Here is a 127,549-nt window from a genome sequence, read left to right on the forward strand (position 1 = left end):
ACATGCAATTGTTGTGGCCTGTCCTGTAAAAGCTTTTAATCAATAAAATCAGTGTAGGGTGGACCTGTAGCTCCACTAGGAAATGCAGCAGTGTATATATGTGAACAGTATTAAAAGCAGAGGAAAAGTCCATAAAAAAAATCTTTGTGTGGGGGTGTGATGATAATTTGCCTTGTAGGCAAATTATCATCCCAAGAATCATTTAAGAACAAGTCCCAGGTCTCCTCATTCCAAACATGAATTGTTTTTTAAACTGGTACTCCCCTTTCAAGCTGTGACCTGTACTTTGGTAGCAACAAAATAACTTTGTGGTCAGAATGACCAATAGGAGGAAGAGCTTTTGAAATGTATGCATTTTGAATGGTACCATAGCATAAGTCCAGTATTTGTGCATTCTAGTGGGGACTGTAAACATATTGCTCAAGGTTGGCTAGATTTGTGTTGATGTTGCATTTGTTAAAATCCCCTAGTAGAAATACTGGTGGATCAACAGTTTGACCTACAGGGCTGGAGTAGCTGTCTACTATTTGTTCACCAGCCATTGTAAAATCAGGTCCAGGTATATATACTAAAATTATATGGGAGAATTCTCAAGGTAAATACTGCTTTCTAAAGAGTCATGAGTTCTTAGTGCTTGCAGCTCTGAGGCCCCGTTTACACGAAGGGAAAACGCAGATATTTCCACGCGGTTTGGCCTCTCATTTACACGAAAACGCATTTTTTGTCACAGAAAACGATCATTCCTAAAAAACTCCGGCCAAAGTAGAGATTTCTGAAAACGCCGGTTATGTGTTGTCGTGTCAACGGGGGGAAACGGGGTTTTAGGTTCTGTAGCGTCACATTATGCGCCAGGAAATGCTTATGCCCCGTTTACACCATCCCGCTAATGGCCGCTAATGGCCGATGGACCACTGATGTGGAAGTCGGGGTGATTCGGGTGACATCGGGCTAAAAATGTATGATCGGGTCAATTTATCGGGGTAGCATTTACACATACCCGATGTTATAACGATAACATAACGATGTATGCCAGGGAAGACACCCGAAGTGCGTTTGGCGTCATTTGACGTCATTTCGGGAGAAGGCAAAGGGGAGACTGGTTTAGACTGATATTTATTTATATATTTATTTATATATATTACAATAGCGATTTTATAATAATAGAACGCCGGTTCTAAATGCAGTAGGGCCGAGATCGTTTATTGGCCTGTGGCATGTGCCACCGCGACCACTGACATACCATGGCATATGCCGTTCTGGAACGGTAACTGCCCTTCTGAAACGGTAACTACCGTTCTGAAACGGTAACTACCGTTCTGAAACGGTAATGCCATGGCATATGCCTTTCTGGAACGGTATCTACCGTTCTGAAACGGTAACTGCCGTTCAGGTGGAACGGTAACTGCAGTTCCCAACAATGGTATGTGACACCAGCATAACTCCTCCGTATAATTTCAAGACAGGTATTGCCATAAATGTAAAGGTATATATATTTGGTATTTATTGACACAATATCACAACATAACGCCGTAAATAAAGGGATTTACACGTTTCTCTCGTCCGTGCTGTTGTAAGGATATTTCCGATCTGTTTGTTGTTGCTTTTGTAATGACTGATGCTTTTGAAAACAGCCGGACTTGCTCCGGTGACGGTAGTTATAGCCTAGCCTTCTAGGTGGCCATAGAGCTATAGTCTATTGCTTTGTTCCAATATCCATACTATCCGCAGTCATTATACTTTATTTTAGTGTGACTTATTTTTTATATAGTTTGAGTACGTAGTGCGTTGCAATTAAGATCAGGGCGAAAGGAAGTGTAGTGAAAGGACCCGAATGGTATACTCAAAACGGTCAGACCGATGAGTGTGGATTGATGTACACCTTTCGTGCTCCACAGCAGCGATCTTAGCTGCGTAGCTGAAGAGGCGGAGCCAGGCTGAGCCAACGTCGGCGCATTTTCTTTAATAGGTCCATGTATTTTCCACGTATCCTGCATTAATGGAGTCATTTTGTAGTTTTAATAGCTTTATAACTACTAAGAGTTCACCGTTCAAAGCGAGATGTTTATTGCGGTTGCGATCGTAGTTTCCGGTTAGTGCACCAGAGCCAGGTCCCTATAGGGGTGGCACTGTAGGCTATGGCTAGACAGTCATCCATTTTTCCACTCGTGTTTTATCAAGATGTTCTAGTAGCGTAGCCTATAATAAAGCCTACTGTATGACTGCTTCAGCTCATAACTATTCAATAGGCCAAATATTAAGTTTTGCATCTGTTCTTATTGGTGTTTAACCAAATATTTTAAGTAGGCCTATAGGTTCCTATCATTTAACCCTGATCCAGTGTCATAAACCTTTCTATATCAACATGATCCAGTGGTATCATGGCATACAGGCCAAAAGTTTTTCCGCTGGCAAGCCAATTATGTTAATCGGAAGTTCCATTTTAGTATATGTCTTACGTTATACTCCCGTTCTATTCCCGATTATAGCCGATTAGCCCATAGCAACACCTGGTAACCGATTCTACCCCGATTGACCCAAAATTAACAAACATGTTCGTTCTTTGCCGATGTTGCCCGTTGTTGCCCGATCATTGAGCATTTCTTCCCGTTTCTTCCCGTTGTCTAACGATGTTCCCGGGAAGAGTAACGGTGTTTCCCGATGCAACCACGCTATTTGCCGATGTAATAACGATAGCTGCTGATTTAGCCATCGGGCACCATCGGGGCCCACTATCGGGTAGGTGTAAACAGGGCATTAACGTCATATGAGCGCCCTATGTTTACAGTTTGTTTGTTACAGGAAGACGCTCGTGTTATTCGTTGTGGTTGATTCTGCGGATTCTGATTGGCTTGCATGGCTTTAATTGCACTCGACAGCGTATTTATGCGTTTTGGTGTAAACTACAACTTTTTTGAAAACGATAGTGTGCACAATGTTGTTTTTGAAAACGGAGGGGGGGAAATATTCGTTTCTATGAATACCCTGCTACGTATAAACATGGCCTGAGTCTCTCTGACAGTGAATTTGCCCAGTTCTTGTTGACAGCTATACAGAGCCCGCCCCCAATCGACGTCTGTGTTCTCTGTACATCCCTGTTGAAGCGTATGACATTAAAGCGTATGATTAAAAATCCATATCATCTGATAGCCATGTCTCTGTAAAACAGAACAGACGTGTCAGCCGATAGTCCGAATCCGAACTCACGAGTGTGGACAGCTCATCAGACTTGTTCCCGAGCGATCTTACATTTAAGAGAGTTATGGCAGGTCTTTCTGCAACCTATTGGATTTACACCAGTTGATTACACAATTCACAAGGGTTTGTGCTGACACTCAAACCATCATTGATTTAATACTTGCATCAGATCAATCCAAAATATTGATAAGTGGTGTATTGACTATGGCCTCAGTGATCATGATTTTCTGTACACGCAAAATCTAAAAAGTGCAGTTAAATTGCCATAATACAATTAAAGCCAGATCTCTGAAAAACTACAGGAAGGATGCTTTGTTTACACTCTTAAGGGATACAGATTGGTCTCCAGTATTCAATTGTGCAGAGGTGGATAAAGCTTGGGTATACTTTAAATCATTGTTTCTGGTAGCGGTTGACACTATTGCTCCAGTAAAAAACATCAGAATTAAAGTCAGAACAGAGCCCTGGATAAATGCTGACATTTTAAAAGCCATTAAGAAAATAAATGGTCTTTTTAATTAGTCTAGGAAGAGTAAAGATGAGAATTTGTTCAGACAACAAAGGAATGAGGTACACCGATTGATTAGGAAAGCCAAGGTAGGATTTTTTAATGATAAAATAGCAGAAAATAGGAATGACCCAAGGAAGTTATGGAAGACCTTGAAGCTTTTAGGGTACACCAAAACAGTCAAGACTAAATCTTTTAACCTCAATCTAGATATTGAAGGCACAGTTATATCTGATAAATTAACGGTGGCAAACAGTTTAAATAATTATTTTACAACCATCGTCAACACACTGGTGAAAAAGTTGCCCAACCAAGCAGGGCTCTATGGTGACAATCATGTACAACAGTTTTATCTGCAGAAGGGAGTCCAGGCAGACACATTTTCCCTGATGAAAGTATCCAATGATTCAATTTTTCAAAAGCTTAACAGTCTAAATCCAAACAAAGCAAAAGGTTTGGATAATATTCCCACAAGGTTCATTCAAGATGCTGCAGAAGTTATTGCTCCATGCGTAACCCATCTAACCAATTTGTCCATTGAACAAAGCACATTTCCAAACTAATTTAAAAGGGCGAGGGTAACTCCCTTATGCAAAAAAGGAAGTAAATTAGAGCAGGGAAACTATCGCCCTGTATCCATACCATGTTGCCTCTCAAAAATAATAGAAAGGGTTGTTTATGAGCAGATAGAAAACTACTTATCCTCACACAATATCCTTTATGAATTTCAATCTGGTTTTATAAAGGCACACTCTTGTCTGCTTTATTTGATGGATCAAATCAAGGAAGAAGTGAATGAAGGAAAATATTGTGGTATGGTTATGTTAGATCTTCAAAAAGCTTTTGACACAGTTAACCACACTATTCTGTTAGCTAAACTCAGGGCCTTGGGTTTCAACAATACATCACTTCAGTGGATTCAGTCCTATTTGGAAGGCAGAGAACAAGTAGTGGATGTAAATGGGATTATATCAAACCCACTTCCACTGTCATGTGGTGTCCCCCAAGGAAGCATCCTAGGGCCTCTATTTTTTCTGCTTTATATCAATGACATGGAGACAGCTTGTACCTGCAACCTCTATCTTTATGCAGATGATTCAGCCCTCTTAGTCTCTCACTAAGTTCAGAACTTCAGAAGGTCAGTACATGGCTGTCTGAAAACAAGCTGTCCCTCCATTTAGGTAAAACTGAATCAATATTCTTTGGATCAAATTCAAAATTGAGGAAGTCACCTGGGGCCTGTACTACGAAGCTCGATTAGAGGGTTAGCAAGGTATGTTGAGCTGAAAGCCTGGGTTAGCTGTACCACGAAAGTCGATCTCTTTAAGCGTCGCTGTATCACCATGGTGACTTACGCTCGCAACCAAACCGGGTCGGGAGCAGCTTTTCAGCTTAGTCTACCCGGAGATCGGCTACTTATATCGGCGTGCGCAGCTTCCTAGCCCCTCCTACGACAATGGCGTCACCATTTGTAGGTGTTCCCGTGGACCTCGGCGCACTTATCGTACAGGCGTCTCTCCGGAGACAGAGGGTTTTTCGGAACAGAACCAATCCCTTGGCATTGTCTGACGATATTCTTTATGAGAGATACAGATTCTCATCAGAGGGTATTGGTTATTTGATCTTCCTTGTTGGACCATATGTATTCAATGCTACACAAAGAAGCCGTGCACTTACTAGCCGCGTTTACATGGACATCTGATCCGCATAGATTTCTATGCGGAATAGAAAATGATCATATATACGCCTCATTCGGAATACAATTATCTGTTCGGCATAGAATTCTATGCCGAATAGAAGTGGTGGTGTAGTCCGTTTTAATCGACATGCATACACTTATTCCGAACAGATTGGGGTTTAACTTAGAGCAGCTGCAGTAGTTCGCTATTGGTCGACTGAGCTCCGTTGGTACTTTTATGCACACCGAACTTGACCGCTGTCAAGGAAAGTGGATTTATTGCCTGATTCACGTCTTTGTTCGTAAGTAGTCCGGTAAGCGTGTGTGGTTGCTAAGCGATGGGACATGGGTGTTTATTAATGACGAGTCTGCGTATCGTAGTGTCCGCGCGCGTCCGAGATAACTGTAAATGAGTAGGCTACTACTAGTACTTTTGCAGGCTGAACGTTAAAATACTTCTTAACTTAGAGAGACCACTCTCTACCACCAGTCTTTGCTGCGGACCACATTCAAATTCCTCTTGTTTGCGGCGGAGGTGGTGGTGAATATAAAGATCGGACGTAGCTGTGCTGTCCTCCTTCTTAAAGGTCCCATGACATGCTATTTTATGTATTCTTTAATATAGGTATTAGTGGGCAACTAACACAGTATTCAAAGACGTTCCTGAAATTCAGCCGTGGTGCAGAGTTACAGCCACTCCGAGCCAGTCGCACATTGAGCTTCCCCCAAATGCGCTGTTTCGGTGGGCGTGTCAAGGAGGAGGGTGGGGGTGTGGCCCTGAGCAGCTTGCAGCCAGGGACTATGGAAGCATATATGTAGCAAAATTCAAATGGCAATGCAATTTGCAATTTGCAATTCAATAAGTAATTACGTTATGCAATTGACAATGCATTATGCAATTTCATAATGTAATTTGTAAATACGTTATTCAAAGTGTATTTTAATATGCAAAGTGACAATGCAATCCTCAATTACATTTGCAAAAGTTATAACAATAAAAATACAATAACATTTTGTCAAATTCCTTTGAGTTCCTTTATTCAAATTGCAAAGCTATAGCGTCCCCGTGATTGCAATCCACTTCGCCACGCTCCGTGTGTTGCGATATTCAAATGACATTTCAATCCGCAAAACGGAATCCAAAACGGAATCCAAAACGGAATCCAAAGAGGAATACAAATAGGAATCCAAAACGGAATCCAAAGAGGAATCCAAATTGGAATCCAAAGAGGAATACAAATAGGAATCCAAAAAGTCAATATGCAAAGTGGCAAACGTATCAGCCAATCAGCGTCTCGACGTCACTTTCTATTGTCTCCAAGGGTATCTCCACGGTAATAATAATAATAATAATAATAATAATAATAATACATTTAATTGAAAGGGCGCCTTTCAAGACACCCAAGGTCACCTTACAGAGCATAAAGTTATCATAAATAGTTTAAAACAACACATTGTGGAAAAATAATAATAATAAATAAATAAATAAAACAAAAACAAAACAAACAAACAATCAAGACAGTGATCAGTTAGACGTTGTGTGCGAGTTTGAACAGGTGAGTTGTGACTTGAAGGTTGTAATGGTGTATGACTGTTTTATGTATGGGGGGAGGGAGTTCCAGAGCCTGGGTGCTGAACAGCTGAATGACCGGGCACCCATTCGTAATGAGTCGTGATGTGGGGATACATAGTAGTCCAGCAGAGGTTGAGCGGAGGGAGCGGGAGGGAGTGTATTCTTGGAGGAGCTCGCAGAGGTAACTGGGGGCTAGGTTGTGGAGAGCTTTGTAGGTGAGAAGTGGGCGGAGACGGTGGGTCTCCCGACCCGTTTTGCACCAAGTGCCTGTAGCACTTGGGAAATCTTTGTGTATACCACACTGGCGTCAAAACGTACCAGTGAGGATAAGTCGTCTATCCTATCTCCCAGAACACGCACTCTCTCTACTGCATCTGTGTCTTCAACTCGATTGTTCTCCACATCATCGGCCAAACTTCGGAGCGTATCAATAATCTCCATTGGTGACCATGGACCATAGGCTACGAACTAGAAGGGAACAAGGAAATTAAGAGCAAGTGACGTAGTTGCCGCCCAGACGCTGATTGGCTGATACGTTTGCCACTTTGCATATTGACTTTTTGGATTCCTATTTGTATTCCTCTTACGATTCCTATTTGTATTCCTCTTTGTATTCCTATTTGGATTCCTCTTTGGATTCCTCTTTGGATTCCTCTTTGGATTCCGTTTTGCCAAATCTTTTGCAAAGCGTTCGTTTTGCGGATTGAAATGTCATTTGAATATCGCAACACACGGAGCGTGGCGAAGTGGATTGCAATCACGGGGACGCTATAGCTTTTCAATTTGCATAAAGGAACTCAAATAATTTGACAAAATGTTATTCTATTTGTATTGTTATAACTTTTGCAAATTTAATTGAGGATTGCATTGTCACTTTGCATGTTAAAATACACTTTGAATAACGTATTTACAAATTACATTATAAAATTGCATAATGAATTGTCAAATGCATAATGCAATTCCAAATTGCATTGCCATTTGAATTTTGCTACATATATGCTTCCATAAGGGACGGTACCATGCGCTCTGTTTACAGTGGATGTATCGCAATGGCGAGGCGCACACAGCCTTTAGCCGTGTTCTGTAAATATTCTAGAACACACGGGAGTCCTGGAGCTCTATATCTAAATATTATCATATAGCCTACACAGATATCTATATCATATAATACATATTATCACGGCCAAAAGCTGTGTGAGCCGATATTCCGACGTTCCTGGTTCTTCAACGTCCACATCAATGTGAATACACACACTGTAACGCAAGTGTTTCTTGTCGGTTCTTTGACGTGTCTTGTATTTCCACAACGAGACTGTCGTGGGGGTTATCTGAGCCATGGTTGAGAAGGAATTGGGGGGAAAGGAACTTTGGTTTGACTCGCTGAAGTAGGCTACATGAACTGCGACATGCCGCGAGGCACCATCGCCCGGCAGCGGGCAGCCGGCAGCAGGCAGCGCGCAGTTCAGTCGACTTCAGGTTGATGTGAAAGTGGAAGAACCAGAGACGTCGCAGAACCCGTCAAAGTCGTTTGTGATTCATAATATCGTCTGGAGGCGCACACAATATGTTATATGATATAGATATCTATGTATTATATGATATTATTTAGATATAGAGCTCCAGGACTGTAACGCAAGTGTTGTACACTTCCTTGTTATTTGGATAACCGTTCGGCTGTTGGTGTGATGGCGCATAACGCGTCGGACTCTCGTCTCTGGTATTTCTACAACGAGACTCGTATTGGGGGTTATCTCAGCCAAAGTTGAGAATGAATTGGGGGGAAGGAACTTTGGCTTTGACTCCCTCAAGAACATGAACCACGACATGGAGGAGAAAGGGATTGTTGGCGGCGAATGTCTCCCGCTTGAGCCCCGCTGAGGGACCACCGCCGGAGGCGGAGGTGCCTAAGCGCTGCCCGGCAAAGATCCCTTTCTCCTCCTTGTCGTGGTTCATGTTCTTGACTTGAGGGAGTCGAAGCCAAAGTTCTTTCCCCCCAATTCATTCTCAACCTTGGCTGAGATAACCCCCAATACGAGTCTCGTTGTAGAAATACCAGAGACGAGAGTCCGACGCGTTATGCGCCAAATAACAAGGAAGTGTACAACACTTGCGTTACAGTCCTGGAGCTCTATATCTAAATAATATCATATAATACATAGATATCTATATCATATAATATATTGTGTGCGCCTTCAGACGATATTATGAATCACAAACGACTTTGTCGGGTTCTGCGACGTCTCTGGTTCTTCCACTTTCACATCAACCTGAAGTCGACTGAACCGCGCGCTGCCTGCTGCCAGCTGCCCGCTGCCGGGCGATGGTGCCTCGCGGCAACCGGTGGCATGTCGCAGTTCATGTACTTCAGCGAGTCAAACCTAAGTTCCTTTCCCCCAATTCCTTCTCAAACATGGCTCAGATAACCCCCACGACAGTCTCGTTGTGGAAATACAAGACACGTCAAAGAACCGACAAGAAACACTTGCGTTACAGTGTGTGTATTCACACACACACATGTGGCGCTCGCACGGTCGAGTCTCATTGGCGGGCCAACGTCTCTGGGCGGGCCAGGCAGAGTAAGGGGAGGAGCCGAGATTCCTCATGACGTCATGAGCACAGACATTCCAAATCAGCGCGCTTGAGCCTCCGTTTTTTCAAAGGCGAGCAGAACAGCTAGTGCTCGTTTTACACCAAACGCAAGTTTTAGCCACTGGGGGACCATAGGCAGGCTAGGGGAACTCATATTTATGTTAGAAAACCTCACAAAGTGAGATTTTCATGTCATGGGACCTTTAATTGAAGGAGCAGGCAAAGAAAAGCTCTCTCCTGCTGTGCTTTCATTAAAATCAAATTCACAATGCCAAATAGTGATAAGACGTCCATTATGTCGCCTCCGGTCTAGAGATGTGTCAGGTGTGCGCGAGAGACATAACGGACACTTTTGTTACTGCCATGTATACAGTAGGGGAGCACATTTTAGGAACAGATCTATTCCACATAGAAATCTATGCGGATCAGATGTGTATTGTAAACACGGCTAGTGTTGCGCAGTGTGTCTGTGTTTCAAGTTCGAAGGTGGCCCCGCAAGTTCAACTTACATTAACCTATAGTCAAGTGCCGTGTTGTCCATTATCCCTTATATAACCGCTATGTCAGTGACACAATTAGGCCTAAGCATTTTTTATTCTACAAATTCATATTATAGCTGTGAGAATTGTTAAGAAAAATCACCTCCATAGTCGGAAAACCAAATCATAGGCTAGATTCACCTGAAATTATTCAAATGGATGCTTACAACTTCACATTGAATAATATTTTTATATTTATTTTTGACTTGGCCCCATGTTCGTAGGAGCAAACATTTTACCCCCACATATATATGGGGGTAAAAGGGATGATGATACATAATATTTTTTAGACAATATGCAGAATCTTTTCACTTACGAATTAACACGGTAGGCTATTTTTTGCCAGCACGCCACCCTAGCCATATTATGGGCAACCGTGTTCCCCTTGGCTGTGATTTGAACTTTGAATTCCTCGTAGGAGTTCATAATAACACACTGCTCGCCTTGGATGAAATACACCGCTCTCGCGCGATTTATTTTGCATAAGGGTGAGTCAAATGATGCGAGAAACGCCCCTTTTATGTGAACGCGCATTGAACCTAAAGCGGAAAACCTGGTTCAACTAATTGAATCTAAAGTGAGCGTCGTGGTACCATTTAACTCTGATTACGAGTTGCGGCTCTTTCGAGCCAGGTTTTCCCAAGAAAGCCTGGGTATGTTCAGCGAGGTCCGTGGTATACCCCCCTGGATTCAAGGTGGTAGTGGGTGATTCTGAGATCACAGCCAAACAAACTGACATACTAAGGTTACATTCTAGACAATAAATTAACCGGGGAGGGTATGGCTGTGAAGGTTATTTCCAAAATAAATCAGAGAATCAAAACCTGATCGGCAGAAGAGGGATAGGTGATAGCGCAATTTGTGATTGCATCAAGGCCTTTAGCAGAACCATAAATAAAAATAACACTAATAAAAATACATTTTTGGCGGGACGCTAGTTGCCCATCCCAAATGATCCTTTGCTGCGACCGATCCCTCCTACATTTTCATGCTGTACAACATCAGGGGGAAACATCCATTCTACAGCCAGGCCATGCATGTTTTGGGTCAGGCTCTTATCATCTCGCATGTAGACTACTGCAACTCGCTTCTGGCTGGTCTGCCTGCATGTACCATTCTTCCTCTGCAGCTCATTCAAAATGCAGCAGCATGGCTTGGAAACTACCCATGTTCTCCCAAACGACGCCACTCCTCTGCACCCTGCAGAGGCCACCAGTGTCTGCTCAAATCCAATTGAAGGCACTGGTACTTGCCTACCGTACTGCAAATGGCTCTTGCCCATCCTACATCCAGTATATAGTGAAACCTTACACCCCAGCCTGTTTACCATGCTCCATGACTGCCAAACAGCTTGTTATTCCAGCACTAGAGGCGCCTCTATCTGCCGCTCAACATAATCTGGATTGTTTGCTGTCCTGACTCCAAAATGGTGAATGAGCTCCCCACTGACATCAGGAAAGCCGATACCCTACTCATCTTCTGCAGTATACTGAACACGTATCTGTACAATATGCATATTAGCCTATGAAATAATAATAAATAACATTCTTTATTGCACTTAAAACAGTAACCCTATTTGATCAATGTTATGTACTCAAATTATCCTTGCACTTATATTAATCTTCAGTGTTGAATGCAATTATTGTAATTTGCTTTGGACAAAAGTGTCAGCTAAATTAGTGGTATTGAATGTAACTTCAAAATGTGCTTAGCAGAGCACAGATCTAAGCCAAGGCACCAGCTAGATATAAAAGGGCCTGGCTTGGACGGAGCCGATTGGCTGGTCTGAAGTCCGAAGACACCCCACAAGGCCCATTGTTAGATTGGCGGGCCGGGGAGGTTAACCAACAATCCTCATGAGCCCTGGACAAATCTGTGCTTTGAAATATCCCGCACACAGACACAGAAATCGTTTTTTCACTGCCAAATAGGCCCCGTCTTATACCGTCTTTTTCCCGGCATTGTCCTTGCATTTACACTGACCGAGGTAATTAACCGGCTTGATTTCCATCCCAATTTCCCCTCTTGAACTCTACACACATTGGGGCTATCAGTTTCATGTAAATGCGATAAGACGGCATTGGGCAGGACTTGGGTAGAGGTGTTGATGACCAAGCAACATGTTCTAACTGGAGAGACTGGGAAATCCGCGAGCTGCTGACCATCATGGGAGATAAGTCGATGCAGTTGCATTTAAAGAAGACATTTAAAGATGGTGCGATCGATGAGAATTTAGCAGAGATTTTTTCCTTATGAGGCTTTTGCCTGGATAAAAAATCAAGTGGTAAGCAAAATAAAGAATATGTTGGCGTTTTTGCAGTTGCAAATAGTTAATCGCATTTGCAGCCTGCAGTCAGATGTAGTCTAATCCGTCCTATTTCAAACTTCTCCTTTCTGGCCAAATTACTGGAAAAAGTCGCTGCTTCACAACTTCAGTCCTTTCTCACGAAAAATTTACTTTATGAGCACTTCCAATCTGGTTTCCGTCCACATCACAGCAAAGAGACTGCACACTTTCGAGTCGTAAACAACCTTCTCTGGTCTGTTGATAATGGTTCCCCAAACATTCTCATCTTTCTGGACTTAACTGTGCATTTTACACAGTCAACCATAATGTGCTCATCACCCGCCTGTCAGCTCTTGGTATTTCAGACATAGCCCTCCGCTGGTTCCGGTCCTACCTCTCCAATAGACAAAAAAATTTCACTCTGGGCCCTCACAAGTCTTCCACAAGCCCCGTCACTCGTGGTGTCCCCCAGGGTTCTGTTGTTGGGCCTTTCCTCTTCCACCTCCGCAACATAGCCCGCATTCGGCCCTTCCTCTCTACCTCTGATGCACAAACCCTGGTTCACTCCTTCATTACCTCACGTTTAGAATACTTGAACTCCCTCTTCATTGGCCTCCCAACTAAATCACTTCAAAGATTGCAATATATTCAAAATTCAGCAGCCAGGTTACAGGTCATAACAAGCAATCTGATCAGATCACCCCTATTCATGAATCCCAAAGGTGGACGATGAGAACTGATTCCGAAAACAAGAGAACTGATTCTTTCTTCTTTTTTTTTAAACTACAAACGAACAGAGCTTCATCTCCCGCGACCTTATATTAATTGAGTTTAAAACGTTCTCAACGATTCAGCCAATGAGAGCAGGTAGCAATCGCATTGCCATAGCCCATGGGTAAGCAAATGATAAGGCACCACCACACAAGTTAACTAAGGATCGCTGTAGGCTTCAATATCAGGCAAGCACTTAGTATTGTTTTTCGGACCATTACGAGTCATGTTTGGTCTAGTTGCTAACATGCTTCACTACTTATTAACGCTTCTTGGAAGACGGCATTTAATTCTTACTGCACCCCATTATGTACTAAGGATATTTATGAAAAAAAGGCACGTATGTACATATTATATATGCTTAATATTTACACTTAACCTGGGTCATTTCTCCAGAACATTATAAAGTAGTAGGCTACATGGGGAGCGTGTCTATGTTCCCCGGGTCCTATGTTCCCCGGGTCCCATGTTCCCCTCTTTGTATGAGACTGGGGAACAAAAAGGGTCCTATGTTCCCCGATATGTATGTGCCCAAAGTAACAGACCGGGGAACCTATGTTCCCCGGTCTGTTACTTTTTCAACCATTACTGCCAAATTCCGGCCGAGATAACTACCATTGCATGTCTTTACCTTTTGTGGAAGAGGGAGAGACGTCGGAGAACCTGACGCAGTCTATTCATACGCCGGTAAACAAACCCCGAAAAGCCCAATCCCAATGAGAGCTTCCCGCGCTACGGCCATCCGGAGGCGCACAGAGCTTTTGGCCGTGATGTTATTATACAATTATATTATATTATATACTATCATATAAAGAGCTATGGGAGTCGCAAACGGCAACATTAACTTTATCCTCCATGCTGCAGTTCACCCCGGACTGCACTGCACTGAGTTGGCCGGTTGAACGCTGATTGGCTGTTACGTTACACATGTCACTCAGTGGCCACGCTGTTGAACGCCGATTGGCTGTCATCACGCGAATGTCGCGTCGAAGTTTAAATATTTTTAAAGATTGATAGATTGCGGGGAACATAGGACCCTTTTCCCAGAAAAGGGTCCTATGTTCCCCGCTTTTCCGAAAAGGGGTCCTATGCTCCCCGGTATGTATGGCTACAGGGGAACATAGGACCCTTTTTTGGAAAAACGGGGAACATAAGACCTATTTTAAAAAAAAAGGGTCTTATGTTCCCCGAGCGGGGAACATAGAACTCGGAGAACATAGGACCCGGGGAACATAGGGATGACCCCGCTACATGCATGTTGATTAACATTTATTCCATAATTTCCGATTCCCTGGCAAATGACGTAACAGACCATCTGACTTAACGAACGAATCAAACAAACGAATAAAACGAACAAATTGTGATAGTGAATGAAACTGAAAGAACTGATTCCTGGAAAATAATCGTTTTGCCCATCCCCAGTCCGGAATGAAATTCAAAATTCTTCTTCTCACCTTCAAAGCCCTCCATGACCTTGCACCTCCTTACCTCTGTGACCTTTTGACCCCTTCTACTCCATCCCGCTCACTCAGATCATCGGACCACATTTTCCTCACTGTCACCCGCACCAGACTTTCTACCATGGCTGGCAGGTCTTTCAGCGCCATGGCCCTGGAACTCCCCTCCTCAATCCCTCCATGATTGTCCCTCCTTCACTCTCTTTAAAGCTCATCTCAAGACCTTTCTGTTCCAAGAACACTTCGGCTCTTCTACCACCGGTGCATAGAGCCTCTTTATAGATTATTTTTTATCTTTTTTCATTTCTGCTGTTGCTGTCTTGTTCTGTGTGTGCTCATGACAATGTAAAGCTGGCTCCTAGACAAAGGCCGAATATCCCCCCTCGGTTTTACACAGGCAAGACAATGAAATTGCAACATCTGCCAAACAGCATCTGTACCGGCTTGGCAGTGTAAAAATGCCTAGAGATGGCGCGAGAAACATAACCTGGGTGGCAGAGGTCATTATTTTTTAGATGATGATACTGTGTCCCTCCTAACCTACTTCGGACAATAGGTACCATGTTTGAGGGCAAAAGAGCAAGGGTGGTAACCCCAAATGGCGACAGTGAGGAGTTTGACATCCTAGTAGGGGTGTTACAAGGAGACACCCTCGTCCCCTTCCTCTTCATTATAGTGCTGGACTACGCACTCAGGCAAGCCATCAGTGGACGAGAGCTGGAACTCGGCTTCACCATTACACCGAGGAGGTCTAGGAGATTCCCTGCCGTAGTCCTACCAGACCTGGGCTATGCAGACGACATCAGCCTGATATCGGAGCGTGTAGAGCAGGCACAGGAGCTCTTGACCAGAGTGGAGACGGAATGTGCCAAGGTTGGTCTTAGGCTCAATGCCAAGAAAACCGAGGTTATCACCTACAACATCCTCCCGGACCATTCCCCTCTAATTACAACAGGGGGCATTGCTCTGAAGGTAGTCAATGACTTCAAGTACCTGGGCTCATGGGTGAACTAATCAGAGCAAGACCTGAAAGTGAGGGAGGTGCTCACTTGGAGGGCCCTGAATGGCATGGCCTTTGTATGGAAATCCAACCTCCCCAGAAACATCAAGCTCAGCTTCTTTTACGCGACCGTGGAGTCTGTTCGACTGTATGGCTGTGAGTCTCTGGATGTCTCTGGATGGGTGCTACTCCAGAATGCTCCGCGCAGTACTTAACATCAACCAGAGCGTGCATGTTACCAACAAGCATCTGTATGTCGGGCTACCCGGGCTTAGCAAAAGGTAGCAGCCAGGAGAATGAGACTGGCCGGTCATTGCCAGAGGCACCGCGAGCTTTCAGCAAGCAGGCTGGTGCCATGGGAACCAACACACGGGCATCGATCAAGAGGACGTCCCACACCAACATACGTGGACATACTTCTGAAAGATGTGGGAGCAGAAAGCATTGGCAAACTAGCCAGATGCATGGAGGATCGAGAGGATTGGAAGCACCGCTGGAGGACTCGTCCGAGGACGACCAAGAGATGACCTCAAAGTGTCTTTATCTTCTTTCTCTCTTAAGTAAATGATCCCTCAATGACACGTTTTTCTCTGAACTTTACATCGGGAGTTGCACTGTCTGACTGTTGCACTGCCAATTCTTACAGTTCATTTATCGCTTCTTTCTTTCCTTTCAGGACGATCTTTTGGCGTAGTTCCTTGACATCTTTAATTTTCCTACATTGTTCTCATTCTCAGCTTTTTTAAAAAAAAAAACTTTTTTTATTTCAACCTTTTTTCATAAATGTATTGCTTTCCTTGTCATCTCTACCTTAGTTTCTCCTCCACATTTGGCGCTCTACCTATCCATCACGAATGACCTTTTCATGTGGTGAGTCAGGGGTTGCAGTGTACCCAATACAATTACCCCTCCTTCTCATTATGTGGTCCAGGTCACAGCAGCAACAAGAAAGAGCCATCTACATTTTTTTTTAAGCACACAGTCAGTAGAAGCTCTTTTTTCATTCTATGGCAGGCACTCAAAAAACAACAACACTGTCTCAAAGCTGTCATAGTAGCATCATCGTATACAAGCACTTACTCATAGAATGGTTTGATAAAAAAAAGATTCAAGGTCACGCTTTCAAGATAATTTCCCATATATTTCACACATATTTATAAACCACAATACCGCCAAAGAATATACTAACACGTTCCACTGTGGACATCAAAAGAGAACAAAACAAGATTGCAATGCAGATTTGAATAATAACAAATATAACCATTGTGATTTTTTATAAGGTGGATGAGGAATCCTTCTCAAAGGACACACTGGGAAAGGAATGTGTCTGTGAGTGTCTTCTGGTACATGAGATAGACAGTGTCGGCTCAGTGAGAGCACTGAAAAGCATATCAATCTTACACTCCACTTCTATCCTTGCCACCCACACACACACACACACGTACATCCACACAAACAGTGACAAACTCATGCACGCAAAAACAAAAACACACAGTAACACAGAAACGGAGGAAAGGACACACAGAACACACACTTTCAAACACCACACCCACACACAGAAACAAATGCTCAAATACACAAAAACACACACAAATGCACAAATACCAATACCAATAACACACACATAAGGCACTAGAATAGCACTAGATAAATGCTTTGTATTCAGACATCATTCTGCACATGCAGATTGGGTAACATTCAGATGGTCACCGGCTCCAAGGAAGCCTTAGCATTAGCAGCCTTCAGGTTAGCATGTGTCACTCTGCTTGACTGTCTATGTCAGCAGCTGGAGAGATCAATCCCTCTGCCTGGATGGATAAGTGACGGGCACCAACGCAATTAAGTTTCTTAATGTCTTGGGTTGATCTTTGCTGACACTGATCACTGAAAGAAAATTGAAAACAAGTCGTGATTATCGTGTGATTATCAACACCATCCGAGATGCTTTTGAAATAAGCACGTTGAAAAAAATAAGTCACTGTTGCTAAAGGAACTGAAGGGAAAATAGTAATTTGGATGTGGCTCAATGAGAACTCCAAAGCAACCTTTTTTCCTAAAACTAAAAGGTATTAGAGAACACTTTGTAAGCATATAGGACACGACAGAAGCAGTGACAGTAGTTCTACTTCTGATGCCCATATTTCTAATGGAATTGAAAGAGGGTGAGGAAAAAGACATAATAGGGCCCCTTTTAATAAGTCACCATGGCGATCTGGTCAAGTCAGTTCAGATAAATATAGTGTTTTCGGTAACCTAATTCGTTTTCCCACAAGGAAAGGTTTTCAACTCAAAATGCCCTGATTGCAATATAAGTAAGAAATAATTAGGTCAGATATGAAATTTGTTTTATGAGTTTTATGATGAAAAAAGCTTCTGCGTTCAACTCTAATAATCCTTACCATAAGGAACTAAACAAATCAAATCTGTTTGGTTAAATATGGGTTAACACAAATTATATACCTAGTTCTTGTGGGTTTTACCAAGGTGGTGGGGCTGACAAACATGACCTTCCTTTGTCATCCTCCCAATCAAACACATCTGCTTGACCTTAGCAAGCCTGCTTAAAAGATCTGCCACCATCTGTGTGACCACAATTAGGCCTATTGTAATGTATAGAAATGGGCTGGTAGGAGTTTTAGTGGCTAATTAAAGTGGAAATGGGTGGGAAACACAGCGAGCCTTACACAAGACATTCTGTTCTAGAAAGAAAAAATGTAGGCCTAAATGTAATGTAAAGCATTGTAGCCTAAATTATTTCAGAAAAGTTAAGCTGCAGCCTCCGAGGCTAAACTAATGTTCTATTGTTGGTCTACAATTGTCTAATTGTACCCAATACAACAATCCAAGACCAAAAATTGTAATGCAACAATTATAGGCAAAGTATTGACCAACCGTTCTACACTTGTAGGACCAAAATTCTAGGGCAACAATTCCAGACAAACCGCCCGAGAGCTTTTGACATAAACGATGCATGTTCATGTTATTTTGTGTAAACATCAACATTTACTGGGCGGTGCAGATACTTCCAGATTAGTGAGCAACATGGGTAGTGCTTCCTTTTTGTCATTCTGGGATCATTTCCAGATATAGTTCTACGGGTATTTTGTTTCTTTGCCTACTTTTTTTTGAGAAAGTTGAAGGAAATGTTCTCATTACTCATTTCATGAATATCTTCCTGCAAAAAAAATAAGCCTGATGTGGGTGGATTGTATCGGAGCTTATGTAATAAGTCCTATTCCATTTTTTTAAGAGAGATATGAATTTATCCTCGTTTTCAGTTCAGGACGTTTCCACTTTTTGCCAATGCTAGATTTACTTCTGTCTGGAAGCTAACCTCGCCCTCTCATCTCACTGGAGCGGGATGCTCCACATGTGGTGCATTATTTGGCGGGAGGGCGGGACTTACAGTACATGGGTTTAGTGGGGTAGGGAGGGCGGGACTTACAGTACATGGGTTTAGTGGGGTAGGGAGGGCGGGACTTACAATATAAGGGTTTAGTGGGGTAGGGAGGGCGGGACTTACAGTACATGGGTTTAGTGGGGTAGGGAGGGCGGGACTTACAATATAAGGGTTTAGTGGGGTAGGGAGGGCGGGACTTACAGTACATGGGTTTAGTGGGGTAGGGAGGGCGGGACTTACAGTACATGGGTTTAGTGGGGTAGGGAGGGCGGGACTTACAGTACATGGGTTTAGTGGAGTAAGAGAGGGCGGGACTTACAGTACATGGGTTTAGTGGGGTAGGGAGGGCGGGACTTACAGTACATGGGTTTAGTGGGGTAGGGAGGGCGGGATTTACAGTACATGGGTTTAGTGGAGTAAGAGAGGGCGGGACTTACAGTACATGGGTTTAGTGGGGTAAGAGAGGGCGGGACAATGCATATAACATGTTTTGCTTTCTAAATTTTGTCTAAAAAAACGTTATTCTTCTCGTTGTTGTTGTTGTGGTTGTTCTAGTTGTTGTTATTAGATATTGATGTGGCCTTTAGCTTTCATCATATAATTAAAGCATGCAAAAACATTCAATACAATGACAAAAATGTTGGCCTTAAACTGTGGAATCAAGAACTGTTTAGGCTTTCTTGTTTTATTGATCCAAACTGTACTAAAAATTACTTACACAAACTTATACAAAGTTGACAGAAATGTGCATTGTGACATAAATTAGATCTGAATGGTTAAAAATACCAAAGAGAACCCTATGAGAATAATAATGAGAGAGTTATGTTATTCAAGTCATTCACAACGCCAGCCAGTGGGAATCTTCATACATTCAACCAAGATTTTAATTTTAAATGATGAGTATGGTTGTACATGAGGTGGTATATAAGAGGAACAAATCCAATCATAGATCATCATGGTTTGATTAATCTGAAGCACGCTTACAATTTAGCATGCTGGGGATTGAAAAACATCTGGATGAATGTGTAATGCAGATCTGGTCTGCTCTGCTGCTGCTTGTGGCTAATAGGAATCTGATCAGTTGTTGTTGGGCGGAGAGATCGACTACTACCAACCGTATTTAATGACACAGGCACACCAGATCAACCGAGGCGTCTTGTTCATGAGGGCAAGTGCCCACGCATCCCTCACTCAAAGACTCAGCCAGAGAGTGTAACGAATGTTAACCACGGCATGCGTGTTAAAAATAGATCTGTAGAAACTTTTCAAAGCATTCTTCTTATTACCTGTGCCAAGTACAAGGCCCGTTACATAGCAATACCATATGCCAATCTCCCACCCACCAGCCCCAAGTCAACAACGGGCTTGGCCCAAATTCAAAACACAATGCCAGAAGTTTTCCTCTCTCCCTTCTACAACACTTCAGACAAAAATAAAATAAAGGAAATTGTTGTCTGACAATGCAGACATCCCACACAAATTGTTGTGTGAACACACAAACAAAAGCATACAAATACCTGACATAGTACAATAGAAAATACATGAGTTGGTAAGTCTCGTAAACAAAATGTTTAATGCAAAGAAATGTTACCTTTGTTTAAAATGTAATTTATGCTGTAACATGAACTACTTAAATGGGTTTTATGCGATCTCGAATTCATACCAACTTGAATTGCCAGGAGGTTTCGCAGGAAATCTCTCAAAAATGAATGCTCACTTATGTAAATGATGTTGACAGGAGCCAGGTACCAAAAATACCTTGGATTTGGAAATGTAATTGCATTTATATATGCATATGTGTCTGTATGTGCATGTGTACGATATATATGTGTGTGTATGTGTGTGTGTGTGTGTGTGTGTGTGTGTGTGTGTGTGTGTGTGTGTGTGTGTGTGTGTGTGTGTGTGTGTGTGTGTGTGTGTGTGTTTGAGTGAGAGAGAGAAAGAATATACTTATAATTAGGAATAAATAGTAAAAGAAACGTAAGAATGAACCAACAAATGAAAGAAAGAACTAATGAGCAAAATGAATGAATGAAAGAACGAATGAAAGCGTGAATGAAAGAATGACTGAACGAAAGAAAGAATGAATGAACATGCAGAATGATTGAATGAAATAATGGACAAAAGAACCAAATCAATTTAACAAGCAATGGCGGCGGGAGAGAGCCCAGTAGCGAGGGGGGGAGGTGGAATGAGGTTATGGAGCCCACAGTGGAGGGAGGATGGAGAAATAGGCTGGGTGGAGCGTCTCCCTCCTCCCATCGCACAGGGGGGACAAACAATTGTTTCTTACGCACACAAACACACAGCCCCCGCTCAATGTTTTCTGTGATATCCGACACAAGCCCAAATAATTAGTCTCTCTCTCCCTCTCTCCCTCTCTCCCTCTATCTCCCTCTTTCCCCCTCCCTCCCTCCCTCCCTCACCACAATTTTACATTTTTCATAGGATTTCAACGTAGAGAAACTAGTGAGGTCTAATTACTGAAACTTGGAGAGGCCCACAGAATGATGAGTCCTTGACAGAGATCACTTTTTATGCTCTGAATTGAGTGCTTCTTGTTATAAATAAGAAGCGTAATTGGCACTCCAAAGGATATTTTGCATCGGCATAAAGTGCACTAGTAAAATGGTTACAGTAAATCTGAGATAATCGAGACTGAGTCTGTCCCTCAAATATTAATCTAAAATCGGGATTTCGAAAAGTCATCTGTTTTTCCTCATGAAAATAATTTCTGCATGATCTCAAGGAAACTCCATTCAAGGAACCAAACATTTGGTATGTTAAATAATTGTGAAATAGGACATTCTTATTGACACATTTCATGACAGCATTGCCTCCCACTCTCGGAACATTTCCTAGTTTGCTCCAGAGAAAAGAGAAACAAATACAAAAGCTTTTACCGATACTGCTGTCATATGTCATGAAAGCCAATCAATAGGGCAAGTTTAGTTTAGTTTAGACTGCAACAGTGATACTTCCAATGCCAAAGGTTATAAACAAGATGCATTCCTCCTGCATAAGCAGTGCAGGCTGTTGCGGTGCCATGAATATGCATTCAACATGCAAGTCTGCTCGGCTCGTCCTTCTTCAACAGCAACTACACACAGAGAATATGTGTGGGTCAGTATATGTGGGTAGATTCTGATCAGTACAAACCCTAGGAAAACCAAAATAGAATATATAAATGATAAGTGAGTTTGGCCGACACTTGTCTTCAACTAAATCAATAATAAAAACATGAACACAGAGTTACACCGACAGGTAAACTTCCACTTCAACCAAACGCATAATGAAATTATTTTGCTAATATGTTTATAAGCTCGGCTGAGAGCACACATCGCTGGGAAGAATGGATCGATGAAGGAGGAAAACGAATTAGAAACCATAAAAAATCTCTCCAAAAACAAATCAGTCCAAAGTTATGCACATCACGCTAAGAAACACCCCCACGCAGACACATACACACACAAACACTTACAAATACACACAAGCAAGCATGCACACACGTCAATTCTCATCCTGTCCAGGCCGCCTACGTGGAGCCTTGCACCCGGGGGGCCATGCTGCACAACATCTCAGAACTCACTGATTCACAATTAGCCGCTGATCAATGGCCTCAGTCGCCTGATTCTACCAAAAAAGCTAAAATAAGGAAAGCAAAAGCAATTTAGGATAACAGGATTTGAGCGCAGGCTGTATCCTGTGAGTTATGGTTGAGGCTTGGGGGAGGGAGGGGGGAGCAGCATTCACCAAGGGGAGCACACACACACACTCACACACACATATACATAGAAACTCAGCAGCAGAATGTAGCACACATCTGGGGGGAGAGGCTGAGTTTCCAGCTTACAGCTCAATCACTCTTTAGATGAATATCACGAGGAGATGCTTCCCTGGGGAAGCAACCTGGGGAAGGAGAGGAAGAGGAGAACGAAGAAGAGGATGAGCAGGAGAGGGATGCCTTAGGATAGGAGATGCTCTATTGCACATGGTGTGTCTGCGACATTATGGTGTATTGGATATTAAACGTGTCCCCCTGGCCCACTTCTGAGGATATGTTTCATAGCTGTGCTTCTCAAAACACACCCAAAACATCTGATCTGGACACACAAGCTATTGCCATTGCAATCTTTGGAAATGTACGATGTTTCCTTCTTTATGTAATTCATTTCCTCTGCCATGATTTTCAATTTGTCTTGAAGCCAATTCAACTCGGGCTTTCAGGCATACATTCATATACAATCCGATCCTCACTGTACTGGCAGGGAGAAAGAACAAGTTGGAAAAGGAAGGAAGGTAAGGCATGTCCCACGACCCGGGCAGCCAGACATCTAAAGGAACCCGCGTTCTCAGTTTGTCCATTAACAGATTATATGGCGGTATTTATGCCGCAAATGCTTTCATACATTGTGTTTGATTTGAACAGACGTGGCGGGGGGGGAGTAGATGACAGGTAATGGGAATAATGAGGGGGCGTAGAAGAAATAAGATGGAATATGGTGAGTTGCTAATAATGGAGGAAAGATGGTGAGAGGGAGGGAGGCAGGAGAGGTAGATGAGCAGAACAGAAACTTGCTGCTTGTACAATCAAGGGAACCAGAGCATAAACCACCTCGTGTACAACCCGTCCCTCAGCTGCATGCTATCCTGTCTGTGGTCTTCTTTACGTCTATGTCCTGTAAACATGGGATTACAGTGTTTTACTCAAATTGTGTAGAAGACAGATTCTACACACACACACCCGCTAACAGACGCACACACATGGATGCACCCACCCACAAATGCACACAAACACACGGCAAAGCCGCCATACCAAAAATTAAGATCACCTAACATGTCCTCTTACCCCCTCTTCCCCCACCACCTTCACATTGAGAAAATGTCGATTGATGAGCACACAACATCAAGAAAACTCCAAGCACACATTTCACAAGGGAATTAAGGGCTTTCTTAAATGAGTACAGATCTGAACATTTGCACTGTTAGTGGTAACCACCTAATGATAGCCGTATGGTAGTTATACATTAACAAAATGGTCATATAGGCAAAATGGGTTGAGACTGTGGACGTTGGGCTTTTCTATGAAATTGTGGGAAAAGTAAACAGTTTTAGAGCAGAAGACCAGGGTGAAAAAGATGCATCTGATTTTAGAGATTAATATGATGAAAGAATTTTGAGTCCAGGTCATTCTAGTAAGGAGAATTAAGGCTAGTTCATATTTTTTTTTAAATAGCGCCACCTTTAGGTGCAGTACCACAATTTGGGTTTATGGGTAGTGGGGGGTATTGGTATCCAACTAATAATAGGTGGATACACTATTTTTTAATACTATAACAAAATGGTCATATAAGAAAAATGGGCTAACTGCTCCAACTTTAGAGGCCAATATTTCTCAAATGGAACTAAATGAAACAAATTCGATGATTTTTGTGAGGCTTGGTCTAAAGATTTTATGTGGCAATTCTGGTGAATATTTGATTATTTTGTAGCCTGTGAATCTTTTTATCATGTTTCAGGGGGTCAGGGTTTTATAAATGCATCTGATTCTAGAGATTAACATTCTGAAATAATTTTGAGTCCAGGTCAATCTGTCGAGGATAAATAAACCTAATTCATGATTTTTTACAATAGCGCCACCTTTGGGTCCAGTATCACAAATTTGGGTTTATGGGTAGTGGGTACAGGTAATGGTATGACTTTTACAGAAATTGAGGAAAAAAACAAAACGTTACAGCAAAGTAGGCTCAAGTTTATTCTCCCAGCCTTCCAAATCAAAATCTTGTTTTACGGTAAATTTATGACGTTGGTTAAATCATTTGGGAAAGAACACCTGATACAGCGGTAAGAAGTTGTACTATTAAATCAATGCATTAAAAAAAACGTACAGCAAACAAATATTTTCTAAACACAGACATCGAGTACAAGCCCATAACTTTTAGGATTGATGAGCATTTGATCGTGAGATAACACAGATTTACCGTGAGTGTTTAAAAGAATTAATGAATGCGGGTGTTGCTTGGCGCGCATTTGTGCACCCATCTCTTGAAACACACGCAAAGTAAACACGTAACGCATAATACTAATAGCGCCGTCAAAATATAAACTCGTCAAGTTCAAATGCGCTGGCAAAGGGGATGGGAGAAGGAATTCTCATTGGTTTGTTGCACGTTACGCAGAAAAAAGAAACCTACGGGTTTCAGACCAACCCATTTTAGATATGCGTCGGGCGCAAGAGTCATTTTTCCGCCGGTATAATAGCAACAGCGCCAGAGATCCGCCCACAAAGCTACGTTTCATGCTTCTCGCTTGCGTTTCAGACCATTAAAATAGGGCCCTGAAACTCTTAACCTTTAGATCCAGCCCCCCAAAACACAAACAATACTTTTGCACTACTACTGCACACTGGATGCCACTGCACTACAGGTACTGACTGAAAGTCACTTTACATTATTGAAGACACTATACTTTATTCTAGACGCTTTTTTTTTTATTGTAGACACTTTACTTTATTGTTAGATACATACACTGTACATGTATTCTAGTTTTTTTTAATTATTTTATTCCGTGTTACTCTTTTTACTCTTATAATACTTTTTTTGTGGGTTTTTTTGCATTGTAAAGGAGAGCTCGGGACACAGAAATGTAATTGCCTATGTTGTGCATTTGACTAATAAAATAACTTTACTGAAGATTATTGGAAAGTAATGTACATCGGCTGTGGAAACATTATCTTGAATTAACGGAACACCCTTGAGAGGTTTATTCTGCTAATACCACAGTTACTAACATTGATTTGATATCAGTTACTTTCATCTATAATATTATTGTTTTTTATATCTCTATTTAGATACTCTTCTCCGCTGCTCTGAGCATAATGTCTAGGGGGTGTCAACTAAACATCTGGTCGATAGTTCAATTTGACCGACTGTTATAATGTTGGTTTTGTATCTAAAAGATATTTTCCTGTCATTGAAAAAGAATGCACACCCTTTTGGATGTTATTGACCATTGAGTTAACAACAATTGCCACAGTATAAATTTCAATATGCAATAGACAGCAGGTTAAATTGCATTTTAAACTAAAAGCTACTTGCAACCACAAAGATATTTTCTTTTCATTTTGCACAGTTGCAAATACCCCCAAACAAAACAGTTTTTTTAAATGATTATTATTATTGCTGAAAATGGTCCATCTGTCTGCTTCGGTCTACCAAGTTCATTCAATCCTGAGAGAGAAATTAATTATAACTCTCTGCTCCCGTCAGCAAACTTAAATTATTGCAATGTGTGGGTTCACATGCACTCAACCTCATATCCAGAATCATTTTCTGTATGAATTAAGAAACTGGTAAAAACCAGCAGAATAATAACAAAAGATTGTCCGTTCAATGTTCTTGTCATCTCCTACACTGGAACGCTGGCTCACTCACTGCTTTAGAAATAACCTTCTGCTAACATCCATCTCAGGCACTGTGTCACAGTGACGTGAGGTGTGGTCGCCATTAACAGCATTGAATACCCCTACCAATAGCCCTACGCAGAACCAGTAAATACCTGTATCAACTCACAACCCGTGTATAAACCATTTTCAACTAGTCTCTTAAAACAACAGTAAACTACTATAACAGCCTAACAAACTATAAATAATAAGGTAATCTCTCCAACAGATTATTGAGAAGACAGAAAGACTAGTTTGTGTCCGTATAGCCACCTCCTCCTGGCTGGAATATGAAGGATTACAGGATTACTGTGAGGTTACATATCACAGCCCTCAGCCATCAGGAGAGATAGTTGTGCCACCACTCAAGATGTCCCCGTCTCAGACTGGCTTAGTTGCTGACCGACCCACTAGAAAAGTGGTTGAGGGGGAATCATTAAATAAACCTTTCTCACAATCACTGTTTTCTGCATCCTATGAATTCTCCCTAGCTGGTGCAGACTGGGTATCTCCAACCCGGTCTGGCGGAGATTTGAATTCTCCCTGCAGCAGGGTCTGCAGAGGAATACATTTCTTTCTGCTTCTGATGCACTTTTGCGGGAGCCAATCACCGAGCTGGCTTTTCCCCCTGGCACGCTGTTGGGTAGTTTAACACAATGACGACAGGGAAGGCAAGCAGCCTATTGCGTACAGAGTACGTTGATCACGCCTTTTGTGCTAAAGAAAATGACAGCAGCCTCCCAAGACCATCGTGCCATCTACGATTGAGGTTGGTCTGGCAATAGCCAGGCTAACAACTACAAGTACTACTGGTCACATTCAAACAAGCATATAAACAGTCAACCAGATACCAGCCAATCAGCCCGCCAGAAACCAGCCAGTCTAATAATAGTATTTTGACATTGAGGCCACCGATAGTGAAGAATTCACCGTTAATGAGTGAATAAGGTTTCCCCCTTCCAATTTGAACACTACCCAGGTTGATCAATTATCTATCGCAGCCCTGCATTGGGTGCACTTTCTTCAAGGAGATCACACTTCCAAACTTCAGAGAAAGAGAGCGAGGGACTGGGATACTAAATATACAGGAAGTCTGCCACACGACAGCTAATTCTCAGCCAGAGAGCCAACCAGGCTTATAATAGCAGAGGAAAGGAGGTGCAGCCGAACAGGGTTCCTGACAGGCTTTAGGGGGATTAGGTTGTGCAGGGTGGAAAGTGACAAGTGAAATCCACACCGTGGTGATGTCCTGCTCTCAGCACTTTCAACTAAAGTGCTGCATATTGAATGCTGAATGCTGAATGGTTTAATTGGTGTTCCGGAGTGATTTGTATTAGTACTAAAAGAGGGTTAAACTCTCTCTTTTGCAACACTTATCCATTAAATCAAAGCATCTGTAATAAACAGGGAAAAAAATTATGTTAGTAATGTTGATTTACATTGGCGAAGAGTGAAACACTGTCAACTGAACTTTTGTTTGTTTTTTGGTAATATCTGAGCTCGCTCAATGATACGACCGCATCACACAGCGCTACACAGGTAACTGGAGTGACCTTTGCTGGGCTGAGCATTTCGAACCACTCCAAGAGAAGAGATTACTGTAGCAGAGATCAGGAAATAACTCCAAACCACCCGCTGCAGGACCAAGGACATTCCCCTTCATCTAACGCTCGCTGGGGAACGGTTGTTTTGGATACAGTAACAGGCTACAATAGTCTACTATTACCTTAACTATCTTAGGTACTTTTTAGTTGTTCTTATCCAAAGTTTCTTACAGTGATTATATAGGACAAATAAACGGAGCCGGGGTGTCCTGTTACCAGAACATAATGTACAACACCCCGGAGGGTTTTCTTCCGCTTGTACCACGGTAACCAAAAATGAGTACGGTAGATATTAGTAACTTTCATCTTTAACATTTTTTTATCCACTTTAATGAGCTGAAATAAAAATGTGAATCTATAATATATTTATATAAGATTAATATATATAATATATATTGTTTGCATTGTCAAAAGAACTACTGGTCGAGAGTTATATTTTTGCCCATTGTTGATGTACGATTTGTAGTGGAATGTTGGCTTTATTTGTAAATTTGTTAAAATAGGAGAGGTGTCCCATTAATTAAGTGTTCAAAAATGCTGTGCTATAAATATAGAATCTAACTTTATATATTTCAAGTGGAAGTTGAAATATTTAACAAATCTAGACATTCTTTTTTTTGTTGGTGTGTCCAATTACTGATTTCTTTAGAAAGTTACCGCGTAATATGCAGAACCCTCCCTGCTTTATTTGGGGATGATTAATTATTTAAGGATTACTTATGGGAAGCCATCTTCCTCTGGACTGTCTTACAGGTAGAGTGCAGACAGGGAGATGGAGGGGATCAAACCCAGATCCTTTGGCCGTTGGGTCCAACACCTTAGTCTCCACTACCCTATCTGGCTCTCCTTCCCTCCCCACTTTTTTATTCAACTCTTAACAAACTGTTTCTCAATTCCTGTTCAATTGTGTCTCCTGCACGCTCATGGACTCAGACCTACCCTAGTGACCAAACCATGTGTTTATTTATGTCTACTGCTCTGGGGCAAAGGCAGAGTAAAGGCAGAGCAAAGCCCAACTTGATAAAAGAACGAACGCCCCGGCGCCCGTCTAGAAGTGCACTAAAGTATCTGGGGGAGAGCAGCTAATGGCTGCTATCATTAGAACTCTGGAAGCTAATGGTTTCCAGCTTGTCCCATCCCCAGCCCTCCAACACATCTACACAGCACTCACTCCGCTCCTATCGCTACCTTTCTATCTAGCGGTCTGGATGAGGAATAGAATGGAATAGAGTAGAAGCTGCTTTAAATGTGTAAATGTTATTTTCCATGCCAATAAAGCTTTTTAAAGTAATTTAATCATGAAGAATGATTGCCTCTATCTCTCTTTCTCTCACTCCCAGACTCTCTCTCTCGACTACACACTCTCTGCCTCTCTTGCTTGCTACCCCCCATCTCGGTGTCACTCTTCCTTTCTCATCCTCGCTCACCTTCTTATTCTCTCTCTCTGCTGTCACTTATCCAAACTTGAATAAACAAGTACTTCTCCTGTCTGCTAGCATGTGCTGTGTTTTGTGGGTTGACTGTGTGTGTGTGTGTGTGTGTGTGAGTGTGAGTGTGAGTGTGTGTGTGTGGGTGGGTATTTATTTAGCGAATGCAAATTTCTCAAGCCAAGTAGTGGCCTCTTGATCTAAATGCTGGAGAGAGAAGATTAGACCTCCTTTCAGTATTTGAAGAGGGAAGGCTTCAATAATATGCTCCATAGTTTGCTCCTCTCCGCAGGCAAACAGTGGGCTCTGGCTGCTTCCCCATCTGTGTAGGCTGGCCAAGCAGAGACCCTGACCAGTCCTGAATCTGTTTAAGGTGGACCACTGTCTCCTATGGGAGGTTGGTGCCAGGGACTGGTTGGGTCGGGTCTGACACCAGATGTTTGTTTGGAATGTCTTTGGATTCCCATTCTGTTGCCCAAGCAGACATGGCATCAAAGTCAGTGGGTAGAGTTTCCTTCCAAATTGGACGTCTAGATTGGAGACGTGCGGGTGGTGGGTTTTAGAATAGATGTCGGTATGGATTGGTAAGTGGGGGGAATCTTTGACCTTTTGGAGCATCCTAAAAGTTAGTTCAGTTATTCTCGTGTTGGGGAGAATATGTAAGATAGGATAGGAGGTAATGATTTGCATAGAGTAATTTAGTTGGGTGTTTACCTGGTGCGTGTGGGGTGACCTGGACCAGAGAGGGTCACATACAAATAGAAAATGATAGGGCCAGAGCTGAAGAGCGCTGTGTGGGACCTGCTGCACCCCATTTTGCACCGTGTGGAGAGTGGAAGTGAGGATTTGTGTAATGCAAGGTCAACACATGTATATTGTTATTCCCATACAAAGGGTTTAGGACATTTTGAATGTTTGTGCATGTGTTTATGTCTGCTTGCACAGCAGTACGCTAACGACTTGAAGTGCATCATTCAAGCAAGCTTTTTCTGTGGTTTCCCATATGGACATCAGCATCTCTCTCTCAAACTATCTCTCTCTCTATCTCTCTTCTCAATACCAATCTTTCTATACTTCTTTCTTTCGTGAGTACGTATCTTAATCTCTCATCCCTTCAGCCTCTTTCCCTTTGTGTGTTTGTATGCGTGTTTGTGTTTGTGCGTATGTACGCGGGTGCATATGTTTTAATGTGTTGGGGTGTTGTTAAATGTGATGTTTTATTATTTTCAATGCATGTCATTATTCCTCGGTATGCAAGGCAGTGCTCTTCTTCCATACACCATATGTTGAAAAAGGTGATTAAGTTGCCTTAGATTAGGCCTACATTGCTATATATTTAGATTTAGAGCAAAGCTACATACTGTGTGCGACTGTAAGCTCTTCTTTCATTTCCTTCCTGATCTGCGGAGGAATCTTCAAGACAAAGGAGAGGATGCTCTCATAGGCTCACATCTGTATGCTTATTTAGCCCTGGCAGATGTTTAACACAGTTTAATCACAAAAAATATGTTTATGTGTCACTAATGGAATAGTGTCAAAGCTCGTTACGAGCTGTGCATAATCAATTGTCGGACTTGTTGGAGAATATCTGGACTCTACTGTACCGTTAATGACAAATCTGGCAAACGAAGCAATTACTATGTTTTTTATTCTTTGTTTTGCTGCTGAAGCTATGGATTAGCTGTCAAGCCAAAATTAACTGGGTGGCCATACCTACATTTAAGTTATATTCTTATCGTTAAATCTGACTATCGTTTGGTCGGATTTAACTTAGACCCTGTGCTCAATTACAGTCAGAGTAAAGCCCAGACGACCGTGGTTGGTGTCCAATCCGTCAGTACGACCCTCTGAGAAATTCCTACAGGGATTTCTTGAACAATATAGAATTTCCTGAATGGAAAGCTTACTATTGCACTCATATAACACTACTAATATTTACTATGTGTTTTACTTTAAAATAATACTAAAGACAATTAAGCCATCCAATGTATTTGGCATTGTTGGTGTATTCAGTTCTTTAAATGTTATTCCAAAAAAGGTTTGACCACACGTATTTCAAATAATTTCTAAACCAAATACACATAATGCTTGTATTGTTTCTCTAGCTTCCAGCGACATAGATCTTGTAACAGGATGAAGTTCAAGTATTCGTTGTAAATGCTATTTGGGCAGGTGGGCAGTGAACAACTTACAAAAGAATGTTCCCAAAAAACATCCTCAGTAAATCATTGCTCCAAGTCTATTTTTAATAATATGATTGTCACATTAACTATCTATAGTTTCTGTAGGCTTTCAGACTACTTCTGGTCGGACATAAAATTTCCGTTGATGGTGGCAATTCTAGTTCAGTTGAATGTGTCATGTAGTGTCTCAGCGATCGCGTTCCTCCGTATGTTTATCGCATAACCCTGCAGGCTTCAATAAGGATTTCAATCCACGCTAAAAGACGCCTTATGGTCGTAAAGTAGTCTGCCCCATGGTCATATTCTAGAACTGTCGTTTTAACTCTGATTATTTTAGGTTAGTGATAGGAAAAGGAATGTTCATGATTTAAACAGTTTTAAAGAACGGGCTGCGATTTTATTCTCCCTTGGACATGGGTGACCGGTCAATGATTTTTCCACTTATTGGGATCCTACAGAGCAGAAGATCATGGTCTGTTTGTTATTGTGTCCAACCAAGTCTCACTAATGGAGAAATATCGCAGAGTTGAGTTCTTGCAGGAGGAGAATGGTGGAAACCTGTGGTGTTGGTCTACGGAAAGCAAGCTTTTTTTTATCCAAAGATTTGGGTGAGAAGAGTTGAGATTGTATCGACAATGGTGAAATATCCTGCAACAACAAGATTTCAGTGTGAGACTTTTTTTAATATGTATGGTATTGTTTGTTAGACAAGAGATGTACAATGGTTATATTTCTTTTTGCGACAATGTACAATGTTACAAGAATTGCAACAATTTAACAATTTACATTTTTATATTATTATAAAACTCAATCCCACTCTAACATTCCCTTATGCCGTACAAACAAATAAATAAATTATAATAATTAGTAAAGAAAAATAGGTTCTCCTATGATTAAAGTATTTGTGATTTACAAAATAAACCAGTAAAGGGTCCCAGACTTTTTAGAATTTTTTGGTTGACCCTCTAAGAAAATATGTAACTTTTTCAATTTTTAGGGACATCATATAAGAAAGCCACACTGATGCTTTCAGTGGTAATTGGGATTTCCATTTCAAAAGTATTCTCGTTCGAGCATTCAGAATTGCAAAAGCAAGAAAAAAAAATTGCTATTGGCTATCGCATTGTCATTATCTCTTACCCCAAATATAGCCATTAAAGGGCTAGGTTGTAGATCTAGGCCAAAAGCCACGTTCAAATATTGACATTGAAAACTCTCCCAACTTGGAGCGTGACCAAAGCATATGAGCCAAGTCTGCCTTGGTGGCTCTACAGCGATCACATGTCTCATCTAGTTCAGGGTATATTTTGGCAAGTCTGACCTTACTATAGTGAGTACGGTGGCGAACTTTAAATTGAACCAGATTCAGACGTACCCAAGAAGAGGTTATATTCACACAGCTAAGAGCTCTAACACATGTTTCATCTGAAATGACCCTTATTCACCTACCCATTTTGTCTTGATGTTGTCTGTTGATAAACTAATAAACAACATAATTGAATTATATAAATTTGAGATTTGGCCCTTCAAAGATAAGGGAGTCTTTAGTATCACACCCAAGTTTGATCTTTCAGGTAATTGAGGAAACGATTGGTTGTACGTTTGAATAAAGTGGCGGTTCTGAAGATATCGGAGAAAACTTGGTTTAGTAATGAGTGTTTTTTTGGCGAAATCTGCGAAAGTAGGAAAAATATTATCTATGAAAGTGTCCCATTGTATGTCTGTGGCGTTGAGTTTGGCGGCTGGAAAAAGGTGGTTATTACATATGGGACTTAGCATAGAAAGGTTGGACAATTTAAATGTTGGCCTTAACTGTATCCAAATTCTTATCGTTGAACGCACTACTGGGCTTGAAGAAAATTGTGATGGGGAGAGAGGAAGTTTTGTTGTTAACAGTGCAGGAAGTGATGACAGATTACAAAGCTATGCCTCCTCACGGCACCAACCCGTGTCTGGGGCCTGAAACCAGTAATTAATTGTTTAGAGTTTCGCTGCCAAATAAAAAACTCTAACATTTGAAAAACCCTTTCCTTGGCCTTTAAGCAATGATTTACGAAGTCTTGAAATTTACCTCCCCATATAGAATCTGAGAGTAGCGAATCAATTGAACGGAAGAAAGATTTTGATGGGAAAACTGAGAAACAAATATAAAAATCTAGGCAACACATTCAATTCGACAGTGGATTTTTCCAGCGAAAGAAAGGTAAATAGCACTCCATCTCTGGACGTCAGATATTAGTTTCTTCCTCATAGGTTTGAAAATTAAACAAATCAAAACAAAAAAGGGGTAATATTTATTCCTAAATACTTAAAGCCAGAATGTGATACACAAAATGGCAAGTCTGTGTCTGGAACCTGCTTTACCTTATCATTGATAGGGAAACACACACTTTTTGAATAGATCATTTTATAACCTGAAAAACAGCCAAAGTCAACCAGAATCTTCAAAAGTTTAGATTTACAGGCTAGCGGATCCGATAAAAAAATGAAGAGATCATCCACATACAAGGAAGCTTTATATTTATCCCCATCCAGCGCGGATTGCAATTCTTATTGCAGCCTGCAGGGTTATGCGAGAAATATACGGCGGGACGCGGCCGTTGAGCTCCGTTGCCCCACATTGCATGACACGTTAAACTCAACTAGAATCGCTACCATCAATTTGATATCAACAGACCAAAAATAGTCGGAAAGCCTACAGAAACTATAGATAGTTAATGTGACAATCACATTATTAAAAATAAACTTGGAGCAATGATTTACTGAGGAACTATTTTTTGGGGAGCATGCTTTTGCAGGGAGTTCGCCGCCCCACCTGCCCATATGGACGGCACGCGCCTGTTCAGGATTCTACGAATGTTAATGAATGAGTGACGCCCTCTCACAAATCCGGTTTGATAATTTGAAATGATATCTGACATCTGTTTATTTGAGAGGCCAAAATTTGACAGTATCTTAATGTCCACGTTCAGCAAAGAAATGGATTGCAGGCCTATAAGAGCTGCAATCCACCGGGTCTTTACCAGGCTTTAGTAAAACTGTGATGAGAGCCTATGTGAGAGAGAGGGAGAGCTGTTGGTTCAAAAGAGTACTTAAACATATTTAGAAGCAAGGGGATCAGTTTCAAGGAGTATTTTTTATAGAATTCGACTGGGAAGCCATCCGGCCCAGGAGCTTTCCCGCTCTGCATGTCCGTAATTGAGTTCTCTACTTCCTGTCGGTTTAGGGGCCATTCCAGGTCATCCCTTTGTTCCTGTGCAATTTTTTGAGCATTCAGGGTTTCAAAAAATAAACTATAAAAGAAGTGTCCTGAGGTAATGTTGCTTAACTTCTTGGAGATCTATTGTCAATTCTTGAGGTGTTTTCCTAATTGTTGATATGAGTTGGGAGGATGACTTAGCCCTTAACTGTTGGGAAAGTAGGCGTCCCAACTTCTCCCCATAGTCAGAAGAAGCTGCTTGACGTTTTGAAAGGCTGCGCATTTCTCCGCCAGGCCCACAGACATGTCCGGGTGGATCCTCAGTCTGGAACCGCTGAACTCCACAACGTGCGTCCGGGATCGCGACAATGCCTTTTCTGTCTCCTGGAAACGGTAAAAGCATACCAAAAAGGAAAGGGGCGGCTGTCCTTTCCGGGGTCTTTGGCCAGGAGAGAGATGATCCAAAAACCACTACGCCCATTACCTCCATTAGCAGGTCGGATATAAACTTGACAATGGGCGGGCCATTCTTGCTGTCCTCTTGGATGTTTAAGATAAGGTTTGCTCTATGAGAGCGGTGTTCCAGGTCATCCATATACGCTCGTGTTTTATTTTCCTTCCGCTGTGAATAGCGCACTGAAGTTATCCCCAGCCAGAACTTCGGTTGCGCTTAGCCGTGCTTTAGAGCTTCATTGAAAGTCTCTGTAAATGCATTCACGGAGGACTGGATCAGGGCAATAAACTCTTGAATTAAAGCAGAGATGTCCTATTTGAGCGAAGACCGTTGTTTCGATACCTCGGCTACATGCTGGCTCACTGAAACACCAACCACAAACAAACCAACTTCAGCAAGCCGTAGGTAAAGAAACAAAATATATTTCTCTGTGGGGATTCTTTCCATAATGTTAAAATATAATCTGAGTTTGTCAGTGGCAAAAAAAAGCTCTTTTAGAGGATGTACGTTGACAGGGCGCTATTGTCCCAAAGGATCACGTCACAGCACGTTTTTGGATTTACAGTGTTCTTGCTCAACCCTGGTCCAATTTAAGAAAAATGAGCTCGCCATTCACACCAGTTATTCACAATAGTCTAAAATCTTTATTTTTTTCAAAAGATGAAACTTATTCATGAAATTAGTACAATATGCATTTTAGGCTAATATGAGGAAATTTGTATTAGTTGTGAGAGGTAGAGCAAGTTCAGGCCGTAGCTTTGTGCGTTGCTACTCTCTATGTGCTGCTGAAAACAACAATTGCTTCGTTATTGACAATTTTGTTTCATATCAAAAGGAATTGCGGACTCCCATAATTTCAAGCAGGGTTTTATTCAGAGAATTTGCCATTGTTGCCAACCTATTCAACATACACGTGAGTGCATCTTATTATTGGTAATGCATTTGGATTAAAGAACCAAACAACTAAATTCATAGTCAATGTTTGACTAGCATAATAGGCTGTTTTTTTAAAGGCAGAATGAAGAGGCACTTGCCTGTGAACATATATAACGAATAAGCAGGATAAAGGCCGATCTATATTCATATCTCATTAATAAATAGATTTGAATACAATGTGCATGTAGACTAATATAAATAGAATAGTCTATCTCACAAGGACAGCAAAAAACAACAAGATCATTTGAAAAAGACCAACTTCAATGAAATCATTAGGATGGCATAGAAGAAACGGCTGTTAGAAATCAAGAAATGAAGAAACCCATTTGAACTAACCCGGCCACCCAACACTGCTTTATATAAACACTGAGGCTGACCCGCAGCTGCCTGAATGGGCTGTTGTACTTCGGTCAAATAGGCCAATTACTCCATCTGCACCTTATGTGTGTGTGTCTGTATAGTCATGTGTTTCTCACAGTGGTTATTCTATGAGAAATCCTTTCATCCAACGTGTCTAATTGCACTGAATCAACGAGTGGAGAAGATTCCTTCTTACGCTGCCAAATTCCTCAACAAGCATGTCATCTTTGACCAGGAGAGGACACTGCCACCACAGCCACTCGCACAAATAGCCGGTCTCATTCAGTAAATAACAACAAGATGCCCCCTCACTTGTTCGGCTATGTTCTGGTGAGCAGAGAGATGGGAGCCTCTCTGATCTCCAGGGGAGGACACATCAATAATGCACACACAGCGGAGCTACCGCCTGGCCTCGCAGCCCAAAACACCACATCAAACACCGTAGGGTTCAAGAATTGTGTGTGTGTGTGTGTGTGTGTGTGTGTGTGTGTGTGTGTGTGTGTGTGTGTGTGTGTGTGTGTGTGTGTGTGTGTTATAAAGACAAATGCAACCAGTGTGTGTTTTGGGGAGAGGAATGGCAAGTGATCGACTTCTTTGCACAAGTGATAATAAGATAGGTATACATTTAAATACACACACACACACTCAAAGTTTTTCTGAGTTTTTAGTGTTTTCTTTTTTTTTCTCACGGACCATCTATTTTTAAAGGAGCATCCTTCTACTGATGGGTGATGGCTCGGAGAATGAGGTCAGCTATCCAAGCAGTGTGATGCAAACTGTTAAATGTTTAACGTGAAGAGCTGAGGAGGAAGGAACGAGTGGGGCGCGTTCGCGTTCTTTTCTGTGCTCCACTTTTGTTTGAAACAGCATTACAACAGCATTGAGGACAGTAGGCTACCACCACTATGTCTAATACAATATCCAATATCAGCCAGCCAGCCTGTATTCAACTCTTTTATAGTCCCAGACGCTGAACTAATCTCAAACACGTCAAACATGTCACACAAATCAATACAAAAATGAGATATGTAGGCAGATCTCCATTTATTTGATTGTTTTTAAATGTATAAATATAGCTAAAATATCAAATCTCTTTTCTTCTTTAAACGATTCCAAACGTATATTTACATATAGATAAATATAAAGAGCATTTAAGATCTCTGAGTGAAGGAATGTGGGCCACATATCTTGGGAAAATGAACCACACAAACAACACAAACAAAAAACAACAATGAGGATAAAAAACATAAAAAACATGAGGAACTTGAAGAACTTCACAAACGTCAGTGTTACAGTGTTAATATGAGAGGCCATAGTCTATTCACCATGACACTGTTTATTTTAATTCTTAAAACCATCAGAAGAATTAAAAAACAGCAACTACAAAAGACAACCTTAAGCACAATGTGCTGATACAACTTTTCTGTTCAATCATTTCCATTTCTTCTATTTTTACTTTATATTCTCGTTGGATTTATGATCTGAGGCTCACCTGCACGAGACCGTTATTTCCACCTTTGTGGCCGGGATGTTTCCCGTGATTGGATCGAACTCGTACACCGAGGACATGTCCTCCGGTTTGTCCATCCCGTCCCCGTCCGTCAGCTCCATGGGGCGCGCGTGTGTCCGCGGCGACGGTGGCGCGTGCGGCGGCTGCGGCTCGGGGCTGATCCGCGCGTCACTAAGCCTGGCCCCGATTAGCCGCGCGGGGTCCACCGGGCGGTCTCCGGTCCGACCGGGGAACCCGGCCACTTTACAAATCGTGTACAGGGTAAGGAGAGAACAAGTAAAGAGGAAAAGAACAATGGATGCACTGGAGGCACTTGTCCGGAAATAAACCAAATCACAGGCAGAAGACGCGCGTGTAGTGTGAGAGGACTGATGCGTTCCTCCTGACTGCTGCACCCTAATGCGCGTCAAGTCAACTCCTCTCTGCGCCTCCGCTCAACTGTGTGTGTGTCTCCGTGTGTGTGAGCGCGTCCAAGCGAATGGAGGGAAGGAAAAAAAGCCAGCCCCCCGCCTTCCTCCTCTCCTCCTCCTCCCATTCTAAGCCCAGTTCTCTACTACCATTCACGGCTCAACGCAATAAGTTTTTTTCCTCTCGCCTCTCGTCTGTGTATCGTCGTGGATCGGGGATCGACCGAGAGCTGGTTCTCATGTTCTTCTATCGGTATGTCAGAGGCGGGTGGCTTCAGCACCGACCAGCGGACAGCTCCCACGGTGGGAGAATGGGGGAGAAAAAACTGCAATGTAGCCTACCATACGCTTACCCGAGCCCAAACGGAAAGATTCTGCATGAAGTTTTTATTTTACGGTTATCCTATTAGTTACGACTACGTAACCGAATGTAAATCAATGCAAATTCTAGGCCGCCGGATTATCACTATAAAGTGGCTCGTTTATTATCCCACCATTAATTTTCCTACTAGAAATCCCATTTTAATGCATACAAAAATGCAGAGTAATGGTTTTTCACTCATTGAAGTGGCTTTGATCATGTAAATGTTATATCCCATGCAAATAAAGCTCTTTTAAATCTCTCTCTCTCTCTCTCTCTCTCTCTCTCTCTCTCTCTCTCTCTCTCTCTCTCTCTCTCTCTCTCTCTCTCTCTCATATCACCGTGCCCCTCAGAGCCTCCATGCATCCGCAGAACACACAGGCGCCACCCTTCCCTGTAGCCACAGTGGTTCATGCTAGTGAGCTTGTTATGTAGTTAGCGTGGGTGAGCGTCATGCAGATGCTTCAGAGTAGGTTGGGGGGGGGGGGGGGGGGGGGGGAACTTGACCGCCCCTAGAGAGTGTATTCTGTGGACTCCAGAAGTGAAGATTCTTAGAGGGGAATGTGAGCATCAGTGAGAAGAAGCCACTATTACAGCAGATCTTCTGTTACTCCATTTTTGTTCCGATGTTTGTCGCATCACATAAGTAAGGAAAAATACATCCTCCAGCTGCGCTTTACGAGCCAAGAATAGCTTGAAGAAATGTACAAGCGAGACCATGCTGAAACCAGGATGCCAATGTGAATATGAAGGCACACTGACGCATCTTGTTGAGTAAATCTGGCTACTAATACAAAAAAACGTTGTATGAGAATCTGCATGAGAGTTAAAACATAGATTCAGAGCACTCATGTTGGATCTAACATGTAATATCCCCATTCGTCCATTGTCTGACCAATTTTGCTCTTGAAATTGTGTCACATTTTAAGATATGGAGGGTAGGATTTGTAGGATTTTAACTGTGCTGGTTTTAAACCCCACTATCTTGCACCTGCAATGTCAACAAATAATCCACATCCGGTGTTACCAGATGTGACTTCGGACCATATAAATCTAAACACGAGAGGCCAGCTGACTTGATTAGTGATCAATAGCCCCAGAATGTTCAATTAAAGTGCTATTTTAACCCTGTTTATAACCAAGCTGCGGGTGGTCAAGGCATTCTTTCTAGCTGACATTAATAACACTGTGGAGACACCAAATGTCCGTTTTTTCCTGTGCTTCCTGCCAATTCCTCAGCCTCTAATTACTGTGTTTACCATTGCATGCGTCATGCTGACCAGAAATACTGCCTTTCTGGAAGCAATTACGCCCCAAAAAACAGAAGACTTGTCAGCCGAGTGAAGACAGGGAGATTAGGAGAAGAAAAATGTTGTGCTCCGTCTTAAGATAACTCTAATCATTCGTACAGTGCAGTCTGACGACCAACACGTTTTTCTACAATGGTTTGGCAATTAAATTGTTAAACAATCAAGTGGTAATTCGCCCTTTCTACATGAAAATGCATCTAGATCTCTTTTCTTTCCACCTCTTAAGAATGGACGGAATCAGGTACAGACCGAGAATGGATTATAATAAATTCCAAGACATCTCAAAAACTGGAATAAGGGCATTTCATAATAGTTTTACTTTTGCCAGTTCTACTAACTCCAATATTATGAACACCAATCACTATACCAGTGACCCCAGTAGTACCACTAAGGGAGCAGAGGATCCACTATAGGAAAGCTTGATCTCTAATTGGAACTGGGTTGAGGGGAAATCCTACTGCTTGGTCAGTCAAAGCTATTAAATTAGGGTGTTTTGTCGTGAGTTGTTAACCGGCGAAAACTGGAGCCATACTGTTGGCCCAGTGGTATCAAAGCAGCAGCTGAAGGCCGATGATACAAGCAGGGGTTTGTGTAAAGCTCCTGTTCAAAGGACCATGTGTTCTCCCTCGGGGACGTAATTCCGCTCCACGCTCTAATCCAGAGCCAGGACACCTGAAGAGAACCCCATAAAAGAGAATCCCCCACACAGGAGCAGCACACATACAGCATATGTACAGATGTTCAGATGCAGGGGCGGCTCTCTGTTAGGTTGATTGGAAATGTTTAGAGGTCGAATGCCAACTCTCAGGTACGATTTTAAGCTTAGTGATTCATTTCACAGAGGCATCATCTTATACAGTTGGTGCTTCTAACACTAATTATGGGTATTCTCCTTTTATGGAGCAGGGCAAAGGTAGCAGACTCAGTCCACTCATAGACATATACCTCATTGACTGCTGGACCTGTTGATGCGATGTGTCAATGTCGCCACCTTATTTGAGAGGCCAAAACAGACCTGTAAAGAAATACAGGTAAATATGGGGATCCAGGGTATTTCAGGATAGTAAAAAATAACACTGACAGAAAAAATTCTCAATCTATCTAAATTATTTGTCTTTATATTCATGTTAAATCATTTTTCATGAATTGGAAAGAAAAGACTCAGTTAAATTAAACGTCATAGTGCTCAATCCAAAAACACCTCAGGTCTTTACCTGAATTTGTTTCCAGGCCAATCTTTGCCTCCGCTATATGGCTGCAACGTTAAAGTATCAAGTACATTTTTGATCCAAAGGTCAATGCAGCGTCCATGTATATATGTATACGAGTCTAAGATCCCTTCCCTTGACATAAAAGCATAGACAGATATACACATTGATACTGCTTTTTAACTGAGTTTCTTAGAGAGGTTGATGAAAGGTGACGAAGGCGACGTTGACGCAGCAACTGGTGAAAGCTGCAGGGTCTATGTTAATAAACATAAAAGTAGCAGACCCGTAATTAGCGCTATGAGCGACACCTGTTTGTCCAACGATGACACTGGTAAAATTGCATCACAGAATCAGTTACCATGACAAACAGTTACCAACCAGCTTAACCTTACCCAACAGTAGGATTGTGACATTCCTCCCCCCATAAACAAAACAAAAACACAACAATTATTATTATTTCATTTTTATTTTTTTCTAATCTTAAATTTCATTTTCATACTTTCATGAAAATAACTTCTAACCCAAATTAGAACTCAACCATTCCGTTGAATATACAAGGATCTTGTAAATAATAAGAGAACCCCCTGCCAAATCCGTTAGACAACTTCAGAGTCGTAAACAAGGTCTCACACTCTAGAGAGAGCATCAGCAATGACGTTGTCCTTTCCAGCTATATGCTTCACCACCAGTTTGTAAGGCTGTAATACGAGACCCCAGCGAAAAATCCTGGCGTTACCATGTGACATGCGTAAATCACACGTGTTTGATTTGTAAACACACCGGACGGCACTTGCCTGATTATTGTTACCTTTTGTGACAACGTTAACCCGTCTGAAGTCAACACGAAACCTATCCGCTCTGCCCTCTTGAGCAACTAGAATGACTTGGGAACTCCAGGCACTGTCTGAGGGCTCAATAACCCCTGATGCGCATCATATAGTCTATCTCCTCCTGTACCACCAACTTCTAACATGGAGGTAATTGAGCTCTGGGCTCTGTAATTACATCACGCAGCTTTTCCTATCCCTGCTATGTTGACGACATTCAGCTTTTTCTGATAAAGCCGTGATTGCAACACGCATATCGGAATGTCTGGCGGACGTCAGCACCTGGACAACTGCCCATCACCTGAGGCTTAACCTCAACAAAACCGAGCTCCTCCTAATCCCAGGGAAAGATTGCCCACTCATGGACTTACTGGTCACCTTCGAGAACATCACTGTATCTCCCTCTCCAACTGCCAGAAACCTCGGTGTGGTATTGGACAATCAGTTATGCTGCACTGCAAACATCACTGCGGTCGCCCGATCCTGCAGATTTGCACTTTACAACATCCGCAGAATCCGGCCCTTCCTCACAAGGGAAGCAGCTCAGCTTCTAGTCCAATCACTGGTCATCTCCCGCCTCGACTACTGCAACTCACTCCTGGCAGGACTTCCTGCCTCTGCGATTAAACCTTTGCAGCGCATCAAGAATGCAGCAGCGCGCCTCGTGTTCAACCTACCGAAGTTCTCCCATGTGACCCCCCTTTTCCGGGACCTCTACTGGCTCCATGTAGTAGCTCACATCAAATTTAAGACGATGGTACTGGCATACAAGGCAGTCGGTGGAACTGCCCCTGCCTACCCCCAAGCATTGGTAAAGCCACACACCCCAGCTCGATCCCTCTGCTCAACTACCTGAGCTGGACGTCTGGTACCTCCATCGCTAAGAGCTAGCAAAGGTCGATCAGCAAAGTCACAACTTTTATCGGTTTTGGGACCCCAGTGGTGGAACGCGCTCCCTACCGTTCTCAGGACCGCAGAGTCGCTCACTATCTTCCGAACTCAAGACTCAAGACTCACCTGTTCAGAGTCCACCTCGACTCTGCATAGCCACCCTCCCCCTTCTGCTCACCATTGTACATTGTATTGGATTGTATATCAGATCATACGCCTGAAGGAACAGTGACCACCTAATCAGCCTCTGATTAGGGCACCACAGAGTATGCCAAAAAGGTTAGTGGGTTGTGGTCCGTATAGACCACCACTGGTGCCACCCCAGACCCCACATAAACTGCAAATTGTTGTCGCCCCCTTCTCCGTCACCATACCGACCAACTCATCAACATACCGACCAACTCATCACCATACCGACCAACTCATCACCATACCGACCAACTCATCACCATACCGACCAACTCATCACCATACCGACCAACTCTTCACCATACCGACCAACTCTTCACCATACCGACCAACTCATCCCCATACCGACCAACTCATCCCCATACCGACCAACTACCAGACTTCGCAGGGGCAGTGGTCCCTCACCATCAATAATTAGGTATTCAAACGGCTGATTAATAGTTGGAATCGGGAGCAATGGAGCAGGTTTAGGCTTTCGAGTTAACTGACAAGTGCTACAGTTCCGGAGAAGCATACAGACATCCTTCTTCCTACGTGGCCAGAAGAAATGCCGTAAAATCCTGTCCCTCTTCCGAACACCCAATTGCCCGGAACCATCATGAGCAAGTGTTAACACCTGACCCCGGAACTACCACCTGAAAAATGGGCTCCCCCAAAAAATCTTCCCCATGGGGCACCCATTTCCGTGTCAAGATACCCTCCTGAAGGCAGTAGCCACTGGCAACGTTTCCCAACCTACTGTCCGACCACACCGACCCAAATAGCCCCTCCAAAGCTGGGTCGGCTCCCTGTTCCAGTCGCAGCTCACTGTGAGACACAGACAAAGGAAAAATGGGTAAACATGGTAACTTCACCCTTGTCCGACTCATCACCCATGTGACTGCACATGCTGGAAAAACTTCGGGAAAACGCACAGCACTTTCATCAGGCTGACTCAAGCCTGCAGGAGAGAGTGTAACTAGGGGAGGTGGTACCACACTCGCCCAGATGCGACTGCCCGCTAAGTCGTTGCCGAAAATGATATCCACGCCGTGCACTGGCAACACCGGCCTCACCCCAATAGCCACATCCCCCTGCACCAAGCCACACATATGGCACATCCTATGCACTCATACACTCAAGGCACATCCTATGCACTCATACACACAATACACTCATTCACACTTTTCAGCAGCCCAGACGCATGCGAGAGCCTCTTTTTCAACTATCAAGTACTTTCTTTCAGCATCTGATAAACTGCGAGAGGCGAAAGCGATTGTGTATTCCTCTCCGGCCTCATTCACCTGTGTCAAAACAGCACCAAAACCGTAATCAGAAGCGTCAGTTGAGACCACTGTTGGTTTGTTTGGGTCAAACAGTTTCAGTGCTGGGCTATTGACCACCATGTTTTTGACTTGATCAAAGCTCTCTTGTGCTTCATCATTTCACTTGAATGTCGTATTCTTCCGCAACAGATCTCTCATTGACTCGACCAGGCTGGCGTAGTTAGGTATGAATTTGCTATACCATACACTTAAGCCCAGGAATGAATGCAGGGTGGCTGCATCAGTAGGAGCAGGCACATTCAGGATTGCAGTCACATGGCCATCGCTTGGCTGTAAGCCTTCAGGTGAGAGTCTGTGGCCCAGGAATGTCAGTGTAGTCTGACTGAAGAGGCATTTTTCCTTATTGAGCTGCAGACCTGCTTCCTGGATACGCTTCATTACAGCTTTCAGGTTAGTGTCATGTTCTTCCTGTGAGGACCCATAGATTATGACATAATCTAGGTAACACTTCACTCCCTTTAACCAACTGAGTATTTTTGTCTTCATTTTCTGGAATGCTGCAGGGGCTGAACTTAGTCCATAAGGAACTCTGCGGTATCTTTACAATCCTTCATGTGTAATGAAAGCAGTCAGACCTCTGCTCTCCTCATGCAGTTCCAGTTGATGGTAGGCACTTTTCAGATCCAAGGTAGAGTACATCTTTGACCCACAAAGCTCAGCTGGTACGTCCTCGATCAGTAGTAATGGGTGGCTGTCGGGGACCACTGCCTTGTTTTTATGATTTTTCCGTTCTTCCTCCTAGTGACTACAATAGGGGAAAACCATTCAGATGAATCAACTCCCTCTATGGTTCCCTGCTTTTCCAGTTCATTCAGCTCTGCAGTGACGGTATCACATACAGAAAGCGGCAGGCGTCTGAGTTTTTGTTGCACTGGTTTAACATCTGTGTGTATCTGCACTTTATGCACAAAGCCTTTGGCATGTCGAATGTCCAAAGAGGTTGTAGTTTCAGGGGGCCTAGGTGACTGTGAAAGCATGGCACAGTCCACTGTTGGTTCCACCAACTTTCCTCCTTTAATCTCTATGTTGAGGTCTTCACATAGATCCAGCCCAATGAGAGGTGTACCAGACTTCACAATGTTGAAAAATCCAGTTGCAGTCCTCTGTTGGTATGTCACTGTCGCTTTAAGACATCCAAATACTTTTAGGATCTGTCTTGAGTATGTCAACAGTTTTACTGTAGGTGGGCTTAATTTACTTGTGCTGAAGTTTTCTCTGTACAGTTTTTCAGGCAGTATTGAAACACCAGATCCTGTGTCAACTAACATGTCACTTGTATGTGTACTTGTAGGTGATGTAGCCAGAGTGAAGGTTCCAATTAGTTTTCCTTGCACATCAGTCTTCTTGCCAACATTGAGAACAGTCACTTCAGGCAAACTCACTTCATTGACTGACTTAGCAGAGGATTTGCACACTCTGGAATAGTGGCCTATCTTCCAACATGTTTTGCATTTACCTGCTTTAGCCGGGCATGACAAGCAAGGTGATCAGCAGAGCCACATCTGTAGCATTGTTGACTGGCATCATTCCGTTTACCCCCTTTTTGCTTATACTTCACTTTGGGGTTTTCTGCCTTCTTATTTCCCTGTCTGTAGACTGCAGAGACTAGTTTCGTTCCACTCTCAGTGAACGTTTTTGCGTCAGCAACGGCGATTTCAATTCGTCTGGCTAGGGTAAGTGCCTTGTCAAGAGTTAGCTCAGGTTCTAACAACAGTCTTTCATGTACACGAGGCAAACACGTTTTCTCCACTATCTGATCACGTAGCATTTCATTTTCCATTGCACTGAAATTGCACGTTTACACGCAGCGCTGCCACATAGTGATCCATTGACTCACCCATAGCTTGAGCGAGCTGCCCAAACCGGTACCACTCCGCAACCACGTTGACTTTTTGTTGACAATCACCATTCTCTGCAAGTCCAGTCTATGCTTGTAGTAAAACTGAGTGATTGCCAGCACAATATCTTGCGCAGTGCATCCTGTCAGCTGGATGATGCCGCCGAACAGTTTTATAGTTGACGTCATTTTCCTCCCTGTATTTAATATATAGGACTAGCATTTTGTGCTAAAAAAAATCTCATCCAGTTTCACCTCTTTTTCTTCTGTTCGCACATACTCCGACAGCCATTCCATCTTAAAAGAACCACATTTCTTTTTGACTTTGGGTTGGTGAATGGATGTGGTGGATGTGCCACTACCTGTTCGTTTCGCCATAGTAAGGGGTAAGCTAGTTTAATTATGCCGCCGCACCGTTCGCTATACGCTAACCTGCTAAACAGAGGCACTTACGCATAAAGCGCTGTTAATGACATTGATTTGCTGCGTTAGTAAATACGTGTGAGCCGCACCATGTCATTGGCTGGACACAGTGTTAGTCATTGTTTTACTGTCACCTGACACTCACTGAGTTGCATTAAAAATGGTACAGAATAAATTGTTATGCGTTTATTTTATTTACAGTTCAGTTGGATTTTATTTTATGCGCTGCATAGATTTGCTGTGCGCGGACAACGCGGGAGCGGTGCGCGATTGTGCAGGGCGCAGCTTAGAGGGAACATTGCTCCAGACCCAACCTATTACAGTCTGGAGAAGTTACCGCCCTCTGCACTTTACCAATCATTACACTCTGTAGAAGGAGAGGCCATTTTTCCTCTGGCCACTCACTCTCTTTGGCCACTTTCTCAAACATTTCAAAAAAGATATCCAATGTGTCTTCCTCAAAGACAGGCATGAATCTATGGGTCCTACCTAAATCAAAACCTGAGCCCCTGTTTTCAGCATGCCTACCAGCAGTGACGGCTAATTTTTCTACCTCCCACCTAGCCAACTTCTCAGAGTGTGCATAAGCTGCTTCTCTTTCCTCTTTCTCACTCTGAAGGGTAGCTAACCGCTCCTCTTTCTAAGTCTCGAGTGTAGCTTGCTCTTGTTGTTTCCATCCACAACTCTTCCAGCCTTAACTCCCTAGTCAAGTATCACATTATTGCTGGTTTCCTGATATCTCTAGCCAACTCAATATCCTCAAATCCACCCATGGAGATGAGCTGCTCTTTCGTCAGTCTCCTGAACTGGTCACGCGTCGGACCCATGCACCCTTCAGAGAGTTCCAACTGTGTGGACGCCATACTGTTCAGCATCTACATAAATGACCTGCCATCAGTGTGCACTGGATGTGAGATTCAGATGTATGCTGATGATACAGTCATATGTTCATGCAAAAACTAAAGCCCAAGCTGCTGCAAAGCTCAGAGACACAATGGTACATGTACGTAAATGGCTTACTTGCACACAGCTGAATCTCAATGTTAAGAAGACAGTCTGTATGTTTTTTAGCAAAAGCAAAACTGTATCTCGCTGTGAACCCAATGTCTGTGTGTCTGGGGAGGTCATTCAAACAGTTACAGTTTAAATATCTAGGCATTATTCTTGACTCTACTGCTCTATCATTTAAACATCAAGTGAGAAAGGTAGTGCAAATAACCAAATATAACCTCGCGAACATTAGGTATATAAGGAACTGTTTGACAACACCTGTAGCAAAGCTATACATGAATACTATGATAATCCCTCACCTAACATATTGTATGACAAGCTGGAACCAGGTATGTAGCACAACATTAAGGCCTATTTTATCACTTCACAAACAAGCACTTAAAGTCTTGGACAAAAAACACAAACTTTACCACCACTGTAGCATTCTTAACAAATATAACTTACTCAGTTGGGAAAATATTTTAAAACAGTGATGCATGCCTAATCTTTAAGATCATTAATGGGAAGGCTCCTCCACCACTCTACACTTTTATACAGCGGAAGTCATCTAGCAGCAGATCGACAAGGTCTGCCTTAAGAGGGGACTGTGCAGTCCCTCTTAGGTCAAGTTCCTTTGGCCAATTACGCTTTTCTGTGAGAGCCTCTAAACTATGGAACCAATTGCCAGTGGACATTAGAAACTCCACCTCACACCATACATTCACACATCATCTTAAGGGCTGGCTTTTGACCATACAAAAATGTGAGCACCTCTCATAATACATTAATGTTTGTCTGCCTCTATACTTTAGCTGTCCTGTAGTTAGATGGATAGTTGGTTACTTTATTGATCCCCTAAGGGTTGTATGGCTGTATGGTTATATGTCTTATGTTTTAATGGAGCCAGTCCTATGGCATTATGTTTTATTGTTGTATATCAATTGCTGTGTGATTGATGTGGTTTTTTTTAGCCACCATGTGCCTAGTATAACATATTGCCTACAAGGACTACAGTTGAAAATTAGCCTGCTGGCTAACACTGGCACATTTACAGAAATGTTGATCAATGTGCACTGTCCTTTAAATAAATGAAATGAAATACTGACCACCTCAACACAAGCAACAATAGTTTCATATGTAGCAACTCTACAAACAATGCCAACACATGATCTCTCCGATGCTACACCTAACTACATGTAGCCAACAACCACAATCCCTAAGCTAGTTTGCATGACAAATCACCGTGGTCCTAGCTTTCATTGTTTACCAAGCGCCCCAAACCGCTAACAGAGCTATCTCGGAACTGCCTTACCCCACTAGCTTCAATCCAAGCTGGCTAACCAGTTTTTTACATACACAAGCATCTGTTTGCACAAGAACCTGATACAGAGTGGCTTATCCACTCTTAGCCATGTGCTCCTCAAATGCGGCACATAACTTTTAACGAGCTGAATACAACTCCGGTATCGCTTCTCTCGCAAACAGATAGACTAATACTCGCTAGCTAAATTCAAATCCCAGGCGAGCAACCCAAATAGGCCTATGTCACAACCCCACTGGTATGATCAAAATGGTTCTCTGTCTAGGCAGGGGTCATAAGTCACATAAGTGGTAGTAAACCACAGCTGGCAGGCGACTATAGCTCCCGGCAACATGAGCAGTGACTCATCTAGGTTCCTGGCGAGTTCTTGGCCCCGTTTCCCGATTACGATGGATCCACGGTCGTACGATCATTCTCACAAAGAATTTTGCGAACATTCGTAAATTTCTTTCGAGCGTTTCCCGAAACTCTTCTTAACATGAACGCTTGTGCGCTGCTCTAATAACGTTCGTAGGCTTGCATCTGTCCACCGACACGGTGCTGAAAGTGGTTATGTAGGAGGGGGAGACGCAGGAATGTCGCAGGAAAATAGGGTTAAAATATCTCCCCATCAAGGTCAACAGCAGAGTATCCTAGGGAAAGAATTGACTGCAATAATACGAATGCTAAAGATATAAAAGCACAATTGATTAGGCCTAGGCCGACATATGCTATATCAGTCCTAATCCTGAACGCACTGTGCGTACAATTTTTTCACAGCATTTTCCCCCCTGAAATAATTCCATATCATTACAAAAATCTATAGCTTGTGTGACAACTACATTTATCTTAATGTGCTGATTTCTGAAACATGCTTTGCGCAGTAAAGAGAGCAGACTTTATCTGATTCTGCATAAGGTTTCATTGATTGGCGCACATTCTCTAGTCTAGAATCTTTGGTGTAAACATTGAAAATACAACGTTCCATTCATCATCATTCAATCGCAGAGGCTGGGCATTGACCACTGCTATTGCCGACCTGATTAGGAGAGCTCGGTCTAGATCCTGCATATTTTGTTGAGCAGGATGATGTATATGCCTTTTTACACTTCAAAGCCGGCTTGGCACGCCCGGCGATTTTACCGTCTTATCGCAAGTTTATTGTGTAAAACCGAGGGGGTAAAATATCGGTGGTTAGCTCTTAGCACCCTACGTGTACCCCTGGAGCCCTCGTTAGCTACGAGTGTTCAAGACGTTCGTAACGCAACCATGGTTTCACGAAACGGGGCCCTGGTCCTTCTCACTTGTTGAGGGATAGACCAAACGTTGGGGTAAATGGTAGCCTGTTTTGTTTGGCTACAATAGACAAACACTTGACAATCATACACGACAAAGGGGCGGTCACGTTCCCCCGTAATAATCCTTAATCCTGGTACTGTCCTTATATGAGGGCATATAGGCTTCACATAGTCTTACGGTTTCTGAGTGTAACCAAGTCGGGGCACCATGCTGTCTATTCAGGCACCATCTTGCTTCTATCCACCATCTTGTATCCGTCAGGTGATCATAATCAAGGCTCACCTGCAGCTGGCCACTCCCACAGATACCCTGGCTGTGTTCCAATACCCGTACTTCCATGAGTACACTTAAAGGAAGTACACTATCTGCACTATCCGTAATCACTTGAGTACGCTAATTTTTCAGATGTGAGTGCTGTTCCAAATCGAGTACTCTGTGCTGCACTTACCGGAAATGACGATCACGACTGCCGCCGCGGCTCCTCCCCCGCAATAAACATCCCGCTTTGAACGGTGAACTCTTTACGCCTAGCAGCTATAAAAAGCTATAAAAACTACAAAATGACTCTATTAATGCAGGCTATGTGGAAAATGTGCCGACTTTGGCTCAGCCTGGCTCCGCCTCTTCCGCTACGTAGCTAAGATGGCTGCCGTTGAGTACGGAGAGTGTCCTTCGATCCACACTTCACGATTAGCCCATTTTGAGTACGGCATCCGGGTCCTTGAAGTATACTTCTTTTCACCGGATCTGAATTGGAACGTACTGCGTACTAAAATTTTGAGTACGCAGTACGGACAGTACGGGTATTGGAACACGGCCCATGACAACCAGTTACCCACTACTTGACCTTACCCAAAAGTAGGATCGTGACAGTACTATGATGATTGTCAACTACATTATTAAATTATGTTCAGGAGAAAGCAACTATGGGAATTGAAGGAACAAATGCATGGATAAAAATGAGAGTTATATATATCCTTTTAATTGAGATTTATACACAGAATAGTTTTAATAACAAGTGTTTATCTGTCTGAAGCGATCAAGTCATAAAGCATGGATAATATTTGACTAAACGTCCTCTTTCATGGATCAAAGGTCCAAAGGCGTTCACTTCCTGAAGGGGATCAGCTGATCATTGAGCAGTCTTATTAAGAACTAAAGATCTGACTTTTTAGTTCAGCGATCTCTTGATCAAGATGGTGGAGCTGGCCTTCTACCCGGCCGTGGCGCTGATGTATTTCTTCGCAGTGATGCGGGCTTCAAAGGAAAACCTTGTGGAGCTGGACGACAGGGCCTCCCTCAACGTCTTCTGTCTGTTCGTGTTGTGCCAGCCGCTGTGTCTCGTCGTGGGTAGCTACACCGGCATGCTCATGTACCTCATCACCGCGCTGGTGTCCTACTACTTCCTGCCCTGGATTGCCACAGCGGCGGCGGAGGACAAGGGCGCCAAAGACGGCAAACCGTCAAAAAAGAAGAAACGTGAGAAGATGAACTGAGGAGGAAAGAAGGAGGTGGAAGAAGCAGGTGACACAAAGAGCCTTTCTCAAGAGGAAGCTTCCAGAAGGAACCTAACTGGAATAAAGCGTGGCCTCAAGGATGTTGTTCTTCTTGTTCATCCTGGAGTGAAGGACATGATGTTGGACTTTGGACTTCAGACACATTATACCTTGGAATCATTCGTCAGAATGTACAACCTTTGGCGGTGAAAAGCACGATACGCATAGGAACATGCTATTAGCAAGATGTAATCTATAGACCAACCTGTGTCAAAGCCTTTGATTTCCCGTTGGTATTCAATTAATTCATGTATCCTGGTTAAGCCTGCTATATCTTGGTGTGTGTATGCAGGGTGTACCCCACAGAGAGAGAGAGAGAGAGAGAGAGAGAGGATTAGGCCGAGCTAGCTGATAACCAGCAACTTGTTTCGCTGGCCGTGCCCGGATGCTCTCAGTGTGAATTCCTAAGACCCCTTTGATGGGACTGAGCATAGTTTGAACATGTCTAATTACTTTTGGTTGTCTCAAGGATGTGTGTGTGTGTGTGTGTGTGTGTGTGTGTGTGTGTGTGTGTGTGTGTGTGTGTGTGTGTGTGTGTGTGTGTGTGTGTGTGTAAAGGCATTATTTTCTCATAAACTCTTCCCTTTGTTTATCTATCTTGTCATTAATTGTTTTGCTTTTGCTGTTTCACAATAAGAGGTTTACTACTTACAGAATATGCATAACTAAATTGTGGTTAGGGCTAGGGTGAGGCTACTTCCTTGTCTACTCTCTCTGCTGCAGCTTATTTAATAAAAAATGAAAAGAAAAATGAACACCTTTTGTCTCAACCACACCGCTCTAGATGCACATCATGCATGTTTTTAAGGGAACAATACATTGTGTCTCCATTGGTTTAGCAGACTATATGCAACATTATTTGAAGCACAGTATTCATGCAGTATTTTATCCATCATGTCAGCTAGTGCTGTCAGATTTACATACAATTGGGGCAGGCTACTTAGCTGAACAAGGAGAATAAAGGGGTCCCCTAATTATGAGAGCAATTATCCAACACAGGATTTTTCTCATCAATAACACACCTGGGTACAAATTGCACTATACAAAAGTAAGCCTCTTGAATTTTAGCTTTAACTACTTTATGGCAAATAAATAAATAAATATATATATATATATATTGGTATTTCCTATGCTGACACATTTGAGACTGCATAAGCCTATCTGTTACGGTTTGCGTGTATGTTCTGGATATGTGTGCGTATGCATGTGAGTGTGTATGCTATGAGTGACGCCACAAAATGGTGTTTGGTTTCCTCGCCGGCTTTAATGGCAGTCATACATCAACGTCCGAGTGTCTGCTACCACGGTGGGGAGAAACACAGGCCCAAGGAACAGTTAATGATTACAGTTTGCAAAACGGGAAATAGAGAGATATGCATCAAGAGTCCTGAGAAGCCCAGAGGAAAGAAGAATGTAGCACTTCCGTTTCCCTCCCTTTTTCCCGGACTAGCATTTAAATGGCCTTATAGTGCAGACAGAGGGAACACTATTAAGAGACGGAAGAAGAACTGTGACATTTGCACATGGCCAGGCAAACAGAGCCCTTTATTAGTGCAGTCACATTATTCATCATTCATACACAAACACATTCTCAAGTCAGAACTGTCTTGAAAACATGACAAACAATATCTGGGTTATTATTTCCTGAACAGCAAATTAATACTATCATCAAATCAAGATGATAGTATTAAATAAACTGTTTACCGAGAAAGGAAAATAGGCTGCAAAACAATAGAAAAAAATGATGCTGTGGTGCCCTTTAGCACAAATATTCCTGGCATACCGTTCGCCATCAGGCTGTACCCCATCAGGCTGTACCCCTCAAGCTGTGTCATATCAGGCTGTATCAGGCTGATTCCATAAGGCTTTACCCCATCAGGCTGTATCATGCTGTATCCATCAGGCTGTATCCATCATGCTGTATCCTATCAGGCTGTATCATGCTGTATCCATCTGGCTGTATCCCGTCATGCTGTATCCTATCACGTTGTATCCATCATGCTGTATCCATCATGCTGTATCCTATCAGGCTGTATCATGCTGTATCCATCAGGCTGTATCATGCTGTATCCATCAGGCTGTATCATGCTGTATCCATCGGGCTGTATCCCGTCATGCTGTATCCCGTCATGCTGTATCCTATCACGTTGTATCCATCATGCGGTATCCATCGGGCTGTATCCCGTCATGCTCCTATCACATTGTACCCATCAGGCTGTACCCATCAGGCCGTTTCCCTGCAGCCACCCAAAAAGTCCATTTATAAGATATTCTGCCTACACCTTGGTACGTGAATAGTGTTACGAGTCTTCAAACGTTTTTTCATAAGTCATAACTACAGTGGCCTTGACCTGTCAAATAAACAGCACATCCCAACGTTTTTTTTAATTCAACAGTCACCAGCAAATTATCGGATGAATACAAAACTCACAACTCAAATGCAAAAGCCACAACAAAACCAAAGTCAGTGTCAACGGATGTTGACATTGACTTCGGAGCGGCTTTAAGTGCCTACATATGTGGATGTCTTATTACAGATTACAATGTAGGGGTTTGGTCCTTTGCATTCTGAACAGCATTCTGAGTTTGTTTGGCAACAACATCATACTTTGTTCGGTGCCTATAAGCCTAGCAAAATAAAGAAGTAACTTTTCAATGATTACGATTTTTATCAATAAGGCTTAAGCTATCCTGTTGTTCTTTCAGAACATAATCTCATAGAAAAAACGTATGAGATTATGGCTGTACAAACCTGTACTACCAATCAAATAACTTTAATAAACCAAATGCCAAGAAAACACAGTTGAGCCCTTCAGGACTGATAAAAGGCTTTGTTGGATAGTCAATCACTGATTGATTACGGCATTCTACTGTTTGTTATTTCTGCAAAGTAGACAGCTGCTATGAATAACAGACACTGTCCATGGATATTATTTCTAACCGTATAATCAAATGGACAATTTATTTTAGGTGAAGCAATAAAATCATATTTGTATCAATAAAATAAAAATAAAATTCAGCCAGCCAGCAAATAATGGCTTGGATGCTGTGCTTTTGACTTATTTACACATCATTGTTGAATAGTCGATTCTGATCAGAAGCAGATTCAGAATCAGAATCAGGATCAGAATGAAGTTTATTTTGCAAAGTTTCCACAGAATGAAAAACAAGGAATTTGACTAGGCTAAAAAAAGATGGCTAGTCTTGTCAGGGACCTAATAAATAAGTCATAATAAGTAAATTAAAGGACAGGGCATACATGATGATATCTATGACAAAAAAAGACAAGAGGAGCATTCTCCAGCATATAGTGCAAGTGCTGGCATGTTGGAGAGGGGGGCGGGGTGGTGTGTGTGTGTGTGTGTGTGTGTGTGTGTGTGTGTGTGTGTGTGTGTGTGTGTGTGTGTGTGTGTGTGTGTGTGTGTGTGTGTGTGTGTGTGTGTGTGTGTGTGTGGGTGGCGGTGAGGAGGGTTATGCCTTGTTCAGAAGGCTGACTGCGCAGGGAAAACACTGTTCTTGTGGCTGGAGGTCCTGATGGAACGCAGCCCCCTGCCGGTGGGGAGTGTCTGAATAACACTGTCCGGGATGGGAGGGGACGTCCACCTTAGGGTGCTGGAGGGGTGCAGGCTGCACAGAGCGGGCCGGCTGCAGCCAGTCACCCTCTCAGCAGTGCGGACGATGCGCTGCAGTCTTCCCTTGTCCCTAGCTTTGGCAGCTGGGTACCAGACTGAGATGGAGGAGGTGAGGATTCAAGATTCAAGAAAAATGTATTCATCCCCAGGGGGCAATTAAAGGTAAGGCACATAGAGCAGACGTAACAACAATGACAAACACGACTAAAAATAGATAAATAACTAAATAAATAAATAAGTTATGGAAACATAAAAACAAAAACAGATATCTGCCAAGAATGTACATAAAATAAACTAAACATAAATGTGCAATGGGGTAGATAGACAGGAAATATATATATATATATATGGTTCACAGCAAATTCCACTTTAACAGTGCTATGTGCTATGTGCAAATGTGCACAAATGTGGAATGTCAGTGTGTGTGTGTGTGTGTGTGTGTGTGTGTGTGTGTGTGTGTGTGTGTGTGTGTGTGTGTGTGTGTGTGTGTGTGTGTGTGTGTGTGTGTAGGGAGGGGGGCTTTGAGTTGAGGAGTTTTGGATGGACTCTATGGTGGCTTAGTAGAGCTGAACCAGCATTGACAAGGGCAGGAGACATTTCCTCAGCTGCCAAAGAAAGTAGATCCTCTGGTGGGTGCTTTCTTGGTGAGACCTGATATTTGATTCCCACTTTAGGTCACGGGAGATGACTGTGCCCAGGAAGCGAAATGATTCGCCAGTGTTCACCGGGGAACCATGAAGCAAGATTGGGGCCAGTGCTGCTGGAGACTTTCTGTAGTCCACCACCGTCTCCACTTATTTTGATTTGTCAATTACGGCATTCAGCAGTCTGTTATTTCTAGACCAGATCAATGCCATAAAATATACTCTAAATGGAGGCTAATTCTAACCTTAGAATCGAAAAGACTTTGCTTAAGAAGAAGCAATACAAATTTGTTTTAAATAACACAATATTTTTGTGTTCTTTATTTTTAGTCAGATAATTGTTTCCTTTAGGAAGTTGCTATATAATAAGCGGGATAATGTAAAGCCAGCCGGTCGTTATAGAGAAACAAACCGGGATAGGTTGATGCAAGTCCCTGACATGATGCGGTGAGGATCTGAATCCCCCCAAAGGTGAACATCATCCCATAATGATCTCTGAAACCAAAGGTGGACCAAGTTCACCACATCTCGTGATTGGGTGAGATAAGGTTATGATGCCAAACATTTGTTCATAAGGTAATGCAGCACAATCCACCACTAGAAGTTATCTCAGTATGTTGCGTACAAGGTTACAGAAGTACACAAAAGGTGGATAAATAAACATACAAATATATGACTCCAAATCATAACAAATATTTCCATTATTTCCAAGCCACCCATTCATGCCAGGGGATGAGTTCCTATCGTACAATGGATTTCTGCCGCAGATGGCATTTTCAAACTCAGTTTGCGTATTTCATCTATCAGCATTAAACTTGGTATGCATAGCATTAACAAACAGACATTGCCAAACATAAAATTGTTTGCATGATAAAATGACAGGACATTCTTTCATGTTACCCCTAATCAAACAAAAAGGAGGCTTCAGAAAGGGACGACACAAACAGGAACAGCAGTATTCAACTAGGTTTTATTTTCGCCATGGGACCTCCATGTGTTCATCATTAAATACGTACTTACACTATTTACAGTCAAGAGACAATTTACATGGTTTGGTTACATGCATTGTCGGATTAAAAATAAAAAAATAAAAACCCAAAATGTACTGGACAAACATAATCAAAGCTGTACATACATTTACAGTCTTAATGGAGGAAGTTTTCAGTGCAATAAAAGGCACATATGACCTTCGACCGTGCTTAACGTCCCAAGAGCTCATAGTTCACATATACCTGCTACCCAAGTGACCTCACTTCTAGCCACACAAACACACACACACACACGTAAAATCATTTTCCGCGACAGCAGGGCAAAGAAATGTGTGCACTTGTGGTTCTTCAACCGAGCACCCGAGCCCACAGTCCCCTCATGAACAACACTTGGCTGTGTTTCAGATGCGTTCCCCCGCTCTGCAGCGCAGTGCCCTGCAGGGGGATCTGCGCGTTGGTTTTGAAGGTCATTCCATCAGCCAAACTGGTCGAATAAGCAGAGAAGATGATGGCCGAATAATATGATCCGTACTCCAGGCGGAATTGGAATCTATTTAAAATTCCAGCAACGACAGTGAATCCTACATTTTTGCACCACCTCTACAAGTCCTCCTTATACCTTTATGTGTTGAGGCCATTTATACCTTGGCTGTGGCCTCATTCCTGCTGCTCAGATGCTTGTACTTCTGGGGTTAAGGAACTCAAAGTCTCATTAGTCACATGATCCCCGGCTCGCCCGCTGATTGGATGGCTGAGTCGGTTTGGTAATATTAACATGAGGTGTGCGTCTAAGCGGTAGCCATAGCCATTGATAGCTCAAATGAAGCGGAATAGCATTAATTGAGACCAAATCCTACAACAATGTGCTTGAGCTATTGGAAACATTTTCACACTCAGATTGTATGTAAAGCATTGTATTCACCAAACCAATAACTTATCCACCAACAGTCCACAAAAATGCCAAAATTCCAGTATAGGTTTGATTTGTGATAAACACAATGGTCATCACAAACTCTGTAAACTCGAGAGTCAAGGCTCGACTTTGGACTGTGTGCCTGTGAAACAGTGCTAGGACTGATAAGCAGGATTCAATAGCAAGTAGGCTACTTTATGTCTGCCAGCTACATTGTTAAACATGACAACATCTCTCCCTAGATTGAAACACAGGGGATACATTTATATACAGAAGATCAGCACAAGGGAAGGGGTTGACATTGGCAGAGCTAGAAGCTCACTAAGACAAGTCTGGACAAACAATCTCCATATTTAGTTTGTGTGTGCATAGATGAATACGGAATAACACATTCTGGGAGGGATAATAGGGGCGGGGATTCTTGTGGAGAATAGCAGCCAGCCAGAGACGTTAAGCCAATGGGATGTAAGCGCACGCAGAAGGGGGCACACACACTGTAGACCCCTATGCACAGCACTGAGGATGCACAAGCATCTGCTTCTGGAGGGTTTTTGAACAAAACATGTTCCAGTCAACATGGAGCCAGGCTATACCTTAAGAAGTACCTAGGATTACTACTTAATCACAGTACAACAAAATCACAGTGGGGAAAAAAGAGAAAATAACCTCATAAAACTCTGGCATGTTTGTGAGGTTGGAGACCAAACGGTAAGCTGGAGCGCTATAGCAACCGGGCTAAACTGGAGGATTGGAAGCCAAGCGCGTTTTCAGAAGAGCGCGAGTGGAAAAACCCTTGAGTGAAAAGCCAAATTAGCCAAATTAGAAATCCTAAATAAAATTACGGAATTTCCATTCAGAAAGAAAATTGAATTGAATACCGAAGTTAAGTATTGGAAGGGTTCAAGGGAACAAACCGGGAGGGGAGAGATTAAAAAAGGGGTCTGCATGATTAAAACACAAACAATGAATGATTGAATACAAGAACGGGAGCACAAAGCAATGAAGAAAAAAACACATTGGAATTATAATAAAAATAAAGAAATAAAAATAAGCATTTGGTTAAATTCATATGAGCTACATACATTTTCTGAAATGTCAAAAATGATTTTGGCTAAAACAACCATCTTACAATTCATTCCTGAGTGATCACATTTTTCTCATTCAAACACACACACACACACACACACACGCACGCACGCACGCGCACGCGCGCGCACACACACACCAGATCAAACATGTCAAAGGCTGTATATGCAGCTACCTATACAGAGACATTGCATTGTATACGGAGCTCCTGTCAACATTTTTTAGAATATAACACTTAGTGGGACTACTTAATGTGTTCCCGCGTCAACTTTACCATGTGCAGTTCACTACTTCTCTGTGTGTGTGTGTGTGTGTGTGTGTGTGTGTGTGTGTGTGTGTGTGTGTGTGTGTGTGTGTGTGTGTGTGTGTTTGTGTTTGGTACAACGGCCAATCCATATGTACCAGTAATGTTAATATAGGATAAGATCCAAGCAGCTAATGATGTGTCAGAGTCATTAATCCAGTGAGGGAAGCAAACAGAACTCACCACCACTGAAAACATGAGGAAACACTCTGCCTAACAGCAGCCAATAGAGAGATAACAGATCAAACCTTTAATTCTAGACTTGTTACTTTTGCGAGCAGTCTGTGCGAGTGTGTGTGGTATCTTTGCTTGTGTGTAATGCACTTCTGTGTGTGTTCTTGGAGAGTGAATAAATATAGCTCAATGGACTCTAAACAAAGCTGTAGTACGAAGAGCTAATTCGCAATCCAAGAATGGAAATGATCAACATCCTCCAATAAGGCTCTGTGCGAGTGTATGTGTGGTGTGCGTGTGTGTGTATTCGTGGACGCCTGCATGCGTGCTAGAGCACCTGCTTATTTGTGTGTGAGTGTGTTTGTTTGAGCCGGATAGACAGCCTTGCTCAAACAACAAAAAAACAAATTCATCAAATGAAAGGTTCTCTGTCATGTCGCAGCGGAAAATAATAATCAGGACATTTAAAGAAGAAATCCCTCCTCACTCTCAGACTATTTTTAGCGCTTCAAACGGCTGCCGCAGGCAGAGCGGGAAGAGCACCAATTAATGTGCTTCTTCCTCCTCTCTCTCCCTGGGAAGAGGAGTGACTGGTGGGGAGGTGAAGGCTCCAGCAGGGCTCGGCAGTTTGATGCTGGTGATAAGGCTGGGGGATGTGGGTGTGTGTGTGGGTACTGGGGGCTCCCTCTCTCCCTTGTCCCGGAGCTAGGCTGTCCCTAAAGTACTTAGATCACAAGTATTGCAGAGTGTGTGAGTTTGTGTGTGCGTAATGTGTTGGGGATGTGTTGCATTATGTTTAGTTTCCGCTGAAGTAAGCAGTGCAGATATAAATACACAGTATGGAGAGGCGCTGGTGGACATGCTCTGTGCCAGGTCAGTGGTGGGCAGACCCAGGGGGCCCACCCAGGGGGCCCACCCAGGGCCTATTGGCAACATAAATTAACAGGTCGGAAAAGCAAAGCAGTCAGTTATTCTCAGAAACCCATAAATAGGTGCCGGCTCAGCTTTCTTCTAAACAAAAAAATAAAACAATTGAGGTAGGGAAGGACAAAACAAAATGGCAGTAAATGAAGATGGAGGTGGGAGGGTGGAGTAGTGTCAGTGGTGTAGACTGACAGGAGAGAGTGGAGAGTGGATTACAGCAAAAAAAAATACAAAAAGAAAAATGACAAGCAAAACCATGAAGTACAGTGACCCTGACCCATGCATGTTTGTTTTCTACCATCAATCTTAACTTTAGATTTTTTCATCTCATTTCAGTGATGGTTTATTCAGGAGCATCCTGTCCACGGTGGGTCCACCACAGCCAGCGCGGAGAATGGATGTTCCCTATTGGAAGGCCAGCTGTCATCCAGTCTGATCCATGACCCATGACTTAGAAGAGAAGGACCAACAGTTGAACGTCCAGTCTTTGGCCGGGATGGGGGGACAGGGATGGTGAGGGAGTTTCAGTCAGTAGGATCAGGAATCATGACAGTCAATGTCATTCTAGAACAAGTCTTAATAATAAATATACACACAGGAAGATGTCTCTGAGCAGCACTTGTCATGTTTTCGTTTCTGTTTTCATCTCTTGACAAATAAACAGAAGGACACTTTTTCTTTTTTTCTTTCCAGATGGATCTTGGAGGACCGGGAAAAGACGCATCGACCGGGTGTTTCTCTGGCCGAAGAAACTGGCAACAGATATTGGCACTTGGCACTTTAAGATTGGCAGATCAAACGGAGAAAACAACACAAAAAACAGCAGATGTGGTCCAACATATTGCATGTCTCTTTTTCATTTTTTTTCTCTAAGTGACGAACGGATAAATTAGTTTGTTAGCGTCTTTCAGGTCCAGCCCACCCCCCCCCCCCCTGTGTAGGAGACGGTTGCAGGTCAGAGGTCAAAGCTACAGTCAATCCGTCCCCCAACGCGATCCACTGATCCTTCAGCTCTTCTTCCTCGCCTTCGATTGCCAGATCTTCACCCTCATGTCGCTTCAGAGACCAGGTAGAGAGAAGTCATTGTGTTATTTCTTAGAAAGACACAAACACACTCAGACACAATGTATACACACACACACACACACACACACACACACACACAGGCAACAATGGTGTCTGGTTATGACATCCATTTCCTTTAAACTGTTAAACAACTCTTATGGTATAAGGAACTCCTTGGCAAAGTGTACACGATAATCAAAGCTGTACATTCTCTATATTCTATAGAATGAAGAGGATCATTAGGATCCTTAGGATAAGTCACTGCATCAAGAGGGCTTTGTTATCGCTGCGTCTCACAGCAGCCCAGAGTTGGCTCATAACGATATAAACCACGACACCTTGACCTGGTCAAATCAATTAGGTCAAACAAGCATTTATGGAAATAAATGAAGCCCCAGGCCAGTGTCTACTGGGTCACAATGGAGATGGTTAACTCAGCGTGAGGTGGTGTAATACATTTGGGAAAAAAAGCGTCTGGAAGCTGCTGTGAACAGAAAGGCGTCCCTTGTATGTAGCTGATATGTGCTGGTGATTTATTTATGAAAGGACACAACAAACTGAGGACAACAGAGATTTAAAGAAACCCAGGGAGAAATGAAGAGCGAAAAGATGAGAATAACCAGGGATGGTAAAGCCAACAGCGAGGGGAAATGAGAAAAAATATCTGGATGACAAAGGAGGATATGCTGAGGCGGTGAGGGATAAGAAAGGTGACTAGAAGGAGGATGGTTAGTGTGAAGTACCAGAGGAAGGAGGAAGGGGCTGGTGAGACACTCAGGGGAGACTGGTGGCTCGGCCCTTGATGGCCAGCACCCGGCGAGGGAGACAGGGAGTCAGGCCCGGGACGTAGCTCCACAGCTTCACCCTGCAGTCACTGGTGGGGGGAGAGGAGGGGAGGAGGGAGGGGAGGGGGAGAGGAGGGGAGGAGAAGAGTTATGTGGAGAGGAGGGATAAGAGGTGAGGAGAGGAGGAGAAGGAAGAAGAGGAGAGGAAAGTGGCGGATGGGTAGGTGGAGAACAGCAGAGGGAATTGGTGGGTGTAGAAGGAGAGGAACAGTTCAGGTGACAGGGCTCAACCAGTAGAAGAAAGGAGAGCAGAGCATGAGAGCGAAACACTACAGCGAGAGAGAGAGAGAGAGCGAGAGAGAGAGCGAGAGAGAGAGAGAATTTAATTGACAGTAAGGAATAGAGCAACGATAGAGATGAAAGAAAGACGAGAGGAGAAACGCACAACAGACGGGCGTACGTGTAGAAGGGGGAGTCGGCAGACGCATTTTCATTATGCTGAGGACGACTGAATGAGAATGTGAATTATCAAACGCAGGCTTGTGCTGAGAGCAGAGAGAAGAGAGAAGAGGGAGGGTGGTGGCAAGAGGGCCAGCACACATCCATTATCTCACCTCCTCTAATGGTAGCACGGCCACAACAAAACACTTGTCAGATAATACCGAGAAAGAAAATAGGATCTGATCTGGCTCTTTGCAGAAGGCACCAGTACCAGCGGGTGAGAACCAGACCACCGCCCTGCTGCTGGAACCGGCAGAGGTGAGGCATTACCGCCATGTTGTTATGAAAATATCAAGATCGGAGGCAGAAACATCATGAACACCACTATTAGCCCCCCGGCAGCGCTGTGGAGCCAAACACCGCCCACCCTCCATCTCCAGCTCGCAGAGGGGTGGAAACACACACACACCACACACACACACACACACACACACACACACACACACACACACACACACACACACACACACACACACACACACACACACAAATGGACAGAAACACAGGTGGCATAGATGGACAGACGGATCGGAAGGCTGACATACCCACAGACAGACAGAGGGACAGAAAGGCAGACAGACACACAGACAGAAAGGCTGACTAAACAGACAGACCAGTTACAGTTACAGTTAGGGCATTTAGCAGACGCTTTTGTCCAAAGCGACTTACATCGGTTAATACACACATTGACACACCGACGGCAGAGTCAACCATGCAAGGTGACAGCCAGCTCGTCAGGAGCAATTAGGGTTAAGTGTCTTGCTCAGGGACACGTCAACACTGCTGGGGATCGAACTAGCAACCTTTCAACCTTTCAGACCGACAGACATACCCAGATAGACTGACATACACAAAGACAGAAAGACTGACAGACAGACAGACTGACTCACCCAGACAGAAAGATAGACATACCACCAGCCAGACAGACAGACAGACAGACAGACAGACAGACAGACAGACAGACAGACAGACAGACAGACAGACAGACAGACAGACAGACAGACCCCAATAGACAGACCACCAGACAGACAAAAAGACAGAGAGAGAGTTGGCAGACAGACAGACAGTCAGTCAGACTGCCAAACTAACAGACAGACTTCCAAACAGACTGTCCGACAGACAGACAGATTGACAGGGGGCATACCCCTAACCCTTTATCCATAGCAAAGTATAACGAGGACATTGTAGGGGGTGTGTTTGAATGAAGGCTGGTTTTTGTAGCCTCACTTGGCCGAGTCTGATGGTCACCTGTGGCAAATTGAGTTATCAGTGTGCACAGGTAAGACCAGTTTTCCTTTAGGGCAGCATGGGGCCTCATAGGTCATTTTCTGCAACATTTTGCAATTTTGAAGGAGCCAAGAAAAGTCACCTAGATGGAATGAGGCAGCCAGCTAGGTGGTGTGTAGAAAGTGACCTTGACATATATCTGTAGACAGTATGTACCACATTCATAACCTGATCAATAGATGCATCCATAGATTTGTTGTGAGACGCTTAGTTCCTCTGACCTGGACGCTGTGAAGATGTGCCTGGAGTTGGTGCAGATAGCGTTGATGGGACTGTCATGACCTTTGACCTCGCCTATAGGGGTGAAGTTCTCCACGTTCCACACCTTCAGCATGCCCCCCCGGCAGGCGCTGAGCAGCATGGGGCGACCGGGCACATACGCCAGGGCACACACCCAGTCCTTGTGGGCGTTGGGGATTTGCTGTAGGTGACGAGAACAAAGACTGTAAAACAAATGGACGCACCGCCGTGACGTCAGCCACTGGTTTACACATCGCAAAAATATATATACACTATTTTCTTTTTTTATATATACATACATTGGTAGTCAAGGGGGGCCCTATTGTTGTTAAAGTGGCCGCCTTAACTGTACAGTGCTGGGGGAAACACTGGGTTTTGTATTATTAGATGAAATCTAATACGACATTTTTCACCAATAGCCCATTAGAGGAACTACATGTTAGTCGCTTCTGCCTAACTAAACATTTATAGCTTAGCTTCAAATTAAGGACTATTTAATGTAAACTGCCTGTGTTCGCTTTGAATTTCATTTGTTTGCCTGAAAGCAATTGTCTATAAATAAACTGAGTGGGACAACATGGTGGGTGGAGAATTGTTTCTTCATCAGATCCTATGGAGGAGTTTGACTTTGAAGACCAGTAATAATATTAATGGAGAGGATTCTACTGTGAACTCTAGGATTTGTATTTTATTTAGAATTCTAGTCTACTAATAATATCTACTTATAAAGAAGGTAACGAGACTATTAATAATATCAAATGGAGAAGGTTCTGAGACCAGTAATAATATCATATAGAAAAGGTTCTGAGACAAGTCATATATTATATAGGGAATGTTCTGAGACTAGTAATAATATCAAATAGAGAAGTTTCTGAGACTAGTAATTATATTCTATAGAGAAGGTTCTCCTTCGAAAGCAAAGCCTTCCAATGATTTTAATTAGTAAGTGGAATTAGTATTTGACAGACCACCACCTTGGCCAGACGTTTGTGCTTTCTAATTGTATTTTTAGCCAGGATAAAGAGAACTCTGTTCCAGACAATGCCAGTTCTCGTTTAGGCACCTCAATTGGCATGGTAACCATAACACTGTTGTGCTAGATTAGCACATGTTTGCTTTTAAAAGGCACCTAGCAAAAAGTGTGACAGAAAAGGACCACCTACAGACATTAATAAAGCGTTTGATTTATGTATGTTTCGACCTGCTGGCTGTCACACATGGATATCTTATAATTGTATATAATGATGTCTGACGATGTTGTTTGCAAGATTATCCTGCACATTATTAAACATGTTAAATATTTAGGATCCGATATCCTGTAGTATGAGGGGAACCCCAACACACAGGCCGAGGTTGCAGGCAATTGATTGTCATGTGGGAAAGACGATAGCCAATTAGGAGCCACGCTGACATAACATAATATCAACAATTCATCAAGTAACCATGGCTTTGGAAATGAAGGCACAGCCTGTAGCGGTAAAATGTTCAGAAGAAACGATTGTTCCTGACTGTCGTCCACCATGCTTGGCGAGATTTCGGATTTTGAAAATCGGAGCTTGGTGGTTGGAATGGAATCAGTTATTGTGTGGAGTGCTGTGTTGGCAAAGTCGTTCCCTTCCACACACTAAACGACTAAAACAGTTACATTTATCTTAATTTATCGAAATGTGTGTGGTCTCTCACATTTTCTAAATTAGAAATTTGATCGAGTGTGTACCAAGCATGAACAACCTTTAAATCATTAAATTGATCCATTTCCCTTTGCCGCAAGGACAACAAAGGCATCTTATTCTGCAAGAGAATTACTATGATTTGGAAGAATGTACATTATTACATTAATAGTGATCTTTTGTTTTGTGAGTAGTTAGTTGTGATCAACACCACTGTACAAAACATTTAGATATTACTTTTAATTGTTTTGTAATTTCAAAAGTATCCCTTATAAATTTAAACATATTTTTTTATATGGACATATAAAGAGATATTCATTCTGTGGCTTAGTCAACGCATTTGCAAAACGGAATCACACACAGAACCTCACGTTTTAACTGATTATTCTAATTTGCATTTAATTACATGTAATTTAGACACGCAACATACAATTCGTCATCTTTATTGCTAAAAATATCCAAACACGCACGGATACACAAACGCGCGGGTGTGCACACACACACACACACACACACACACACACACACACACACACACACACACACACACACACACAAGCACACACACACACACACACACACACACACGTTGTGCTATGACATTGGTTTGGTACAGAAATCCCAAGCAACAATGCATTTTTATTTAGCAACAAAGGCGCCATGCTGCTAGCTCTGTGCTAATAGGAGCAGATTTAGCTCAGCTCCCGCCCAGCTGTCTGCCATTGTCTCTGTTGAAACCTGCTCACGGTTACCTCCTACTACTAGCCTGCAGCCCTCGCCCACGACATCTAAAAACAGCATGCGCACACAGACATAATCCCACATGCACACACAAAGTCTCAGACACACACACACACACACACGCTCTTTACTACACATTAAATTAAACATATTGAGCCTGCTTGCTGAGAACTCTAAAGCTATTTCCAGTCACAGTTCTAACAACACACAACACAACAAACATGCGACTATCTCTGGAGAGGAACCACTAACCCAGTACCACACTCAACACACCTGTGTGAGCTCCTGCTGCTCCAGGTCCCACTTCTTGATGCCGTTGTCTCGGGACCCGCTGAACAGCACGTCTCCCTGCACGGCCAGGCACTCGATGCCGTCGTAATGGGGGGGCTCAAAGTTATGGGCCGGGCCTACGTTACCCAGAGTGCCTTCTGCTACGTCAAACACCTGCGAAAGAGGAAAAGACTAAGGGGTGGAAGAGCAATCAGATGTGCATAACGGGCTGTCACACTCTGATTACAGAAAAGGAGGTTCGGTTTGATACCGGTGCGGTTTGACATACATTGACCGAATTACAAGTAGGGTTGAGCACCGAAACTCGGTTCCAGTAGGGAACCGGTTCCGACGTAAACGGTTGTAACGAGAACGAATAAGAACGCACATTTCGGTTCCTCATAACGGTGCCAGACGTTTTTAACGCCCCCTGCCCCGCCCCCATGGCGTCAACTTGCGTTAGTGCTGGGCGCTATACCGGTTCACACTGAATAACGGTGTGTATTTTCGTTAGGATATGATTTTTTTTATATATACCGCCAAAAATAGTGTGTCACGGCTTTCAAACATATTAACCATAAAGCCTATGGGCGCCTCGAGACTCAGGACGGACTTGTCAACGCGCTGCGGCATCGCTTACTTGAGGTTGTTTTGATTGAAGGTCGGCAGGTTGTAGTGGGTGAACGTGAATGAACGTGTGTGTGTGTGTGTGTGTGTGTGTGTGTGTGTGTGTGTGTTGCGAGCGAATGTAATTTTAAAGTAAAAAACAAACAAACTCAAAGCCGATGCAGGCATCCAAAACTTTCTGTTCAAAACCAAATAAACAAATCAAAAACAGAGTCGTTATTCGCTTCAAATACTTTTTCTTTTTCTGAGTTATATTACTTAATATGACTTTGGCAGTAATGTTGCGCTATGATGCGTGCCTGCCTGCTTACAGCGAGTAATTAACATTATTTGTAATTATTTTTTAAAAAGATTTTTATCAGTCACAGCACACACAGCAGCCAATTCGGGTAAGTCGAGTAATTTAATGCCAACTGTAAATCTTGCATATCAAGTAGGCTAGCAAACACTGTTGCCATTCAACTCAGTGTCCGCTGACTTTCTGCTTAATGTGAAACTCATAACAAGTCGTGCATGTATGCAAGTGTGTGCAGTTTCGTTTTTTTAAGTACCGGTTCGAGAACCGTTTTAGCACCGGAACCGTTTGAAAAGTACCGAGTAGGCACCGGTATCGGATAAAACCCAAACGATACCCAACCCTAATTATAAGTTTGAAAGCGTGGCTTCCAGCAGCACATAGAAACATCAAGAAAATTATAGTAGTGCCTGCTTTTATTGTTGTTGCTGTTTTGCAGCAACTTGGTTAGTTTGGCGCGTCCTGCCAACTGTCTCCTCTATGTGTTCCTTGAGACACTTTGGCTGAATGAGCACCAGTGGTGCTCATTCAGCACCTCACTGGTTTCCAATGGAGAAAATGCTGCAGAAATATTTGTTAGGGGAGGGGCCATGCACCCTATCCTGCGGCGTGTTTCTGCAGAGGTTTCAGAGGCGTCTAAGTTGAAATTATTCTAAACAAGCCATAACGTTCTGGGCACGGGCTGATGGTGTGTGTTTTCAGGTTGTCATGCTCAAAAACACAGATTCGACCCATCGTTTCAAACCATGCATCATGTTAACCTTTTCGGAACATACCGTCATTAATTAACGGTTTATGTCTACATATATTTTTTCCCAAGGTATCCACATATTAGTATTTTTTGGTACTGATAAATTATTGATTAATGTATTGTTGGGTCGCAGTTCGTACCAATCCCGGAACTGTGGACCTCGTACAGTACCGCAACAAATACAAATCCCATTTCACCCCGAGTGGGTACGTTTGTGTGTGTGTGTGTGTGTGTGTGTGTGTGTGTGTGTGTGTGTGTGTGTGTGTGTGTGTGTGTGTGTGTGTGTGTGTGTGTGTGTGTGTGTGTGTGTGTGTGTGTGTGTGTGTGTCATTCCAAACGTGTGTGTGTCATTCCATACGTTTGTTTCTTTCTTCCTTTGTGTGTGTGTGTGTGTGTTTGTGTGACTGTGGGTCAGACCTTGACGTAGTGGTCCTTGGAGCCGGTGATGACCTGGTCCTTGCCCTTGAGGGGCTGCCCCACAGTGAGACACATGACAGAGCCGATGTGCCCCGTCAGCCTCCCGATGGCCTGCATCCTGGACACACACACATACAAGCCCACATGCAAAGAGTTACATACACGTTACATACACACACACACACACACACACACAAAAACAAGCACGCACAGAGACTCACAAACACACACAGAAACACGCATTACATACACACCACACACAGACACACAAAAACAAGCACGCACACAGAGACTCCCACACACACACCCACAGAGAAACACACAGACAAACACACACAAGACATTCTTGGTCATAAAAAAGGGTGAAGCACTTTAGGTCCAACTTAAACAGAGCTCAATATGTCTCATTCGATATCCTCATAGATCCGCTGCAGAAGTAAAAACCAAAGCGGTCCACATAGATCTGTCAACAGTTTGTTTTGTTTTTAAAGGTCCCATGACATGCCACCAGGTGTGTGTGTGATACGCCTTACAAGCCGGTTTGAAAATCGGGATCTTATGACATCACAAGTGGTTGTGTCCACCTAGATGTGTGCTGGATAGATCAGTCTACCAGCCTACCCAGTGGACTGTAGCAAACGTTGCCCATCTATCTGTCACACACTATTTGGACATGCCCACTTGTGATGTCATAAGAGCCAGATTTCCAAAACGGCTTGTAAGCCTAATCCCACTCACACCTGGTGGCATGTCATGGGTCCTTTAAGGTCTTCAGTTCTATAAAAAGCCCAGCGATGCATTAAAGCAACTCTGTGTTTTTACTCCAATCGATTTCCAACTTCAAAAGAAAAGCTCTTCACGCTCAGGATTTGGTGTGTTCAGACGCACAGGGATTAGGATCAAGGGGGGGGGGGGGGAACAAACACCCCCTCATCCCTGTTGTGTGAGGGACGCCTCGGTGAGAATACAGCCCGGCTGCTGTATAAAGCACACAGTGAGTTCTTCAGGGAGCGAGAGGAGGAGCGTACCTAGTGAGGTCCCAGATACGGACAGCGTTCCCCGCCGCGGCGTACAGCACTGTGCCGGAGGGGTTGAGGGCGATCTGGTTTATCTGGTACTCGCCTTGGGCAAAGGTGATGGTGCGCGTGGTGGTGCCCGCGCACGCGTCGCCCGCCACCACCTGCCCTGAGGAGCTGGAGAGGGAAGAGCCACACACACCACAGGTTGTTTATAGGGTTGAGGGAGGGGGGGGGCACAGAAATAAGAACCCGGGTTTGGTTTGGTGTTTGTCTGTCTGTCTGTCTGTCTGTCTGTCTGTCTGACTGTCTGTCTGTCTGTGTGCGTGCCTTCGGGGTCATTCTTCTCAGCAGAGAAGGATGAGAGCCAATAAACCGTATGATTAGAGCGCAGAGGGCGATTGGTCGCGTAATATGCTTTGGTTCATTCAAATTTCGTGTTTCACAGTTTTCCTTGGTATTTTCTATTCCATTCATATTTTCATCCATATTTATGTGCACGGTGAATGTGAGTTGAATCCCTTTAGTTCATTAATTGACTGCTGATTCAAACACTTTTTTTAATGAAAAATGTTAATGAAATGTTTAAACGATTAACGATTGTTGGGGGTTTCTGTTGGAAGTGGCACACAAAGCCACAGCGGGTTACCCGCTCCCGCTAACGCTTTGAAATTAAACTCAAAGTATTTTTTAGCTCTCCCATGCAGTTCCCCAAAGGGGAAGCCTTGCAGAAGTTCTCCACTTACGTGAGCGTGCGGACACATTTGGCGTTGTCCCGGATGTCCCAGACCTTGATGTAGGAGGTGGAGACGGAGAAGAGCAGGCCGGAGGAGGAGCAGTACCTGACCGACACCACGTTGTTTGGGTGTCCCTTCAGAGTGGCCAACTCCTGGCCTGTCCCAAGGTTCCACAGCTTGCACGTACGATCTGCAGGGACAGGAAGGAAAGCTTTAGAGGGGGGCTGGGGGCAGGATAGCCTAGTGGTAAAAAGAGCAAGGTAGGTATTTCTGTGACCAAACCCATATAAAATATATATATACATATACTAAAACTAAAACCGAGGCAGAGAGAGGCTACATAAAATATTGTAAGGTTTAAAGTAGTATAGCCAAGGGCTTTTTCTCAAAAGATAGGTTTTCAAGCCTTTTTTTAATAATCTGCAGTCTGTGCCCTTAAATGGTTGGTGAGACTGTTCCACAGACTGGGAACAGCTGTGCAGAAGGCGCGGTCGCCCGTGGATGGAGCTTTGTCCTCCGAGGCTGGAGGAGGTTTGCCTTTCAAGAGCGGAGATTGCGTGAGGAGGAATGGGGGGGTGATGAGTTTTGTGAGTCAGAGGGGGGCAGTGCCATGGAGGCACTGGTGGGACAGCAAGGAGACTTTGAATTCAATCCTGTACTTGACAGGAAGCCTATGAAGGGATTTGAGGACGGGTGTGATGTGGTCGTTCTTCCGCACCCTCATCAGGATCCTGGCAGCACAGTTCTGGATGTACTGCAGCCGCTGAATGTTCTTGCTGGGGATCCCGATGAGAAGTGGGTTGCAGTAGTCGAGCCTGGAGGAGACAAAGGCGTGGACAAGTTTTTCGGCATCAGGGAGAGTGATTTTGGGGCGGAGTTTTGCAATCTTCCTGAGATAGATGAAGGAGGTCTTGCAAAGATGTTTAATGTAGGCCTTAAAGGTCAGGTGAGGGTCCATTCTGACACCGAGGTTAGTGCCTGAGGATGAAAGGTGGATGTCGTGGCGGGAGACAGTGATGCTGGTGATAGTGGATGACCGGGTCTGGTGTGGGGTGCCAACAAGAATGGCCTCCGTTTTTGAGCTGTTAAGTTGCAGGAAGTTAGCCGTCATCCACACCTTTATCTCTTCCAGGCAGGTGTTGATAGGGCTGCAGAGGGAGTTGGTTTGGTTTTGATGTAGAGTTTGGGCTCATCAGCGTAGCAGTGGAAAGATATTCCATGCCGGATGATGACATGACCAAGGCGGAGGATGTACAGAGTGAAGAGGATTGGGCCAAGGACTGATCCTTGAGGGACACCACAGGTGACAGAGTGCGTGTCTGACTTGCAGCACCTCCCAGGAACACATACTCCGTACTCCTATCTGTGAGATACAATGTCAACCAGGCCAGGGTAATGTCAGAGGGTCCGATGGAGGAGTGGAGGTGGTGTAGAAGGATGCGGTGGTACACGGTGTCAAATGCTGTGGTGAGGTCGAGAAGGATGAGAAGTGATGCCAGTGATGCCAGTGAGAAAGCATCAGCAGTCATCAGCAGGTCATTGGTGACCCTGAGCAGAGCAGTTACAGTACTGTGGCCAGAGCGGAAACCGACTGGAACTCTTTGATAGGAAAGTGAGGTTGGAGATGGGGCGGTTATTGGTACTTCGAGGTCAAGGCTGGGCTTTTTGAGGAGTGACTTGATGACAACAGTTTTCAGAGATGTGGGGACATGGCCGGACCGGAGGAAGTGGTTGATGATTTTGGTCATCAGACTTATTGCAGAGGATCGACTTTTTATCAGGGCTAAGGTAAACGGGTCCAGGGCACAGGTGGAGGGCTTCATCTTCCTTGGACTGCATTTATATAGCGCTTTTTCTAACCATTGGCCACTCAAAGCGCTTTACAATATTGCCTCACATTTACCATTCACGCACACATTCACACACCGACGGCGGAGTCAACCATGCAAGGCGACAGCCAGCTCGTCGGGAGCTAACAGTCAGGGTTAGGTGCCTTGCTCAAGGACACATCGACACTCAGCTAGGAGGAGCCGGGGATCGAACCAACAACCTTCAGGTTACCAGCCAACCCGCTCTACCTCCTGAGCTACCGCAGTCCATTTCCTTAAGATGCCTTCAACCTCATGCTTTGGGATGTCTGTGGAACAGCAGAGGGGCTGAGTAGTCCCGGACTGAGCATCAGGGGATGTGACTGGAAATGCAGGGAGAGCGGGAGGGCTGGAGAGAAGGGGGGTTGGGGAGGCAGGGGGGCTGGAGAGAGGGGAGGGAGTGTGGTGTGGGGGGCTGGAGAGAAGGGAGCGGATGCCTTTCTTCAACTTTCGTTTTGAAGAAAGAGATGAAGCTGTTGCACCGATCCTGTGTGGTGTCCGAGTTTAGGGGGGGCTGAGGTTTGAGGAGCTGAATAATGGTTGAGGTACCACGGATATTGTTGTAGATGTGGGAGTAGAACCAGGACCTTGTGTCACTGAGGGACTTGCTGTAGGCCTTCTGATGTGACCGGTAGGCTCGCTTTTGAACAGTGAGTCTCGAGTCCTTGAACGCCGTTTAAGGACACGCCCCGTTCTCTTCAGTAGCCGCAGCTTACTGGTGTACCAGGGGGCTGAGCATGTGTAGGTGACAGTTCTGGTCTTGACTGGGTCATGGTGGTTCCAGGAGGGGGCTGTGTGATGAATTGTAGAGATCCAACGGATTCAGTGACTGAGTTGGCAGTGGGGAGATGGCGGAGGTCAGTAGTCAGGGTGAATGGCTTGATGTTTTTAAGGTTCCTAAAACTGATTTGTCTGTCGGGCTTATTGAGGGGAGACAGGGTGGGTAGCTCCATTGAGATGACCTTATGGTCGTACAAGCCCAGATCGTGCATCGAGAGATTGCTGATGGGGGTGGAGTTGAGGTACAACCAATCAAGAGTTGGCCTCTGGAGTGTGTTGGGACATTGACGTGTAGAGTGAGTTTGAGACCGTCAGGAAGATTCAGCTACAGAGTAGGAAGAGCGGTTGTAAACATGAATATTAAAATCACAGAGTGTGATGATATTTCCCTGGGGTTGTGCAGAGTGTGGTGAGGAGGTCATGTATCTCAGGGATGAAGGCTGGATTTGGTTTGGGGGGGCCGGTAAATCAGGAGAAATGTAATGGAAAGTGGCGGTTTGCATATGATGCAAGGCATTCAAAAAAGGGAGTGAACCGGCAGGGACAGGGGGGACAACCCAAAGTCTCCCTGGTGCACAACGGCAAGGCCACCACCGTGCAGGGTTTGCTAAGGTAGGTGTAGCCAGAGAACACGCTTCATTAAGACCATGGTAGACCTCATGAAGTGCATCTCCTCGTTGGTGATGTGGTCATGAATTAAATATGTGTTGTTATTGAGGGATTGTTCTAAAAAGAGTTACGTTTTAACGGGGTGCTGGGGTGGTCTTGCCACAGTGTCTCCGTGGGGGCCGGTGTAGGCTGTGACCCACTCCACGTTTTCTGTCCTGCTTAGAGTGAAATAGCCTGGTGGTGGTGCTCTGATGACGTGTCTGTTGTGCGACGAGCGTCCAGATGGAGGGAATGCACTGCTCAGACTGCTGGTGGTAAACAAAGTTTCTGCATGTATTCCGGTGGGCATAACAGGGGCGACGCAGAAGTCCGAGTTCATTTACGATGGGGATGTTAAGTCCAGGAGCGATTGCGGAGGGGAGTTTGCGTAGTTGTGAGCAGGAAAAACTGAACGCCATGCCAACCAAGGACGGATGCCACCTAACTGTGTGTTCACATCAAACGCGACGGGGCGTCACGACTCCATACAGGGTCAACGTACAGAAGCGAATCAGGCAACTTTCTTCTCTAGAAAAACTTTATTAAGTTTGGCGGTTGGAGCCCCGTGGCGATGGCCCCGTGGCGGTGGTGCCCCGATGGTGGTGCCTGATGGTGGTGCACCGGCGGGCTCCGGTGGGAGACAATCCTGGGCAACCCCCACTACGATTCTCGTTGTGGAAGTACCGGGAGTCCGCAAACGGCAACAATCCCTTTCTCTTCCATTTCGCGGTTCAGTCTGTACTTCAGATTGACACGGAAGTGAAAGAACAGAGACGTCGGAGGACCCGATGCAGTCGTTTGAGATTCATAGTATCATCTGGAGGCGCACACAGCTTTTGGCCATGATAATATATATTACATGATATAGATATCTATGTATAATATGATGTTATTTAGATATAGAGCTCCAGGACTCCCGCCGGAGCATCCGGACTGTCCTAAAATATTTACAGAACACGGCCAAAAGCTGGGTGCGCCTCCACATGATATCATGATTTCGATCCATTGCGATACATCCACTGTAAACAGTAGCACATGGTACCGTGGCCGCAAGCTGCTCAGGGCCACATCCCCAACCCCCTTTACCCGCCTCTCTCCTCCTCATTAGCATTTAAAGATACAGACACAGAAACGGCACGTTTGTGGAAAGCTCTTTTTGGGACTGGCTCGTAGCGGCTGTAATTCTGCACCAAGGCTGAATTTCTTGAACGTCTTCAAACACTGCTTTAGGGGAACATTAACACCCATATAAAAGCAACCATAAAGTAGCATGCCATGGGACCTTTAAACATGTTGATCCCTCCTTCCACCCCACCGAGGAGTCTCATTGGCTGACCGTACTGCCATTCATGCATATTTGTTCATTTGTTTCTAAGGTGACATTTGACCTTTCGACCCGGTGAAGAGCAGCTCATCGGTGGCATCCAGGCAGAGCACGGGCTTGGAGTGACCCTCCGCCACGGACAGGCACTGCAGGGGGGCGCTGCGGCCGCCCTTCACCCCCCCGATGGGGACGATCGACCCTCTGCAGAAACACACACACACACACACACACATGAGGAGGTTACCCCACGACATGGTGCACTAGTAGGGGTGCAAGGCACAGGCCGGTCACAAACATGCACAAAAGAGACGATTTCACAAATGGTAGAAATAATTAGAAGTGAGGCTTTGTGGGGATACAATAAACCATAAGATACTTCAAAATCATTATGAAAACCAGCGTCAACACGCAGGCATCCACACACACACACACACACACGTATTTTTTTACACAATAACACAGTATATAGTAATACAGCAATATAGATGACGACTTGTGGCTTATGTTTTCATTTTGGGCTTTTTCGCCCGTCCTCTTCTCCCTCGGCCTCGTCTGGAGAGAGGAGCCATTATGTTGGGTGAGGAAGGATCAACCAAGGGAGCTGTATGTGCAAAAGCTGCCCACTTCAGCCTTTCTAACACACACACACACAGCCGAACGCCAATGCTCCCTGCTGTCCAGCTGACAGAGTCTGACAGAGGGCTGCAGGCACTTAGAGAGCAGTCAGCAGAGCGAGAGAGCGAGGCAAAGGGAGAGACAGGCAGAGCGAGAGAGTGGGGCAGAGCGAGAGTAAGAGAGAGAGGAATGTGGAGGAAAATGTATCCCTGGTGGCTTCCGTAATAACAATTAAGGGTGTGTTTGATAGGGAGTTTGAGGGTAGGCAGGGAAAAAAAATAGAACGAGAAAGAGAGACAGAGAGAATAAGAGAACAAGGGAGAGAGGGAGAGAATGAGAGAAAGTGAAAGAGAGATCAGGAAGGAAGGGAGGGCATGGTGGGAAGCTACAGGGAAGAAGAGATGGAGTGGGTATTGCTTATAGAAAAGGATATGCTTGAGTGACCAAGAGAAAAAAGAGGGGGAGCAGAGAGCAAGTGCAAGACAGTGGGAGAGAAGTAGAAGAGAGAGGAGATGAGGAGAGAGCCAGAACGAGAGAGGAGGAGCAGGACAGTTTGCTTTGCTAGAATAATGTGTTGGCATATTGTCAAAGTTGCCCGAGAGATTTCTTTCTCCTACCGGTGTCAGAACGCTGCGTGACATCTTCAACCTCAACCTCAACAAGCTTAACAGCGCATCGTTAAACCACCCTGAGACAAAGGCACATCAGGCACGTTCCCACACGTCTTACGAAGAAATTCAAATTAAAAGGGACGAGATTGGTGTTTGTGACAGCCACAGACTTTTAAAGCCCAACCATACCACAGCCATAGCTTAACAAACAAGTGATGGAACCCATCCTTGTTTCATAAAACAGCTCAGTGAAGAGCTGTAACCATGTTGTTTCATCTTTCACAGCTCAAGCCTCGAAAGAAAGGATATATTGTTCAATAGAGTGATCTGATTGGCTGTATAATGTTTGGATATTAGGGTTATCAAAGTGAGGAGGCTTCCCCTTTGATCCAGGCAAGATTGCAGCTGACAGCAGAATTATTATGGATTCAGGATCGATCAAAGGAGAAAGGATTGTCGAATGATGGGTAGAGAGGGACGGGAAAGAGAGAGAGAGACAGAATCAGAGTAAGAGGATATATAGACTAGAACTGCAAGCAGTTATGCAGGGGTCCAAGAAGTGTGCATTTCGCCGGCACAACGCGACAAGAAATGTGCATTTCGCCGGCACAACGCGAAGGAAGTATTAAAAACGCTACCGTGAACAACATGTGGATGTAAAGGTTTTGACTGTGGGAGCTTCGGTGTGGGAGTTATAGCCTAAAACGCGTTTTCAGAACATTCCATTGGCCAAATAGGAGATAGACAATGTCGTCGTTTTTTGGCGCCGCCCTGTGGCGAAATTTTCCAAAGACAATTTTCCTTTGCCAAATAACTCCCGCCCATACAAATAATTCTTGGCCATATTTTCTATATAGACTCGGGTTTGCCCCTTGATGGTTTCCCTTGAGTTTGAAGAACATTCCTTTGGCCAATTAGAAGATATACAATTTCCTCGTTTATTGCGCCCCCTAATGGCGAAATTTTCCGAAATTTTTATCGAACGTCATTAAGGTTAGCACCAACATGTGTGTAGAATTTGGACTCGATCCGATGTCTAATTTTGTATTTTTTTGGATTTTTAATTTTCCACGTCTAATTTAGCTAATAAACCAATATTCAAAACGCTACCGTTTCGTTATCGAAAGACGGATCAAAAAAGTGTTTCATGCATTCTTTGCGTGTGCGTCTGAAGATGTCGTGTGCAAAGTTTGGTGTCGATTGGTCAAGAAATGTGGGAGGACTAGGGAAAAAACAGTTTTGCGGTTTTCGCGATTTTGCGAAAAAAAAAACCAGACGCAAATGGGCGTGGCCTATGCCAAAAGATGCAGCAGACTCCAGTGAATATGTGTGTACAAGGTTTTGAATGTGGGAGGTTCGGTGTGGGAGTTATAGCCCCAAACGCGTATTCCTTGGTATAGCGCCACCTAGCGGCCGGCGTGTCTGGATTTTGTCGTCTGCCTAGAACTCAGGGACCTGGATCTAGTCATGCAATTGGCGTGTCGTCACCATTTACGGTTTGGGCTGTGGGCCCACTTCTAGGGGGGAATAATAATAATAATAAACTAGAACTGCAAGCAGTTATGCAGGGGTCCAAGAAGTGTGCATTTCGCCGGCACAACGCGACAAGAAATGTGCATTTCGCCGGCACAACGCGAAGCAAGTGTTCAAAACGCTACCGTGAACAACATGTGGATATAAAGGTTTTGACTGTGGGAGCTTCGGTGTGGGAGTTACAGCCTAAAACGCGTTTTCAGAACATTCCATTGGCCAAATAGGAGATAGACAATGTTGTCGTTTTTTGGCGCCGCCTTGTGGCGAAATTTTCCAAAGACAATTTTCCTTTGCCAAATAACTCCCGCCAACATTAATAATTCTTGGCCATATTTTCTATATAGACTCGGGTTTGCCCCTTGATGTTTTCCCTTGAGTTTGAAGAACATTCCTTTGGCCAATTAGAAGATATACAATTTCCTCGTTTATAGCGCCCCCTTAGGGCGTAATTTTCCGAATTTTTATTCGAACGTCGTTAAGGGTGGCGCTAACATGTGTGTTAAATTTGGACTCGATCCGATGTGTAATTTTTGATTTTTTTGGATTTTTGATTTTCCACGTCTAATTTAGCTCATAAACCAATATTCAAAACGCTACCGTTTCGTCGTCGAAGGTCGGATCAAAAAAGTGTTCGAGCATTCTTTGCGTGTGCGTCTGAAGATGCCGTTTGCAAAGTTTGGTGTTGATTGGTCAAGAAATGTGGGAGGAGTAGGGAAAAAACAGTTTTGCGGTTTTCGCGATTTTGCGAAAAAAAATTCTAGACGCAAATGGGCGTGGCCTATGCCAAAAGATGCAGCAGACTCCAGTGAATATGTGCGTACAAGTTTTTGACTGTGGGAGGTTCGGTGTGGGAGTTATAGCCCCAAACGCGTATTCCTTGGTATAGCGCCACCTAGTGGCCGGCATGTCTGGATTTTGTCGTCTGCGTAGTCCCCACGGATCTGGATCTAGTCATGCAATTGGCGTGTCGGCACCATTTACGGTTTGGGCTGTGGGCACACTTTTAGGGAGGTAAGTATAATAATAATAATAAACACTACAAAAACAATAGGGATCCAACCTGTTGGCTTGGACCCCTAAAAAAATCCTTACAAAAACAATAGGGATCCAACCTGTTGGCTTGGACCCCTAATAAAGAGGAGACATGGGAGGGAGAAAGGTAGAGGAATAGAGGAGAGAAAGAGACAGAAGGGAGAGATAGCTAGAGAGAGGGATAGAGTAGAGAGAGAGGTACGAGTAGATGGGATGTGAGTGTAGCCTGGTGTTAATGATATGGTGGAAAGGAGGATGGGCAGCGTTTGAGCGCGAGACACACACAACCCTCTCTCAACCTAGGGGTCAATCATCTTAACCCCGGGCTGCCATGAACTGGTCTCTGGAGGCGGCATGGTTAAAGCATCTGACCAGCATTGTGGATAATGTTGGCTTGTAAAGCAACCCTTTTGTGTTCACTTCAACTCAATCGTTACATTATCTTTGGTCATTCTTTTCAGCTGTGTCTGTGTAGCATCGTGTTGCTCAACTTCTAATATGAGAGCGACCTGAATGCATTATAGATAATGATAGACTGATTTTTTCATATCAATCTATCTATTTTCATGAGGCATTTTCAGTGTGTTGGGTAGAATAGATTTGATACAGATTGAGTGAGTGTGTGGTCTGCTATGCAAGGAGTTGACGTGTGTGTGTGTGTGTGTGTGTGTGTGTGTGTGTGTGTGTGTGTGTGTGTGTGTGTGTGTGTGTGTGTGTGTGTGTGTGTGTGTGTGTGTGTGTGTGTGTATGTGGTTGAATACTGTACATGTGTGAGAGGTAGAATAAAGGGACATTGTTCCTCCCAGCCCAGATGGGATTTGGCACAGTGGCTGCAGATCCTTTGTGATTCTCCTCAGCCACCCCCCCTGCTCTGCAGGGGGGGATGGAGTTCTTACCCGCCTCCCTTTTCACAAGGAGCCATAGAAATGTGTCCCCACATGGGTCGGATGTATAGTTGTAAGAGCTGAATGAAAGCATGCGATAGTTATATATTGAACACAGATTAATATTGGGAAATGACCACGTCCATTTTTTTTTTTTTTAGCAATGTCGACTTAGCCTTAGTGGAAAGGGATGAAGAATTTATTTTCTGTCCACATTTCATTTGGTTATCATCTTCTCTTGTTTGATCTGGATGGTTCTGTTCTGCTTTAATACAGAACCCCCCCTTCCGGGATTTATAAAGCCGCATCTGCTCTACTGTCTCATCAAACCGCAGTGAGGCTCATGCAGGCATATCATCATGTACAATGAGAAATGCACGTACACACACACACACACACACACACACACACACACACACACACACACACACACACACACACACACACACACACACACACACACACACACACACACACACACACACACGCCACACTGTTAAAGACAAGGGATGGAAGCAGTGAGCAGTGATGTGGTTAAAACATGCACCACACGGCATCCCCCCGCCTCATCCAATCAAACAACACAGCAGAGGTTGAACCGGCCAGGCAGGTGATGGACGGAGAGCAAGATGGACACAGGTGACCGGTGGGGAGGAGGCGGGACTACAGGGCAGGGGGAGTCAACAAGCAAGACAATAAAGTCAGAAAGACTGGGTTCCTCTACCTGAGCACCTCGGAGAGAGAGGAGTCGCTGTCGTCCGACCTGGAGGCAGAAGGAATCAGGAATGGAGGAGGAGGAGGAGGAGGAGGAGGAGGAGGAGGAGGAGGACAGGGTTAACCACACTTAGGAGGACAGAAAGGAGTTACTGTCATAATGAAGTCAACATGGAGGAAGAAAGGAAGGAAGGGCGGCAGTCGGGTTTTAATGAAGCGACACCATTTTCTCGACAAGCAGACGGGGGGAAGTTAGGGAGCTTGAGGTGGGCACTTGTCCACAAATAAAGTCTGCTCTGTGAATTCAGGAAGACGGGGATAACCCGAGGGGTGTTTTGTATCCCTACATCACATGTGCTATGCAAGGAGCAGGCTGCAATGGGGGAGAAGCGTCTACACCGCAGACCGGCTCGCCGCCGCCGGTCGTCACCGAGCTCGTCAACTTGTATTGAGAGCGAGAGAGTAGACGGTACAACGGCTTCAGGGAAAGGAAAGAGGAAGACAGAATGAACAATAACAGGGCTAGGGTGGTGGAGTGTGGGGGGGGGAGGGGTCAAGTCAGAGGTTAAAGGTTAAGGGAAGACATCAGTCATGGAAACTGGGAATGAGACGCCGGGCCACCGATACCAAGGGGGGGGTAATGAACGCACACGTCATTAGGCTATTTTAAAGCTTTTACAAAGCTAGGAGGAATAGGGTCGGCATCGACGCCGTCACAACAGTGAAGAGCAGTAGGGGGGGGTAACGTGATTGATTGGATGAAGAGGGTGTCAATCATCCTCAAATTGGAGCGTTATAATGCAGTCGATGAAGGAAATCCAAATTCACTCGGAGATATTGACATTTACTTGAATGTAAAGGGAAATGCTAGCCTGGGGACATATTATGTTGTTGCTGTTATCGTTGTCTGAACACTGATGGACAGTTTGACACACGTCTACATTTTTTCAGCTTGACTGCGTGTCTAAAACAAAACATATAAAGCATTATAAAATGTTTGGGAGCTTTCCTGAGTGATGAGTATGAGAATCAGACAGATGTTTTCAAACTGGTACAGATGGACGCTTTACTATCCCTAATGAGCTGTTTGAGCTACGAGTTATCTAAACACGTTTAAATTAGTTTATCATGGAACTGACTCCAAAGCTAATAATTAATGTGGGATAAATCCATCACGCACTCACACAAACGCAGTAACGCACACAAACTCTCATACAAACACACTCAAACATACAAATAAAAACTAAACGACCACACCGTCAAGCATAAGGTGATTCATCTGTCAGAAGAAGTTGGACCTGTTGGGGTGGAAAATATGAAAAACATGCAGAAAAACAATAACAGACAAAACAGGAAATATAAACATGGAAGGAAAGATCTCCTCGCTCTCGGTCCCTCTCCGCGGAGGCTGGGTTTTTATTGACAGGAGGAAGTGACCGAGGTGCTTTTAGAGGCGAGCTTTGAAAGCTTTGGTAGTACGACTGAGCACTGGTCCCTCTGTGAGGTGAAAGAACACCTTCTCGTAGGTCAATCTATACCCTGGGGGTGAGAGGCACCCCACGGGCCTGACCTTCAGCCCATCTTTAGCCCCCCTCCCCACCACACACACACACACACACACACACACACACACACACACACACACACACACACACACACACACACACACACACACACACACACACACACACACACACACACAGAGTCTGTTTTGATCGCAATGTAAGGACACAAAAGAGCCGTTTGGTTGGAGTGTCACCCAGTGATCTAAGTGTGTGTGTGTGTCTGTGTGCGTGTGCGTGTGTGTGTGCGTGCGTGCGTGCCTGCATGTTTGCGCACATGTGTGTGTGTGGGTGCATTTGTGTAGCTTTCTTGTTGTGTGCCTTTGAGTAAATATATAAGAGTGTCTGTGTGTGGTTGTGTGTGCGAGTGCGAGAGCGAGTGTCCTCACTTGTCCAGCGCGGTGCCCTGGGTGTGATTGCTGGTGAGCCTGGAGAAGACGTTGCGGTCGTTCCTGATCCGGAGCGGGGGGGAGGAAGGAGGGGTGGAGCCGTCGGCCGGCCTGACACACGGGGGAGAAAAAAAAGATTAAAAAAAGATGGAACACAGACTTGCAGGAATTTTGGATGCACCGGGTCAAACTCTGAACACACAAACGATTCCAAAGCAACTGAGAGACAATTGTTGGTTGTGGGTAGATTGTCAAAACACAACACGCTAGGGGTTGCCATGATCTTCCGAGGAAAACAAGCAAGCGTGTACGCAGAGTATTTTGCTTGGGCATGCAGCCAGTGTTTCCAGCACATTTCATAACGGCAAACACACTTGAGTGTGCATTTTCCTCAAGGCGTCGTGGTTAGTACGTGTATGGGATAAGTGTGGTGAACATGCTAACCACATGCACCTTCGGAAGCAACCCGGGTTCGATTGGGACGATCCAATGCACCAGGTCATTGCATGTCAACCCACCTTCCAGTCTCCCTCCACTCTCCTGGCATAAAGCCGGTCACATGTATTTATTCATATGTGACAGGGCTGTTGTTACCTGTATGCACGGTCGTAGGACTTCCTCCGCATCAAGGGGGAAGTCTCATAACCCCGGGATTGCCTAGGACTGAACGCACACACGCACACGCACACACACACACACACACACACACACACACACACACACACACACACACACAGACTAAGCAACAAGCTCTAACCTACATCGTTTTTTGATTGGCTTACAAACACCAGGTTATTAGGTCATAATTCTGTGCTTATTAGTAAAGAAATGTCATGCAGGCACCTTTTTTTCAACTAGACTACATCCTAATAGCGCGTTCAAATTCTACATGTCCTTCGACGGATGATGGAGGGCGTGTCTGACGTATGGGGGAGGAGTCTTTTAGACGCAGCCTGCAGCCAATGAAATCGTCTCCCGCTAACAAAGCCGGCTTTTTTCAGTTTCATCCTGCTTGTTATTGCAAAAGGGATACCGTAGTTGCAAGGAGAGTGTTGCTTCGCGTAGCCATCAATCTCCCCGCTGCCGGCCGGCTTTGTTACATATTCATGTGTTTCCCCGGGTTCTACCACAATGGCAATATCATCGGGCAGTCCAAGCAGCGTCGCAGTTAACAATGTATTTCGAGAGTGCCCGAATAAAAAAAAGTCAATGAGATCCGTCGACGGACGTGTAAATTGTGAACGCTGTGTAACCCCTTCACCCTAACCACTAGACTACACCCTAACCACTAGACTACACCCTAACCACTAGACTACACTCTACCCACTAAACCCTAGCCGCCGGACTGTACTGGAGGTGGAGTAGACTCACAAGGTGTGTCCCCTGACCGGCAGGCTGACGGTCCGGGAGGCACGCTCCTTGTGGCCGGGGTCCCTGAGGGCCATGTTGAGGCCGAAGCCCCCCGAGGCCAGGCTGAGGCTCAGCCCCAGGCCCAGCCCCATCCCCAGGCAGTCCTCCTGGATGTCGGTCAGCGAGGCCAGGGACTTGGTGATGTACTGCTGCCTGCTGCTGGCCGCCGAGTCCGGTGATGGACCCAGGTACTCCGCCGACACCGCCTTCATCTGGGCCAGGAGGCGGGGCTCCGTCTGGGTGGGGGGGTGAGTAAGTGGGGGGGTGAGTGGGTGGGTGAGTGAGTGAGTGAGTGAGTGAGTGAGTGAGTGAGTGAGTGAGTGAGTGAGTGAGTGAGTGAATGCCACAGAATCATGAATAGAGAGAAGAAAAGGACAGAGGGGCGTAATTGGAGTGAAAGTAGAGGGTAGTAAAGAGGTTACAATTGATGAATAAAAGATTAATGTATAAAATGAAGAGTAAAGTCAGCCTGCTATCACAGCGTTTCAAAATAAGTGTACACTGCCACCTTCTGGTCAGAAGAAGGAATGACAGGGGTAAGACGATGCGTGATCCTTTGTATTACATGTACTACGTGTAACAAATAAATGTTACCTTAGTTTTAAAATCATCCTGGCTGTTGGACTCTTTCAAGTGGGCCAAACTGGAAAAGCAGAGAAATAAAAGAGTAAGATCCGTTAAAGGTACAGTAAGAATATGAGATTTCTCATTATTGCCACAGGTTATTTTTTGGGGGCAATAAATTGAGATCCCTGTAGCCTTAAAGATAGCATCGACATCAGGGGTATTTATTAGATCAAGCAGAGGGCCAGAATTATAGCATGTTTAGCATGTGTAGATCGGTCCGCAAGAAAATGAACAAATGTTCCATTGTTATTAAACACACAGTCATGTCTGGTATGAAAAGCAGACAGCCATCAAACTTTAGACATGAATCTCAAGTCTGTTTGTCTGACAACTTTAATCACTTCTCACCTGTTGTCAGAAAGCTGGCTGAACTCGGACGGTTCCTCATCTGTGCTGGCAGAGCCGTTCTCTGGAGGAACACAGGACAGAGACGGAGTCAACCGCGTGGATCTTAAAAACAAATACCGTACTCAAAGAAAAACATGAATGGGGCATGTCAAGACCAATAAAGAGAGAGGAGAAAAAGAGGATAAATTAAGAATAAAGAGGAGAGACAGAGATGGGACAGATTCTATAAATATAAAGAGAGAGAGAGAGAGAGAGAGAGAGAGAGAGAGAGAGAGAGAGAGAGAGAGAGAGCGAGAGAGAGAGAGAGAGAGGGAGAGAATTTAAAAACACATGATTCTCACCATGCTGAACATTGTAGATGAGAGCCTGAAGTTCAGGATTGTACTCTGCCTTGAGCTTTAGAGCATCCAGAATCATGTGGTTGTGGGACGAGCCAATCATATCGGTCTGTCTGAGCTGGCCCTCCAGCAGTCTGATCTGAGCCTCCTTCTGGGCCACCTGTAAACCCTGCACGCAAAAACACTTACTAAATAGTGGATTAACAACCTAGCAATGATTGTTGCCAAACGTATAACTGTATCATAAATGGCAGAAATGTATCGGTGCTGTGTTTAATATGAAGACCAGAATTCACTAGTGATGACTAACGCCAACTCTCATGCATTAGTTGAATGTCTGAAAACCATCACCTTCCTATAGATAGTGGGGTTCTTGGGGTTCACATGCTACACTGTTTCTCCTTGTCTTATCGTTTATTTCTATACTTTCATCATTCGAAAATGCCACCACTAGGTGGCATCCTTGGTTTACTTTAACTGCAAACAATTTCGCTTTTGTCCTCATCCACCAAAGAACACGGTCCAAGAAATCAACATATCATCGCCTGCTTGACAATAACATTTGATATTACTGTGTTCAGATCACGGAGACACACTCACAACCTCCTATTTGACTCATGACGATCCACTGATGCCTCCTGATAACACGGTCTATGGGCGTGCCCTGCGGCCCCCTACCTTGTCGATGGAGGCCTTGAGGAAGTGGTCCAGGAGGTGTCTGGCCTCCGACAGGGAGCAGGAGCTGATGACCACCGAGGTGTCCACGGAGTCCAGCTCATCCTGACGGCAGGAGGACGTGGGGATGTCAGCGTCTACTTTCCCTTCTGTCTTGACTTGTATTTTTAATACCCATGTGAATAGCAAGCTTGAGTCTGTGTGTGCTTGATAGTGAGGGTACGTGTTTCTTTGCCCACGTCTATGCATTTTAAAATGTATTGTTTCCAATTGACCATGGTTATTTGTGCATGTTTATGCTTAAGTAAATCAATATATGGGCTCTTACCATCAAATAATGCGCTGAAAACCCTCCCATAGCTGTGCTGTTTAATAAGCTGTGTGTGTGTGTGCGTGTGTGTGTGTGTGTGTGTGTGTGCGTGCGTGCGTGCGTGCGTGCGTGCGTGCGTGCGTGCACATGCACGTATTTGTGCATGCGTGCGTGCCTTTGTCTCTCACCTTGGTCTCCTCTATCTGCACGATGGTGGCCTGGCAGTCGGACAGGCTGTCGTTGATGTAGTCTATGTTGGCGTTCAGGACCTCGATCTCTTCGTTCATCTCCAGGATGATCCGGTCCTCGCCCTCCGGCCCCTCCCCCTCCGCCATCAGCACCTCCCTCTTGTGGAGCTGAGCCTCCTGCTGGGCGGACAGCTCCTCACGCTTCTGACTCATACACACGCACACGCGCACACACGCACACACACACACACACACACACACACACACACACACGCACACACGCAAGCACACACACACACACACACACATGCACGTGCACACGCACACGGGCGCGAGGTCAGGCCAACAGCATCAGTGTCACTCTTTACAATACAGGCTCTATGTTTTGTTCTATATGGGATGACGAGATAAGCTAATCAGCTCGAGGCGAATGGAAAAATATGGCAACTGTTTTTGTTTCCATGTAAACAACACTGAAAGATTTGCTCGTTTTCCTTATCATGCTTGTTTCTAATAGCAAAAATTACAAAAAAATAAAACTGAATTAGAAACTCAAGGACAAAACAGCCTCACTATTTAAAAGGTCATGACTAAAGTAAAAGTTTCAGTTTTGACACGTTCCTTATAGAACAAAAATGGATACGGCGGCCATTTAAATCCCCACCAGATTCTCAAAACAACTCAGTCTGAGCCCCGATGTTACCAGCATACCAGTAACCCACGCCAGTAAATGTCAGACGAAGGTCATCATCCCTGCCAGTAACATTGTTTAAAAGCGCCTGCTGACTTCCCTAACATTAAACACACCACAGACCACTTCCTCATCGCTCCACTGCCAGGCAAACTGTGGGGTCATCTGGGTTACAGCACGAGTGTGACAGTTAACAAGTGCTGAGTTTGTGTTCGCCAATCACGCTCATACAGATCCTCCATCTCAAGCCACATGATTGGTCAAAACAAATATGACGTGAAATTAAGTGAACTGCCTGTTCACCCAGATCTGAGCTCGTCTTACATCAGGCTTTAGATGATTAATCAGTAGTATGATTTGTGAGATTAGCTAAAGCTAAATTAACTAACAGTAACCTCTGACCTCTTCTCTGTCCAACTATCAGGGTGGGGTCAGGGGTCACTACCTTGATAAGGCGGTCCATGTCAGCCTCCACGTTGGCGATGGTCATGCGCTGCATGACGATGTCCATGATGCGGCGCTCCAGCGTCTGCCACTTCTGGCGAGCCGTCTTGGCTAGGCTGCCCCCCCGCATGCCCGCCGTCACCACGCCCACGCCAAACGCCTTCCTCTGGATCTTCTTCCTGACCCTAGAGGGTGAGAGAGCAAGACAGGAGAGAGAGAAGAAGAAGATGAAAAACGTAAGGAGAAACATTGCGGTAACAATTATATTAGCAGAAATGTCAAGACTGACAATGAAAGATTGAGCTGCTTTAAATGAAGAACCTGTTTGTTAATCTTACCATTGAAAATGGTGCATCTTAGAAAGGAACCAAATCTTATATGCCATTCCCTATATTTCATTGAAATAAAAAAACAATCAAAACTAGAGTAAACTGCTCAACCCGCTAGTGCGCTACCCCTGTACGCAGTATGCCTTGCTCAACCCAGGTTCAACCCCTCCCGGTGGTCTGATGTCGTCATGCCCTCTCCTCCAGCCCACTCTCCTGTCCCTCTTCACCGTCCGGCCCATCAAAGCCCCTTCACATGTAACAAAAGGACCAACACACAACCAGAGCTCACCCAGGGCCGCTGCGGCCGCCCTCCAGGCTGCCCTCGCTCTCCGCCTGGTAGCCATGGGTGTGGAGCTTGCTGTTCCACTGGCGCACCATGCCGATCACCGTGCGGCCCGACTCGGGCTCCGAGCTGCTGGCCGTGGTGCTGGCCGACAGCTCGGCTCCGGAGTCCGGCGGTGGGGGAGGGGGCGGGGGGAGCAGAGGCTGGCCCCAGCGCGACACGCGTCCCGCCACGCGCTCCGACATGGGCTTGGCCAGCCGACGCAGCGCCGTCACCTCCTGGGTCTTCCTGCGCAGCACAAGCTCCTGCTGCCGCTTCTGGGACTCCAGAGACCGGATCTGGTACTGGGGGGGGGGGAGACATGGCGAGTTTATTGACACAGCATCCTTCAAACACAAGGCGGTCCATACTGCAGCGTCACAGCGGAAGGGGCCACATTTTACTAATTACAATTACCTTAACTTTTCATTAAGGGGAGCCAGTGGTTGTACAGCTTATTGAACAGCAGGTTCACTGACATATCATTGCACCATAGTCAAATGCAATTAGCATGTTCCGTGTTTCCATAGAATGCTAACTAACATTGTAAGACTGCTTGCTGAAGTTGAGCTAAATGAAGTAGCATCATAATGACTCTGAACCCCATGTCCTTCCACATCTGTATTAAGTTCAGATATGGGGGTTCAGATAGTGGACAAAGGGGACCGACAGACAGATCATATATCCGCCAGACCTCTTGGCGTCGCTGTTCCTTCTTCAGCTGAGCAATCTCCCGGTTCCTCTTGGCCTCCACAATCCTCCTCCTCTGCTGCTCCTCCTTCATCTGCTTCATGAGTGTCACCTGCAGACGGACACAATGCATGTCTAGTAGTGATCCACCGATATATCGGCCGGCCGATATTATCGGCCGATATTTGCTTTTTTTACATGTATCGATATCGAAAAATATCGGCCGATTTTTTTTTTGCCATGATTTACAGACAGTTCAATAAATGTTAATTTTTTTAAAATTGAGACATTCTAACATTTGTTATCATCATTGTATCATTTTTATGATGTAAATTGAGGGAGGCTGTGCCTGGAAATCCAGACCAACATCTAGAAAACTGTAGGGTCTGGCAACGAGTAATGAAAATGGCCCAGCAACGCTTTTGGCCAGCATATATTGATACATCAATGTGATTGATTAATGTTCTGGGCTAGGGGAGCAAGAGTATATTGCTCGTTCCCAGAGTGACTCGCTGAGCAAATTCAAATTGTGCTCCGGCGAGAACTCTGGATTTCTAGGGTACTATCGGCTCCAGATATCGGCTCAAGAAAATCAGCATCGGCTTATCAGTTATCGGCTAAGGCTGATGAAAAATAATCGGTATCGGCCCTAAAAAATCCATATCGGTCGATCCCTAATGTCTAGCTCCCTATAACTCCCACATATCAAATCACTACTAAACGCTAATGCCTAACTTCCATGGACCATCCATGTTTTCATCCCCTTGATTAACCAACAGCGTGGATGCAATGATATCTAAAATTGCAAATCTCAGAAGTTAAATCTTCTGAGTTGCTCGATGTTTTAACTGTAGTATCAGTTTACCCCGCCCAGCTAGCGTTTAGATTCAAGATGGCCGCTATAGGTACAGCTTCCCCCATTCAGCTAGTGTCTAGATCCAAGATGGCCGCTATAGGTACAGCTTCTCCCCAAAAATAGCGTTTAGAACCAAAATGGCCGCTACAGGTACAGTTTGCATCGACCAGCTAGCATTTAGAAACAATATGGCCGCTACAGGTACAGTTTCCATCGACCAGCTAGCAATTAGAACCAAGATGGCCACTACAGGTGCAGTTTCCATCTACCAGCTAGCATTTAGAACCTAGATGGCCACTATAGGTACACTTTTCCCCCGTGCAGCTAGCGTTTAGATCCAAGATGGCTGCTATAGCTAGTTTCGGTTGGCAGTTGGCGGTGCTCATGGGCTTACCTTGGCTTTCTTCATGTCATTCACCTCCACCTGGAGCTTCTTGAGTTCCCGCTCGTACCGCCCCTGGTTCTTGAGGAGACGGCCATGCTCCTTCTGTGCCGCCTGCAGCTTCAGTAGGTCTCGGTTCATCTCCTTCAGGCGCTTCTCATAATCCTGCTTGACGCGACACGCCTTCTCCTCAGTGAAGTTCTCCATGGACACTAAGAGTCGGGGGAGGAGGGAACCGGAACAGTTTCACGTTATTGACAGTCGAGTACTACATTTTCGTGATGCCGTAGTGTGTGGTGACTCATTATGGCTCTGCTTTCCCACTTCAACTGTATGCCTGAGATACTGTTGTGTGCTTTGTTTTAATTGAATGCCGTTTTAGATGCTTGTAATACATATCATATGATCCCACAGCCCCCCCACCCAGATCCAGGAGTATGATGACGGTCGGGACTATCATGTGTTCTGTGTGAGACATACTGGATTCAGTATTCTTCCATCCGATCTGGTTCTACATGATCTTATTCTTCCTTGACCTATTTTTGGATTACATATCCCATGATTCCCTCCCCCCCACTGACTGAGGTTCTAGAGGAGGCGGTCCCTCTCCTACTCACTGAGGTTCTAGAGGTCCCTCTCCTACTCACTGAGGTTCTAGAGGTCCCTCTCCTACTCACTGAGGTTCTAGAGGACGCGGTCCCTCTCCTACTCACTGAGGTTCTAGAGGTCCCTCTCCTACTCACTGAGGTTCTAGAGGTCCCTCTCCTACTCACTGAGGTTCTGGAGGTCCCTCTCCTACTCACTGAGGTTCTAGAGGTCCCTCTCCTACTCACTGAGGTTCTGGAGGTCCCTCTCCTACTCACTGAGGTTCTAGAGGTCCCTCTCCTACTCACTGAGGTTCTAGAGGTCCCTCTCCTACTCACTGAGGTTCTGGAGGTCCCTCTCCTACTCACTGAGGTTCTGGAGGTCCCTCTCCTACTCACTGAGGTTCTAGAGGTCCCTCTCCTACTCACTGAGGTTCTGGAGGTCCCTCTCCTACTCACTGAGGTTCTAGAGGTCCCTCTCCTACTCACTGAGGTTCTAGAGGTCCCTCTCCTACTCACTGAGGTTCTAGAGGTCCCTCTCCTACTCACTGAGGTTCTGGAGGACGCGGTCCCTCTCCTACTCACTGAGGTTCTAGAGGTCCCTCTCCTACTCACTGAGGTTCTAGAGGTCCCTCTCCTACTCACTGAGGTTCTGGAGGTCCCTCTCCTACTCACTGAGGTTCTGGAGGTCCCTCTCCTACTCACTGAGGTTCTGGAGGTCCCTCTCCTACTCACTGAGGTTCTAGAGGTCCCTCTCCTACTCACTGAGGTTCTAGAGGTCCCTCTCCTACTCACTGAGGTTCTGGAGGACGCGGTCCCTCTCCAGCTGCGTGTCTCTGATCTTGTTCTGCAGCAGGATTAGCTTCTCCTCGTACTGGAGCTTCAGCTGCAGCAGCCGCCGCTGGCTGTTCTCCAGCTCGTCGATCAGCTTCTGCTTGATCTCGATCTCACAGGTCAGGTCGGCCAGGTCGGCCTGGTAGTTAGCTGGGGGTCAAAGATCAAAGGTCAGATGATTGGAAAGCGGTAAGCGACTGTTGGGGGTCGCTGGGTTTACATGAGAAAACTGGAGTCGCAGTAAAACCCAATGGATCAATGCAGATGTTTAACTGGTGTCAATTGTATAAGTTACAAAACATTTTGGCAATGTTTGAATAAAACTAAACTGGAAGCTAAATTGACTTCTGGAAGGAAATATTGAAATTCTATAATTGAACAACTTAATTCTAATTCGGACTAACTCATACAGGTATGTTAATCGATATTGTATAACTAGTTATTAATGCTTATTTACCTTTTTCATCAGAGTCAGACTCTGAATCCACCAGACTCTCATCGCTGTCAAACTCTTCATCTCTACCCTCCTCTTCATCCTCATCTTCGTCATTACCACTCTCCTCCTGCAAGGGAGACATGATGTCCTACACACACACACACACACACACACACACACACACACACACACACACACACACACACACACAAATACCCATGTTATGTGTGTGGTGACCGGTTTTAACAATGATCTTAAAGGCCGGTTACTATAGAATATGCTAGGCTACCTCAGCATAGTTGTCATCTGAATCAACCTCTCCATTCTGTCCATTCTCTCCATCACGTCCGTTGTTCTGTCCGTTCTGTTCGTTCTCTCCGTTCTCGTAGGAATGCAGCTTCACTCTTTTCTTCAAACCTTTCTCCAGATCCGGACTGAAGAAGAGATTTACTCGGGTTAAAATGCCAATGTTGACTTAATGATCACAATTCATGTTTGTTCATTAAGTCTTCATCCAGCTATAAAATAATAACTTGTATGTTTCTCATTGAAAATGGTTTTGTGTCATTTTTCATTATTTAAAAGATAGCACTCATTTCTGAGTATTTAACGGTCAGTTTTGAAGAAGCAAGGACGTATCCAAGCAACCACCTACCCCTACCTGGCTCCGCCCCCTCTGGTCCCTACGTCCACCAGGACTCCCTCCCCCTCTAGTCCACCAGGACCCCCTCCCCCTCTAGTCCACCAGGACCCCCTCCCCCTCTAGTCCACCAGGACCCCCTCCCCCTCTAGTCCACCAGGACCCCCTCCCCCTCAAGTCACCAGGACCCCCTCCCCCTCTAGTCCACCAGGACCTCCTCCCACCTCGTCCTCCTCTGTCCTCCCCACCTCCCAAGTCCCCACCTCCTCCTCCTCCTCCCCCTCCCACCTCGTCCTCCTCCCCCTCTCCCCCCTCCTCCTCCCCCCCTCCCTCCTCCTCCTCCCCCCCTCTCCCCTCCCTCCTCCCTCCCCCTCCTCCTCCTCCCTCCCACCTCGTCCTCCTCCCCCCTCCCCCTCCCTCCTCCTCCTCCCTCCTCCCACCTCGTCCTCCTCCCCCCTCCCCCTCCCTCCTCCTCCTCCCTCCTCCCACCTCGTCCTCCTCCCCCTCTCCCCCCTCCCTCCCCCTCCCCTTCCCCCTCCCTCCTCCTCCCACCTCGTCCTCCTCTGCCGCCTCTCCTTCTTCTTCAGCCGCTCGATGTCCAACTTGGCCCGCCGGATCACGTCCGTCATCTCCGCCTCCATGGACCGGGGGGCGGGGGAGGAGCCAGGTGGGTGCCCGGGGGCGGGGCTTAATGAGGAGGAGGTGAAGGGCGAGCGCGAGGAAAGCCGGGCCGCCTGCCGCCGCAGAGACTCGTTCATGGCCTCGCTCTCCAGGAGCTTAGACCTGAGGGGGGGGGGGGTAGAGGTTAGATAATGTTTAGCAGGAAAACAATGTGGTGAGATTGTGGGGAGAGTGCTTAAAGTACTGCTAGCGCTCCTTATTGAGCTAATTTTTCGACTACGACAATTTGCACATGCATAACACATCCTTTTGAATCCACAGAACACATTTGCCCACACACTTTTCAGAGGCACTGCCATCTCAACAGAAGCCCCTCCTCACCTGAGCTCCTCCACCTCTCTGATGTAGTTCTGGATCAGAGAGCTGATCTCCTGGGTGCCCTCGCCTGAGAACCACAGAGGATCAAATATTCATCACACAGACATCTCAGTAAGTTTCCTATGATAAAAGCGTCATACCAAGCACAATAAGTAGGGCATTGAGGGACACAAATGTATCACAACAGCTCATAGAACTGACCCTAAATGGTAAGTTAACCCCTGTTTTAGATGGAGAACTGCAGGCAAGGTTCAGGTTTTAAAATAAACCCACACAATGGCTTCCAGAGGAGAAAGAGACAAAGATCACGTCACAAACAAAGAGTTTGTCAATAAAAAGCTCTCACTCTGGAAAAATGTTTTCAGCCGGAAGTAGCAGACCTCTTGTATCTACCAAAGAATGGAGAATAGAGAATCTACCAAATTGAACAAACTCAGAGTAAAGAATTACACAGAAATGTTTGCACCACTTTGTGGGACCCAAACTAAACTGTTTTAACTGATTAAATAGATGTTGTTTACTTATGTGGAGCACATTACTTTATGTATCATGAACCATTGACTGAGGCAGCAGATGTGTCGGGGTTAGCCATCTTGCTCAAAGATGCCTACAGGGACTCAACTGGAGAACCCAGCCTTCCATGACATGTGCTTCATAGCTTTTTGGTTCCTACGCCGTGACGGACGCACCAGACTTGGTGAGCAGGGTGTTGATCTGATTGGCCAGCATGTGGGTGACGCGCGTGTTGAGGTGGTCGATGGTCTCCTGCATGGCCTTGACGCGCAGACGCAGCGAGTCGCTCTCCCGCTGCAGCAGGACGTTCTCCTGGTGGAGGTCGCTGAAGCCCTCCGAGCCCTCCTCGGACGCCACGCGTTTCCCCTGGGGGGGGGGGGGGAGAGAGTCACTCATCATGGTCTGGAGAGGCTCGGGCTGTCTCCAAAGGTAACGGGCTCCTCCCTGCTCCTTATAGATGACATCTACATGAAATCTGCTTTTTGCATAAAAGTGTCCAATGAATTAATTATGAGTAGTTGGGAGCGTTGAACATTAGCTCTCCTGATACACGCTTTGATAGATGCCCATCAACGAAAAGAAAATACTTTTTAACCGTTTTAGTTTAAACACAAACAATGGATTTCTCTTCTTCCAAATTCCTCTCTCTCTCCTGAGCGTAAAACCAGACTATCACTCTCCTTGTTCGATAAACCACAGATCAATCAAGCGCAGTGCAAACATGCTAACGTTTCACTGTTCTCTCATCTCCATCACGGCCGGCCTAATGTTTGTTTCACTTAAGCAAATGGAGGCATTGATCAATATGTCTGTCTCTCTGCAATGTCATTGTTTTTTTATTTCCTGGTACAACTCAATGCTCCTGGCCCCGATCTTCTCCCCTGCCTCGTTGCTCTCTGTCAATTCCCACCAGTTTGGTTTCACATTGTTTGTGCCTTTACACTCTATTTCCCTCTTTCCTAATCAGTTTTTATCTTTGGTCTCCCTCTCTTAGACCAAATTATTTGAATTTCCCTGAAGGAGCATTCCCAAGGGATCAATAAAGTCTCTCTCTCTCTCTCTCTCTCTCTCTCTCTCTCTCTCTCTCTCTCTCTCTCTCTCTCTCTCTCTCTCTCTCTCTCTCTCTCTCTCTCTCTCTCTCTCTCTCTCTCTCTCTCTCTCTCTCTCTCTCTCTCACCGCCTTATACTCCATCAGCTCCAGCTGCAGACGGGCGATCTCAGCGCGCAGGGCGCTGATCTGCTGGCTGGTCTTGTCCTGGTTCACCACCACCTTGTTCTTGATGTTGCGCGCCCGGTTAGCGTACTTCAGCGTGTTCAGGGTCTCCATGAAGTCCCTGTCTGACGGACTCACGCACGCGATCATCACCGTCCGACTGGAGAGGGAGTAAGAGAGAGATAGTGAGAAAGAGAGAGAGAGAAGATGTGAGTATGTATACTGGTTTGGCAGGTTGGTGTGTGTGTAAGGTCTGTAAATTCTTGACAATGAAATGAGTAACTAATAAACAAAAACAAAATTCATAAGAATCGCAGTTAAGTGTCAGTTGGTACTTATCCCAAGACAATAAGGCTATATCCACACAAGTGTCACATCTCTGTGTACCTTAATCATATCATAAAAAATAAAAAAACGTAATTACTCAATTTTTTAGCAACCGGTTTAAAGTGTGAGTGAGTGAGTGAGTGAGTGAGTGAGTGAGTGAGTGAGTGAGTGAGTGAGTGAGTGAGTGAGTGAGTGAGTGAGTGAGAGAGTGAGAGAGTGAGTGAACCTGTTCCCTCCCAGTGAGTCCTGCAGCAGGCGGGTGAGCTTGGAGTCTCGGTACGGGACATGACCTCCTTTCTTAGTCTGGTCTCCTAGAGCACTGATCACATTCCCGAGAGCCAGCTACACACACACACACACACACACACACACACACACACACACACACACACACACACACACACACACACACACATTTCAAACATCAGTATAACCTCTTTATTAATTGATGTAGTTATTTTTTAGCTTGGTCTTTCTCTACAATTTATACATATTGATGAAAAATCCACACTTAAAACCCCCCAGGTCCATGATAGGTTCATCAAGATCATTCCCTAACGGATGAGTGATGGATCATGACGTAGTCGACATGTTGACTGCGACACTTTACGTCTTGATGGCTCTAACTGCGCTGGGGCTGAGGCCAACTCCTGGACAGAGCTGGAAGCTAGCGCTGAAGCGTGAACATGAGGCTGAATGCAGATGAAGCCACACAGACACACACACACACTCGTCCCTGCGTGCCTCACCAGTCCACAGTTGATAGAGATCCCCTCCCGGGCCCTCTCCCCGGTGGCCCCGGTGCGCTTCAGCCTCTCAGAACCGGCCAGGTCCACAAAGTGGAACTTGGCCATGAGGGTCTCGTACTCTGGCTGGCTCATGGTCCCCCCGGAGCCCAGGCCATTCAGCTCCCCGCTCAGCTCCCCCCCGTTCTCCTGGACGACAAAGAGGGAAGGAAGAGGCCATTAGTATTCAGAACCATTGAGTTTGAGGTTGATGAATCTTGATGAAAGTAATTAGCTATTAATATCGTAATATCATTATATTATCTTCAATCACAATCAAAAAGCTAGAGGAGGAAAGAGCAGAGGAAAATACATGACATCACATTATTGTACATTGAACAAAGACTAGGAAAACACTAGAAATACGTCTTCTTGTTTTTCAGGAATCTGATGGTATGAGAATGGCTTGTGCGTAACAATACAAAATCGGACTTTCTATCCCACAACATTTCTCAATCACAACACCTGTAGGTCATTCTCCTCCACCCTCGTCTCCCACACTACTTCCCCCACGCCCTCTCCCCCCCGGAACCTCACCAGGTGGGCCGGCTGGCAGACCCTCATCTGGCAGAGGTGGATGGTGAAGATGGCGTGTGAGCGGGAGCTCTGGGCGTTCATCTGCGTGCTGGCCGTGGTGCGTGAGAGAGCCCCCAGCTTCAGGCATTGCAGCATCTGCAGCACACAACACTTCACACATGAGGCCCGCCTCATAACATATGGACACATGACGTATGGGCGAAGATATATTCATTCATTACACGGGTCTTCTCAATGCCGTGGAACGCTCCGTTCACTTGCATGGGCCCTTCACAACTAAGTATAATTGACCGCTGTCAAGGAAAACAAAGGATTTTTTTGCCTCTAATGACGTCTTTGGTATCACTCCGCAAGTAGTCCGGTAACTTTTCAACCCCAGCGTCTTTGGTTTGCTAAGCAACGTCAACGTCTTTGGCGGACTATTTCTCTGCTGATCAACGCTACGAATGCTGGTTACAAATACATTGTAAAAAGACACACCATGTGAAGATATTTTTTTCGTTTTGGCAAGTAGCCGTGTGATAAGCGGGATAATGTATAGAATATATCGCCGGTCATTATCGAAAATAAGACCCTTCAGGGCGAAGCAAGACACCTCCTCTGCACGTTGGTGTCTTGTTCGCCTTGTCTGGGCTTATTTTCCCTATAATGACCGGCGTTCTATACAATATCCCTTACATATTTCAATATTCATTATCTATATATATATAGGACACAATTTATGTATTTATGATACATGGAAGACAACATATGAATATATTATATATGTGATACAACGTATTTATATATGATACATGGGAAACCCTTTGTCTCAATAAAAATGTTAAGTGACTCATATTAGACTACACAGCATACAAAGGAAATGAAGAACAAAGGCAATAACAAGTTCTCAGTAATCCTGGCAACGTCCATATGACAATAGTATAGGTGTGGCACACAGTATAAATATGAACAAAATCTAAATGCTTTCAACAATGTACAAGACAATGCAATAAAAAGATTCTTAAATCGTAAAACGTTATATGCTCAAATTTCAGAGGTTGTAGGTGGGATACAGAATGACCTGGGTACAACACAGACACACGGACACACGCACACACCTCCTGCTCTGAATGGACCAACCGGGAGGTGACTCCGGTGGTGTAGATGCTGCCGCTGGCGTCCTCGTGGATCTTGATGTTGGACTTCCTGCAGCGGCTGTCCAGGTCCTTGGAGCTGTCAAACAGGTCCAGGATGTCCTCGTTGTACAACTGCAGGGGCAAAGCATCGAAGGCTGGGTAACCAGGGAGTGCATATGAACTTGATTCTTTGAAATAGATAATACATACAATATCTCAATACAAGCTGGGTAATTAACTAGAGAGTGTATGTTGAATAGATACTGGGATTCTATAAAAATATCTAGAGATACAAATAAACAACAAATTACACAAATATCAAAAGTCAACCAAGGGGTGGCCAAGGTTAACTCTATATAGTTATATTTATATACACAATGACACATCTGTTTCATGAAAGAGGTTTTTTTCTGACTGCATACTATAGCCCGCCTGTGACAAGAGGAGTATCTTTATACTTGTACACAAAACACCTTAACCGTCAGCGCCACAATGCTGGAGGTAAAGCTCAGAGGTCAGAGGTCAGCTGACAGCTACCCCACAACAAACACAAACGCACGCACTGACGGGCAAATGTGCATGCACACACACAAACATACACACACACATTTTCACATAATCATCTATCTAGCATCGTTATTGATTTATGCAGTTATGTTTGAGTTGAATCTTGCTGTACAATATAGACATAAGTAGATAAATAAGCCACACTAATGTAGATGTACACAAAGACAGATATACACAGACACATATACACAAACACACACACACACACACACCTCTGTTCTCCATCAACACAGATGACCTGACCCATGACCTGATAGCAGGCTCACAAATGACAACAGATAAGCCATCAGACTCAACATCCAGGGAGCGGAGAGAAGGTGCATAATGACTTTAAACACTGGAAAGTCGAGGTCGTCTGGGAGTTTAGCAAACACAAACACAAACATTAACACAAATTAGAAACATATATTAGCTACCCTGGCCAGTGGCTACTATTACCCAACGACCCCTGCTTCAGTGTTTTTAATATCCTGATGTCTCCATCTTCATGGCCAATCCATCTCATCAGCCCATTAGCTGATGGTAATAATGTCAGACTTAATGGCCGGCATGAATCAAGAGCCACAAAGAACCGGAGCGCTTGTCATCACTCTGTCATTTCCTGTTTGGAGATGTAGGGGAGAGGGGGGGGGGGGGGGGGGGGGTGGGTCCTTGGCTGCCATGTTTCATGTAGCATCTGGTTATCATTGAAATGGCTGCACTGTAGGGTCGTTCCCTACGTAACTACCCGTATGGGTAGTTACGGCTTGGACACAAGTACCCTACCTTTCTAACAAGGGGAGTTTACGTAGAGCTTGGAAATCTTGATCAAGGACGACTGTGGAGATTAAGGTTCAAGCCCATAACCTTTCAGCTCAAAGTTGATGCATGTGTGTGTACGTGTGTGTGTTGATGCCCTAGCCCTTGTGAGTGCAAGTAAGCGCAAATCATAATAGAAAACACAACCCGTCACATGTGCCGTCCAGGTCTAGATAGTGTGTGTGTGTGTGTGTGTGTGTGTGTGTGTGTGTGTCAGTCTCTCGCTCTCAACATGTGTGAGCACCATTACCTCCAGGAACTGGGCGCTGACTTTAAAGTCTGGCGGCTGGACGCCGGCCTGCTGTGCCTCGGCGCGCCGGCTTTGGATCCCCTCAAACAGATGGTGCACCGCGCGGGGGATGATGCCCTGCTCCTCCTCGCTCACGCTCAGGTCGAAGCCCGTGCCCATGCTGTACGTCTTGCCCGAGCCCGTCTAGCACGCCATGGATACATAGACACAGGTTAACGCAGAGACGAGAGCACACACACACACACACACACACACACACACACACACACACACACACACACACACACACACAAAGACAGTGTCCAGCTGAGGCATCTGAGGGAAACCTGTGTTTTAAGTGAAAAGATGCGCTTCTAATGCAAATCAAAAGGCAAACGTCCAATTGCTGCAAAGACATTTGCAACATTTTCCACTTAGTGTATCACACATGCATTTATACAGTGTCTATATTTATCCACGACCATGAGATATTTTACATCCCCAAAAGGGACTTTGGTGGGGGGGGTCAGTGGATATTTACTCATCATCAATGCACAACTTATCCCGTGCCATCCCAGAGGAGCTTACCTGTCCGTAGGCGAAGACTGTGGCGTGGTAGCCGTCGAAGCAGCCCTCGATCAGCTTGTGCACGCAGGCGTGGTAGAGCTGCTCCTGCTGGGAGTCGATGTCGAACACGTAGTCGTAGGTGAAGGCCTTGTCCTTCCCTAGCAGCACCTGGGGCTCCCCGGGCGTGACCAGCGTGCACACGTGGCAGCCCTCGATCTTCTCCTTGGCCATCTGGGGGCGGATCCTGGGCAGAGTGGAGGGAGGATGGAGGGGAACGTGATTATGGATCGTTTTGTTGTTTGTAGCCTAGCCTACTATGAGGTATTTTAGTTCCTTTATTTCCTTACTTGTGTATGTATTGTGTCTCACCTCCACAGCGGTTTTACCAATGTCTTTCCTTATTTCCTAATTTTCTAACAATTCTTGGTTCGTCTCCCTACATATACACATATTGAAACCACTACTGATAACGTTGCTTTTCTCCCCCTTTTATCTCCCCCTGAAAATGTCCCATTAACATGACATTATTTTACATTTAGTGTATTTAGCGGCCGCTTATATTCAAAGCAACATTAACAGTTGAGGAAGAGAACAATCAAGGTGATTTTTTTAAGTGCTATAAGTGCATGACGAGTAGTTATTGAAGTCAGAAACGGGATTCTTAGAACCAGAATAACACACAAATGCTCCCTAACAAGTTTTGGGTGTCGGACAATGGTATGCAGACGGCTGCTCGGCCAGACAAACCTGCTCAAAAGGTCAAATTGGCACAGAGTAGACGTCATGATGGGAGGATGGAAGACTACCCTCTGACACCAACATAAACGTCAGGAGGGTCGAGCCACACGTGATACTAATCTTACACTGACAGGATAGTCGAAAGGATTGTTAAGGAATCAATGTATATATTGTATATGGTGTATAGAGAAGAATGATTACAAATAAACGCTGTTGGCATTGCAAGTTCCTTTTGGATGAATAAAGATGTGTCTTTATCAAATCTTAAATTAGCCCTGTCTAACCAGGTGCCCTAAAGAGGCACTGTTTCTGATGCGTCTTTGAACTGACAGAATGGGGCCGAGATTAATAATAATCCTCTGTTTAATAATTGAATGAAACAAGTCTGTCAGCCGCAGAGGAGACACTATTTCACATGATTGACGCAATACGATTCCCAGAATATGTTTCTTATATGATCGTTCAATTAATCTAAATATGAGGGAACTTTTTGACTGAAGTAAGTGTGAAAGTGAGAAAAGAAATGAATATGTTCTGTTGTGCCCCAACTTGGTTCTGAGACAAGACCAACAATGTATAAATGTGTGCGCAGTTGGAAGATAATTACTTTAGGCTGTGTGTTAAGACCTAAACGCCACACACACACGCACGCAGAGGCTCACGCTCGCACATAAACAAACAGAGCCCTGAAGCCTAAACCCAAGGGGGCCTGGGTACTCTCCCACACAGCAAGACCACACCAGTGGGAGACTGCAACAAAGGAACACACACACACACACACACACACAAAAAATGTAATGAACTGTTTTGTGGTTGATGGTGATGCAATGGGCACACACACACACAGACACTCCCACCACACATATAAAGTAACTTCTGTGTAAAACACAAACTGTACACATACTGTACTACTCAGAGCCTCCTACCTTCATTCCATAAGGTTCCTTCATGCATACATTTACAACCACGCCCACCATCTCTGCCTATCTGAGTCCCTCTCTTTATCTTGACCTCCCCCTCCCTCTCTCCCCCTCTCCATTTATCACTGTCCCTCTCGCTCATTCTCTTTTTAACTCTTACACACACACACACACACACACACACACACACACACACACACACACACACACACACACACAGACACACACACACACACACACACACACAGCGCCTGTCAGTAATAGTTTTTACGCTCATGATAAAATCCTGCTGACATAGTTGTGTTGTGACCCTCGGCAGCCTTCACCGGGACGAACGTTGGAAACTCTCTTAGTAATAACACTCAATAGAATGGGAATACTCAATACAGTTTGGGAATACTCAATACCCTGTGAGGTGGTGGTGGTGTATATGTTTTGTTGTGTTGATGCAGATGCAGATAAAATATGATGATGCTAATATGAATGGCTAAGACTGGCCTTTCCTAGAATACACTAATAGAATATCTAATATGACAAAAATGATAATTTGCCCGTTAATGGGATTGGGATTATTCATTGCAATTAACAAATTATTGGTTCAATTTGAGTTTAAACAGTTGTAATTTAATTGCTCGTACAAAGTCCAATTTGTTTATGTTTTTATCATAAAATAAAGTATGCAATTAAATGCAACCTTTCACATGAAGTTAATTTATTGCACTTAATATGCAATTAATGGTGCAATATTACATACAAACGTTTGATATGAACAAAGGCAAAAAAGAAAGATTTAAAGGAGAAGACTTACGATGAGAAGTAGAGAAAAAACTGAGCAATAGAACAGAGACATTATGTCTGCATAATACTGGATGAAAGACAATTTATATTTCTGTGACACAAACACACACTCACACACACACACACACACACACACACACAGGTCACCAGAGAGTGAGAACAATTAACTGAACTGCATATAATCAATGGACAATTCTTCTGATAATCGTTGCCTTTATAGTAGCTGCACCAACAAAAGAGGCACCATAGAATGTATCACATGCACTAATTAAACACAGAACATATTGCCGCTAAAACTATCCGATTACACTGAAATAAAATAAAATATATAAGGGTGACACAACAGACGAAAACCTAGAGCACAAGATCAAGAAAGAGATACAGAGAAAGACAAACAGAGGAAAGGAACATAGAGCGAGACAGAAAAGAAACAGAGAAAGAGAAAGAGAGAAGCGCAGAGAGACTGAGAAAGGATTCCTTTATCTCATTTTCATCTATGCACACTAATAGGAAAATGTACTAAAGTACCCTGGAGTCCAATCTCAACCCACCCGCCTCACACGCACGCGCACACACACAATATACCGGTCTCATTCCGCTTTTAAACATAACATGTACTGCTGCATTCAGGCCAACAACACCTCCACACACACAGAAACAGTTGGAACTGTTCATTAGGCTACCCCTATCCTGCCAAACATACAAGCAGTACAATTCTGAAAATCATTAAAAGTCAGCTCTGAGGGCTTGGCTTATTAGGAGGATTATCAAACCAAATAGTGCTCATTAGGAGAAGCTTCCTCTCTCACACACACACACACACACACACACACACACACACACACACACACACACACACACACACACACACACACACACACATACACACACACACACACACACACACACACACACACACACACAAGCCTATACTCAAAAGGGTGAAAATTGTGAATTGTAACTGGTAACTTTTTTGGTACATTTGACCTACCTTCCCTCCTACAAGGTTTCGTAACAACAACAACAACAACAACAACAACAACAACAACAACAACAACAACAACAACAACAAAAATGAAGCTAACGGCAAGCTGCAAAGATTCAACCAACAAATCAGAGCAGTTGGCATCAGCAGACATCATCAAAGACAACCTTTGATCTTAAACGAGACATGTGTTTGCTGATATCGAACATTCATGAGTCATGACTGCTAAAAACACAACCACCAGCTAGATAACCCACTTATTTTTTTGAATGGCTTTTGTCATTCTTGGCCTACTTTCTCTAGACAACTATTATCTATTGAGCCATCTAGCAGAGGCACTTAATCCTAAGGGCCTTACTGTAGGCATTTTTACACTGCCAAGCCAGTACGGTCGCGGCTTATAAAGAACATTAACCCCGCCACTCTCACTTCAAGTATCTACTCCTTCCACCTCCCTGACATCCACAATCTATCCATCCCTGATGATCGGTTTCTCATTAAAACACTGGACTCCATAATATTCTTAGTTCTCTTAATCTGTTAAAAAACAGATCGGTTTCTTTCTCCGTCTCCACCAATTGGTTCACCCCCGACCTTTGTCTCATAAAAGCCAAAGGTCGGCAAATTCAATGACTTCATAAAAAAACTGATCTCACTATTTACAAAGAAACGAACAATAACCATATCTTACATTATAAGGACTTCATTGCCAGCAGTGAGGGAGGTGGAGCACTACCAATTAGATCTGGTGGGGCTACCCTCTATGCACAGTCTTAGCTCTGGTACCGTTCTCCTGGATAGGGGATGGACTCTATTCTCCTCCAGAGATGCCCAGGCTGTGAGGCGCTGGGGGTGTGTGGGGATACTCATGATCCCTGGCTGAGCGCCGTGGTGTAGGGGTTTACCCCGATGGACTAGAGGGTCGCCTCCCTACGCTTAAGGGTGGTGGGGGGAAAACTCTGAAAGGTGTTTGTGTGTATGAACCGAATGGCAGTTCAGAGTACCCGTCCTTCTTGGAGACCCTGAATGGAGTCCTGTATGGGGCTCCAGCAGGGGTCTCCATAGTTCTGCTGGGAGAATTCAACGAATCTCAGCCGAGTGTGAGGCAGCTGGGATGAGGATCAGCACCGCTAAATGGGAGGCCATGACTCTCAACAGGAAACCGGTGGATTGCGTACTCCGGGTATGAAATGAATCCTTAGCCCAAGTGGAGGAGTTCAAGTGCCTCGGGGTCTTGTTCGAGAGTGAGGGTACGATGGAACGGGGGATAGGATGAGAAGCCTAGCCATCGGATTAGAGCTGCTGCTCCTCTGCCTAGAAAGGGGTCAGTTGAGGGGGTTCATCTGGTGAGGATGCCCACTGGAGGCCTCCCTCGGGAGGTGTTCCAGGCATGACCAGTGGGGAGGGGACCTCGGGGTAGACCCACGACTAGGTGGAGAGATTTTATCTCCACACCGGCATGGGAACGCCTCGGGATCCCCCCGTCAGAGCTGGTCACTGTGGCCCGGGAAAGGAGAAGTCTGGGGCCCCCCGCTGGACCTGCTGCCACCGCGACCCGACCCCGGATAACCGGATTGACGATGAGGATGAGGATGACGAGGCATTGCCAGCACTAAAACCCACTGCGACTCCAGCATAATCACTGCCAATAAGAGGAAACTCCAAGTCACTGTTCTCCCTACTTAACAAAACCACCAAACCCCAGGACTCTCTCCCCCCTCAGCTGTACACAACCTCCTTCTGCAGCTCCATTATGTCCTTTTTCACTTCAAAAAGCAAGAACATCCATCACCCTCACCTTGGATTAATCCCTTGACTCAGCATCTCACTCTCTCACTCTCCTCCTTCCAGCTCCCCACTCTCTCAGAAATCACAGAAGTCCAAACCAATCCAAGCCATCCTCTTGTCAACTGGACCCCCTTCCCACACAACTTCTGAAAGCCTGCATCCGTTCTCTGGTCCCCCTCATTTCTGCCATCATCATCATCACTCCTCTCTCAACACTGGAACTATCCCTACATCCTTCAAAACTGCTGCCATTAACCCAATTTTGAAAAGAAATGGCACCAACCCCTCCATCTTCAGTCCTATCTCCAATCTACCCTTCATCTCTAAGATCCTTGAGGAAAACTGTTTCCCAACTCCATTCTCACCTATCCCACAATAACCTGTATGAACCGTTCTGGTTCGGTTTCCGCCCACTCCATAGCACTGAAACAGCATAAGATTACCAACGACCTCCCAATGGTTCTGGACCCCTCACCGTCCTCATCCTCCTCGACAGCCTCTGTCCCAGCCTCTGTCCCACCATCCTCCTCAACAGGCTCTCTTCCGTACGGATCACCCACACTTCTTTAGACTGGTTCACATCTTACCTCTCTGGCCGCACTCAGTTCATTCAACTCAAGTCCTTTATTCCACCCCCTCCTTCAGCGCTTACCCAGGGCTCTGGCTCTCCCATTGGTACCAAATCCACCTTATCCAAAGCTTTTCCCTCACTATTGATAACTCCTCCATCTCAACCTCCCCCCAGGTTAAGGGTCTGGGTGTCATCCTTGACAGCACACTGTCCTTTCAATTCCACATCAATAACGTAACCCGGTCTGCGTACTTACAGCTATGAGTGCCCCTATGGTATGAATAAAGTACTGATCTAATCTAACTAATCTAATCAAACATAATATAACCCCAAACATACACACTACCATATCATGAAAGAGAAACACAAAATATTGCCACACATGAACCAGAGCAATAAAAAACAATTACTTTAAACTCTCTTGCTGCTTGTATCATTTTGGCATTCGTACACTTGAGCCCTCAACCCTAAAGATAACCAAGGCTCCAAGAACCAAGAGATAAACACGCTTTTCACCAGTAATAGCCACGACTCCCTTCGGCTCTCAGAATCAGAAGGCCCTGTTTCCTTGGAAACTGCACACACTGCACACAGTGTCTCCAACTAATGTGAATAAATGTGTGTGCTTGCGTGCGTGCGTGCGTGCATGTGTGCATGCTCAAAACTTCAACAAAATAACAACTTATTTATGCAAATGTACAATAATCTTTGATTTCAACCCAATAACTTGGGGCACTTTCCGGCTGGCTACCACATGACAAACCAGAATAGAGACCACGATATTGTGGAAAGTCACCAGTGAACTCACGCTACCAACAACTGCCCCCTGCTCTGCTGCCAACACTGCCTCATGTGAGTGTGAGTGTGAGTGTGTGTGTGTGTGTGTGTGTGTGTGTGTGTGTGTGTATTAGTGATTGACCGATACATCGGCCGATTGGGCCACCATACTCATACACATGAGTTTATGTCAATGGGACTGTCAAAAAATAAGTTGACTACCACTGTTCTCGGGGCACATTTGACAAAGTCACTCGTCATTGTGTTTTTCCCTGGGCTTGTGTGGTACCTCACAATTCAATTCAATTTGATTCTTTAGGTCTTGATTCGATATCAATTAGATTCGATTTGATATTGATCCAATTGCTTCGATATCGATTCAATAATGAGTTATTGTCATAGGTGGAGAATGTTAATGTTATATTGCTTTTATCCACAAAAACAGCACCTCCCTGCTTACTTGTTTTGTGCACAGGCCTCTAGGTACATACAATCTAAATGCTTTTCCTACTGATCAATGCTAGTCTACTGTGGTATCTTCTTTGGTGGTAGATTAGAGGACCTCAGCTGGGTGCTAAAAGAACACTCACCCCCTGAAAGGAAGTGCGCCTCTATTTACAATGTGTGACCTACACATTTGAAACACCTTGACATTTGTATAAAAATTCAAAAGAGAACCAGATTGCCAAGCTGAGTTTACATTTGAACAGGCAAAACAACGTGACACATGATAACTTTGTGTAAAAACAGTCCTATGAGAGAGAGAGAGAGAGAGAGAGAGAGAGAGAGAGAGAGAGAGAGAGAGAGAGAGAGAGAGAGAGAGAGAGAGAGAGAGAGAGAGAGAGAGAGAAAGAGAGAGAGAGAGAGAGAGAATAATGAAATATAACAGGTTTATGTCCTAAATGCATAGAAAAGTAAGAATGAAAAAATAAATAAAGAATGAAAAAAACAAGCAAGGGAAAGAACCAAAGAAGGAACAAAAGAACCAAACAATACAAGAATCACAGGCATTGCAGAGGGAATTATGTCCTCATTCATAATGGATTACTGTATGTAATGCAACAGAAGCTGGTTTTAGAGAGGAGCTCTGGGAATATCTGTGTCCATTGACTGATACAGAAGAGTTCATTCAGGGTCAGCCTCAGAAGGAGGGCTGGGTGTACCACAGTATGGAAGGTCACAAGAAAAAGATCCTGCATCTTTTTATTTATTTGTTATACGAGTTTTGTACAACACAAGACATTCGTATCATGTCTTGGATGTCATTACAGTCTAATGCTCATTTCAGGAGTATTGGCAATGTTTACCCCTCAAGAGAATAATTTCCTTCAATAATGAATCACCTTCTTTCGCAAAAAGGAATAACTTTCAAAATGGGCCTATAGAGCTAGACTTCTCATGAAAGAAAAAAAAAGACACGTGGCAGCTTATTAAGCTCCACAGTCAGCATTCTGCCCATTTAATCAGTGATTAAATCCCCATTGATTTCCTCCAACAACCGCTAGCAGAGAGAGATTTGGTGGATAAAACCATCCCTCCAGGGCCCATCCATCTGCTGTCTCCTACGTCTCAATCCTGTCCACGTCGGCAATCCAACTTCCCCTGTCTGCACGGAGCAGTCAGGGCCTTTGTGTACCAGAAAGGTGTTGTTGTGAAGGCTGAATAACGGCCACACAACCTCGCAAAACACAGACCTGGGCCTGCTCAGTTTACCACAGGGCCGTTCACACCAACTACAGCTGGTCTGCTGCTGCACTGTCCCCAATCTACCAGCCCTGGCCCGGCATCACAGCAGGCAAGCAGGCTGCACGCCAAGTAGCACACACACACTCTCTCTCACAAACAAATAGTGTCTCTCTCTCTCACACAAACAGTCTCAGTCTTAGTCTTAGTCTCAGTCTCAGTCTCCCTCTCCCTCTCCCTCTCCCTCTCTCTCTCTCTCTCTCTCTCTCTCTCTCTCTCTCTCTCTCTCTCTCTCTCTCTCTCTTTCTCTCTCTAGAACAGACAGTCCTACAGTGCTCTATAAAATTCCTCGCAGGAGGCAAAGGACAACCCATGGACACGTTGCCTGCAGTCCAGACACTCTGGTTGTTGAGGTAGACCGCAGGTTAATTGTGTGCTGAGCAGGTTTCATTGTACTGCGCTACCACGGCTTTCATGAAAGGAGAATCCATAAATTCGCTATCGATACATGTGATATTATATAGGGTAACCGGTTACAATAAGCATACTGTGGCAACCCCACGCCGGCGGCCATGGAGGAAACTTGTCAACGCTCTGAACAGCGCCCTCTCCATGGACAAGTAGTCCAAGCGAGATGCATCCAACACGGCTGTAACCGCCCACCAATCAAGCAGGCACAGACGATCACGGGGAGTGAGATCACCTGGTGGAAGGCGGCGGCAGAGGGGTATTAAAGGCCGATCCCACGGCAGTCAAGGGAGAGAGACGCAGAGGTGAGACCGACATGCTGTCGCCCTAACGTGTGGAATACTTTCCCCTAGGAATAGCTCAAGGACGCCGGGAGCAACGTTCGCGCCGGACACCAAGACGGGCCTGGCCGGAGATCCCCCTCCCCTTGTCCCCATAGTGGAAGTTGCCTTAGTTAATTTATGATTTTCCTTATTCCCCTGAGCGGTCCTGAAATAAAACCCTTGTTCCGACACCGGGCTTGAGCGTCCTTAATTGGGAATCCCAGCCACCGACCACTGGGGTTGCCACAGTACACATAAACCATTAATTGAGTTAAGTTAACGCAGTAATGAGCATTAACTAAAACTTGATTTACAATAAACTATTGATCTTATAATTAATCAATAATGGTGTTCATGTTTACGACCGGTGTTCCTGTTTACTAATGGGTTTCATGTCAAAGGTGTTATAATGCTTTTTGTATTTTCCCTATCTTTGAGTGTTGTTTTTCATCCATATATGTGATCTGCTAAGATACAAAGCCCAACGTTCATGAAGGTGGAGTTACTCTCCCACAGAAACAACCTCTCCTGAACCGCCAAAAAACTGCTTATTTGCAGTTAGCATTTACTTCGTTGATTTCGTTATGGCAAGAAATCTCGGAAGAGCAGAAGTACTCCTTTGTATGGACTTCCACTGTAAAAACTGAATGAAGAATCAATGGTTCATTCACTATCACAGCCTGTAAGTATACTTCATTGGTTGTGGATCTGATCGGTTCAAAACAAACAGGCTAGCTGCTGCCTTGTGTTCAAGTGCAGAGTGGTTCGTTGGAGCTGAGCTGCATATAGCCTTGCATAGTATTTGCTTCATATTACTGAGAACCGGACTTCTGCTGTACTGCCGAGGAATGGTGGTAAAAATGAATTGTGTCTATAATCGCCTTCTTTGGGAAGTCCATGCAAAATGCGGCGTTATTTTGTGATTGTTGCGGCCAAAAATCCTTGATTATGCGGCACGTTTTCTTAAAAAAATCATTGAAATATGCGGCATATTTATGCAATTTTATGCAATGAAATTGCGGGAACTTGCAAAAATTGCGGGAACTGCCGAAAAAATGCGGGAACTTTTAAATTTTCTGCTAAAGTATATGTGACATTTTTGCAACAAAAATGCGGGGATTATGAAATCATGCAAGCCCCGCATATTTTGCGTGGAAATCTGCAATTTATGCGGTGAAAGTGCGGAATATTTGAAAAAATGCGGCCCCCGCATGAATATGCGGACTTTGGCTTATTATGCGTTGAAGTATGCGATCGCATAATCACGTTTTTCTGGAGGGACTGGTTTCAGGCCGTGAATGAGGGCGTTTTTCGGTGGCTGCGGGAAGTTCCCCTCCTGTCTAGGACATTGATTTTTTTTTTGAGCTTAGCACACCTAAAACATGGATAAAACGGTAGACATTACATATACACTACAGCAAAGGGAAAAATCGGAAAAGCGTAATATGACCACTTTAAACACAGATCAAGAGCTCCGTGGCTGGTCTCGTGTGTGACCCGCTTTACAATGAAGCTCTGCCGTAACAGAGTCAGACTCCAAACAAGAGTGGAATCGAGAGCCAGCCACTTACTTCACATAGCACATGATCAGGAAGCTTGGCTTCTTGAAACGTAATCCGAAAAAAACATGTGTTTTTCCAAATGAGACCATTTTAGTAAGCTCTATTAGGCAGAGGCCAATCTCTTTCCACCCAAAAATGCAATTGTTCCCGAGGTTCACAGCTGGGGCTGTTTGTAATACAATAATATTGTGTTGGTGTGTTTGTATATGTGTTATCATTAGTATCTGCAGTGAAGTAGTCTTCGAGGGTGTTTTCCCAAAAGTCCCTCTGCAGTCGAGGGGGCAGTCGGAAGCCCACACACTGTCCCCCCGGATCAGGAAACTCCTTGCATATCCAGAGTACCACACAAGACGGGATGACACCCTGACAGTCCCTGCTAAGGTGTTCCAGCTGGTTGTTAAATCCGCGGGCACATTACAATGGAATTATGTTCACAATAAGCGATTCAATTAATGTAATTGTTGTTTGATCGATTTTTTTTATCTTATTGATTTTCCGATTCTGTTCAAATGATATCAAAAATAATGTACCTTGCCATTGTCTGAAATTCGTTTTATGTTGTGTACATGTTCTCTTAATTCAGAGCACTGTTTTTGCAGAACATAATAAAATACACACACACACACACACACACACACACACACACACACACACACACACACACACACACACACACACACACACACACACACACACACACACACACACACACACACAAACACACACACACAAAACTGTCAACTGCCTATTAGATGCTATGGAGTTTACACAAGACTGCGCTAAATAGCTTGACCCAGCCCTGGACCGACAGCCTGAGGTGGTGACCACCGGCCGACAGAGGAGAGGAACCGACAGAGGAAGGGGGACCTGTGTGACTGGTTCTGCTTGAGTTATCTCTTAACATGTAAACTAACACCCAAGCCGCAGAAGGCAAGAAAAGGTAGTTACAATTTTGGTTTGTTTTAGAGGACTACCCATTTCAGGGCAGGGTTCAGTGGCTATGATCTGTAATCCATTGTACTTGTGTTTTGTGTCCCATGTCCTAGTATCTTTGGTTTGAGTAGGAGTGTATGGATATCCATGTCCCGTGACAAACACACAGTACTTCAAGAATACAGATAACACAGAGGGAACAAAGAGGGCATGAGGCTGGGAGGGGAAGGGCACTAAAGATCTCCCATTTCTAGCCTTTCCGTCGACAAAGCAGCGAGACATGGGACTGGGTCAGCAGCACAGAGGGATGAGAGGGTTAGGCATCCCGCCCACCACACCATAATGAAATACATTACCCAGAGGGCCACGGGGGGAGGAGACAGGGGCATTCAGAGACCATGACAATAACCCCAATCTTTAACAATATCGCATCATCGATTGGGGGTTTGTTATTGCTCAGCGTATCACACAGCTTTTTAACGATATATAAAATGGGTCTGTATCATAATAAAAATAAATAAAGAAGACAAATAACAATTAACTAATACAATATCATTAAATAAACATAATATCATATAACATAAGAATATAAAATAAGAGCATATCATAATCTGTGAAGAGCTCAGCGAGGAGGTGCCTTGGTGAAGTGTGCTGGGCACTCTAGAAGTCATAAGAACCTCATTACTGTCCAATTACATCCTCGTTATCTAAAGGAGCTCACTGCTGGCGAGACACAACTCAGTCCGCACCACCGAAGCTGATTCTAGGTCACCCCTCCCCCTCCCCCCCTCCCCTCTGTTCCCCTACTTTAACCCCTCTGCCTTTCCCTGTCTCCTTTGTCTGGGGTCCCACAGGGACAGTGATGGATGAATGGACATTTATGTATAATACAGTTTTAAGGCGTTTTAACTGGCCAGGGCTACAAAGATGCAAGGTGGCTACTGGGCCACCTTGCATCTGCGTTCATCTTTTTTGCTGACTAAACCAATGAATTATTAAGGTTTCTGCTCTTTTCAAATAGGTTTTGCTGGTATCTAAGCATCTATCGCCCCCATAAAAAGACAATATTTGGAGAAGAGCAAAAGCAAACAGTATTACAAGTAAAACCACACATGATTGGCTCTCTTAAACACAAACATGCTGACAAACATGATTCTTCACACTTCAGCTTTGCGGGGCTGGCATCTATTGATTTATCAGTAGCAGATGAGACCTCACCAGACATCCACCCACACTCATCTCTTCACGCCTGACTAATAAACATACACACCATGACAGTGTGTGTGTGTGTGTGTGTGTGTGTGTGTGTGTGTGTGTGTGTGTGTGTGTGTGTGTGTGTGTGTGTGTGTGTGTGTGTGTGTGTGTGTGTGTGTGCGTGTGTCCAGCTGGGTGCCAGCTTTTTATATTAATATATAGGTAACAGGTGAACCAATAGATAAACACAGTTGTCAACGAGAACTTAAAAAAGGTTAGATTATAATCAAACACGAAGGAACGGCTACAGTTACCTTAGCCAGTCACTCAAATGCACACAGCAGGTCTGCTGCGCTATAGCATGATCAAGGTTTAGCCTTCACATTTCTTCTACATAGACGCTATGACTGGGCTGGACTGACAGACACCCTAGGGCAGTAGGCTAGGTTAGCATTAGCATTAGAAGCCTGAGCCACCCATTCTGATTGCCAACGCAAAGCTTCAGCACTACCGCAGCCATTGAGACTGTCTGTCTGAGGGAATCAGCCCACTCATCTCTCCTGTCAACCACATGCACTGGGGATAACGCTTAGCATTAAATCCATTTGACAGGCTCAGATGTGTGCGCGTTCAGTTTTTTTAAATATTGTCATTGAATATTAGTCTACAACATGGTGGCAATAATTCACTCTACACAATGGCTGTGTAGTTTTTGGTAGAGAATACAAGCAAAGGATGGTCACATGTTTCTTTCAACACACATTGCTTGAGGGGCGTTTATGGTCATCTTGGAACCGTGCCATTGGTCCAGAAGTAAAAACGAATTGGTTCTCACCCGACTTTTTAGCCCCTGATTAGCCTCTCTCTGGATTGATGCTACGTAGCGGCTGGGTTATCTAGTGAGCCACCTTGCTAGTCTGAAGACAAGTGTTTGGGAGGAGTACTACTACTTTTCCCCTCCACTTTAGCCCAGGGTTATTTTTAATAAATCAGTCAATAGCAGAATTGTATCTAGTGCAATTAAATACAATCCAAAAGAACAGGCAGCTATAAGACATTCTAATAATACTATAATACAATCACAAAAAATGTATGATCACATGAATTGGCGACTAAGTTTTATAATTAAGTATGAATATGTTTATTATTATTATAGACAGTACTTGTCCTACAAAAGACATATCTTAAAATAGTAAAATGAGCCGTGTCATCAGAGAAAGCCTTATTCTGCTTTGACAGTTCTAAGTCTGTGCACACATTTAATTAGTAGCGCTGACATCCCTGCTAAGCCTTTGCCTGCTGGCTGTCTCACACATGCACCTTCACATGCACTAACACTCACGGGCACTGGCAATTACAACAATCACGTGCACTTACACAGAGCCAACCCACAGACACAAACATCAGCAGCAGAATTAAGCTACTTAGAGTAGGAGGTGAATAACAACCATGGGTCAAATCTTCAACCTTATATCCAAACACAAACAACACACTCAACCCTATTACAAAATTGAATAGGCCTACTTTATTGTCACCCAACATTTAGTCTTTTAGTAGAGCTCTTTTATATAGTGTTATATATATGACACTATACACCACTAAAGAGAGGAACAATAGGGTCATTCTCTGTGTGTCTTCCTCCCTCTGTGAGAATATGGGAAATGGACGCAGCTGTGCCCAAATTATGCACAGAAAGATGGTACAGATGCTCAAACACACACGTACGCGTGCCACACACCCAAAAAGGCACCCACTCTTCATATAGCTTGTTGGGAGTTACTCAGATGCTACAGTAGGCCTTTTGACACCGGAAGAGAGAAACCCGCTCTTTTTCTCTCTCGGTTATGACAGTCCTCTGCATCTTTTGCCCTCTTTTCGGTCCATCCTTTTGAATGAGGGCATAAAACTTCTCTTTTCATGACGAGGGGATCACAGTGCCCAACCAGAGGGTCTTCTATAGAAGAGATAGGAGGCCAGGTCTGGTCTGGTTCCCCTGGTGTCTGGACTGCCCCCGGTTCTCTACCACCTCCCGTCCTGTCCTTTATCACATTTAAATAAACTCTCCACCACCATGGATCCTCTACCTGTCCTTCCTACCTCTCTCTCGCCCTTTCTCCCCCTCTTTCTCCTTCACTCTATATCCCCTTCATTCTCCCCCCTCCCTCGCTCTCTCTTTCTCTTTCCCTCGTTTTCTCTTGGTCCCCCTCTCTCTCGTATGTGTGTGCATGTGTATGTGCATGTGTATGTGTGTGTGGGTGTTGGTGTGTTTGTTGTGCACGCACCAGCTCAGCATAAAGCACAAAGACCTGCAGTGACATCAGACCTATTCAATGTCTCCTCTTCCTCTCTCTCTCTCTCTCTCTCTCTCTCACAAACACTCAAACACACATATCGCAGACACACAGGCACACACACAAAGCATCCTATCCTTCATTCAACTCTTTGCTAATTGACACTAAATCGAGTAGTTCATTAACCAGTCTGCAGTTCATATTTGCAGACCAAAATTGGCCAAAGTTCTGGTGCAATGGGATGAAGCAATTTAATTGCTGACCACCAAACAATATAGGGGCAATTCAATGCTGATAAATGACCGTGTCAGCCAACATTGGATTGCTTAGAGGACCTCTGCTAGACTCACATGGGTTTTGACCTTATAACAGGCCGATGCAAATTCTACTGCCCGTGAAACCTGTTACGATTCAAATACAAGCGAAAATTCAAATATGAGCTAGCATGTTCAACTCTTTTGAAATGCACATACAGTAGTACAAACAGTAAGAAGCATTGCTTTTACTGTTCTTGTTATTGTTATTGTGTTAAATATGCAGTCGTATGCAGCTCTCAACATTTGGTTATCTTAAGCTCGAACAATGGGTTGTGTTTATTTATTTATATATATATATATATATATATATATATACACACACACATATATATATATATACACACACACACACACACACACACACACACACACACACACATACACATACATACAGACATACAGACACAATCGTTTGGTTATTTCTTCTGGCTTGTCAGCAGCTCTAATGAAAACAGGAAGTGAACAGGATATGGGGATAGCCCCATGGCAGCCGTTAAGGAAGTCATATCGCAACAGCAGCCTCCTTTCTGTGACGACTAATACACTTAGAAGTAGCAGTTTATCAATAGGAGCTGTCTCACTGCTCTATGGCTTCAGTAGTCTTATCCACTCCAAGCACTTCCCACACCTCCAACCAAAGACCACAGCACTTCTACCCTTGATTAATACCCCTATTCTGAGAGTGCCAACACATGACCTGGCAGCTGCTGGGAGAGGATTGCCATTTTATGATCAGTGACAAAGAAACAGCCACATGATTTGCTTATGAAACAGTGCCACAGAAATGTCTTAGTTTATACTTTGCCACAGATGCGTCTTGATTACCTTCTTCTCAGCTTAAGTAATTCTGTGTCTGCTTTCCTTCACGTTTCCGTTAGTTATAGTTAAAGCGAAACAGCAGACATTTCGCAGAGAAAAAGACAGCCAGAAGTAGTTTACGAGGTAAAACAGACCTGGTGTCGATTAACCAATGTGTCAAACCGGAGGGTACGCCCTCAACTACCACTGTTGGTTGGTGTTTCACAGTAGTCATGCTGCTTAACTAAAGGGGTGGCTGGATTAGAAGAACTGTGTTCTTTCAAAATTCTAGTGATTTACCACAGTAATGCTGTTTCTGTATCCAATGAGGTCAAACTCCCTGGATGAAGTAGTCGATTTTATTACATCATTAATATTTTGCTGCAAGAACCAAACACATCAAGCTGATCGGTCGAAGTGGCATTTTGAAATGTTACCGTTCAGTGGCCTACATTTTCCTATGGGTGTATTTATTTTATTTGACACCAGCTAAATCTTGTCTAGCAAGCCTCCCTTAATCTAACATCGGGAGCCAATACTGCTGCCATTGTGAGTGCATGAGACATCTAATATACCACACATCAACAAATACTGACGACCAGCGTTTCACCTCGAAAACGTATTTGAAACGCATTTTCAGCCCCACACGTCGCTCAGCTTCAGTGACAGGAAGTGATGATGTTAGCGGTGGGTAGCTAGCATGGGTGTGCTCAATGTGTCATTTCCTGCTCAGTTTCCTCACTCTGGTCGGATTCACCGATTAGAATGAACTATCTTTTAGCTCCAAAAGCAAAAATGCCCTCACTTTCACTGACCTGCAATTGTCAGTGCGCACAAAGAAGTGGGATCAGAAGTTACACAAAAAACACAAACATACCCACTTAGACTCTTATACATACACTTATGTACATACAAACACATCCATACAAAGATGTACACACACACACACACACACACACACACACACACACACACACACACACACCAGACCACAACAAAAAGTGCCCCCCTGGGGGGCAGTATGGGGTCGGTATTGACCCCCACAGGAAGCAGGCGAGACTGGTAGCCCAAACAGGACATGGGGCCACTGGCAAAAGAAACTGCTTTTTATTTCTTTCTCTTACAGGCATCTGATGCCTTTGTAAATCAGCAGTTAGGGGCCCTCTGAGTCTCTCTGGCCCTTGGTCTCTCCCTGCTCCTGTTTGTTTTGAAGGGCCAGTGTGTTTTGACCTGCCACATGTCTGGTTCATACAGGTGTCGTACGCAGGCTTGTTTGGTCAGGAATACATCAGGAACTGTTGGCGGGAGAACCACTGAATCCACCCTCCCCCCACCTAGCTGCATTTCATCGGCAGCACCCTTTGGCTGCATTTGATCCAGATCCTAAGCACAAGACCAAAGAGATGGTCGGATAGCGTTTTGTATGGCTGCCCACCACCCAGTTCCCGACACCTGAGTAGCACATTGGTCCTCAACAGATCAGGTCTTTGTGTCTCATCCGTTCCCCTGTGGGGTCTTCTACACCTCTGTGCAGAATGTGGTCTCTGTCACGCTCCCAATTTGGTGCTTGAGGCTTAGGAACTACGCAGAGATCGAGGGAAAAGTGCAAGGTCATTATGAGACGCAAAGAAAGGAGCAAGGGAGCGAGAGCGAGGGAGCGAGAGAGAGATCTTGTGGAAGGCCAGAGGTGGTCACATGTCAAATTTGAGAGTGAATGAGAGAGTCTTTACATTCCTGTGTGATTGTCACTCGAGGCTATAACCTAAGTGAAAGCTCCGCTTCAGTCCGTTCTTTATTGATGCACCAGCTAGCGATAAGCAATTTAATGACAGCCACTTAGAGGAGATGTGCCATTTTGTTTGGCTGAGCCGCAGTGCACACAACCAGCGAATTAAGTGTGTGGGTCAGCAGGATATAGGTTGACCCATTCTCTCTCTCGCTCTTTCTGTGTGTATTTGGTGTGTGTGGTGTGGTTCTGTTTGTGTGTGTTTGTGTGGTGTATAAGCGGTGGATGTATGTGTAGGCCTATGTCCTTTCCCATCCAATTCTCCAGCCACCAGCAACCAGAATCCAGGTCATGTCATTGGTTGCAACGGCATTGTGGAGGTTAAAGGCAAGGCAGGCATTCTGGAAGTGAAGCTGAAGAGGCTGAGCCACAAGGAACCAGCCCCGAGGCAGTGGCAACGTGGGAGCAATTACACACCATCCCTCCCTCTTATCATCTCCCCCCCAACAACCCCTCCAGCCCCCCTCCACACCAGGGACAACTTCTCAGGGAAGACTGTGTAGGTCATCGAGAAAAGCCACTCGTTCCACAGGAAGTCATCTCGCTCGCCCTGTTTATTTGTGGGCTTCCCATTTCCTGACATTCAGAAACATACACACACACGCACAAATAGAGGCGTGTTTAATGCCATTTACGCAGCATGGCTAAAAGCGCACAGAAAGGGGACACACACGATGGGAGAGAGCTCGGAATGGGATCGCTCCACATCTGCAGCCGTGTAATTAACACGAGAGCTGGTCTATCTCAAACATGCATTACACCATTATATGCAAGCCACTGATTTAATGGCTAAGTCGCAGGGGCTAAAAATGACTTTGTGTTACTGTATTACTCCTATTGGGTGGTGGCTTTATTTGTCCATTTGCTAGATTGTGTTATTGTATAAGGGAAAAGTGTGTTTGTGTGTGTGTGTGTGTGCGTGTGTGTGTGTGTGTGTGTGTGTGTGTGTGTGTGTGTGTGTGTGTGTGTGTGTGTGTGTGTGTGTGTGTGTGTGTGTGTGTGTGTGTGTGTCTGTCTGTCTGTCTTTGTGTGTCTGTCTTTGTGTGTCATATCTGTTATTAGATATTTTTTACCAGTCAACTTCTCATAATCACGCTACATTGCTTTGCAACTACGATGCAAACGAGATGCGTCTTCAATCAACACATCATGTCGCAGCATTTCATCGTGATAGTCAGCTGCCGGTCCCCAGCTGCTGTCTACCTTACCTTCCCCTTTTTGGGGGCTTCAGAACAGTAAAACACTTCCTCTTAGTGACAGTGTGAGCGCACAAAGGAAAACTCTCTCAACGGCTAATTGACCACGGAGCCCACGATGTTGGCTGTAAAAGCCCTCAGGTCATTTAGATGACAATAGACCAGATCTGACTCGCGCCCACAAAGACTGTAGTTACAGACTTGGACTCAAATCATCACTCAAGATTCCCAGTATATGACATTCCTTTAGTTGATAACACTGTAAGTTCCTCTTGTGTATCAACTTCCAAACTATGGCATGTGAACGCCAAAACCATTGGGATTCTTAATAGAAATTAACCCCATTGTATTGATTGAACTACTATGGGCTAACCACGTCTCCTTATGTCTCTGTGGTGAATGACATTGGTGTGAAGGAGGACATGTATTTGTGATCGAATCATTTGCAGAAGGGCAGACAAAGCAGAATATTACAAGTAGCCTACAAATGTTGGATACTTGTAGTCCTTGGGAAACAATATTTTCCAGTCTTTTATACTATACGATACTATAGAATATCCTACATTTATGATGCATGTTGATTTTGCGGAATGCAAATAAGAGGCTTGGCCAAATTAGAAATGAAGGCTTTGATCCGTTTCTCAGCTGTGCTTGTGGGCCTATCTGTCAACTCACTGCCTGGTGTAGAATTGCTCTTTTCACAAGGTTTGGCCCTATAGGTTATAGATATAACCTAAAGCCTATAGATATAACCATGTTATAGATATAAGCACTAAACCAATACAAACCGCGCATTCTTGAAGATGCTTGTGCCATTGGGCACATGCTGCCTTATCAATAGTGTGCGGAGCAGCACCCTTATCGCAGAACAGGGATGCTTACAACACACTGCTGTACAACCACGTTGCAGAGGTAAACCACGTTGTAAAGGGTAAACCACGCTGCTGCCAAAACACAAAAGCACCCCAATATAAAAATAAAGCAGCCGGTGAAATCGGCCGTGCAGGTCTTGTAAGCAGCTCATGGTCTGCAGAGGTCGGCAGACGTGGTGGGAGAGGAGGGAGGCGGAGACCTACCTCAGGGAGACCTTGACAGAGCAGTCGCTCTGAGCCATCCTGGAGCCGGAGAGGAGAACTTCAGCTATATCTGATTTATATCAATGTGCCCAAATGATGAGGACCCGCTGCTGCACCTCAGACGCCACTGTGGGGTAGAGAGGACCGTGAGCCTGGCCATGAAGACCTGCCGACACACACCGCCTTATAAAACTCGTCTGTTTCCTTTTCACCTCCCGCCTTCATTTCACGCCCGTCGTTGTCTCCTCGCTCGGTTTCGTTATCCCCGTCTTGTGTCTGTCCGCTGCATCCTGTTTAAAGTCATAGAGGCGAACCGTGGTGCCGACATCGAACCTCTTCTCCCAGTTTAACACAGAGATACCAGTACCACCACCGACACAACGGAGCCTCCTCAGCCGTGAACTGGGCGAGGTGGGCGGATACAACTCAGTCCGACTGACAGGCACCTCCTCCTACTGAGGGAACGTCCCCGCCCCCATGGAGCACAACCCACCAATCAGATGGCTGAACAAGTTGCTTCATTCACAACACCGCAGGTGGGATATAGGACAGATCGGTTCAACTGCTCCTATAAACAGAGCGTGCTCCCAGGGAGAGGTAGAAACAAAGGCCTGACTTAAACACGTTGAGGTCAAAGGTCAGACAGAATGAGTTTATAACGCGGCACTAGCGGTAGAACAAAGTGAACATGTTTATTGCATCATTTCACATAAAAAACTACTTTATAATGTCGTCGTTGTGATTGCAAAGCAAAGTAATTGATCACAATATCAGACAAGAACTAGAAAATGCATTTCCTGCAGAAAATGCGATGAGTGCTGTAGTGCAAAATGAGGTTGAAAATATGTTTTAATAAAACCACATAGTTTAAGACAAAGAAATGTTAAATGGCTTAAATCAAGTGAAGGGATTTGAAGTCTAAATGGAGTCTAAATTGAGTAAACAATGACAACATGCACACCATTTTTATTAAAACATTTAAAATGGTTGTAAACAAATAAAGTGAATAGTGAAAACAAATAGATAATGTGGTCAAGTTTGAATACATTTGAGATAATGTATAGAATAGCTGAGCTGTTCTGTTGGCAATTTCCAGCTCAACTATAGACAAAAAAACGTCCAATCAACCAAAAACCCACCCAAAACGTATATTGCGAGAAATCAGATAAATCATATAATTCTGCAATGGCAAATACACAAATACACACCTACGCAACCTGATTATTAACTATGACCTTATGTGGTATACAAGGAACCTCTCATCTATCTCTCACACACACAAAACTCAAGAGGTCTGTGTAAAGAACACACTGACAGTCAATAAGAAGACATTAATACACAACACACAAAATAGGCATGTAAAAGACCAATGGTGAGCACAATAAAACACCTGAATGCGACCTAATTGACAAAATACCTTTTACGTTACACACACGCACGCACGCGCACTCCGTGTGCGGGGACAAGGCCACAGAAAATGTTTGGTACATGAGCTAAAATAAAACAACCCTCAAAATAGTCATGCATAAAATGATCTTCCATTTTTGTAGAACTTAGAATAATCGTACAGGAACTTAAAGAAAATCAACATTACAGTCAACGCCAGCTCGACTAAACGTCATGAATCAAATCTCCTTACTAATGCCGCGGAGGTTTCAGTGACAGGTCCGATGGCCCTCCCTCGCCCCCAGACAGGCAAGCATTTTTGTTAGCATTAAGCTACCAACGGGAGAACACCCAGATATGTAGCAAGCAGCTAGCCTTTAGCCATATAAACGGGGGTCCCACAGACAAAGACCCGATATATTACAATCATATTTCCAATCGATTAATCATTTTAGCGCAACTAACATGAAATAACGTAACTGTTTAAGCTTGACACAGTGTTTCTAGGTTAAATATTGACGTTCTTAAGGCTCCGCTACGTCCACAATGGTTAGCTTTAATAGTCACCTTGGGCTACCGCACTCCAGCTAGCCTGGCACCGCCCACCTACCTACTTCCGCTCAATTTTCATTTCACTTCAGTACTAGGGTCTGCTTCATTTGCATGGGTTCCTAGGAAGCCAGATTATTGGCGGTCCAATCAGCGAACAGAGGGAGTGGCTGAGTACGATGACGTTAAAGTCAGCTCTCGTTGACGGACATCTTCAAGCACGGTGTTTGGTTTGTTTACAGCCTGCGCGCAACGTGTTTCCCGGCCAAACGTTAGCGATTGGTTATGGCAGATCCAGAGTGGCACTGGGCAGATCCAATAGTTTTAAACTTCAACAGACACCCGCCTTTAAGTGAGTTAACGTTTGTCAATTGAGAAGGTCCAGACTCTCTGTACAAATTAAATGAAATACGAGAGTCTGGTAGGACCAGGCTACACTCCAGGCTCACCGCCCCTCGAATATTTCAGCTCGGCCGACGTGTCGCGTTGTGTCGCGCTACTAAATCCTCGTTAAGGCACTCGCCCGTACCAGGGTGTTCATGCTGCGCCATTCATCATGTCGCACCCCAGGTTTTTCAGGCGACAAAAGTCGCCTGATAAGCGTCTCTACGTTGACTTTGTATGGAGTTGCATTAACCCGACGCTTTTGGTGTGAACGTAGAGTAAAGCAGCGTTCACACCAAACGCCACAGCGGGCTCCTGGTCGCGGTGTCGCCTGAGTTTGGTCGGGCGAACAGTCACAAATCCGTTGCAGTAGTGATTTGTGCGAGTTTTATCACGCAACTTTAGTAGCACGTGCATTAGAAATTTGAGTTGTTGTGGAAGTACCAGAGACGTCGGAGAAGCCGACAGTCTATTCATAATATCATCCGGAGGCGCACACAGCTTTTGGCCGTGAAATTATATATTATATTATATAGATATTTAGATATTATATTATAGGCTTCTCCAGTGAGGAGAGGGAGGAAGTTCCTCCTTAACATTACTGAGAATAAAAAATGTAGATTGCCCATACTGCTGTAATGAATGAATGCCCTTAAATATGACTACTTTAATGCCTTTGTAAATGTAATGTTCGTTTCCCTGGGTAAAGGGACATTAGCACCCCCTATCGCCTGTTGACAATTACTGCAGGGAGGACGTTCCTCCCTCAGCCTCCGTTGACTCCCATTCATTTCCCTGAAAGTGATGGCGGCCGGTGAATAACATGGGGTTCAATGGGAGAGAGGAGGAAAGTCCTATTCACAAATAGGCTGGTGCCCTGGCCGCGCTATGAACCAATAAGCAGGAGCCCTGGCTGTGTGGAGCAGCCCGGAGGGAGGGGTTATCCCCCTCAAGTCTAGGCTATGAGGACCAACAAACCCGCTCAGTCGCCTCCTTTCCAACGAGCGGTGTGCCGCTGTAATTTGCGGTACAGTGCGGCTCGGTTCGTTCCAGTAGCCCACGGCCGCGGAGCCCGTTATGATTCATAATATCATCCAAGCCGCACATAGCTTATGGGCGTGATATTAGATATATTATTATATAAATACCTATATATTATATTATATTATTATTTTATATTATATTATATAGATATAGAGCTCCAGGAGTCCGCAAACAGCAACAATCACCTCTCCTCCATGCTGTGGTTCACTCTGACAGCTCATTGGTCAATGGGCAGCAGCTCAGTTGCATTAAAGCTGCAGACAACACGAACAGCGCATTCTGAAGGGACTGAATCAATATGGGGGATATGGGGAATAGCGGTAGGCATGATTTTTTTCCTGAAAGCTATTTCCTGCAAACAGCTTCAAAAACATGTTTTCGAGAACTCATATACTATGTTTACTTGTTGGGAAAATACCATAATATGTCTCCTTTAATGCGTATTTATGAAAAGTTAAGCCATGTAAAGTTGATAATTAAATGATAATTAAATAAACAATTATATGGGTGTGGTCTGAAGTCAATAAAATACTGAAATACAAAACTGGGAGCTCAATAAAAAATAAAAGTTAGACATGAGTATCGAAAGCATTAAAAAATGCTCCAAGTTAGTTTAGATAATAATACTCAAACGTTGTTATCGACCCCATTTATCGAGCAAGAAGTCAAAACAAAAGGAGGTAAAAGGGGGAATGATAAGATGGAGCGCACTCATATTTATTCCTTTTCCCCAGTCTTTGTGTCTCCATAATCCCCTCCACACAGTCCCAGTGCTCGGCTTTGAAGCTCTCTAAGCTGATCATTCTTCACCGTAATAAAACCGTTTTCATCGGCCCGGATTACGCCAGAGCTCATTCACATGGGCCCGGATGGGAGAGAGGGTGTGTGCCCGGATGGGAGAGAGGGTGTGTGCCCGGAGGGGGAGAGGGTGTGTACCCGGAGGCAGGGAGAGAGGGTGTGTGCCCGGAGGGAGGGAGAGAGGGTGTGTGCCCGGAGGGGGAGATGGTGTGTGCCCAACCAGCACTCCTTTTAGTTCCAGGGGGAAATCTTCTTTCTCTGATACTGTTTACTGTTTCCTGTAGTTTGGGTGTCTCAAACAATAAGGTGTGTGTGTGTGTGTGTGTGTGTGTGTGTGTGTGTGTGTGTGTGTGTGTGTGTGTGTGTGTGTGTGTGTCTGTGTGTGTATGTGTGTGTGTGTGTTTGTGTCTGTGTGTCTGTTTGTGTATGTGTGTATGTGTGTATGTGTGTATGTGCGTGCGTGCGTGCGTGCGTGCGTGTGTCTGTGACCATGAGTTTGTGTGTGTGGCTGCGTCTGTGTGTTCTTAAGCGAGCACATGCAGCATAAATCCATACCATCCTCCAGCATGGGTGTGTTCAGAAAGCAGCAGTTATAAGTGATAGACAGGCCTCTGTGTAGTAGAGGAAGACCTATATCTAGATACTGCCCCTGAGGCACAGGCTGACCCACACTCTACCTCTCCTACCCAAGCTACATGGCCTCCTACTGGGATGGGGCCAGGCTTTAAACCAGTGGCTGACACAGGCATGGGTGCTTCTGGGATGGAGGGTTTGGCCAGTGACAGTCATTGATTGAATGAATGCCACATCACAGAACTTTGTGCCCACGTGTGGTTGTGTGTGTGTGTGTGTGTGTGTGTGTGTGTGTGTGTGTGTGTGTGTGTGTGTGTGTGTGTGTGTGTGTGTGTGTGTGTGTGTGTGTCTGTCGGGGGATGGTGAATAAGAGGTCAAATATCAGTGCTGGACCCATCCTCCACTATGCTCATAACAACATACTCACACCCACACACACACATACATCCTCACAAACGCACAAGCACACACACACACACACACACACACACACACACACACACACACACACACACACACACACACACACACACACACACACACACACACACACACATCAAAAGACTAATGGAAGCCATCTGTGCCAGCTGACCGGTAACTGGATTGGCGACACCTCATTGGTTAGAGAAAGGGTGTAAAGGAGGAATGGGGGGGGACGGGGGTGCTGTCTCACTATGGTAAAGGTTAGAGAGTCCCATCAACAACATGGTGAGACAGTCCCCCCCCCTCCCCCTCCTCCCAATATGTCAGAGATGACATGGACGTTTACACGTATTTTGTTCACACGCTTAGTTGATAACACAATGGCATTGAGGGTCTACATTGAATGAGAGACCATTGAATGCTCCATTTGCAGCCATGTTTAGTCAGTCTCCCTCTGACTGACTGTATGGAGGTCATGGTGTTAAAATAATATTTTCTTTCGGCCCCTTATAAAGAAAAATAGGCGTTTTAAAAGGGTCCCACTCTGACCCCTGTAATGTGACTCCGGACACAAACAGCAGCTCTGTACTCAGAACGTTACTTCCGCTGCCTTCCCTTATATCCTTATCCTTACCATAACCCTATCCTTACTCCCCCCCCACACACAAACATCAAAATGTCCAAATTAGTCCTTTAATAGGGGCTTTGAAGAGGCCCCCGCTCGCCCAGACGTTTTCCTCAGAGAGACTGGCAGTATGCATGTTAACAGTTAACATGCACATAACCACGCACATAAGCACGCACACACACACACACACACACACACACACACACACACACACACACACACACACACACAAATAAAGACTACACAAACACCCAGGTGTAGCACTAGCCAAATCTTTTTTTCTGCAATAGTAAATCTGACACTTTAGGGGAAAATAAAATAAAAGCATTTCAAAACATATTATTTTCCAAGCTGCAGAAAAACTGTGGAACAGGAAGGAAAAAGGATAACACATAAACAAACAAACGCAGACACAGACACACACACACTCCATTCTGCATGGGTAAATTGGATTGCCACTGCTGTATAACTTGATTATAAACGACCTACCTCTAGCACCAGGTTGGCATCACTTAATTTAGCCAAATGATTTGACACAAAGTATCACTCTCTCTCACACACACACACACACACACACACACACACACACACACACACACACACACACACACACAGACATGGACCAATACACATGCACAAACACATGCATACACACAAACAGAAATGGACACTCATACACTGATACACAGTGGGTCCTTCATAACCATTGTCAAAGATACACGTTGAAAATGTGGAATT

The 127,549-nt window shown here is 44.6% G+C and overlaps 2 protein-coding genes across 6 annotated transcripts in view; both read right to left on the minus strand.

Moving 5' to 3' along the window:
- LOC115556095 (copine-5) overlaps nucleotides 1–38,826 on the minus strand; it is a 114,907-nt gene extending 76,081 nt beyond the window's left edge. Inside the window, exon 1 of one of the 2 annotated variants that reach the window (XM_030373260.1) lies at nucleotides 38,094–38,826. In XM_030373260.1, the coding sequence (XP_030229120.1) occupies nucleotides 38,094–38,212 (119 nt within the window). In that variant the 5' untranslated portion in view covers nucleotides 38,213–38,826. The remainder of the gene's footprint in view (nucleotides 1–38,093) is intronic. The other variant, XM_030373332.1, reaches the window with a different exon arrangement.
- Nucleotides 38,827–57,263: 18,437 nt separating this feature from the next.
- kif21b (kinesin family member 21B) lies at nucleotides 57,264–121,438 on the minus strand. Of its 4 annotated transcripts, XM_030372998.1 has the most exons (36): nucleotides 121,239–121,438; nucleotides 121,027–121,153; nucleotides 100,844–101,066; nucleotides 100,277–100,459; nucleotides 98,644–98,793; nucleotides 97,544–97,678; nucleotides 96,971–97,156; nucleotides 96,448–96,563; nucleotides 95,859–96,054; nucleotides 94,858–95,047; nucleotides 94,172–94,235; nucleotides 93,722–93,952; nucleotides 92,819–92,963; nucleotides 92,551–92,677; nucleotides 92,055–92,243; nucleotides 90,688–90,887; nucleotides 89,442–89,549; nucleotides 88,715–89,052; nucleotides 88,098–88,281; nucleotides 86,962–87,165; nucleotides 86,467–86,568; nucleotides 85,792–85,957; nucleotides 85,451–85,511; nucleotides 85,070–85,118; nucleotides 84,437–84,711; nucleotides 83,660–83,728; nucleotides 83,066–83,176; nucleotides 81,125–81,163; nucleotides 75,790–75,926; nucleotides 71,115–71,295; nucleotides 70,381–70,545; nucleotides 69,353–69,470; nucleotides 67,266–67,436; nucleotides 64,563–64,762; nucleotides 62,512–62,642; nucleotides 57,264–61,759 (listed from the first exon to the last, which is right to left on the minus strand). In XM_030372998.1, exons 2-35 carry the CDS (start codon nucleotides 121,062–121,064, stop codon nucleotides 62,543–62,545), a joined length of 5,151 nt encoding a protein of 1,716 aa, XP_030228858.1. In that variant the 5' UTR covers nucleotides 121,065–121,153; nucleotides 121,239–121,438; the 3' UTR covers nucleotides 57,264–61,759; nucleotides 62,512–62,542. The 4 variants fall into 4 exon arrangements, with proteins under 4 accessions (XP_030228858.1, XP_030228797.1, XP_030228936.1 ...); XM_030372937.1 differs by having other exon boundaries at nucleotides 121,027–121,438; XM_030373076.1 differs by lacking the exon at nucleotides 81,125–81,163 and having other exon boundaries at nucleotides 121,027–121,438.
- Between the last annotated feature and the right edge of the window lie 6,111 nt (nucleotides 121,439–127,549).

Source organism: Gadus morhua, chromosome 1 (assembly GCF_902167405.1).
Source record: "Gadus morhua chromosome 1, gadMor3.0, whole genome shotgun sequence".
In the NCBI taxonomy this organism is placed as follows: Eukaryota; Metazoa; Chordata; class Actinopteri; order Gadiformes; family Gadidae; genus Gadus; species Gadus morhua.

Bases quoted from the DNA above. Each gene is read 5' to 3' on its own strand.
- kif21b (XM_030372998.1), bottom strand. From the start codon at position 121,064: ATGGCTCAGAGCGACTGCTCTGTCAAGGTCTCCCTGAG. The intron at 71,296-75,789 runs GTCAAATGTCAC...CTGTCCCTGCAG, and splicing joins GCTCTTCACCGGGTCGAAAG to ATCGTACGTGCAAGCTGTGG. The intron at 67,437-69,352 runs GTCTGACCCACA...CCTCTTTCGCAG, and splicing joins CCAAGGACCACTACGTCAAG to GTGTTTGACGTAGCAGAAGG.